Source organism: Lepisma saccharinum, chromosome 19, assembly GCF_977018435.1.
Source record: "Lepisma saccharinum chromosome 19, izLepSacc3.1, whole genome shotgun sequence".
NCBI classification, from domain to species: domain Eukaryota; kingdom Metazoa; phylum Arthropoda; class Insecta; order Zygentoma; family Lepismatidae; genus Lepisma; species Lepisma saccharinum.
The window spans coordinates 36967182-37111360 of NC_139247.1; the positions used below are offsets into that span (position 1 = coordinate 36967182).

The following is a 144179-nucleotide window of genomic DNA, read 5'->3' on the forward strand; positions in this document are numbered from 1 at the left end:
CTTAAGAATAACAAAGAATGCTAACAAGAAAAAGGAAAACAGAGAAGAGGAAGAGGATGGGATTATCTACGAAGTGAAATGTAAAGAATGTCAGAGTGTGTAAATAGGAGAAACGAAAAAGAGGCTGAAAGACAGGTTGAAACAACATAGGGATGATGTACGACTTAAGAGAGTGAGAAATGCGATATTTAAACACACGAGAGAAACAGAACATGACATAGAGTGGGATGGGACTAAGCAGATAGGAAGGGAGAAGAGAATGCTAGTGAGAAAATGGAAAGAGGCCAAGGAAATAGAGAAGAAATGTGAAGAAGACACAATGAACTGTAATGGGGGACTGATGATAAACAAAGAATGGAAGAAGGTGTTAGAAAGAGTTGAAAGGACAAGAGAGAAAGAGAAGAGAAAAAAGAAGAAGAATGAAGGAAATACAGCGTGAGATAAAGAGTCCAACCACAAGCACTTTCAGGTGAAAGTAAAGTTGACAAGGGAAAGCCACCTGCTAGAATGTTCCAGAACAACTTCCTAATAGTCTGGAGGGGAGTATTTTTGTGTATATATATCGTCCTGTTCTTGTATCTTGTTACATTTGTACTTGGTACATAGTCTGAAGAAGACCTTGTTAGAAGGTTGAAACGTTACGTTTAGTTTATGTTTTATAATAAAATAAATGTCTGCCTTGGTCAGCATATTGAGTTGTTTTTTTTAAATACGTACATTTTATAGCATAAACTTATATTTCTCCGGGCAAACGCCCCCAGTATCCACATTTGAACATATCGAAACGCAGGTACAAATGGGAAAGTGAGGGGTCGGGTGACGTAGAAAATATGGATCACAGAAACGTTAAGTAAAATAAAGAACTCGTGCAGAAATGTAGACGCGATTTTTAAGGAAACTTACTCAAAATATGTGGAATATGTGTGGCAGCAAGGACATTTTCAACATTGCCTCTGATAAAAATACGTGATTACTTGTAATTGTGAAATATTTAAAGTAAATCTATGCGCTTGAGGGGTTACGCACATTCGATTTCGCCGGCAAGCGGCGTGATTTCAGCCGCTACAGGGAGACGCATTCGAGCGGCAAAATAACCAAATTGATATTGCAGAAACAGTTCGGGAGTACTTCAGCGTGGAACCAGCATTGCGTGAACAACTTCAGTACTTGGATATCACTTTGTAGGACAAGCGAAAAGCTTATCTCATACTTGTAAAACATAAAAAAATTGTATTTGAACAAATCACAAAAAGCCTAATGCTTAGTAATATGACATAGCATAACTTTACAATGGCAAAGTTTCTTTTCGTTATATGCTACGAAGTATATATTCAAAAGGAGACGCGAACTACTTTGCATGTGTCCATCTATTGCGTGCAGGTTTCCTTATCGGTCAAAAGCATGCAAATATTTTCTCATTTTTAAGTCACGTCAGAAAACAAAACTTGGACCGCGCCGGCAATGACGTTACTTCACTTTTCACCACAAAGGGAAAATTTTCTCTCTTTTACGAATAGGAAGATCACTATTCCAAGGTCGAAGAATTCTCTGAAATTTCCAGATTTTCCAATAATAAATTCAGTTTACGGAAGCCTACTAGGCGCCTAGCCAATCCTGACTTTCCTATTGTTGGAGAGCTGAATCCATATAAAAACACATCCAGCATGTTACGATACAGCCTATGTAATAATTTATTACTTCCTCTTTCAATACATAAGTATTGGTATCGCCCCATTATGAAAAACATGACCGTAATTTTATTATGTAACCAGAGACGAGATAATTCTCACCTTTGACATTAACATGAATATTGCTAGTGGGAGCTGAGGGAGTGAGTAGGAGTTCAACATCGATCTCAACTTCCAAGGGCTCAGGCTGAGCCAAGTACGATTCTTGAGAATAAAAAACGGAAAAGTTCACTAAATGTTATTCCTACAGGGTGACAATTAATGAACTATATGAAATAAAACAGTCATAATTTCTGAACGGTTCGCGTGATGACGTCCAACCTGCGTGGCTGGCCACAGGGTATGATGGGAATTCATATGCGTATGCGCACGCAACGTGTTGATGTCGGCCATTTGCTAGTGAAAATGTCCTGGAGGAGTATTTTGGGGACCGCATTCTGGCTCTGGGGTACCCAGAGGCCACTGGAAGGGGGCTATGTTAAGGACAAGGTGTACAGAAATAATCCCAAAACCATTGCTGAGCTGAAACCTGCCATTCAGGAGGTCATCTACAGCATCGACACTTCAGCGGGTCATGCAGAATTTTGCTGTTCGTCTGCCCCAAATCATCGCCAGAGATGGCAGACATGAGATGGCATGTCTGTAGTGCCGTTTACATGTGCAATACAGTTTGTGTACTATGTGGTTTGTCACTAATTTCCGTTTTATTTCATATAGTTCATTAATTGTCACCCTGTATATATATTACACGAGGCTCATTATTGTTTGTGGGGTCATATCATGTTAGAGTGAGTACCACTCTGCTCCCGTAAAACTACACTCATAATATTTGATACACAGAACATCGACTAACTGCTAATTCCGCATACATGTAGATACATGTATTCGAACCAAGAATACCTGATATCTGGTATCGGTGGTATATTGAAAATATTCGGTGGAAGGGGATTAGGCTAAATTGGAATTCCCCTTTCGCTGAAAATTTTACTTAGGTGGGAAATCTGATATAATTCGCCTCAGGGCCATTCGGTGAAACGGGATTCGGCAATCGGAAAGATACGAACGATGGCATGTCTTGTTAAAATTATCTACACATAATACGGAACTAACCAATAATATAATGATTCTGTAACCGTGATAATTTGGAGGACATTGTGAGCATGTATTCAAGTCACGCACAAAATAGTTCTTACAACTGGTAAAATAACTACTCCACCATACAGACATTTCCAAAGCATTATTCTATTGCAAAGGCAACCTCTAGCCAGGTATAGAAAAAAAAAAGCGCCCCTCAAACATTGTCCTTTGTGCAAGGTGGGATAAATTTGCCCAATATATTCTTCCGTAACCAAGATCTTTTTTTGGAAAGGATTTCTGCCGGCTCGATGACAGCGCGTTCAGTGGTCGAATCTCGATTTTGTTGTGAGTATTCCTTCATCAATTTCATCTAATCATTATGTCGTCTAGAATAGCCAAAAGTAGCAGATATTCGGTGTAAAATAACGAAAGTATTTCTATACTGTATTTCTTGACTTTCCTCAACAAACTACATTCTGTTGATTTGGTTTATGTCATCTAACGCACTTTTGGCTAATCGCGACTATGAGGATGAGCGATGATATGATGAAATTGATGAAGGGACACTCACAAAGAACATCTATGGTCAGACCGGGACTCGAACCAGGGACCCCTGACATCGTAGCGTTCCGTGCACTCCGCCACGTTCTGTTAATGTAAAAACGAACAATAACATATATTTTACCGCTAAATAGACTATTCTTTAAAAGTATTAGCTACTGCTGTGGTTCCTAAAATGTGCGCCGGCGAAGCAAAGTGTTCCAATATTTTCACTGAAATGATATGATTGTTCCAAATATGTGCTTATTTAGCACTTTGTACATGTAAAATGTTTCTGAATTTGAAATATGTATTTATTTTTTAACTTAAGGCAAGCAACCTAACCACACTAACTGGGCGTTGCAAGTGTTATATTTTGACTTGGGCCCGCGGGAAAATCTTGAAATACTAGGGGTGCCTACCCAGAGCTAGTGAGTTAAAAATGGACCGTTCTGAAATACGAGTCACGGCTGTGAGTGCTATCATTGTTACCCAACTACCTTTGTTGACATTACAAGAGCCCCACCTCAATAAACTTCATATTATCTATTAACGGAATGAACTTTATCAAATTCCACTTATCAAGGCAATTCTTGGAATTGATAATAATTATTCGGACCGATACAAAAAGTGTATAATCCAACCTACCGCAACATTAATTGAATATTTGTTTCAATACAAGAGAAAATACGAAGATCGGCGATCCATTCTTGTATTTGTCACGAGTGTTTTTGGTTCTCCACTTTTAATAAGGACGAGGTTTCCTTGTTCCACTAGAAGATGCTATCGCCCACCGGGAAGAATCCGTGCCTCTCCTTGCCTATTCAGGTGTGATTTACCGCATGAAAGGGTTAATTTGCGGGTCGCACAAGGCCTTTGCAGGATGCTGGACGAAAGCCAAAGCTCCATACACAGTTCCGTTCTCCTACGACCATCAAAGAACACGGGATTCACAGAACCCCTGTATTGTCAGGAGTATCTGGTCTCAAGGTACAAAAGTGTTTTCACCACGTCTCGTCGGCCCATCGGATATGCAAACCTCGAACGGAGACAAGAAGTGCGGTAGGACAAGCAAGATAGAGTCTCAGAAGGCTGTGTTTTAAAGAAAACTATTACTAGGATTTTAACACGTTCCATGAAATATTATATACATAAACACTGGATGCGAAACTTGGTCCCTTACATTAAAAGAGGAACATAAATTAAGAATATTTGAAAATAACATCCTTATCACCTTTGGACCTAAAATGGATGAGGAGACAGGTGAGTGGAGAAGGTTAAATAATATAAAGGTAAAAAAAGGTAAAGTGCTCCCCTGTGCTTAGCACCACGCCATGAAGGCGTATAGGGGGCGTGGGAGTAATATAGAACTGCATAATTTGTATTCATGTCCAGATATTATTAGAATAATTAAATCAAGAAGACCTAGGTGGGCAGGTCATGTGGCACGAATGGGAGAGGAAAGAACAGTTTACAGGATTTTTGTTGGGAAACCTGATGGTAAGAGACCTGTAGGAAGGCCAAGACGAAGATGGAGGGATAACGTTGAGATGGACCTAAAGGAAACCGGAAAGGATGGACAAGATTGGATTGATCTTGCCCAGGATAGAGACAGATGGAAGGCTTGTGTTGCTGCAGTTATAAACCTTCGGGTTAAAGAAGGCTAGAGAGTTTGTTAGTAAGTTAGTTATAAAACAGGGGAACCGTGAACGAGCCCTCAGTCTCTTTCATGAATTCAGGGGCATGAGCTTATGTCCTGGTACACCCATCGGCCAAAGAAATAATAGACGAATTGTCCACCGGCATTTTCACTGAGACTGTTTACATCACAATGTATGTGATGACCATACATTGAAATAAAAACGTCAATAAGCACAGGATAACGTCAATTTTACATCAACAGAATTCCATATTCTAAAACACAGGAAGTAGAATAAAAAAGAATGAAAATAGTCATGGACAATTTGGCTACTATTTTCTTTGCGTTGGCTGTACCTTAATGTATAATCCAGGACGTTGGTTCTTCGAACTGCGATCTCCCCGTTATTATTTAATTATTTTGTAGATATAGGCTATGGATTATGTACATGATATTGTTGCATTTTCCTCAATATTGTCATGTTCGGTAATTCCAGAACATATCAATGTTATCATTACATTCACGTTGTCCTTTGTAGGATTTACAATTATTATTTATAGACTACAGTTGATTATATGATGTGCACAATTCATTGCGTTACAGATTGATTATACGTCTCACACGTTTAACTAAATGCGCAGCGTTTCATTAATGCGCCACGTTGTACTTGGTCCACAGGTTTAAATGGAAACGAGAACAAGACATGCGTCCAGTCTGAAAAATCGTGACAAGACCGAGATGCACGTGAGTGTAGTCCTCTTCTGTGGAATCATGCCCTGTTCAATGAAGAGCCATTTACGTCTGCGAACAGCTCTTTTCCAAAATCAATGGAGGGGTCTCCCTGATGGTCGCTGCCTCGTAATCAAGGGGTCCCGGAATATAGTGGTTGGGATCCAACTATAAATTGTAGGTCCAGTTCCGATTAGCCTTATGTACATAAAATAGGCTTGAAAACAAACTCAAACAAGCAGACGAGGAGCACGTGACCAATCATATTGACTCTTATTTACTACAAATATATTGCGTTATTAGTATTTAGCAAACTTCTGTGATCATAACCTATTCTTTCAAGATCTTACATTGTACTCGCGTCTCGACTTGTAGATTAATCGTGACGATGAGGATGGAAATGATGAAAACAAATGTAAATGAACACCTGTACAACGTCCAAGACTCGAGTCCGTGACTTCCTCCCTGCGGAATGCAAGCTAAGACTCATCCAAGCATTAATCTACCCTTTGTTCGACTATTGTGATAATGTCGACGGCCCTCAACTCTCACAAAATCTCAGTAAAAAAATACAAATGGTGGAAAATGCCTGCTTCCGATACATTTTTCAAGCAAAAAGATCCGATCATATTCTTCCATTCTTAAATAATAATCAGGTTCTTACCATGGCAAACAGAAGGAAGTTGCACTATCTCTGTTTTATACGCCGCATACTGACAGAAGGTAAACCGCAGTACCTGTTTGAGAAGATACATTCCCGTAGGGAAATCCACCAGTATGTTACCCGCAAGCGGAACAACTTCGATTTACCCCATCACTCTACCACGGCCTACAAATCATCTTTCTCCTTTTCGGCTCCCAAAGCATGGAATGCATTGCCTGCAAATATCGCTAGTGTAAACAACCCATTATATTTCAAAGGTAAAATAAAAGATCTGCTGTTAATGGAACAATGGCAGAGTCAGGGCACATACTGAAGGTATTAAGTCACTCACTAAAAGGAATTGTATTATTGTATTATTATTACTATTGTCTTTTGTATTTCTAGTTACACTTTTTTTTGTATGCAACTAATTCCTATGTATTTTTTTCTTTCTTCATTTTTTAATTTTTTTAAATTTTTTTTTGTATTATTATTATTATTATTTTTACGTTTAGCTTACTGCTCCATAAGTTTATAATAATCTCATATGTATTATCATATTGACAAGGGTTAGGTGGCAGAGCAGCCCTTGGCTGAACCTCGCCCGCTGAATAAAGAAAATTTATTATTATTATTAAAACAGCCGACCTCGGTGGCGGAGTGGTTAGCATAGAGCACTAAGAAACCAGGAGTCCCGGTTTCGAATCCCGGCGTGGGCATGGTTGTTCTTTCTGAGTGTCCCAAAATCCATTTCATCATAACATCACTAATCCTCATCGTCGCGATTAGTGGCAGCAGGAAAAAGGAGTAAAATAAACCAAATCAATCGAATCCAAAACTGCCGTAACCGAGCCACTTCGGGTCGCCTTTCGATCTTCCCATCGGAGAGAGGGAGGCGAGAGAGACGAAGAGGTTCAAATCCCTTCTTGGGCATGGGTGAGTGTCCCCTACATCAAATTCATGTAATCATCACCCATCCTCATGGTCGCGATTAGCCAAAAGTGGAAGAAAAGCGATGTTACTGCAGCTCGCATGATATCGATAGCTGATATGTATGGGCGTAGCCGGCACGAACATTTCTTTCGGGATTTCTTGAATTTATCCGACACGAAACCTAGAACGAGCGTTCTCGGAGGAAAGTTGAATCTGATGAAAAAGCAGAATTCAATTACAGCGGGATTTTACCTGCTCATAACTCGAACATTTCTGAACTCTGGCATATTATCTGTCAGCCTACACAGGAGCTAGCGATGACGTAAATGCGCCGCAAGTCCTAAGGCATTTAGAGGATGAAGCGAGGCTCTGGTATGGGAGAGAGGTCGTAGGAGGCCAAACAAGCACATCGGGAATTGTTTTCCTGGAAGACCTGCGCAAATAAGCGATCCGGTATACCAGCAGAAACTCCCACATCTCACAGAAGATCAGAAATGTGTTTTCTGTTGAGTAGGCCTTTGTGGATTTTTATTAGGCGTAGCTTTTCTGCCACTTTTGGCTAATCGCGATGATGAATGATTTGGTTAATTTTACTTCGTTTTCTGCCACTTTGGCTAATCGTGAAGGTGAGGATGATATGATGAAACTGATGAAGGGGCACTGAACACCCATGCCCAAGCACGTATTCGAACCCGGGACCCCTGGCAGTGTGGCACTATATCCTTGGGAAATCAGCCACAGAAAAATTAGGGAACTCAAGAATATATTTAAGGTCCTTCTACCTTCAAAACGATCTATAACATGTGGATATTTAAAAGTAAAAAGTAGTCTTTCTCTGGCTATGCATACTCATGTCATTTCTTGATAAAAAGGTCCTTTGCTTTCAATGTTTGCATAAGATTTTTCAAACGATGACGCTCATGTTTAAAAATGTTATTCTTATGTCGAAAATCAAAACTTCTTGCGTCTCTACTGTGCTCTAAAGATTTTAATTTTAAAATAAAATACTTCGTTGATCTGCCTCAACGCATGCAATGACATTGGTACCAAAATAAAATCCCTGTACGTAGATATTTAACTGTACAGTTTGTAATGCTTTACTTGCTCTTCTGGGGAGAGTAACCTGCCTTGGTTCGACCTGTTACTTGTTTCCGTTACTTCCCCAGGCAAATAATTAGCAAAATACTTAACAAAACTAACAATGCGGTTCAATCGAATTAAAAACATACTACCATATCTTTACCATGGATATTAGGGAAAAACTCGGTTCTTTTATCGGCTACAGCCGGATTGCGCACACTTTTCAGGTTTTATCAGTGGTATCTGATAAGCCGTTGGCAAGCTGTCACAGTGTACAGGATTGCGCACAAAAAATGAGGCGATGTTGTCAGATGTAAAATGTTCTCAAGCCGTTCTCACTTCTGTTGTGATTGTTTGTGCGTGTGTGTGGACTAACACGTGTTTTTGCAGTCATTAACCTAACCTAACTTTCGAGTTCGAGTAAATTGGTATGATTAATTTTCTTTATTTCTAATTTCTCTCTCTTCTTGTCTAAAGAAAAAAAAAACAGTTTTGCGCACAGACTTTAAAGCTATCAAAGTGGCAACGTTCGATCAAAATCTGTGCGCAAACCAGGTCAGAGAGATTTGTGCGCAATCCTGGATCTTAAGTGTGAGCAATTCGGTTGCGGCGGTTTAATCTTGAATGATAGCCCAGATGTTCAGTTTAAAAATTTATAAAAAGACTACTTATTTCGTTGATTTAATATAAACAAAGAATTACATAAGAAATAACTCCCACATAAAAAAAAATTGATACTCTTTAATTGAAACACTGAAATAATTCTCTGAAATATATATATATATATATATATAGAGAGAGAGAGAGAGAGAGAGAGAGAGAGAGAGAGAGAGAGAAGAGAGGTTCGTAAGCTGGCCTAGACCAGCAGTACTAGTTCAAAAATGTATCTAGCATGTCACTAGCATACATGACACGTTTCTCTAATTACCTCCCGGTCTTGTTTATAATGAAAATTGCCACGCAAAAAGAGATTAAACTTGTTGAAATTACAACAACTAAGTATGCGCTATTCTTGAAATTATATAAAACAAAACTGTGATGATTCTTTTTCCACCCTGTCACTGTCCCTTTAATTCCAGATGAAATAAAAACCGGACCCTTGACAGTGTCGAATCTGCAGAATAAAACTAATAATTTCGCGCAACAATGTACTTAGCTTTTTACCAACGGATAGACATATACTTTAAATTAAAACGCCGTTTCTGTAAAAATAATAACAATGTCCACCGAAAACTAAGCGTTTGCTTGTCACAAAACGAATCAAAAAAATGCGTGGACTTATATATTTCGATGAAAGCAAATGTTTGATCCGTGACCGTTAGCCATGTGACCAGTCCAGCCACTCTACCGGCACCGAGAGAACCTTCCAAAGGTCTCCCCTCTTGCCCAAAAAACGTAAGAATGCCAACCCCCGTTACTCAATCGCTTCTCTTATAAAGATTCGAAAAAAAAACAGTAAACGGAACTTTTCAACCCCCTTCTTCTTTGAAAGGACAAGATTTTAAAACTAACCGCCTTCTACAAGCTGGCTTGCACCGTCACGTCCAGCCCTACAGCAGGTTACATTGGCAACTGCATAAAAGAGAAGAATAGCTGTCACTAAAAAAGAATAACATTGAACATACACGAAACAATTTTTTTTAAAAAAAAGGATCTTGTAGTGATTCTATCATTACAAGTTAACAACACTGCGGTAGTTACAGCAGCAGCCCTTACTGATGGTACTGCGATTGCATTTCAGCCTCTGCTGATTGAGGGTAAAGGTATCGTGCATAGAAGCTGGTCTGTTATTGGATGGTTCAAGGTCACAGAGTCCAGTTTTCATTTCTTGCTTCCCTGAGTCCGGAGTATTGGGTGAAATACATATATGTTTTGTCAAATCGCCACAAGATGGTGCTAAGGGTTGTAATCTCGAAAACGAACTGACCGGAAGGACTACAAGTTCATTCCTTTGAGATGGTAGAAAATAATTATAGAGAAAAATTAACTAAAACTAAAGTATTTTGTAACTGAAATACTGTGGGCCAGCAGTGCTGCTCTTGCTATACTAAAATGCACGCGCGTGAGCACTGTGCTAACCACTACGTCACGGAGGACGGCTTCGCACGATAAGGATGAGGGCTGATCAGTTGATATTTTTTAAAAGATACTCGCAAAAAACATACATGCCAGCCCCTGACACGAACCCGAGAACTTCTGTGGTGAAATGGAAAGTCAGCCGAGATCGGCCACTGAGTCGCCTAAATCAGTGTTTATAAGGTTTTCGCTCCTGCCCAAGACTTTCCTCCCAGTGCAGTGGAGCCTCCAGTGACGCTCCAGTAGTGCAGTGGAGCCTCCAGTGACACTCCAGTAGATTTCTACAATGGCGGAGCAGTGTTCGCTAACTTTCACGCTGGTGGATCTCGCTCCAGTAAACTTGTGGAGTGGTGAAGGCAAGTACGCGCATCTAAAACTACATCTCTGGGGGAGCCCGAACCAAATGCTTAACGCATAGAGGCATTCATGTTTCATTTTTGACGAAAACATGAAACGTTAAACAACACACTGCAATGTTAATTTTTCATGTTTTTGAAAGGTTTAAGATGGTGCATTTTCCTACCATGCTAGTCACAAAATGATGAGAAATGAAATATAAAATGCGAAATAAACTCTTCAACACGAAATTTAAAGTTTATTTACCGACACGACACCTTCTGAAGTTTGAATTAACCTGTGAGTTACGCAAATCACGGAAAATTGGTTAATTCTGCTGTAAAAATTTGAACTCCTTTACACAGGAATAAACTTAAACCTCTGTACGCTTCATAAATATGCTATTACAAGGGAAATGTTTATTTTGTGTAATAAGTGCAGTTTTTAAATACAAACTTAGGGTTTTATTCACCATTTTAACACCGAAATGGAATTTTATATATACCGCTTTTGATCCCAAAGTGTCCAGTTTTTATACAGAAATATTGAGCTTTTATTCACCATAAATATGTGGGTCTACTAATGTATAATAATAAGGTAAATTAAAACTATTATTATTTTCATTATTCCATGAACGGATAAAAAAAAACATGTATTGATTGATTGATTTGGTGCTTTAAGTCAACTTTATGCAGCAAGGCTAATCGGGACTGGACCTACAGCTTAAAGTGGGATCCGAACCACTATGTGCCTCCACCGGGTATCGAACCAGGGACCCCTTGATTGCAGGATGACGACCCTACCACTGCGCCCAAAACATGTATTCATTATCTGGTTTATGTGCAGTTAAGATCACTAACATTTGCACACAAATTACATAAAAATATACGTATACTACCATGTGTTAACCGAATTCTTAATCAATCAATTTAATCTAAGAGTACCTACACGGCCAACACCGTAAAGCTCTTCCACATTTCCAATACAAGGCTCTCCCTTTTACAACGGGTTTCTTATCTACAGGCTTCCCAGTTTATGTAACAACCTGCCTCCAAATGTCGACATTCTCTTGCCACAACACAGTTTCCGACAATCACTGAGAATGTACGTAATTTTTCTATTTTTCTGTGCCATCCTCTATCATTTCTTAAAGTTTTTTTTTCTGTGTCATCATGTGTTGCTTTGTTTTGTTGTCGTCTTTGTTTTCCTGTTGCAACAGCTTCAGCATAAAATGGTCTTTCAGTACTGTATCTGAAACTTTAAGTACATAATGTCATGATAAGGTGGGGATTAATTCTATGGAAAGTACACATACAGTACACGACACAGTGTCAAAAGGAAAAAGTTTTCATAGAACGTTTAAAAACATATATTACCATTTTACCAAATTTCAACAAGCACGCATTTCACAAAAGAAACATGGCGCATATAGAATATTTAAAGTTATTTCATTAAATAATTAAGTTGTGGCTTCTAAACGACAAGGTATACTGTAGCAAGTATTAAAGTACGGAAACATGTAGCATTTCCACTATTATTTAGAGCGAAATGCTTCTCAAGCAAAAAGACGCCAAAAATACCTAATCAACGCTGTGAAGAGATTTACTCCAGAATTCTCATGAAGGTGCCGAGGAATAATAAACAAACTCCTGTTAGATGATACCTTTAGATCTGCTTCCAATTTACCAAGGAAGTGTAGAGCTTTATCAAGAGTTTTACGCCAGATGTGACTCACCACTGCATTGCTTCAACATTGTCCGTCTTGGATGTTTTGGAAAGTCACCAGAAATTTGTTGTGATATCAGAGACGTAACTCGGCCAGAACTTTTCGTTCTGCAAGCTGGCTATCGCCCAATCAACCTTCCTGATCTATTTGAATAATTTAAAGTGAAGATACCCCGTTTTTGCAACGTGGAGAACTCATGAAATATTAATATCGCCACGAAATTCCAGCAGCGGGACTCGAAAATGCAATCTGCTCTACATCCAGACTGGGCAGAACAGTGTGAACGAACAGCAAGGTCACAAATATTAGACATGTTCAGAATAAAGCTGTGAATAGACTGACATTTACTGATTAAAATAGTGCACAATCTTGTCGTTGTTTGCGAGGTAAAATTTTTTTTTTTAAATCCTTTGAGGAACAGATCTTAACCAATTCTATGAACAAGTGCAGACTGGTTGATTCAAAACTAGCACAAATACTCAATACTACAATTATACGTGGATGGATCAGAAAAAAAAAGGTTACAACAAGCATTCTGTGAATGCACGAAATAGGAGGTAAGTAATTGGTTTACCCGGAGGTGCAACAGATGGAGTCATATACGAGTGGCGAGTTTCGACAACTTTACGTTTACCGTCAGTGGCGTAGTAGCCGATGCAATAGAGACGTTTGCAGCAGTGGCGTAGCGTGATTGTATGAAAGGTGTAAGACTTCCTTAGATAAACCTGACCTGAATATTGGATAAAGAAAACCCAAAGATATTTGAACTAAATATAATCTATTTGAATCTAAGTCATGTATGGGCATACTCAATTTCAAACACAAAATGCACACACATTATGTTAACAATAATAGCATATGTATTACTTAATGAAAATTGTCATTTATTCTGTAACTCGATCCGACAAATTTCGCATTCAGCTTAGTTAAGGACACAAACCCTTCTTCTGGAAAGGTCATGTGATATTTTTATTCTTGTTATTTTTCTTTCACTAAAAAAAACATTTGTGCGAAATGCGTAGGATACAATTTGCAAATGCAAATGCATTCGAAAATATTACTCATTATCATGGTTACGATATTTGCGCACATTTTGAAAAAAAGTATCTGTAAATCATAACGCTAAATATTACGCGTATGCTTTTAACATTACGGGCAACTGGGATGCACGCGCCTAACTTTGCGGGCGCTGCCGGATCTAGGATTGCCAGACATTCCTCTTTTATCTTTAACTTCGCTGCTTCTAATGAAGGTAATATCCAACATTATACCATCTCTTTGTTAACTTCAATAGTTAGTTTACACATTTAAAATGACACATTTAAAATGACACCTACCGTCAAGCATTGTTGAAACAAAACGGGAGTCGATATTCTTGGTTCTCTTCGGACCGTGGCAAACATGAGTCAGACGCAGCGGGGACAGAAATTCTCGCCAGTTAGCATCCACTGTAATGCGCCTTATAGTTTGCTTACAGTGCCTGTCATTGTTGAGAAGATACTACGTAAGCAAACACACCCGCTATGGGCGAGTCCAAATCATTTCTTCCATTCACCCGCACGTAAGTCCTCTCAAGAAGCCTTACAGAGGAACAACTCGAATCAAAACAAGTCCTCAATTCTTTCGTTAAAAGTTCTACTTGCAGTCTGATATTGCTATAAATACGTTTTCTTCAATAATCTCAACTTGTAAGGTGGACTTACAAGCCTTACGTGGGCACTACGCCGCTGGTTTGCAGAATTGGTCTGCCGTGTAAGTGCGAAGTGTCATACGCTTCTTGTGGGCGAGGAATGTTCCGGCAGCGGATATTCATCGTCAACTCGTGGAAGTGTATGGTGAAAGTGTTACACACGGCCCACCAGACTCAATAGTTGTTGCAACGTTTCGCGTGGGAAGTGTGAAACCACCTCCCATACATGCCGGACTTGGCCCCTTTCCTTTTTTCCCAGATGAAAACGCACTTGCCTGGAACATGGTTCTCGTTCGACGATGACGTCCAGGCAGCTGGCACGAAGTGGTTCAATGAGCAGGGACATGATTTCTACCAAGACGGCATCAACAAGTTGGTCCAGCGGTCTGATAAATGTCTCAATCGCCTTGGCGATTACGTGGAAAAGTAATATGTGATTTAGAATCAATTCATACCAGGTCATACTGTGTTTTTTCATTTGTTGTTGTTACCTTGTTTCCTGATCCATCCACGAATGTAATATATTCAGAGGGTGGAATTACTATTGCATTAAAAGTTTTAAAACTATACTTGGCTGTGATAAACGATACATATTACTCAGAATATATCTATAGTGAAAAATGGACTATTTTCATTGTCAAAATAGAAAATACACAAACTCTACTTGCCGTTGTTCGACGTTACGTGACTGGTGCCTTCCATTCAAATCAACAGTTCAAGATAAACAGGGTCCAAATGTTATTCACGATCGGTGTGAGTACATCCCTAAAATTGGGTCAGTTGTTTACATACAAACTCGGAATGCGTGTTAAACTACAGGGTGTCCAAAAAAAAGTCACACAACCCAGATTTTGAACGTACGTAACTTTTGTACAAAAAGCGATAGGGACATGAACCTTGCACTGGGTATTGACTTCATCTGTGTTGACGTTTTTTAAACATAAAACAACAAAAATATTCTCTACATGAACATTCAGTATCGGGGAAAAGTTACTAAAGTGTAAAAAAGTTTTTGCACGAAGTAAAAACAAACATGGATAAAAGACAGCTATGGAGTAGATTGCAAAAATTTTCGATAATATCGATGATCTCCGTGGGTATTTATTGGATTGACGAAAGAACGATACATTTTTTAAGAATTCGATAAATACGGAGATAGTACAGTACATGAACGCATTATTAACCCCGTAAATCGTTCTGTAATGCAAACTAAGGGATTTTTCCACATGCTACTCGTAAATGTTTCACATCTCGTTAACTTTAAGGCACATTATTGAATTGTATTTTCCGTGTCTTGTCAGTTTCAGTGCGCAACGAGATTGATACCTTCAGAATATCTCCAACCGTTTTCTGACTTTATGTTAGACAGCTGGAAAATGATTCAAATCAATGTAATGTAACAGTACTTATAATGGAAAAGAAACAAGACTTTCAAGAAATTTGAAATTCTGCTCCACGCTAATACAGGGTGGCCATTCTAGGATCATGATAAAATTCAAGTATAATTCACGGTTTTCAAGGCGAACTTTCCAAAAAATTCAAGGGTAAAAGCAGATATCTGTTTCAACCTTATGTATTACCGCCTCTCACCACCCCCACACATATATATTTACAGTATAAAGGGTCTGTGTGATTTCAATGTATCCAAAAATTATAATTCAATTCTATTAAACGGTATATATACTATTTAAAATATTCAATTTAAGGGGCGGCGTTTACATTTGCCATTTCACATACTCAGACTACAAACACAAGTCACAAATGTTATGCGATACACTAATCTAGAAAAATTGTCGATTGTATAATAATTTCAAACTCAAATTTACCTAATCAATTTCTAGATGTCAACTTGCAATAATCTCCTGCCTGTCAGAAAGATTGTTCTGCAAAGAGCAAACGGATTGAGAGAATTCTGTTCTATTTTCCACGCAGCTATCTTTTCTTTTCCTTCCTCGATAAAAATAAAAGCAAAATTGTGAAAAACTTGCCTTGGGTCATTTGTAAACGTATGAGTTCATTTGCATTAATAAAAGTTGCAATTTTTCACGTCTACGGAGAAAAAATCACGTAGTATTCACGCATAATTCCCGCAGCCAATAATTCACGCGTAATCCCCGGAATTCAAGGAATTCCCGGTGAGTAGCCACCCTGTAATAGGACAGAGAACTTTCATAAACATATCGATTCTCCAATATCTTGCTAAGAGTTTAAGCCTGTACGGGCCTTTCTTGGATCTGGGGCGAGAATTCTTCGGACGAACTTCTCTTCCGTATTCCTCAAGTCCTGGCTGTGTTAAGACTCGTGGAATCGATTTCGCTCTCCAAGCTCGGAATGGAAAACACAGACAGAGAAAGAGAGAGAGAACATGTCAGAGGCTCTCTATAGATGGCGATAGTAATTTCTCCGCAACCGACAGAAAACTTTCTTCGTACCGCTGGACGTTCTTTTCACGTACTTCCCGAGCGTTGGATTCATTCGCTGTTAAAATAGATGAAAAAAAAATAGCTGAACATATATATTTGCATTTCCTCGGAAAACCTGACTTCAAAAATAGATGTACAGAAGAGAAAAGACAACATAACATGGCTTGCAGTTTATTTGTTTTGATTTTTTTCATAATAAAAAGTAGGTTTTGATAATGTGGCAATTAGTTTTTGGTATAGAAGGAAGGGGTTATATGATGTTTGAAAGCTTGACCACCAAGAGTTTCTGCGATGAAGAAATCAGGATAAGAATATATTGCAAATAGTTAACTTTCTCGCAGTACGAAACTTGACATTTCGATTTTTCACTCTGTTCCCGCGTTATCTCATTAATTCTGACTTGATTCGTAAGTGGATTCATTCGCACGGTATCATATCGTCGTCGCCTTGTAATCAAGTGGTTCCGGGTTCGATGTCCGGTGGAGGCACATAGTGGTTCGGGTCCCACTTTAAACTGTAGGTCCAGTCCTGATTAGCCTTACTGTGCATAAAGTGGACTTAAAACACTAAATCAATCAATCAATCACATAAAATTCAAGTATAATTCCCGGTTTTCAAGGCGAACATTACAAAAATTCAAGGTAACAAGCAGGTGTTTTCTATAATTTCAAACGAAGGTTTTACCGTCTCTCACCACCTACACACACACAAATACTTATATTAACAATATAAATGGTCTGTGCGATTCCAATGAATCCAAAAATTCTAATTCAATTCAATTGAACGGTACATATATATAATTTAAGGTCCGGAGTTTACATTTGTCATTTCACATAGCTACTCAGACTATAAATACATCTACAAACAGAAGTCACAAATGTTACGGGAAATAGTAATTACGAAAAATTGTTAATTCTACAAGAATTTCAAATTTACCTAATCAACTTCAAGATATTTTATCTTGAATAGTCTTTCGTCCATCAGATAGATTGTTCTGCATAAACATAAAGATGGACCACAATGGAATTGGGATTTTAAAAAGATGCAAATTTTCACGTCTACGGAGAAAAATTCAAGCAGAATTCAGGCACAATTGCTGGAGCCAATAATTCACGCATGATTCCCGGAATTCAAGGAATTCCCGGTGAGTAGCCACCCTGGCAGCGGACAGTTATGTTTATTGATTGATTGATTTGGTGTTTTATGTCCACTTAATGCACAGTAAGGTTAATCAGGACTGGGCCTACAGTTTAAAGTGGGATCCGAACCACCATGTACCTCCACCGGTCCCCTTATTAGCCTACAAGGCGACGACGGTACCGCTGCGCCATTTTCGTTTAATAGCAAACATTACAGACATTTTATGAATGTTGGATCATCATTGTTTAGAATCTTTACACATGCCCAAAATAAAATTACACATATTTTCTTTAATTGATTCAGTGTGAGTTAAATGAAAGCAACAATCGCAGTTTATGACTTGTGTATTTTCCCAAACACTCTACAGTTCTTTTCCATCGAGCATTTTTGGGGAATACAACTAGCCCTTCCCGAAAAATAATAAAAATAAATATCGCTATCGAGGTATCATTGCTACTAAAAACCATTTGGTACAGAGTAACTCCGAGATGAGGATGAAAAGTTGATCATCCACTTCTAATCCTTAGGTGAAACTTAATCTAATTTTATTTTCTTAAGGTTTGTTTGATAAATAGTAACACCATTAAATGAGTTCAAATTATATCTCTGCAGGTTCTAGTAAGCTATTTCTAACGCTATTTATATCCTGGAAGAAAACACAATCACAATTCATACTTCGCTCCTCTTCTGAAGTCCAAAGTTAAACAGTGGTCCCTGACCCGGAGACGGCCTGTACAATCGAGAGGAGGTTGAGATTTACATTCATGTCAAGATGCATGATACTTTCTCCACATCGACTTAGTCTTCGATTTATTCAGACATGCCCATGAGACGGCTCTGTGATTATTTATAAAGGGTGATTCAAAAGTCCCTTAACACGCCCAATAAAATGCAAAGAGTTAGACTGGGCACAATTGGTCATGATATAAACAGGTTAGGCCTAGAGGGAACCATATTGGTGTGCTCCAAGCGGACGTCCGCCATATTGAATTGAACTCAATTTTATTAAATGGGAAGAGGGTGATGTGATATATCAAATCAGGCTAGAATTTCATGAGAAATAAAATGGTGATGTTTTTTTCAACCTATATTTGATCACGAAAAAGTTGCAATTACGTTAGAAATATATATGAAGGCAATATTTTTAGTCACAAATTGATTGTTCACAGAAATGTAAATTAGATTTTTCAGTACAATTGTCTGCCAATTTTGAATAAATATCCTACTTGTTCATGGAATTGGATAAGAACTCGGTTACTCAAAAGATTTCAAACATTTCATTTTACTCAATAAATAACGACAAAATTGTTCACTATGTTAATAAATCAATACCAGTCTATCCACAGTTTTATTCTGAGCATGTCTAATATTTGTAGCCTTGCTGTTCTGCCGAGCCTGGATGTAAAACAGATTGAATTTTCGAGTCCCGCGGGTGGAGTTTTGTGGTGATATTAATATTTCATGAGTTTTCCACTTGCAAGAATGGGGCACTTTCATTTTAAATTATTCAAATAGATCAGGAGGGTTGATTGGGCGATAGCCAGCTTGCAGAACGGAAAGTTGTAGCCGAGTGACTTGTCTGATATAACAACAAATTTCTGGTGACTTTCCAAAACATTCAAGATAAGCAATGTTTCAGTACGGTAAAATACATTTCCGCGGCGATTGTATAAGATTTAGGTGGTTGTCAAAAGTTTCGACCTAATACGCAGTGATGGAGGTCAAACCAAAAAAAACACAGTCGCCTTTTTCGATCGATAATTCTGAAAACGATATTTTAGTGAAAGTTTATAGCGTCAATGAAAACTCATCAAAACAATTACTCCTGTTTCAAAATCTTTCAGTTTCCTTAGTATCGATCATTAGCCCGTCACTGGATATATACGAGAGAGAGTCAGATGAAAATCTTAGAAGTCCGATAAAAAGTATACGACAGACTGTATGCAGGTCCAATTTACATCAGGTGTCAATTGTTACTTGCAAAACGACCTCACGGGCGCAACACTCATTAGGTGGGCTTCCCAACACCATTTTCGTCATTTTTAAAGATGGCACCTCTTCACACACTTGCACAGTGAAGAGCAAAGGGTTTCTTGCCCTCTGGAAGCCTATAACTTGTAGAAATTATCTGGCAAATGAAAATTATATGCATGATTACCACGCCAGCAAGTTTACGAATGGAGGGAGAAGTACGACAATGGCTTCAGTTCGCAGGCAGATGGGTAGAAAGACCTTCGCAATGGGTGATATCGCGTGCATCCCAAATAGTCTTCTTCCTAAGATATACAGGCACTAATTCAAGACTTGAAAATATATGTGTATCAGATACTGAAACTCAGAAAAACTTGTGCACCTCTACATGCAGAAACCTACTAGATAAAAAACGAAAACAAATGAAGGTTTTCATTTGGCTGTCCGTCGTATATTGAACACACCATCCATGCGGATGAAGTGAAATATCAACAAGAAAATTACCGTCTTCCTTACATCCAACAATGTACTATATTGAAAGACAGCAAGATGAAAACCTTCGCTGCAAGGAAAAGGGCTGTTTCTGCTACATAAAATGAAAATGAAGACTAACGTACCTGGGTGGACTTCTATCTTCCCAACGAGGCCATGTAACACTCCCAGGCATTCTGGATCGTTTGCAGACACCAGGTCCCATCCTGAAAAATAAACATGCAAAGTTAATTGCTGCGTCATACATAGGGTGCCCATAATATTTTAGCCCGAAAACGAGACATGACAAGGAAGTCAGTTTGCCCCGCACATCCTCCGCTTGAAAAACTTGATTAGACCTAATTATTGTTATTATTAATGCATTATTTTTATTTATTATTAAAGTATCGACAACATACTTATTTGTTAATTTGAAATTTTGGGTGCGTCAGCACTATTTGGCACCCGTCACGTTTCACAGGGTCTAGCCCCTTACCATAACTAAGGTAACATAACTGTAATGTCGAGGGACTAAAATTTTCTGACTTCGGTTGAAAGCTGAGGCTGTAAAGGGGCACTCGGCACACACCAGGACAAAACACAGGACAACACACACACAGCTCTACGATTATGGCCGTAGTCTGCAAAATGCAGGCCAGGGTGTGCACAAAACAATGCAACCCGCGACGCGAGCTAACTGAAGTAGTAAATTGCTGTCTGCTCAAAGGTTCTCGATGATAATCAAAATCATTGATTGTTATGAAGTGCTTAAAATTAGTCCAGCTCAAATGTTTCCATGATGCTAGTAAAAAATTCCCTATCTTTTCATTAGACTTGCTTTTCAAGCTAACTTCTAGTTATAAAACTCTTATAAAACGGGACAGTGTTTTTAACAGTATGGACGGGACGACCAGGACACGCCTTTGAAACAGGACGCATGGTCACCCTAGTTATACATTTACTCAAGCATGTACATGCATGCACGTGTGTATTAAGGAAGCGAAAAGATACCCTCCCATGACACGATTCATAATACCACTCGGGTCGTTTTAAAAGTAAAGAACGTTTCGCCGTACAAAGATGTTTATTGATACTATTGCAGAAACAGAATATACATATTTTGCCGCATACCTTTACCTACTTCTCCACATAGTCGCTTTTGACACTGCAGCACTTATTGTACCTAGACACCAGTTCAACTATCCCCTCCTATTACCATGTTGCCGACTGGTAATTCAACCAGTCAAATTACAGCACCCTGTAGGTCATCACCACCTGAAAAGTGTTTATAGGTCTTTTCAGTTCTTACGGCGGGCGCTCTAGAAGCTCGCAAGGGAAGTGTGGAGCGGGGAACCAGGAGGAGCAGACCAACCAGACAACAGCGGTGGCGCCGAGAGATATGACGTGGACCTCGTTATACAGGCTGCTGCGTTTCTTATCGAGCTGGATTGGTCGCTTTCCCGCTTCCCTTGCCAGCTTCTAGAGCGCCCGCCGTAAGAACCGAAAATACCTAAAGCAGCGAGGTGCTCCTTCATATTTCGAAAAAGGGTAAAAATCCAAAGTTGCGTTTCAGTGCATCCATTATGCAAAAGGATCGCTCTGCTTCGCGTCATGAACATCTGTTCACCCATTCTTAAACATTATGCACCATTTCCGGATACTTGACGCGTTCATAACACTCTTCGCTATAGATTCCAGCAAGTCTCCGATGAACGTCGCTGGGTTTAACATTTTTCGCCTGCAAAAAGGAATCACGTGACGCACCTTGCCCAGGCCGGGATTCGAACCCGGGACCCCTGACATCGTAAACATTGGATGCACTTTTGGACTTCAAATATCAAGTCCAGGGGGTCCGCAAACTATATTTAAACGAAAGGCTAAGAACCACTGTCTCAAAGTATTAATGCAAATTTGCATCTGTACACATTAGATTGGCGCGTTTTCATTTAAACATACTACTACTGAACTTTGGAATATACTCCGCAGAAGAGATCTGATGCTACTAAAATAAAAAAAAAAATAAAAAAAACTGTATTTTAAAACATTTCCGCTTATGCATAGCCGTATACTCAGTTTTGGGAAGAGGTACAAACATTCAGCATTCAAGCTGGACTTGCACTGGACGGAAACGTGAAACTCCCAACGGTCAACTTATAATAATATCTGGAAATTAATTATTCCACACTGACACTCGCTGTCCGTTGGTTGCAGTCACGAACTGGAACTCAGCCAAGACAAGATTGCGAGTGCATGCCGCAACGTTCATTATTCGATAATTATGTTTTCGTACTTCCAGAGCAGAATGTTCTAACGCAACACGCAACTTTCTTCATCTTACTGTCTTCAGTAACAGATATGTTCGCAATCAGATTTCATACAGCTTTAACGAACCAAACGGTAAACGTGTACTCCCTACCGTTGTAAGAACGAAGTCAACGTAAACAATACACGTGGGCTTGTGAGAAATCCTGTGGCTGTGAAGGAATCTTGCAGCATCTTATAGAGCATGTGATGAAGCCACACTAGCTGCTACATTGAAGTTGTACAGCTACGACCAATATACAGGGTGATCCATATTTATGTCCCACTTTTCGTTTCACTGTGTTTGTCTAAGTCAATTGTTCTCAACCTTCGTGAACCCATGTCCCGGTAAAATAGGTTTTTAAAAGTCGATGCCCTCATCCCAACAAATTTAATCTAGATAGCTTTCTAATTTTTTAACTTTATGCGTTAATTAATATGTAGCTTGACGTAATATTAATACATAAATTATGGTATAATCATGGAGTATTAGTTTGATTACAGTGGCGTGCCCAGGATTTTCGAAAGGGAGGGGTTACGTGTACCTTTTTTAGCACTCAGCCCTCATTTTCTGCCATTTATTCCTGTCTTTGACGTTCTTATTTTAGGAATACTGGGCCAAAGGGATGTTATAAAGCCCTCCAACCCCCCTTGAGCACGCCGCTGTTCGATTATGTCTAGGCTTGTTCTCACATATAAAATGTGTGACAACGACTGGATCTAATGGAACCTTTAGCTTTCTTTAGCCAATATCATGAAATTAATTTGTTAAGTATTGATTTTCATTGGCATGTTCTATTTCGGACATCGAAAAATTCTAATTAATCAGAATATTTCCACTTCAATATATCGGTTAATGAAAATTGTTCCAAAAAGCAAATTGCCCTGGTGCCCGCCCGTCAACCTCCAAATTTCGAGGCGGGAAGCAACGCGCACAACCGATCATTTTATCGCTCACACAGAAAAACTGGTTTGTTTGGAATTACTAAAAAGTTTGGTTGAGCTGTTTGTTTATGCTTTTTGTTTCCGATAAGCAAATGTTGCTTGTAATTACTAAAGCATTTTATTTAAGAATACCAAAAAATTTGGTCAGACGAAATATGGTACTCGTAAACAAAATGACAGTGGAGCAGGAACGGGGGGGTACAGGGGTACATTGTACCCCCTCAAATTTTTGAAGGGGGGTACTGTACCCCCTAAATCCGTAAATCGAGTTGTACTCCCTGTACACTTCCCCCTTTTGGTAATTTGACAGCAGACGCAAGGTGCTACTGTTAAAGGAACCTATTTTAAATTCGTCCAATAAAAAAGTGAATATTTTTTATAACTTATAAGCATTATCTTCCTTACCACAGAAATTCAAACCATTGTAAACTGATTCTACTACATTGTACTTGCTACTAGTTATTTGATTGACCTATGTTCTTGAAAACATCTTTAAGGAGAGCAAAATTGTTTAAAATGTGTGTGGAACGATGGAATCAGAGAATCACGCTGCAGATGAATGCTCCTTTTCGTAAGGGGGGTACACTTTTCTAAAGAGGTGGTCGCGTCGATTCGAAGATAAGATACAAATCTTCATCTGAAGAGTGTATGACTGACCGCATTTTCTTTTGAATATTTAAAATGGAATTTTCCAAAACGAAATACTTACCCGAACGAGACGAGACACGACAAACCAACTTGGAGGGTAAAATGTACTACTACTGTACCTCACCCATATTTTTCATAACTTTGTAAGAGGGTGTTCGGAAAACTAACTATACTTAAATCTATATACTGTATTTAGAGATTTTTTATAAAATAGAGTCCCTAGGCTATCTGAGCATCAAATGGATCTAAAATGTGTTTTAATAACTTCAGAGTGGAAATCGAAACAAAAATAAACACAAACAAGAACGAGAAGAACCTCACCACACATGAGACTAGATGAGGCTGTGACAATTCTAGACTAATCGCTTCGGGATATCATAAATGAATGTTTTCCTATACATTTAAACAGGGTGCAATCTGCGATTTTAGGGGGGAGGCTTATTTTTACCTATTTATTAGGTACACTAATAATATAATTGAACATTAATTGCTTAAAATCTGATTTTGGTATTGAATGCAACACAAACACAACGCCATTTTAAGTTAAACCATAAAGTCAAACTGTAAGAAAATTTCATTAAACAGATGAATGCGCGAGATAAATGAGACACTGCAGGTTCTAATGGTAGATTTTGAATTGGATTCACAAGGTCATTGAGTGAGATGGGAATGTTTGATTGATTTAATTGGTTTATTTTACTTCGCATTTCTGCCACTTTTAGCTAATCGCGAAGATGAGGATGAGTGATGATATGATGGAATTGAGGGACACTCACAAATAACATCCATGCCCAGGCTGGGATTCGAACCCGGAACCTCTGGCGTCATAGCGCGCTATGGAGGCCGGCGAGAGGGAATATGTTTTGGATTTTCATTGTAGATTCCAAAATCTTTAACTGTGACGTGCATGCTTTTGTTTACATTAAAATTTACCTTTTCACATAAACTAGAAATTGACATGTCACCCTAAAACACACTCATGTATCTGCATTTAATACAACTCCATACGAAAAGAAGCCTTGGCCGGCTCTAAATATTGTCCACCAAAGATTGATTGAAAAAAAAAACAACTTTTGAGCGTATGGCTTTCCTTGCTTTCTCCGAGATCTGAAGGATTTAGGTTTTGTATATGTAATGATAGTACTTTCAGTGCTTGAAGAGCGTCACTAGGTACAGCTAAATATATAACACATAATGGTTCGGCAAATTTTTCACAAATATTTTAAAGTTAGACTTCTTACGAGTTGATCGGGAACCATCTCAACTCAGTTTCTCTTTCTTTTTTAATACAACGCCCTATAGATGTTTGAGAAAATACCAAATACATGGCTTCTGAATGGCATTGGATGTGGTACACATCTGCCATAAATTGTTTAAAGATATTTTTATGCGTAGTTATGGGACTTTAATATTACAATGAACTGAACTGAAGTGGAACTCTATAAGTATGATATATTCAGTAATGTGGTTTCTATATCCAGTGGGTGGCTAAAGATACTCCTCACACCCTTTAATCTCAACCTGCATTAAAATGAATATAGGTATGTACCTTTGTTCGCAATTTTCACATTTCAAACTCCTGATTTTCCGTTCCGTTAAATCCAAATAAGCCCAGAACGAGGTCCAGAGCTTTATATGTTTCAGAATTGTTATCAGGTTTTAAAATCTATTAAAAAAAACAAATTCTAAGAAAAAAAACAAAGAAATAATATATTTATGCAAATTTTGCATTAAATAACACGACATTCGAGTGTGTTGTTCTAAAATAGAATGTTTCCCATTATACCTAGGTATCAAGGATGTATTGGGGGGTCCGGACCCACACTTACCAAGTAGTAAAAGTAAACAATCAAAATATAATTGTTTAGCATTAGATATATAATCGATGATTATTTCCGCTGAACTTATTGGAAGGCAAGGAAATTGGCTCATACGGCTTTGAAGGGTTCCAAATATTCATGCACAGTACTAATGATAATATCCATAAAATATTGATCAGCAACTTTACTTTTCGTTAATTGGATCTAACTCCTTTTTTGTTATTCAATAAATATTCAATTATTTTTCTATTTGACATTAAATCCTTGCCAGGGCAGTTGTTTTTATGCAAATCTTGGCGATCTTAACTACACGAAAGCTAGATAATGAGTACGTGCTGTTCTGTATATTTATTCTTTTACTATCTTTTACCTATTCATGTAATAATAACAATGCAACATTAATTAATTTACATATTAGTTAATATTTTAATTTAATTAAATATAATTATTCTAATTATTATTATGTATTATTATTGCGACACTTTGTTGGACCCCCGAAATGTATTTCTACATACGTGCCTGCTAGGTGTAGTAGGTGTAGTAGAGGTGTGTGTGTGGGGGGGGGAGAGGCTGAACTTTGTACCCCCCAAATGAAAAACGTTCCTGCGCCACTGCAAAATGATGCATATGTAAGTAAAGAGAAACAAAACGTTTGGTTAAATGTACTATATGTGCGTGAGCGTGCGTTCGAATTTGAAAGTCCCTTCTCGGAAATTGAAACTCATGTACCCGTAGATAGATAATTACTCGAAGCGAGTCTTCATTTTGTTGTGTAACCTAATATGCTGGAAAAAAGCTCAGGAGATACATTGTGATATCTCCTATAACGGCCGCTAGGTGGTACTGCCAAAAATGTGTAGAAGAAACATAAGTTTTTGTACAACAAATAATGGTACGTTTGATTGTAATCATAGTGAAAAATTGTACTTTAACACACTTCGAAAGATATGTGAAAATTAAAGCTACAAGATAGAGAAGAAAATGTAGTGCAGTGAATAAACGTGAATCTCACATGACCAATCTTTTTTATTCCAGACTATATAACTAGGAGCTAAGTGTGGCGAAGAATAAACACGCTCCAAAAACGGTTAGTTCACGTAAACATTCTATTCTGATCATTCTCAACGTGTATTTTGAGATCGGTTAGTTTCTACACAAACTATCCAGCCTACCTAAAATTAGCCACATGAAGTAATTTTGAATAAATTATTTAACAAATCGTTTGGTAAGAATAAGAAGGCAAATTTGGTAATTTTGACTAAAGTATTTGCTTTTCCTAAACAAATGTGTACCAAAATAATATTTGGTATTGGTAACCAAAAAATGTTAACGACAAACAAATAGAACTTGACCAAATCTTTTGGTACTGGTGAACAATTGTTTGGTTGATGCCTATTTAAACAAATGGAATTGTTCACCGCAACAATTTCTTTTGTTAATCCAAACAAATATTTTTCTCTGTGCAGAAACGCTGCCGAAAAAGCATTTTCTGTTATTGCAGTGGAAATCCGAACGAAGGACCGTCCTTCCAGAAGGTTGACAGATCGGGCTTCACCTTCCGGTCCCAACTCGAGAACGACCCCACGGGTGAGTTCGATATCAGCGGCTTTGAATTCTCACCAGCATTGGCGAGAAATAATTTCCTTTGTCGTTGGTGAACGAAAGGCCGTCTTTCCAGGTGGTTGTCAGCTCGGGCTGCAAGTCGCAAACTTCAAGAGGATCTCTCGCGGCCACAGCCCTGCGGTTGAGAAGCACTGGCTTAGGTAGTTAGGTTGGAAGACTCGTTCAATTGCTGAAAGAGTGTGTTTTTCCCATTCCTCGTTGTAGGCTACTGGTGACTAATCGTGCCCGAATTGCAGCTCGGATGCAATGGGGCTTGTGGATAAATAAACATTTACGTTTTACTAAATAAGTATGTAATTAGCAGTGGCGTCTCGTGGCCTCAAATTTGGCCGGGGCTTATTTTTTAAAGAATTTAAAATATAATGACAATTCACATGAATTACAAAAAATAGGTATTTTTTTCTTCTAGACTACAAAACTGGACTTACTTTTTTGAAAGAATTTAAAATGTAATGACAAATTACATGAATTACAAAAAAACGGGTATTTATCTTCTTCTAAACTACAAAACTGGACTTATTTTTTTAAAGAATTTAAAATATAATGACAATTCACATGATTACAAAAGGAACAGGTATTGTTGTGAAACATACCTTTCTACGAACGTTGACTCCTGTTCTTCTGCTCAGCAAATTTTGTTATTACTTTTTCGTTGAAGCCCTCTATGTTTGAAATGTATTCTTTCTCTATTGTAAGCAAGTGCCAAGGCATTTGGTCTGTCTTGTCCTGTTGCATTTCTTAAGCAGGTTTTAATACGCTTCAATGTGCTGAAACATCGTTCAGATTCAGCTGTTGCCACTGGAGTTATTAAAACTATGTTTGTCATTTTTACTGTTTCTGAAAAGGTACCCTCTAAATAATTTTAAATAAAAAATGAATGCAATCTACTGATAGAGTTTATGTTTTTCAACTCTTCACTACAATAAAGAACACGAAGTTCCCTCTTTAGTTTTCCCTCTTCTATGAAGGGATAATAAATCTGGGAAGATGCCTCTGTTTAAAGATTGTTCTCTTTCATTATGTCCTCGTAGAGCAAGTTCATGTCGACCACAGAATTTTAAGCAATCGATAACTCTATTTAATATATGCCTATTTTTCCGGACACATTCATTGTGTCTTTTATTTGACAGCCTATGTCCTTCATCAATTTGTGTTCGAACATCAACCCTGCCAAACTCACTCAAACATAGCGAATGAAAGCCACCAAAACACTACAGAACATCACGCGAGATCGAACGCGACGGAACGGAATTAGCCCCGAATCAGCACTCAAATCCATTGCACTCTCCCCTCCTCTCTCTGTCTGCTAGCATGTGACCTTCACTGTAGCGTAGGTGGGTGTAGGCCACGCCTTCCTTTGCGACGTGCCCCGGAAAACGATAATTGACATCAATGCCGCTAGGAGCGCTGTCGTATCCATTGCAACAGACGATAAATTTACGTGGGTAAAAATCACCTTTTAAAAGACTGTGTGATAGTTATGCGTTATGGTGATTGATAATTACGTGAATACGTCCGTTTTTCTTTAGGGGCTAAGCCCCGGAAGCCCCAAGGGACGAGACGCCACTGGTAATTAGAATTATTGTATTTATTAGTTACATCATGCGAGTGGCATAGTAAGCCCATTACTATGTAAGGTAGGGGTATCCTTATGCAACTACTAACATGAATTTGGCTGTTTTTGACTAACGTTCCCCTGTTGTAACTTTGTTATCCATGGAATGTCAAACTCACTTCTTTTCTTTTTACACAGCTAACCTTTCTATCATCTTTATGCTGTAAATATCAAATTTTCATTACGTCCTCCACCATGGGGATCAAATTTTCAAAGAGCTATAACTAAAAGAGGAAACCAGTAACAGAGCTTAATTATTTTCTGCTAAAACTTTGGATTATAACTCTGATATTGCTAAAGAAAACCCTAAACTTTGTTTGATGAAATGCGAATGTCAGTTTTGGCCCTAAATTTCAGCCCTTTGTATTAAAGATGGTAAAAAAAACGTACAGGGCTTGAAATGTACTGAAAGTCATGTTTTTCTTTCCGCAACTTTCTATCATTTTTCTTAGTTACATCGCAATGGTCTGCAAAGGTCAAAAATGACATCAGACAAAAATCGCTGCCATTTTTCAATGAAGTCATAAAAAAATTATGCCTGTTTTGAACTACCCTTGCATACAAACAACAAAAAATGAAAATTTTAAAAAATAGTCAAGCAACTAGTGCTGGACCATTTGATATGGGTTGACCCTAATGGAAAAGACGTAGCATGTACTCTACTTTCACATGAGGAGAATAACAAGTGTTATCGTATATGCACAATTTCTCACTTGGAGATTCGCCGTGTCAGTTTCATAAATACAGTAAAACCTCGTTAATCCGGACTAATGGGGGGATAAGTTGACAGGTTTAACAAAAGTCCGGGTTAACTGAAATAACCTAAAAGAACAGTAGAAAGTGCATTAAAACTCGGTTTATAGCAACAAAACACGTTTGTTATGGTGTATTTAAAGAGCATAGGCCTAAATACACTATGGGATAGGGTGGTACATTTTCGATATAGGTACTATTTCTAAAAGGTCGAATATTTTGCTTCCTATTACTGGCAACGCTGATTTGAGGAGTGAGGGTTGTTGCGTGGGGTGCCAGGTGTGTTGTGCAAAAAACATCGAGAAATTCTACAGAAAGCATTGAGAACCGGACGTAAATTGGTGCTTTGTATATAAACGTCTGCCTTTCATTTTGCGTGCCCCGTTTTTATACTTAAACGTAGGACAGCGAAATTCAGGTCAAACGTGGACAAGCATGTGGTGGCTGTAGCATGTGACATGTGTAACCATGTGGTGAGAGATGAGGGAAACTACAGAAATATTTGTTTCATTGCACAAAGTGGTACATATTCGATCGGCGGAAATGGTACGATTTCGATCAGCGAGGTATACAGTTTGAGTTCCATTACCGTCACGCGTGCAAGACATTACTTCACAAAGTATGGAAGTAATGCTGGAAAGAGAATGGAAACATCTTCTACTCATTTATCAAGCAACAAAAACTTGTGCAAAACTGCAACCATTAGGCCGACTAAAAGAGATTGTTCCCACCGACAGAGAGACTTTGTCAGCACTGAGAAATAACGATGATATGTGTGCATTTTGTAATGTTGCCTCAGAATCTAAAGTAGACTGGATACGGTGTCAGAGCTGCAATCGTTGGCATCACGTGTTGTGTGTTGGCGCTAAAGGAAAGAAGCAATTCACCTGCGGCAAATGTCTGTAATGGCTGTAGACACAACGGACTTCGTTTCATAATACTAACAGCAAATCAAGGAACACACGTCAATAAATCCTTGCGACTTATTTCATGTTAAAAATAGACCTATCTATAAATATTACGTAAAGATCTTTCTCTGCTTAAAATCTTTCTGCTTTTGTATATTTTTAAACTATAGTATATTTAAAATAATATAGCTACATAAAATATTGTAATGTAGCAAAAAATTAAAAACTTATTTCCCTAATATAATATCCGAGTAGTACTTACAAGGTAGCCTAATATTAAGAAAACGGAAAAAATACTTTAGGCATAGCTATACATACTTTCCCTATATTTTGAATCATGTAACAATGAGTAGTCAAACAGAGTTATTAAACTAACAGAACATGCAGTTTTTTTTTATTTTGTTCCTGTAGGCCTACGCCATAGAAGAAGTTGCACTTGTAGTATATATTAAGGATACGGTTTCTTCACTCAATGTTGATCCAAATTGTACCGCACGGTGATCCGATTTGTACGTACCTAGGTACAATTCTGATCAAATTTTATCCGACCGAAATTTCGTTCTGCTGTCTACAGTAGCAGAACTAAAAAATGTCATGTTATGCCAGCGTCTTTAGTAAAACTGTAATTTTGCTGCCTATATTTTTCAAGTTATATTGAATTTAATTTTTTTGTGATCGAAAATGTACAGTCAACGGCAAAGATAATGGTAGGCAAATTGTTCACCACTATTTTCATTATTGGCGCCTCCCTGATGGCGCAGTGGTAGCGTCATCGCCTTGTAATCAAGGGGTCCCGGGTTCGATACCCGGTGGAGGCACAAGTGGTTCGGATCCCACTTTAAGCTGTAGGTGCAGTCCCGATTAGCCTTAATGTGCATAAAGTGGACTTAAAACATCAAATCAACAACTATTTTCATTACTTTCTTATTATATATCCTGTGTTGTTTTAAGGAATGAAATTATGTTTGTTCGAAGCAGGCATTGTTCTCTGCTTATTGAAGTCATTATTTCAATTCATTGTAATCACATTGTGTAATAAAGACCGAATGAAAATGGTGGTGGACAATTCGTCTACTGTTTCTTTCCCCGTAGGGTGTACAACCTTACCCTACAGTAAAGTGCAAAGTCTGCTGGAAACAGAATTTCATCAGTGGTTGACTGCCTTTTATTTGGGAAGTTCTCTTGTTGTCTTCTAGTCACATTTAAAACCTTGTACGAGGTTTATGCTTTTATTTTCCTTTTGCCTGTCTGGATTAAGCAAAGTCCGGCTTATCGGGGTCCGAATTAACGAGGTTTTACTCTTAACTTTACACTCTTACCACGAAATTAAAAACAGTAAGTGTGCTTACACTTAAACCACTCGAACATTTCTTGCACTAAACGATTTTTCCCAACAAGCACAATTACACTAATTTACAGTTGACAATGACGTTCTGATGAGACATCGCCGAAATTGTGAAAGCATTGTTAATGTCGCTTATACGATAGGCTACATACAGTTACATGCTGCGGCGTGACGCTGGCTAGCAGAAAGCAAGAGACGCCTGGCCGGAGCGGCAAGTGCGTTGCTTACAAGTTTCTTACCACGGCATACGCTAGCCATTCTGATTAAGGCTCGGACTTATTACTTCTCCATGAAATTCTTGGATCTTTCACCCCATGATTTTTAACCAGACTAGGGGAAAGATATCTCCGAGACTCTTAAGTAAACAAAAACGTTTTCCTAAACCGCTAGGACACGTTTCAGTCCTCCAAATAGTCCATTACTCTTCCAGAAACATTATTGTACATTGAGGAAACGGCTGCTACAAAAAGGTTGGCAAACCTTCCGAAGAGGATAGACAAGGAACAGAAGCAATAAGCTCTTCCGCTTACTGCATAACTTTGCAACGTATTATCTAGAACGAAAAACAACAACCCCCTTTCTGAAGAGAGTGGAAGAAATACAAGAATCCGGCAACGGTTCTCAGAAAATAAAGTTGAAAATCGATAGCTCCTTCAGCCGGCGGTTCCAAACGTAAATCGAGCGTCCCTCCCCGCTCCATTGTTTCGGATAAGTTTTCTCTGGGTCCTCCACGAATCAGCAGAGCATGTCATCTTCATCTCGCATGACCGAAATTATTGGCTTTGGTTTTCCCCCATTGATTTCGCAAAGTTCTTCCACAAAGCTGAGAGAAAACAAAAGAACAAAGGAACGAAACCATTAACCCTTCGCCCCTTTCAAAAGTTTCAGACAGGAGGCATTTTTAGGAGCGCCGGATTTTCCTATTTTCCCTTCAAGGCTGACAAAGTAGATGATAGTCGTATCCCGTCATCAAATTTTTCATCAATTTCGATATTTTTCAAAAAAATTTCCCTTTCACTAAAAATTGTACCTGGATTTCCCTTCATGCAACATTGCCTGTCAAGCGCGGCACCAGAAACAGAAAGGAACAAGCAGTTCTCTCCCACCAACGTTGTTTCCAGAGGTGGGACTGACTACGCAGGCCATGTGTTTTTAAATAGCCACCCGCTCACTTTTTCTTCGGGTAATGAGCGCTATCCCATATATTGAAGCTAAATGTATGAAAAAATATGACAAAAATTGATTTACCGGCGGTAACATGAAGAATATGCCACTAGATAATAGTTGGTTAGTACTTCAATTTCCCAAATTATAACTAGTACTTCAATTTCCCAAATTATAACTAGACGTATAAAAAAGTATTTATTTATACATAAAACTGACTCTTGGTCGCAACTGACTTGCAAAACATAAAGAGATGCGCGAAGAAAGATAAATTCGTCATTCTGAAAATCTACGAATGATATCTCTGCGCAGCACTACCTATTTGCTATTGTTGATAAAGTATAGTATAGGGAGATGCGAGAAAAAGCTGAAATTCTTCGTTTTTGCTAGGAATTATACAACCGTTATTTCTCTGAAAGGGATGCGGTAATGGAAGATCCAATTTCACCTGGGTACATAGGGGTAAGGGGCCCATGCATGAGGGTGCTTCCGGCACATGACTGCCATCTTGAAGTCCGCCATATTGGATCGTCATTTTTTTTCAAATGGCAAGGGGGCCGGCCACGTGGGGTATCAAAACACATTAGAATTTTTCAAGAAATGCAAGGCTGTAATTAGTCTTGTTATAGCTGCAACGGTACAAAAGTTACTAAAGGATGGCAACCGCGTGCTGTGCTCAATGTGGTTCCCATCGTGCCGAACACACTCTTTGAGGCATGAGATCCACTCTGCATGGACTCGCATGAGCATCTGTGGGGGTATTTGAACACAGGCCTGCATGATGCCGCAGCGAAGGTGATGTACGTCGCGGATTTTCTGTGAGATACTAATGTCCGTTAACGTTTGCAACATGACGGAGTACCAAGCGCTATCTCCCTTGCTGCTCATAATTCCTGGGTGCGAGGTTTCGTGTATTTCAATTACTCTCTGGCTCAAATGAAACATGTATTGTAAATTACTTACACTTTAATGACACGAGGAATGTTGAATACGCACCAAAAAATAAAAAGTTCCACACAAATGCGTGCAACCTCGTTGTTTATCCGTTCTCGATTCGGCTCACACACACACTGAGCATGCGCAGACTGGCATGGCAACAAGACAATAAAAATGACACTTTGTCCGAACACTGTCCAAGGAGTCTGTGGGGCAAGCGAACGACAACACGTCCTTGGCGCAAGTAGGAACTCGAGAAGGCTCCACCAATGAACGCGTGATATGGAAAGATGGACATGGAAGGGGCAACGCTACAGCTATCAGCCGTTTGCAACAGCGCACAATGCTTTCCTCCACCCGCTAGCTTTCTCCAGTTACGCAAGGAGTTGCTCAACTGACTCCTGGGACGTAATATTGCTATTACGGTTATCTGTGAGACTGTGGGTGTCAAAAAATGCAAAAAAAACAACAACTAATATTCATCTTTCTGGAAAACTATTACAAATAATATTGATGTGCAGCAAAAGCTATCAGAATTAACTGTGAATGCTGAAAAATGATTTTATATTATAGGTAGTCAGTTTACGAGTGTGTTGTTCTCAACAGAAGCAATATGTTGTACTTTATGTTAAATATACGAGGCGCATCCAGAAAGTAAGTTTCCCTATCTTTTTAAAAAAAAACCAACACAGTTTCAGGAAACCATTTATTGGCAACAGGTACATCAAAGGTTCAGCTATTTTTCAACATAACAACCACCAGAATTGAGACACTTGTCGTATCGTGGTATCAACTTTTGGATACCACTGTCGTAGAACTCTGCCGCCTGTGAATGGAACCAGCGTGTGACAGACGTCTTCAGCTCTTCGTCGTTGCCAAAACGCTCACCGGAGGACTGGAATTTACTGAGGTGCAAGAAAACGTGAAAATCGCTGGGAGCCAGATGAGGACTGTAAGGTGGATGATCAAACAACTCCCAGCCAAATTCCGTCAAAACAGCTGCTGTGCGCCGAACCGTATGTGGACGAGCATTGTCATGGAGAAGCACACAACACCTGCAGTAAGCATGCCACTGCTTATGTTGTTTTGAATGGCCTCTTGTTTTGAATGGCACGTCGCAATTTCCTTAGTGTTTCACAGTAATAGTCAGCGTTCACCGTTTCACCTCTGGGGAGGAAGTCAATGAGCAAAATGGCCTTCCTGTCCCAAAACACGGTGCACATCACTTTCTGTACCGACAGCGTCTGTTTGAATTTCTTCTTGACCGGAGATCCACTATGCCGCCAATGCATTGACTGCTGCTTGGTTTCCAGGGTGAAGTGCGAAATCCACGTCTCATCGCCCGTGACGATCCTGTCGAGGAAATCACCGCCGTCATCATGGTACCGTTGCAGGAATGTCAGTGCTGCTCCTGAACGTTTCATTTTGTGTTCGGGTGTCAGGTTTTTCGGCACCCACCTGGCACACAATTTTTTGAACAGCAGACGCTGCGTGACAATCTCATGCAACACGGATCGCGATATCTGCGGAAAAAGGCTACTCAACTCCGTAATCGTGAAGCGACGGTTCTCTACGATGCGCTGCCGCACCAGCTCAACCAGATCATCAGTGATGAGGGACGGACGCCCACTGCGCTCTTCATCATGGACACTTTGACGACCTTCCGAAAACTGCCGACACCAGCGACGCACCATCTGCTTACTCATAATGTTCGGCACATAGACCTCACAGAGCTGACGATGAATGTCAATTGGCGCAATGCTTTGTGCATTCAGGAACTTTATCACCGACCGAACCTCGCATGCGGCGGGAGAAGGAATACGAGCTTCCATTTCGGACCACTGCTGCCTCGCTACTGGCGCCGGGCGGGATCTGTCCGCCTGGCATATGATTGATACGTCTTAGCTCTGCTGCGCATGCGCAATTTACACGGCTCATTATGTTTACTTTCACGGGAAAAAATAGGGAAACTTACTTTCTGGATGCGCCTCGTACATGGTGGACCATTTTAGTTGATAATGTGAAATACCTCACAAACAAAGCGTATTATGTAGAATATTTTTTGTTGCTTGCTTCTTGACATTTGGCAGAAAGAGTGGGATGAGGTAAAGGGAAATACCAATATTATAAGAAAAAATTGGGTTTCCATTGAAAAATTTGAGTGATCTTCAAATGACCTTGAAAACGACCCCTTACTAAAAGAAACTACTATCCTTCGAATCGGACGCTGTGAAAAACATTGCTGCAAGGACTGGAGTCTCCGCTGTGCCATGTTCGTAATGTCGTTTTAACTGTTCGGCACATCTTCGCCCTTCACCTCATCCAGCTCTTCCTGCCATGTGTCATGAAGGGAGCAATGAAAAACATTCTGCATGTTCCCAGCTGGCAAAAGGTGTACGAGAAAAATGCTGTCTACATAAGGAGGCTTGGCGACAGCATCGGCTGCTTCATGACCAGGGACCCAGCAGAACCGGATTTGTGATGGACAGGCAATGACACAATCCGTCAAAGGTTGCGCTGCACTACAGGATGACTGGAAGTCAGCAATTCCAGACTCTGGAGTACACTGAACGAATCTGTGCACATGACTCTTTGGAAACCATGAACGTCAGCAAAGTCCAGGGTGTTTCAGACTGCATACAGTTCTGCCATGTATGTGTATCGAACACGCAGGATGTAACGCATAACTGTAACTTTCGGAGTCCACACAACAAATGAGCATCCAACTGATTTTAACCCATCCGTATAAAACACATTAATATTGGGGTACTAAGATTGAAGATCTAAAAACCTCTGCTGATATTCTACCATTGGTGTTTCCACTTTTGGGAGGGCAGTAAGAGACATGCCAATCAAACGTGCAGGAAATTCTCAGGCGGGGAGAGGCCAAATCAGTGGAGAGATCGCTATCAACACCAAATGCTATCAGGATCTCCTCTGCACAAACACCAAATTGTCTTCTGGAATGATTTGGTTGATTTGTTGTGTTAAGTTCACTTTATGCACAGATAGGCTAATTGGGATTGGATCTACAGTTTAAAGTGGGATTCGAACCATGTACAATGTGCCTCCAATGGGTATAGATCCAAATACCTTTTGATTACAAGACGACAATGTCACCACTACACCATCGGGGAGGCATATTGTGTAACGAGGATGTAGACTGTATATAGGCAGCCTTCTCTCATCTGAGACGTTGTGGTGAGAAAAATATGAAGGCATCAATCTAGTGAAGATGGAGGCAGTAGTTAAGTACAAGTCACTGTCTGATGCCTCCACATACAAAAAAGCGACTGACTGTTACGAAATGTGCCGGAACACAAACAAATACCATCATGATGGACAGTGCCGAGAATGCGTATCCGAGAATGGTGGGCGAACGAATAAGACGAAACAGCCATAATCGAGCATCGATCTGATAAGTGAATGGTACAGGCTAAACAGTGAAAGATGGTTACAATGAATAACAGGACTCAGAAAGGATCCCTTTAGTGACAAACAAAAGTTTGTTTGGTGTTAAACACTTACTACAATGCATTGTTTGTTTTGTCTGGATTTTGCCCACACACCCTCCATAAGTTTAAAGATCGAAATTGAGGTAAAATTCGACACATTCAATTTCAAAGTTGACTAAATTTCAGACATGGTATACTTCTCTACAAAAATTGAAGATTTTGAATATGGAGGCAGAAAATTTTGGCACTTCAAGGAAATCTCAGTATGAGCCAGGAACGTCGCTTGCTTCAGATGGCATGAGAGTGACTGCATGCAGACATCCTATGCTCTGTTGTGGGAACCTCTGGAGCAAGCAAGGGAAAAGAAGTCTCTGTGCAAGTAGTGATGTAAATGGGGTTCGTTCAACCAATGAACATGCGAGAAGAAGCGAGTGCATGAAGAGGAAAATGCCTAGCAGCACATACTGCTTCGTTCCGCTAACTCCTTCCCTATTATTATGCATGACCTTGTTCCACAGATTCCCAGAACGCAGTATAGTGCATCATGAAAGAAAATGGAAGGTGAAGGGGTTGAGACTATTTAATGTTTTGAAGATGATGTTATTGCTACAATGAAGTATAATAAAAACCAATCACATTATGTACATATTTCTTTGGGTGTGCATTGTGGCACAACTATCTGCTATTGTTATCCTGTACCATTGTGTCTCTCACTTGAACATGAAAAAAAATGTTAATGTTAATTCTTCAATATGGATAATGTTTATCTGCTGGTAGTATTTTGAACTTTTGAAGATTCCTTAAAAATTTTAAATAGAAACAAGAATTCGAGTCACCCATATTTTAGTTCTTTGAGGCTGCTTTTCTGACATGGCTAATCATGATGATAAGGGTGAGTGATGATTAGATGAAATTGATAAAGGGACTCTCGCAAATAATACCTGGCAGCCTCAGTAGCGAGATCTAAGGTCAACCACTTAACATGCTTGGCCACTGAGCCAGCTGAGTGACATCATTTCATGGATGGCTTCATTATAAATATCTTTAATAGCAAATATTTTCTGTTTGGAGAAACCTATTTCAACCTGGCACTGAAAACACAATTGAAGGGCTTGGTGCAATGACATGGCAAGCCACAATTTTGGCAAAAATTGTTTTTTTTGGCTCAGCTGGTGTATTACTGCCGTATCCAACTATTTCAAGTGATATTTTGATTCGACCATCAGGTGATAGTTCGTAGTCTTCAAGTCAAGTAATTAAACAATAAAATAATATGTGACTTCTCACATTCGTTTTGTCAGTAATTTCTATAACTTTCTGGGGGCAACATAATTAACGGCCTCAAATAGATTACTATGAAGTTCATTGGACATCTTTGTACAGTAACAACAATTATCAGGAGTAGGGGAGATTTTTAAAAAAAACGCTTCATGTTGTAATAGTTATTTAGAGAATGTAGTTATCATATTGTTGCCGCGAGACTTTCAGGTGGTTTATTTAATGAGGACAAGAACTTGGAAAATAATTCAATTTGAGTAAAGTAACACTTAAACCATACATTCGTTTGAGCCAGAGAAGAGATAAAATATATATTTGGAAAATCATCAAACCTGACAAACATTAAATGAATAGTAAAAATTCTGGAATTTTCAAAAGTTGAAAATTGATGTAGTGAAAAATTTACTGGATGAGGCTTGTCATGTTGTTGCACCAAGCTCTTCAATTTCTTCGTTCGCAGTATCATAATCTGCAACATGCTAAGAACATAATGTCAAAATACATGTTGTAAATGTATACCCTGTCCCAGATATCTGTGGAGCAGGCGAACAAGAACAAGTGTCTCTGCAAGTAGTGATGTGAAGCGGGTCCACCAATGAACAGTGAGAGGAATGGGATTGCGTAATGGATGGGGGTCGACTGGAGTTACCTGGCTTTGCCCACTCAATTTCCCTCCTTCTCTGCTACTATGTGCGACCCTGCTCTGCAGTTAGCTGAGACAGGGTATACAAATGGGCACTAGTCCTGATCACAAGATGGAAGTGATAAATTTCATAAGGTCTTTATTTCTAGATCCATAATAATAGTGTGTTACAGCATTATGTCAGGTTTTCAGCAACTATCAAATTAACATTATCCTATAGCCCCCCCCCCCCCAAAAAATCTTACAAAAGTTGTTAATAATTCAGTGAACTATCAACCAAGGTGTCAGCAATCACTTTTTTACATTTAAAAAATTGAGATACATTTTCCACAAGGATATCAAGGAAAGTATTACATTTCATAAATTATTTATTAGATGGAGGCATTGTCATATTTTATCACTGAAACCAATCTTTCACATTTTACATTGAAAACATATTTTGTATGTGGATGGAAGGTCACATTATTTTTGAGGAAGTGCATAGTGTCACTGTAAGCACCCAGATTTCACAGCAAGCTACACAATTTTGTATTAAGGTAAACGTCCCTAAGTTCGACAGGTTAAGGAAAATTTTTGCAGTTAATTGCTTGTAGTGGCTTTCGTATTTCATAAATGCGAGTATTTTTTTTTGCCTGAAAGTTTAAAGATACTACTTTAACCCAAAAAGTATTTTGCATTCCAACAGTTATGTTACATAATTATTAAAAAATCAAAAAGTGAATCCTACAATATGTTTCTAAGTTCGACACCCTGTCCTTAATTTCGACAGTTTGTGTACCGAAATTCGACACCCCCTTATATCTCAACATCAGACACTAAATATGCAGATGTTAATAATACCAATAACTGCACATGTCCTTCTATTGGCATTTCATTATATTCAACTAAATTTACAGATTTATCAGGGCATGAACTGAACAAAAAAAGATTTGTTGTTAACCCCCCTCTTTTATGCTCAACAAAATTTAAAATATTAACATGAATTACTTACCAAGCCAAAAGGCTAGGTACATCAAAGCAAATAAAACACTGAAAATGTTGTTTGTGTTTATATTACAACTTTGAAACATTGTTTTACAGGGTGATTCCCAATGGTGTATCAAAATCAAGGAAAAAATTTTGAGGACTAACTATAACATTTACTTAGCCAAGCCTAGATGCTAAGGAACAATTGCTGTTGGTATCTGTGATATTGATAACATTATATATAACACTAATAATTAATTAACATAAATTTTAAACAAATGCAAAACAACTTTCTGTCTGAAGTTAGGTGTGAGTCCTCAAAATCAAAGACCTAACTCTTAAGACATTTACTTTTTTTCTTGAAAACATATCTGACCCTTTCCCCCTTCATTACCAAATCTGGCAACTCAACAGGACCAATAATTTGAGGGTCTGATATGAATGAAACATTACTTTCATTGGTGACAAATTCCTTCTTGGCCACATCCACACTCTTAAGTCCAATCACTTTTATTACATTTTCCAGGATCTCCTGAACAACACAGAGGTAAGTAAATTTTGATGCATTTCTTTTCCCCCCTAAAAAATCCACAAAAATGAAATCACCTTTTACATCACTTTCATTGACAATCTCTAATGTCATTTCATCTGACTCCTCCTCTTGCCAGTGAGAATCACTTCTTTTTCAATGACAGTGCACTTTCGTCTGAAGATTCTGAGTCACTCACATCAACCCATTTCTTTCCATTTTTGCCTAAACTCTTTGTCTTCTAGTTCTGTGCAGCAAGTTTCTTCAGCTCTCTAGCTCTTTTGTCTCATCTGCTTGATGCTTTTTCTCCTCCTTTGTTAGCAGTGGTAGCGTTATCGCCTTGTAATCATGGGGTCCCGGGTTCGATCCCCGATGCAGGCACATAGTGGTTTGGATCCCACTTTAAGCTGTAGGTCCAGTCCCGATTAGCCTTACTGTGCATAAAGTGGACTTAAAACACGAAATCAATCCTCCTCCTTTGTATAGTATTTGATCATTTAAGGAGATGTAATCACAGCAGGCAGTCTTTCTCTTTGCTTTCTTGGAAGTTTTTGGACTTGGCCAAATGAAGCTAAAGTAAGGAACAAATTAGGTTGAGTTTAATGTAAATTAGTTATCAAGCGGCTCCGGTGTACAACCTTTGTTCCTCAATGTTTCTCCATTGTAAATGGCTAGAACTTATCGAAAATTGTTCGTTTTTGTACCAGAAATGCAAAAACAATCACTTAAAGTAAAAATCACGTGTAGAATTGAGATTTCCAGAGCTTTGGGAAATTTTGAACATTTCCCACTACGACCCAAAAAAATCTGTCCCACACACTCCTACATTTTTCACAAAATCGTAGAACAATAAAAATCGTGTACTGTATGAGGCCAAATTTAAGTTCTGTGTAATATTTATCATTAATCAGGCAAATTTTGCAACATTTTCACAGAATTGTTAAGAACATTAAAAAATCGTACACAAGACAAAATTTTCATCATTCGGCTATTTAATTTGCATGGAGTTTTAGTTCAGTTTATCACGTTAAGCCAATATAAACACTTAATTATAAGGTGACATTTTTTGGTATTATTATTGCAATTTTGTATAGTTCAGGTCCATCACATTTAGTGACGCAGGAAGAACGAGTGATTTCATGGAAATAGCAATGACATGAGAGAAAAAGTATGCAAAAAGCCCAGAAATTACGTTTCAGGGAATGTCCCAAAATTCGACATGCACGGCACCTAACTTCAACACCCCCCTGTCGGATTAATGTTGCAATTGCCGTAGGGCAATGAAACTGGTATTTTCATGAATGGTAAACAACATGCCTTTCAATGCACATCAAAACCCAACATTGTGTATTTTCGAATAAATTTCGACACTTGTCGAAATTTGGTGCACCATCCATTTTTGTGCTCATATGTTCGACACCCCCCTTATTTTGTTACGTGAACAACCTTTGTCTGCCGCAACAGACTAGGAAGCTCAGAAAACAGCTCTAAAACAATAATAAAGTATTGAAATTTGTTTTGAAACAACACAAAACTGGTAAAAACCTTACGTAGAAAATTTACCTTCTTATGAAATCCACTAAAAATCAGTCGATTTTTCGCAGTTAGCAAATAGTGCCATCATAATTTCTCCCGTGCTGCTGCTATGTTTCATCTGGTGCAACTGCCCTTTTCACGACGTGGGGTAAACCTGTACACTGTCGCATGATACATGCACGATTTTCTGCATTGCATAATTTCCTTACCTTTTACGATTTTTCAAATACCCTGTCGAACTTAGGCACATTGTCGAAATTAGGGCCGTTTACCTTATGTCACGGATAATGTGAAGCAACCAGTCTGGACTGGACCGAGGACTCTCATGACATAAAATCACAAAACAAGCACACGGTTTCGCAAGACTAACCAAAATGATTTGGTCCTAAAAGAAAATCAGCTGGAATAACTAAATTCAGAGCCACTACTAAGAAAAGTGTGGAACAAAATTTGGTGGATTTAACTTCAATTAAACCATGGATGACAAATATTATCAAAATCATAGACTGCGCATACTTTACATATTGTAGATCCTATTTGTTAATATTCATTCATCCATTGCATTTGTTATGAACAGTAATTTGAATATTTGGTACCCTTCACCTTCTGTACCCCCTCGAGAAAGTGAAACACTTTGCATGATTTATGAAAGTTTTCAGTTGTTTTTACCTTACGGAAATGTATTCTTGTGAAGTAAAGTACATCTGTTACCTTTGCGTGTTAACCTTAACATGAAGCAGATCTGTCCGGAATATGGCACCCAACATGATATTCCAAAACAGCAGTTATAACTTTACAACGTTAAGTTAGAAGTGTCACATTTGGAGCTGATAGCAGTTCCCGTATTCTTTCGCTATTTTAATGTGTATACAAACCGAAAACTATCTATTAAAAAAAATTAAACATAATTCTCGAGAGGGTTATGTGGGTTTGAGTTTTTATTTTAAGTACACTTTATGAGCACAGAAGCTAATCGCAACTAAACCTACAGTTTAAAGTGTGATCCGAACCACTATGTGCCTCTACCAGTTATTGAACCTGCGAACCCCTTGATTACAAGGTGACGACATCATAAATAGTAGTTCATCATTTTGTTTAGTTCTATAGATTTTCTGTTATTCAAGTTGTGAATTTGAGTGATCCACGATTCCAATAAACAATATGTTTTTTTCTCCTTGTTCCTATTCCAATGTTAAATTTATTCCCACTTCATTCTACAAAAATAACTAAGCCCAGACCAACTGTGTAAACATTTCGGGCAAGGTCTGGAAACAAGTATCAAATGTCCTGAGTTGGATTTCTGCTAGAGGCAGTGATTCGGATTGTATTTTAAACTGTAGGTTCAGTCCCGATTGTGTTGGACAAATAATATTGGGAAACCAAGTAAAAATATCCTTGCACTATTGAATAAATGTCAAAATTGCTTGATAACATAAATCATACAATTAGTTAAATAAAAAACCTAATGGATTAGCACTGATCAGATTTGTTGCCAATTGCTCCATAGGTACTCAACATCTAAGATCTACATTAAAATAATGTTAGTACATTACCTGACTTGACTTCAAATTGTCCAGTTCTTCTATTACACCAGAGACTGTGTTCTCCGTGTTGGAATATATAGTAGTAATCTGAAATAAACAGCTCCATATTTTATCTAATGTTTAATTGTCTATTTTCATTCTTCTTCATACACTATTAAGCACAATAACATTCTCACTGACAACCACTTTAAACACTCATAAATTCATCCACCACAGAATACTTCTTACTTGAACCAAACTAGCAGAAAACTCTCTTGTGTTCAAGAATGAAGCTGCTTCCTGAACAGGAAGAGAGCAGCTGTAGGAGTGCTGTTGTTAGTCCACTAATCAAATAATTTTATACCAAAAAATTATTTATCTCAGAAATGAAAGCAAGATCTTAAAGACATTAATTATTTCTCTATAATCATGTCTATTGCTGATTATAGACATAATAATATAATGTGGTGCGTGTGTTCATGTCGTGCTTGCAGCAGTAAATTTTGATTAGTGTTCAACAGTGTTTCTTCTTCCGTGATTACCCATTTATGCAATTCCCGAACGATAAATAATTAACGTATCTTCAAGACAATATGAAACAAGGAACTACATAGTAGACGCTTATACAGGCAAGAAGAATACCATACATGCTGAAATAGAACATTCCCTAAATGCCTAAATATCGGATAATCCCGAATATCTCCCTCCGGCAAAAGTCGCGTATATTGGAATTTCCTTTTCCTTCCGGATAAAAGTATTCCGATTCCACATAACACCAATGTATAGATCAAATTGAAGTCAAAACCATTGCATTATATCATATATCTAATCAAGTCGCTAAGAAAGCTGTTGAAAATTGGAACAAAGTCATGACGTCTATCAACTAACAATCCATTGTGCTCAGTCAGCAACTTCACAGACGAGCAAATGAGACACAAAATAAAGGAAAAAAGTATGTTTACATTTCAGCATTTCACAATCAGGTGTAAAACTTGTAAAATGTCTTGAAGTTTTGCCCAGAATATATTCTTGTAATTCTTGTGAGCTGGACTGAATCTGCAAGAAATTAGAAAATTAAATGTTAGTTATCCGAACGGGTCTGTATGCTAACTTTAGTTGTGCTATCAGTAGAAACAACATAAATCGTAATTATTATCCTTGTACTTTTAATTAACCCTTCGTCTGTACATATACAGTATGTAACATTGTTATTCGTACACATAGAATTTCCGAGGAAAAAATGTCAAATCTACTAGAAAATATAATCATTTTCATATGTGCCAGGAAATTAATGTTAATGAAGGTTTCACCAACAAATGTCAATAAAAATGAAGGTAACGGTTCCGATTCTTTTATGATTTCTCCTAGCACAAAGATTAATTATTGTAGAATTTTGGAAATCATTGTCACACGAAATTTGAACCTTCCTTAAAGTAATAAGCACTGTTTGGACTCGAAAAATAGTTATTTATGTTGAAAGAAGCAACTTAAAAATTACCTTACGCACTTCTCATGGACAAGATATTCTCCGTGGACAAGCGACAGTAAATATCGTAGAAACGTGGGAATGAATGTACAAGTGCATCGGAACCTTAGTAGAATGCATTTAAGGACTTTATTGTGATGCTAAGGTAACCAAACCTAACCTAACCACAAAAGCATATATTGAACAAAATCTTTAGGGTACTAATCTGATATTCCCCAGACAAATTTCTTCATTTTTACAGAAGAAACAACGGTAAATTTCTCGTATCGGACAAACGGGTTTCTTCAAATTTACAGGAGAAATTACTTACCGAATGCAGTTTCTTTATAGTTGTGGAAGTTCGGGGAAGTGTTTTCTCGCATCGTTCATTGAATTTTGCTGGTTAATCATCTTTTTTTCGATATAAATGTGTGACCGTTGCACGAGAGCTCTTGCATCTATTTACTTCCAGGTGGATGTAGCCTGTGCGTGATGACGTAATCTGGGCCAGTGTTTCCAAATATGCGTTTATGTAACTGGTCACACGTTTAAATACCTATGATCAGTTGAACGTGATCAAAGTTTTGAAAATGACGTGTGCAGGATGCTAAATTGAACGAAAGGAGTGCTAATGGAACCTAACCTAACAGGCCTAACCTAACCTAGTAGGCATACCTCGTCCCTGTGATGGTCAGTGGGGCATCCAAAAACCATTGACGTTAGCCTAAAAATTCACGAAAGCCCCACGGACCATCACGGGGACGAGGTATGCCTACTAGGTTAGGTTAGTCCTGTTAGGTTAGGTTCCATTAGCACTCCTTTCGTTCAATTTATCATTCCCGAACACGTTTCCGACATTCGGACAACATCGGCTTCTAGCAGCAGCAATAGCGTGTATTGTACTCTCGTGCAGAAAGCAAATAGCAGCAGCAGCAATAGCTCGTCGGAAATAGATTTTCGTAGAAAACCACATGCATTCGCATTAAAATGGATCAAAACTACATTCCCGAACACATTTCCAACATTCCTCCTCACCGGTAAATAATGAGCAATTGTGCTGATTTCGCTTATCTTGCACTTTCTACGCGTGGTGGGGTGGAAACATTGCATATGGACTACGGTGCTGAAACTGTGACGGCCATTTCCCGTGTTTCGGAAGGGAAGAAGCAACCAAGAAAACTTACTCGATATGTCGCAAATATAGCTATTTTCGGTGAAATTAGCGACGTCTCACCTTCAGGAATGTTTGTCAATGAAGAATACGTAAGTACGAATATTAAAATCAAAAGAAGTAGGAAATTTCAGCTGTTTGTCCGATACGAGAAATTTACCGAAACAACTTACGGTAATAAATTCCTGTAGCATTGTCTAACATTTGGAAGGTGTTTTGTGTGACATAACAGATTTCCTCAAATTTAAAAGTTTGGGGGCAGGTGACTCCGGCCAATTTCTAACATGCCTTTAACAGAGACTCTGTAGATAAAGCCGGAGGGGAGCGTAGTGGAGCAGAGGCTGGGCCGCGTTAGCGGTTGTGGGCGGTAGGTCAATTACCGCAGGGGCGGAGCCCGGAATCGGTGGGAAATTTGGACTCAAAAATTTCAAACAAAAAATTTTTTTTAGTAAACGAATTTACAATACCGGACCACTCTCCAATTTCTATGAAATTTCGTCTACTCACTAATTGTGAACTCCTAATCACGAATCTGCATGTAATAATTGGTGGTCAAGTATGGAAATCGAGAAAAAAAACTAAATAAACTATGTTTTCTTAACGTAACGTAACCCTACCATAAGAACAATATCTCCACGGAAGACGCCATTTTCCCAACATGAAGAAAAATCAACAGGCAAGACAAGGTATAGTTCTCTTAGCTAAAAATATTAATTTTTCTTTGTATTTATGCTAATGGAACCTAACCTAACCTAAACTCGTAGGCATTCCTCGTCTCACGTCAGCAAGATTGTTGTGCGTAAAGGAAGACCATTAACGAATTGCGAGAGAAAGATGGTTCCAAATTGCTGTGTATGGACCATCACAGTGGTAAATCGCAAGGTTATTTTACAAGTTCTACACGTAAATGTACAATTTTAACAAGTGAACTTCAGATACATCATCAGAACACCGAAATTAGTAAGTAGGCGAAATTTTATAGAAATTGGAGAGTGGTCCAGTATTGTAAACTAATGCCTTTTTTAGTTTAAATTTCCCACCGATTCCGGGACGAAAAACGTGAATACACCTTAAAGAATGTTCCGCGAAGCAGATAGGTAAGTATAAATGTCAAAAATTGACAAAACAAAGAAGTTATAGGTGTCTGGGGAATATCAGATTTTTACCATCTTAAGTAATCTTTAAAACTCCGCAGTATGTATTAACAGACGTACATCGAAATCTAACCATGTAAACATTGCGGTACTAGTTTACTATTGTTCGGACTGATTTCTTCATTTTTACAGAAAAAAGTACTTACCGTAATAAGTTCCTGTAGCATCGTGTAACATTAGGAAGGTGTTTTGGGTGATGTGGAAATGTATGATAGGCGAAATTCATATTCTTTGTTGTAAATTAATTCTCCAATGGACAAAGCCTTTGGCGCGTACACCTTCGTATATCATCAAGTCCCGTGTTTGTGTTTTGTTCATGTTCATTAGGTATCCAGTGTTTCGAACTGTCTTGTGTTTGCAACGAAAGTTAGAAACATGACATGTCATGGATGCATGGTGAAATTCGTACCGGGTGTGGTAGATCCAGTGGATTTTTAAATTTAATTGAACACTGGATCGTGTAGGAAGGAAAGGAATGTCGAAAATGTGGCAGTGAATGTAAGCTACTCGTTAGAAGGAATGGGCTGTGGGTATATGCCTAATATGACGTGTCGTGGATGCGTGGTGAAATTCAGGTACGTTTTCCGTATCCTGGAAACGGATTTCTTCAAATTTCAAAGTTTGGGGCTCATTTGGGGGCATGTGACTCCGGCCAATTTCTAACATGCTTTTAACAGGGACTCTATAGAGAAAGCCGGGTAGTCGGAGCATAGCGGAGGGGAGGCGGGGCCACGGTAGCGGTAGGGGTGGAGCCCGGAATCAGTGGGAAATTTGGACTCAAAAATTTGAAACTAAAATAATTTTTTAGTTTAAATTTCCCACCGATTCCGGGATGGATAGCCCCAAAAACCATTCACGGATAGCGCCATGAAACATTTCAATTTTCTTCGTAAAGCAATGCGAAAACGTTTAAATAAAAAAATTGGATCAGATCAACATTGTTCAAGGGTATTTCTTCGGTTCCGAATGTTGAAACACTGCATAACAAATGAAAATCGACAAAACACAAGCACGGCGCGCGATTATGTAGGAAGGTGTACGCGCCCTATTGTGCTTGTAATGTGAAAAATTGCAATTACTTTGATCAAAAAGACGTCAATACACCTTAAGGAATGTTTCCCGAAGCACATAGGTAAGTACAAATGTGAAAAATTGACTAAACGAAGATGTTATAGGTGTCCAGAGGATAGTAAATTTTTACCAAAATGTATGTTCAAATGTATAAACAGAGCATATAATTTGTGTGAAAAGAGAAAAACACGATGTTTCATGCAACATTTTTATTCGTACAGGCAAGAGTTTCAATGTTTTGAAACACTGACTGGGATTACGTCATCACCAGAGCTAGGAATTTTAGGTGCAAAAATTTGCCAATTTTTATACAAGAAAGGTGCTAAATTAGGTGCTAATTTTCAGATGTAAAATTTATTGTGAGCAGTGCATACATATATGATTCAACTTGTCTGGATAAACTCAGAGTATTCTCTGGTTTTGAATTGTTTAATAGCTATAACTAGGCAAAGAAAATTATCTGATCATCTAAAAACTGTTAAAATAGATTATATTCAAAATTTGAAAAAGAACATTCAACGTCAACAGACACAAGTGGTGCATATTTTGTTTTCAACCGGTAATCCACATCCTTGTTGGTTGCGACTTCTTGAACATCAGGGTTTTTGGCTAAACTTTGTTCTCTTTCCCGACCCCTTGCAGCTCTCGTTGCACATCCATCAAAACAGCCCACTGTGCTTCCTTTTCAGGACACTGCTCCTCCAGTTTTGTGATTGCAGTAGTAAGGAAAGAGAAGCCATGTACAATATAAAGTTAATCTTGCAATTCGAGTTTAAGTGCAAGTATTTTGGCTTTTTCTACAGCTGAGGAATCACCAGGCAAAGCATCTAAAAATTTCGATATTGTATGGAAACGATTGCAAATAAACGCTGCAACTTTTAACTATGTACCCCATCTAGTGAGGATGGGAGAGGGTGGTAGCGGAAGTTTCGTAATTTCTACGTACTTCTGTATTCTAGAAGGTGCCTTTTTCAGTATTTTCTTAATGCTACAAATTCGTTACATATGTATATTCATCTTTAATAGCTTCACAAACTCGATGCAAAGCATGAACAATACAGGTCACATGTTTTAAGTTAGGATACATATTCTTCAGATTAGAAAATGCATCTAACATGTAAGATGCTTGGTCTGTAAGAACTAACCACCACTATCATATTTTACGCCCTCCGGCCACAAAACAAAACATGCATCATTGAAACTTTGCATTACACTTGCATTATCTGTTTTGCTGAGAAAACATGGGTTTCACTTCATGTCCATTGAGCGGTGCTACTAAAATGTTCAAAACGTACCTGTTTTTGCCTATCTGTGGTTTCATCTAGTATGAAATAGACTGGATGGTCAGCTACTACTTGCCTGATCTGCAAGATTTTAGCTTCATAAAGAGGTTGAAGGTAAGATTTCCTTAAGGTGCTCTCATCTGGAACTGACTTCCCAGTATATTTTTGCAAATATGATTTCATGACAGGATTGTTAAGTTTCGAAAGAGGTATTCCAAACGCTATAAATGTCCTTGCTGTCTCACTGAAAAATTCATTTGTATTTCTGGAACTCAAAGATACAAGCACCTCACCAATGAATTGTTGTCGCTTCCCACCTTTACCATCTCGTAGTTCTTTATTCCTGACGTGCTTCCCACTTTGTAGATGCTGCACAACCCGAGTGCGTTGGTGTTTGTCATCAACAGCAATAGAAATATCACACCTCAGAACAGATCCATCACTCTGAATGCCGTCACCACTAAACTGTTTAACAATGTCCTGCAGTTTCCCAACATTTACGTTATGTTTTGGCATGGTGAACAAGCAAATCCGATCAGTCGATCACAGACTACAGTTACCTTGCTCACTGAGATGGGAGAAGGAAACGAAAACAAAACAGCTTCCTACAACAATTCATAAACAATACAGCATAGGACAAAAAGAGCACAACTTCTAGCAATTGTAACGCGTCATTGTTGGCACTGTTTAAAGTCCACGCGATTACTACATTCATGTCCAAGAACTGAAGAAAGGCAATTTATTGTTGTGCGGTAAACAAGAATCGCTTGCCAAGAAGCCGTGCCTCGAATGTGGGTGGGGTTAAATAGTGTGCGAATTGTATAAAAAAAATGATAAAGATGCAAAAAGGGTGAAAAGGTGCAAAAGTTTCTGAGATTGTGAAAAAGGTGGAAAAGGTTCTGAGATTGTGAAAAAGGTGCAACCGAAACACCATGAGAAGAGTTCAATACGTGCTTATTTTGGGGATGGGTCACTTTTTTACCCATTTTAACACAAAAAAATGTAAGGTGCAGCACCTAAAATTCCTAGCTCTGGTCATCACACACAGGCTACATCCACCTGGAAGTAAATGGATGCAAGAGCCTTCGTGCATCGGTCACACATTCATATCGAAAAATAGATGATTAACCGGCAAAATTCAATGAACAATGCGAGAAAACACTTTCCCGAACTTCCAGAAGTATAAAGAAACTGCATTCGGTAAGTAATTTCTCCCTTAAATTTGATGAAATCCGTCTGTCCCTTACAAGAAATTTACCCTTTCATTCGTGAAACAGCACATCCACAAGGAACAGGAATTTTGGGATAGTGTCATATGGTCAGATGAGTACAAGATTAATATATACGGGTCAGATGGGATAAATAGGGTCTGGTGAATATCAAATAAAGACAATGATCACATTACCACAGTTCCAAAAGTTAAACACAGTGGTGGGTCATTAATGATTTGGGGCTGTATGTCATCCAAAAATGTTGGTACCATCCAGTTTATTGATGGTAACATGGATGCATATGTCTATTTGGACATATTGAAGAACAATGTAAAGCAGAGTGTCCAAAAAATGGACATGCCGCCTATCTACAGATTCCAACAAGACAATGACAGTAAGCATAAGGTGCTAGTTAACATGAATTGGCTAATATTGAGTGTGCCCAAACTACTACAAACACCAGCTCAAAGTACAGACTTCCTATATCCCATTGAGCATTTATGGGCAATTTTGAAGAGGCGAGTCCATAAAGCAGGTGTCAAGTCCAAACAAGAGTTAAAAACTGTTGTGCAAGCCAAGTGGAATAAAATAAGCTCTGAAACATGTCGGAAACTGGTTAATTCTATGAAGAACAGGTGTCAAGCAGTAATTAAAGCCAAAGGATACGCATCAAAGTATTAGAATTGAACTGTCAGTCAATTTGCTCTGAATATACTTTTTTATTTTATATTATTCAGTGTACGAATAGAAAAGTTGTACAAAAAATGACATGTTTCTCTTTCAGTTTCATTTAATTTATTATTGCCATTGGTTATACAGAATTTGGGTAAGATTTTATGTTCCTAATGATATTAGTTATTGAATTGTAAAGAAACAATTTCAAAAGAGTGTATTTCCTTTCAGATATTAAAGCATTTTCTTTGAAAATCCGTGTGTACGAATAAGAATGTTACATACTGTATCAGCGTGTTCGAAATGGGCAAGGTGAAGGAAGTTAGTTCCGATCTGAAGGATGTTATTATAAATTTGGCCCTTAGAGGTTATTCGTTAAGAAAAATTGGACAAACAGTCAATAAATCACACTCCACAGTTCAATACATAGTAAACAAATTTAGAGATGAAGTTTTAACGCAGAATGAGCCGAGAAAACCAAAAGAGAGACGGTTGAATAAACATGATGAAAGAAGAGTGCGAGAAAACCCCCGACTAAGTGTTCCTCAGTTACGACCATTCGTAGAAAATGTTCCTGGCAAGATGATGTCCGATCAAACTGTCCGACGTGCCTTGTTGAAGCACAGATATCATGGCAGAATACCACAAAAGAGGCCGTATGTAAATAAGGTGAATCGCAGGAATAGACTTTCATTCACGAAAGAGCACATCCACAAGAACCAGGAATTTTGGGATAGTGTCATATGGTCAGACGAGTCCAAGATTAATATATACGGGTCAGATGGGACTGGAGAAAATCAAATAAAGACAATGATCACGTTAACACAGTTCCAACAGTTAAACACGGTGGTGGGTCATTAATGATTTGGGGCTGTATGTCGTCCAAAGGGGTTGGTACCATCCAGTTTATAGATGGTATCATGGATGCATATGTCTATTTGGACATATATGAAGAACAATGTAAAGCAGAGTGTCCTAAAAATGGACATGCCACCTATCTACAGATTTCAAGAAGACAATAACAGTAAGCATAAGGCGCGAGTTAACATGAATTGGCTAATATTGAATGTGCTCAAACTACTACAAACACCAGCTCAAAATCCAGACTTAAATCCCATTGAGCATTTATGGGCAATTTTGAAGAGGCGAGTCCATAAAGGGTCATTCCACGTCAAATCAACCAAAAAAAAAAAAATGTAATTTCTGACCCGACCATCTCACATTTTTATGAAACTCTACTCTTTGGTAGTCTTGATGAAGATACGAAATCCTGAGAAATTGTAGGTTCCTGTGTGGCATAGTTATGAAGTCTTGGGGGTCGAAAGTACAAAAAATTGTTAATTTTTAGTCTGCGTCCGAGACTTTCATGGATAATTGCTCTTACCCTAATTGACGTAGAGAGCTGGTTGTAGCCTAGTTTGAAAGGACATGAAATAAGCTTTGCAATGGTGTATCACATCACTATATTTAGAATAAAATCTTTTCAAGGTCATCCACTTTGACCTTTGGACCTTGAACTTTTGAAGATGCAGGTATCTGCGATTTCCTTGGAACTGAAATATATTGTTAACACAAGGTTACACTATAACATAACTGTGGTTAAACCAGTGGTATGCCAAGGGGAGTTGATGGAGGTCAAACCCCTTGCCCTTTTGGCTCAGTATTTCTACAAAAAAATCGAACGTCGAACAGATGGCAAAATCAGGGCTGCTACTAAGAAAGTATATGCACCTCAACCTTTCAAAAAATCATGTGTTTTAAACATATTCACAATTATTTTGTTCTCTACTGTTTTTGTTTTGCAGCATGGTATGACAACTTATAAATTACGATTGTGAAATATTTCCTTCCAATATCATCTAGCCTCTGTGCATAAAGTAGGCTTTAACAAATACTTATGCTTGTGCTGCTTCTGCTGTGAAATATCTATGCTTCCAATGAGACATCACACACTTTCTCAAAAAGCATGTGATGTTCCCTCTCCACTTTCCCACGGGATAATAAGGGGCTGGAACCCATATAATGTGATGGATGGAAATAGCCTAAGTGTTGAAGTACCCAGAATATTTTATTTCAATCAATAACTACCTGCTGGAAAATATATCTTAGAATGATTACTGCAGCTTCCACACTCCATACATTTTTAGCATGTATCATTTCTTTGATATTTTGGCAAAGGGCTGACTCCCATATCCACATAATTTATTACATTTACATATGATGATATTATATGCAGTCTTCACCACACTTGATTATTCACAATTTAAATGTTAATATGATGCAGCAGGTTTAAGTGTTGGTTAAGTTTGCATTTTTCACTATGCTTCTACAGGCTGCAGCACAAATATTGAGACAATTTACATTTCCAAATCTTTATTACACTTCAGAATAACAGTGAAAACACTTACTTGACTGGAAAGTACATACAAAAGCATTTAATGTGATGGCTATGTCTTGAAAATCATGTCATTCATGTGGGCATTGTTCTCCATCAAACAAATCTCTAAACATCAACGTACAGCAGTCATAGCCTTGCCTTGTGCAGCATCTCCGGTGAAATTTGCTGTATTGCAGAGTGAACAGACACCTTTAAGTCATCCAACGTGCCAGGTTGGGTCATGTATAGCTTTTACTTCAACATCCCCCACAAAGAGAAATTATTGACAGATAAGTCCGGCAAACATGAAGGCCATGTGACATTTTCCTGGCGTGACATAATCCTTACTGGAAACATCGTACGAAGAACCATCATCGATGTCCCTGCCTTGTGTGCTGTGGCACCATCTTGCTGCAACCATACACGGTACCTAGGAAGACCAAACCTACTCAGTTCTGGCTGTAGAAAGTCTCTCAGCATGGTCACATATCAGTGAGACATTACATTTACTGTAAGTACACTATTGTCTTAAGAAAAGTACAACACAAGAATTCTAAACCAACTAACGCCTCACCATACTGCAGTGCTCGAAAAATCTTCTTCAGAGCTAGGTGCCAGCTCTGAAAATCAGGCGCTAGGAAACAACCTACAAGCAATTGCACATACTATAAGAAGCTGAGCCAGCCCAAGTGGCAGAGTGGTTAGCACATTGCACTATGATGCCACGGATCCCGGGTTCGAATTCCGGCCTGGGCATGGATGTTTGTGAGTGTTCATTCTTCAATTCCATCATTCATCACCATCTTCGCAAATTAACCAAAAGTAGCAGAAAAAGCGATTTATCAATCAAGAATCAACCAATCAATCTATAAGAAGCTGAGCATCACCATATTCAAAACATTGCTAAATCATGTGAGATAGTGGAAAATTTGAACCTATCTTCAAAATTTCGTACATGCAAACTTAAAAATGGCAATATTACAGCAAAAGATCACAGTTGCCAGGCTGAAATTTTTAGTCACCATGGCGACCTGGCAACCGGAATTTTTCAAGCCATGCCATACTGTGACTTTCGGGCTGTGGAGTGGTGATTCATGCAGCAATTGTGGGTTTTTTGGCTGCCCAGTATCTGCATTTGTGTCTATTGACAGATTCGTTCAGGTGAAAATGTACCTCATTGGACATGATTATGATCTCGAGAAAGTCAGGTTGATCTAGAATCAATGTCCACAGAATTGTTTCCTGTCAGTGCAGTCTCGGGGACATATCCAATGTAGCATTTAATTTTGTATTGGTGAAAATGTAAGTCCAAGAGTAAAATCCATCAAACACTTCATGAAGATATGAATTCCTGAGAATTTGTAGGTTCCTGTGTGGGATAGTTATGGAGTTTTAAGGGTTGAAGATACAAAAAAATTGTCGACTTTTAGTCAGCGCTCTAGACTTTCATGGATAATTGCTCTTACCCTAATTACAACGAAGTGTGGAAAACGGCACGGTTCTGCGCTCTCTGGCTGGTTCCAATCGAAAATGATCCGCTAGAGGCACTGGTGTTGGACCCGGTGCTTGGTATTTGTCTGCTTATAATGGAAGTAAATGGAGTTTTCGCTGCAACGTCTGATTCTTTTACATGAAGCATTTCTATGAATATGATATTTCACGTCCTGTTATCATCATACTTTCGTTAATAATACGGGAGAAAAAATACGCGTGGAATGCTCTTGGCAACTAAATTTTTGTGTATGAATTAGGTTCATTATTATTATCATCATCATCATTTCTTTTAAAGATATACACACTGAAGCATTTGTATTTTTGATATTTACTCTCTTTTCTTCCGCTTTAAACTAATCGCGGCGATGATGATAATAATGATTCCATGAATCGACAAGGGGAACCCCACAAAACTTTCTTAGTGCCATCGACATGAGTGTAAGGAAACTTTCAAACCAATGGGACAAGCAACATGGGATGTTCACACTGTCACACTAATGGCACACACTTCCAGACTGTAAAATAGCATTCATTGCACATGAGAGTCCAAACAGCAAACGACACATTCATATTGCGTATTCACGTGCTACTTGTTGCTTCGGTCGGAAAGCTCCTTAAAGGAAGAGTGCTCAGACCAAAGCGACGTGCTACAGGGGGAGTTCCCAACTAAGTGACAAGCGACATGGTGCCTTCAGTCTATTGGCAAGTGTTCACTGCTAATTGGGCAAACAACAGATAGGCTACACGGCATACCACACATTACAACAACAGATCTAGGCGACACGATAAGCCACACGTATCATTTTGTCGCTTGTGCGTCACTCAAACTAGGCCATTTCCTCAATAGCTTGCAACATGTTGCCGTAATTTGTTGTTCGCGCATGTGCGATGCAATGAGTGTCTTGCTTTAGGGAGATTGCACACCAAAGCGACAAGGGGCACGCGACACTTATCGCTTGAGGATTTCACCAACCAAACGCTGGCCTGTGCTTCCCGTCATGCCGCTACAATGTGAAATGTTGCTCTTGATTGACTCGTTTCCAAGCAACATGTGTCACTTCGGTATGAAAGTTGCCTTGGACCGAAGGACCCATGTCGGTTTGGTGTGAAATCCTCGTATCGTTTGTTGCGTGTCACTTTGGTGTAAAATCTCCTTGAGGAAACTGTGCAGTCGGAGCTTGTGTCCCTACGGTTCGAAAGGCTGCATTGATTACGGACTGCTCGCTTCCAAGCGACACTTGTTGTTTGTCGCCTCGGTATGAAATATCTCTCAGGATACTATTTATATTCTAATAACATAGAAAAATAAAACTCTAGTACACAATCCAACACCTGAAGTCCGGAATCACTTTACGATATTTCTTCTTGTGTTACGCATGCTATTTATTTATTAATTTTTTTTTACTTTTCTTTCCAAATTAATGTCATTTCGTGACTGCAAATCACTCCACAAAATATAACTGTTTCCATCAATTCACTTACTGCCTTTCTAGACAAACAAATCTACACAAGCTTTCCAACGCTGTATCACATCACTATATTTAGAATAAAATCTTTTCAAGGTCATCCACTTTGACCTTTGGACCTTGAACTTTTGAAGATGCATATCTGCGATTTCCTTGGAACTGAAATATATTGTTAACACAAGGTTACACTATAACATAACTGAATTTGAAGTTGGGACGATTATGGGATAATGAAAGAAAAACAATTTAATTAGTATAAGTGTATTTTTTCAGCCGGTCATTTCTAGTGGTAGTTTGCAACACTGTTGTTATTTACATTTAAGAATAATATGATTATCAACAGTAGTGGAAAATGGACAAGAATGTTTGTTTTCTGAGAAATAACTCGCATACACCATAGTTCACAGGTACCACTGCGTCATAGGGGAGGCCACCATCTGACTCTTATATACTTATATACTCTTGTACTTATGTGGGTAGAGTAGGATGGTTGGGTTTGGTGCTTTTTTGCATCACAATTGTGTTCCTACATTCTTATGATGTTATTATCTATACATTGTAAGTAAGATGTATAGTTAGGTTTCATTTACTATGATACACATGACAGTGTGAAGTTTCCCATATGAATTCTTCAGACAGAAACAAGCATGAACACTTGAACGATCTACTTTTCACAACATAAATCGTCACAAACCAATACATTTTGCATGTATAAAACACATCAGTTATTTTCTTTGAACTATGAACTTACTTCCACAATCATTTCCAGTATTCTAAATTTATTCCTCATACTCGTGTGCAACTTATGAATATCACTACATACTCTGGTTAGTTTTAGTAAGTTAATATAATGCAGTGAACAACAATGTACATTGAATTACTGTATTTTTGTTTTGATTATAGGTTAGAGGCACAATGGATTCAGTTTTGGATAATGAACTTCGCAAAGAGCTTGCTGATCATGTGGAGAAACTTACACATAGTGGCGAGAAGCAACTGAATCCAGGAATATTCAAGAAATTGAAAGACATTTTTATGTAAGTCTTTGCTAGTACCTGAATATTATTCTTATAAATCAGTTATTCAGTAACTAAATTGCTAAGCAATATGTACAAAAATGTAATTCCTTTTTAAACAGATGGGGAAAGATAAAGTTCACGTTTAGATGCTGTGGAAGTAGATCCTCACAGATTCTCGATCTTGGCCATTTTTAAGGTGATGTGATCTGCTTCATGCTCCAGCTACTTTTACCCCCCTCAGATACGCATTGGTTTAAGGCTGGGTGAGCCCCAGAACTGCTTTATGTGGGGACAAGGCTGGAAAAATTCCAACCTTAGGTCACCCACCCTGGGTATCAAACCTGGGTCTAATGCGTAACAGTCAGATGCCCTACTGACTAGGCCACCGTGGCTCTAAACTGATGGAAAGCTTTATTAAAATATTATTTTACTTTGCAAAAATTGATAATGAAGGGAATAGAAAAAGGACTGCTGGCTTGGTAGCTGGGAATATTGAGTGATCAATTCATGAATTTGTCACCAAAGATTCTGGGTCTTGTCTGAGCATGAGTGTTTCTTGTAAATGTTTCTTCATCAATCACATAATCCTCGCTCACTGTTATCACAATTAGCCAAAAGTGGCACAAAAATAGATAAAAATATGACAAATACAATTAAGAAGTACTAGTGTATGACAGTGATCATGTTTACACACTGTAAAAATTTGCAGCGTGTTTCTTAATTTTGTACAGGATGTAAAGGGGTGATGATATTATTATTATTTAATGGCACTCGCTTTAATGCGCACTTTTTTCCAAACTTTTTTCCCCAAAAAGTGTGTTGTGTATTATGCATGGAATAATTCGGACAGCAGACATGAAACCATGCATGTTTTCACTATGTCACTGCATGCAACACATGCACGAGGTGTGGCTAGAAAAAAAAATGGATTGATGTTGCTGTCGACAAACGGCAAGCGTGTCAAAGTCAAGCGGTGCATGAGTGTATAGCGTGATATCCTGCCTTTCGACTGTGTGATTGCCCAGGGTGCACGGTGCTCAGTTCCACTGTAGCTTGTGGTCGAAGTGAACCGTACATCTGTGCTCCGTCGGAAAAATGTTAAGTGTGAAAGTGGAACAGCGTTTCAATGTGAAGTTTCTTATGAAACTCGGAAAATCCGCCACAGAAACCTATGTTATGTTGAAGGAAGTGTACGGAGATAAGTGTTCATCATGCTCTCAATTGTTTGAGTGGTTTCAAAGGTTTAAAGACGGACGAGAAGTGATCATGGACGACTCGCATCCTGGACGTCCTTGCACATCAAAAACGGATTCAAACATTTAAATGTCGGTGAATTAATTCGAATTGGGTACCCGAAGGTCAAACTGTCAACCAACATTATTTCATTACGGTGCTGACAAGCCTCCATGAGCGAGTAAGAAGATGACGACCTGAATTGTGGAGAAGCAAGTCATGGATTCTTCATCGGGACATCCAATTCTTCCACACGGCAATGTCAGTCAAGGCTTTTTTGGCCAAGTATGGAATCCCAATGTTAGAGCATCCATCCTATTGGCCAGATTTTGCTCTGTGTGACTTTTCTTATTTCCAGAGGTCAAATCAGCACTAAAAGGAACCAGATTTACGACTGTAGAATCTGAAAACAAAAGCGACAGAGGTCATGGACATGGTTTCAGAAAATGATTTCCAGCAATGGAAGATTTGTATGGAGCGGTGTATCAATAGTGCAGAGGAGTACTTTGAAGGGGGTAATGTTCGTATTGTACAAAATAACCAATAAAATATTTTTTAGCAACAGTCCGGTTTATTTCTAGCCACACCTCGTATATCAACAGGTTCAAATGCAACTACCAGGTTGGATTTCTATAGTAATAAATTTTTATTTCTTACGGTTTTTCACTAAGAGTGTTTTGAGACATCAAGAAAAGCAGTGCCGCTCTGGTGGAATTCATGCATTCACCTCCCGTCACATGGGATGAATATCGGCAGTGTTTGTCAAGCGAGAAGTACAGTAATTTGGACTAATGAGGGGGATAAATTAACCGGTTTAACGAAAGTCCAGATTAACTTAAATAACCTAAAAGAACAGTAGAAAGTGCATTAAAACTCCGTTTATAGCAACAAAACACGTTTATTATGGTGTATTTAACGGGCGTAGGTCTAAATACACTATACAGTACAGTACAAAGTCTGCGGGAAACAGAATTTCATTAGTGGTCGACTGTATTTTCTTTGGGAAGTTCTCTTGTTCACTTCTAGCCACATTTAAAACCTTGCATTCTGCTTTTTTTTTTGCCTGTCCGGATGAAGCGAAGTCTAGCTTATCGGGGTCCAGATTAATGAGGTTTTACTGTAATAGAAAATAACTTCCTGAGTGCTGATTTTGATCTTGCTTTCTTCTGCTATAAAATAAACAAGGTAGTTACAGAAGTGAAAGTTTTGGGATGCTAAGCACAGTGGAGGGAGTTGGCGGATGTGTCAAGAGTTGGTGACTCATTTAATAGATATGATGTTGTTCGCTCTTGATCAGCAAAGCTTTATGACCTACAACTAAGAAAGCCAATTCTTGAACCTGAATTGTACTGCACATTTTTTACGAGATATATAATTGTTTGTCGTTTTTTCCCATCAAAAACCAGGGTTCGCAGTATACACGCGTAAATACAAACTGTACACCTTGGTAACTGCGTTTGTGCAGACCAGCATGGCTCAGGAATATGAACCCATACTCAATACAATCCTCTGTGGAGTTGTGTGTTTGTCCCCTGTTTGCCCATCATACATATGCTGAGGTGAGTACCACCTTCCAGCCTCAACTTTTGTCAAAGGTGTAAAGGTATGGAAATTGTAGTTCTCAGATGTAGGTTTGCCAACTTTAAACAATAAAATTTCAGGAGATTTCCTTAAGGGTTCAAACCCTTTAAATTAAAATGCTCTGGAAGGCTAATGTTCTGAATATCGGCTGTTATTTATTTGTGGTCTTGCTGCTGTAAATACATTTGATCAAAACAACCTAGCAACCACAATTTGTAACTAAACGAAATAAAATCAACACATAAATACAAATACTCTTCTATAGCCCTAACACCGTAACAAATTTATTCCAAAGATCATAGTTGTGATGTGACAGATCCATTTAAATACTGTTTAAATGGCACTTAATTAAAATTGAAAATGAGCATGACACTCACCCATGACCGATTGCAGATTAAGAGATGTCATTTTCCCAACATGTTCTTTCCTCCATATCATTTACATTTACGATTTTCTTGTAACACCTGCACTTTTTGACATTTCCTCTAGTGCAAGTGTACCCCAGTGTCAGGCTGGTGCGCCGGACCCTGTGGCTGAGTGGTTAGCACATCGCTCTGCGATGCCAAGGGTCCTGGGTTCGAATCCTGCTCGGGCTTGGTTGTTTGTGAATGTCCATTCATCAATTTCATCACTCATCCCCATCTTTGCAAATTAGCCAAGAAGCACAAAACGCAAAGTAAAATAAATTAAATCAATCAATCAGTCAGGCTGGTGCAAGGAAAGACGTTCGACCAACTAGACGAATAGCGCTGCTCAAGTTCAGAAGATTCAACAAATGCCTGTCTACTGCTTTAAACATTCATTTGATTAGTTAGGGTGCACCACGAGACCATACACCACATGCTACACCACTCCAGAAGGTAGTGCAAATGGTGCAGGCACCAAATACACTGCTTGACACCAAATCGATGAAGTAGATGAGTCGGTGTTGCACCGTGTAACCAAATAGACGGTTCAGTGCAGAGAGAGTCAAAAAGTGCACCTAACTAGACGAGGCTAGTGATCATTAGAGTATAAGAACATTTATGAGGTGAATTGCAGTGTTAGGAACAATATACATGACTTTCAGTAATCTTTTTAAATATATATATTACATTTTCGATTTGGCTTATATATTTTTATATAAACTGCGGTATTTACACCATTTCTTGAGTTTTCCATTGAATATTGCAAATATATTTGTGAGACAAACATTCAAAATATGATGATTGCGAGCAGTTCATTATGAAATTTCTGAGAAAATCCACTCGAGCCTGAATAATAGGCCAGGAATGAAGGAGATTACCAAAGAGTACGAAAATATTATTACACACTTTAATATACAGGGTGGTCCAAACGTGTGTTGACACCTGAATAAAAGTTGAATGACATACTGTTCCGCAAAACTAACATTGTAGGTTTGTAATAGGGGTGGGGGAAAATGTTAGAGAGCATATGAAAATGATGGCCTTCATCTTTAAACCTGCCATATTGAATTCAACTTCATAATTTTAAATGGGAAGGGGGTGATATGATATATCAAATCAGGCTAGAATTCAATGGTGAAGGTTTTTTTCAAGTATCTTTAACCAGTAAAATGTTATGATCAAATTCTTGTACCAATTTGCTCCTTTTCAAGGTGTCAGAAAAAAGCATTAAAATGTCTTTAGCACGTCGGTTATGCATCGAGATCAAAGTGACATCTAAGGAGAGAAGTTTGCATGCCATTACACTTACACACGATTTTAATCAGATACATGCAGAACAGTATGTCATTCAACTTTTATTCGGGTGTCAACACAATTTTGGACCACAAACTTTCTACACATTTCAGTGATTTTCCTTACACATTTTACATGTTTTGTCTAAAACAACAAGAGCAAAAAATCAGGCAAATCTACTGGCTTGGTGGCTCAGTAGACCAATGGTGTGGTATGCCAGAGACCCAAGTTTGAGTCCTATTCGTACCTGCATTTTCCACTGAAATTTCTTCGTAGTACATCTCCTGTGTCTGAAGACTACAAAATAGGGATGGCCCGATATGATATTTTAGATGGTACCGATAAAGTACTGATATAAATTTTACTGATACTGATACGAGGGCCACTATTTATATTTTGAGCCTTGGCAACACTAATTGAAGTTAGGTGCGATTTGACGTTTGCACGGAATCATCTGGCATTATTGACCATAACGTACTTCAAATGTTTTGTCAATAGCGTGATTTGTGGTGTTTATGTTGCCTTGGAGATTGCACGACAACAATAAAATGGAATTAACTCATGAACATTTTCGTGTGATGATTTTTTACGATTTTCGATGTGGATTATCAAGACAAGAGTGCATCGATCAACTTACTTCCACATTTGGCGATGAAGCCCCATCCTTTGCCACTGTGAAACGCTGGTATAACGAATTTAATCGTGGCCGCCATTCGCTCACCGACGAGATTCGCGAAGGTCGTCCAAAATCAGTTGTTGTTCAAGAAAACATTGATGCTGTGCAAAACCTAATACTGCAAGATCGTCATGTGACATACTGTGAGATTGAGGCAACCATAGGCATTAGTTCCACCAGCATATATAAAATATTACATGATCATTTAGCTGTGAGAAAGGTATGTTCTCGTTGGATCCCACACAATTTGACAAGAACTCAGAAAGATGCTCGCGTCAATTGGTGCAAACAAATGCTCAATAAATACAATTGTGGTGCTGTGCCAGCTGTCACACATCTCGTCTAAGAACCGACTTTATGAACAGTCAAAAAATCGAATTGTTGGGTCATCCGCCGTACAGACCTGATTTGGCACCCAATGACTTCTTCTTGTTCCCGAATGTCAAGAATAAATTGCGTGGACAACGATTTTCGTCGGCGGAAGATGCCATTGATGCGTTCAAAAATCATATTATGGAGGTGTCTCAAGAAGATTGGAAAAACTGCTTTGACAAATGGTTCGAACGAATGCAAAAGTGTATTGACCATAAAGGAGAATACTTCGAAAAACAATAAAGCAGTTTTCAATGCCAAATTCCTGTTTTTTCATTGTTAGGCTCAAAGTATAAATAGTGACCCTCGTATTCTACCGATCCGATATAAAATTCCTTAAAGAACCTGCATGGATAATTGACCTCCTTATTAAATGTGTGCTTCGAGGTGACTGCCGTGTAAATGAAGGTGCATATTTAGACATTTACTTTTTAAAAAGTATGTCATGGAGATTATGCATAAAATTATAACAAAATAGCAGAATTTTGCACTAATTTGTAAGATATGTATAGATATCAGATCGGTAATTTTACTGGTAAACCCATACACTGATATACCTGTATCAGTCAATACCTACAGAGTACCGATTAATCGGTCCCATCCCTACTACAAAATATATTATTACACATTTTAATGTACTTACTTATTTTCTACATATTTAAAATGATTTCACTAAATATTTTACATGTTTTGGCTACGTAAAAATCCAGGTCCTAGTGATCATAAACTTTTTGCCCCCATACTAGCCTGTGGCAGTAATGACCAAAAGTTTGGAATTTTGAATCCAAGAGCTTTTATCTCCCTTCGCAAGTATAATATTACAGTAAAACCTCATTAATCCAGACTAATTGGGGGGGTGATAAGTTGACCTAATTTAAATTAAAAAGAGAGATGCATATTTTTACTTGATTATGAATTATATTAAATTAAATTATAATTAGAAACAGTTTAACGAAAGTCCAGATTAACTGAAATAACCTTAAAGAACAGTAGAAAGTGCCTTAAAACTCCGTTTATAGCAACAAAACACGTTTATTATGTGTATTTAAAGGGCATAAGCCTAAATATGCTATACAGTACAGTAAAATGTAAAGCAATACTATACGTACAATGCAGTACGTACACACACGATACCCATATTATGATGGTGTGCCCAACTGACCTGGCTCTGCATCACTCGAAACTTGCTGTGGATGTTGGTTTGAAGTACATGTCCATATTCTGTTGAGACAGTTGATAAGTCCGGTTTATCATGGTCTGGATTAATGAGGTTTTACTGTATTTCCATGCAGGATATAGTGAAAAATATTATGTCAGTTCAACTTGTGCTTTGTGAACATTAAAGGCAACATTTTTGAATGTAAAATAATCATAATGACCATAATTTAGCTATTGAGGCTGTAAAATTTTATCAGTTTTTATTTGTTTGTTTAGCAAATGTATCCTAATATAAGGCTCATTCCTTCTTTCAACCAGGAAGTCTGATGGTTATGTTGAATACACGCATCACCTTGTAATGCATCAGCTGAAGAAGCAGCATGCTGAAATACGATTTAGTGCATTCCAAATATGTGAAGATCTATTTAAGTAAGTACTAACATTTCATTAAGCTAGTACATTATTTAATTTTGATAAAAGATACATATTTTTGAAAAGTCATTTCAGATATTGAACATACAATATTCTTATATTATTTATTCTGCAATAAATTGTAACCGGATATAAGCCACAAACACATGTGATATTCAATCAAACCTTACCGGATATTTTTTTACCTCAGAACAGCGAAGTAGGAGGTAAATAGCGAAAAGTACAACTCACACGTGAACAGGCAAAATGCTAGTCAAGTCACAAGAAACAACAGTTAGTTTTATAGAACAATGATGTATTAATGTACTAAACACATAAAGACAACAGCCAACTTACACCGAAGATTCCACATTAGAAATAACTATTTATCATGAAAGTCTGCGACACTAAAAATTTCACGCAACCGTTTCTGATCCGTCCTCAATTGGCACTCTTGAGTGTTGCCAGATCCTAATACAAGTTCTTTTCTCTCTTTACAACTACGATATTACTAAGTATAACCTATCTGGTTACAAAATGTAATATTGTCTTGTATTGATAGTCCTAACAATAGACATTGGACATTCTACTTTTCCCAGGATTTTTTTTTTAATTGGAGCCCTTTGGTGTACATTAGCTTACGTAGGTCTATAGATAAATCACAGGTTGCTACTCACTGGGAATTTTTCTCCATAGACGTGAAAAATTGCAACTTTTATTAATCCAAATCCAATTGGATATATCCATATTTATTAATGCCCCGAGGCAAGTTTTTCCCAGTTTATCTTTTATTTTTATTGAGGAAGGAAAAGAAAAGAAAGCTGCGTGGAAAATAAATCAAAATTCTCTCAATCTGTTTGCTTTGCTAGTGTCCTTTGCAGAACAATCTATCTGACAGACGGAAGGTTATTGCAAGATATCTTGGAGGTTGATTAGGTAAAGTTGAGTTTGAAATCCTTATACAATTAACAATTTTTCGAAGATTAATATATTCCGTAACATTTGTGACTTGTGTTTTGATGTATTTCGAGTCTGAGTATGTAAAATGGGAAATTTAAATTCCGCACTTTAACCCTTCGTCATCTGCACGCATATGTCCCGTGCCCTCATAGTAGCGCAAATCTCCCATACATGGCACTCAGAGCCACCCGGCGCTCAGTGCCGCCCTATCAAAACCAACGTTATTTACATGAATTATTAATGCACTTACTGGAAATCAGGCGAAATATATATGAATGCAAACACATCTATTTTTGACATTTTTATTAGCTATTAAAGGAATACAACTAAAAAATGAGAGAAAATGTCTCATAGGATTACAAGCTTATACTCTTAAAGCAAATGCACCGAAATATTATTCTAAAAATAATTACAACTTTGCCTTATAATGAAGGAACTAAAAAATGAACTAATCATTCACAAAATTTATAAGGTATATTTATAAAATTTTCAACCCATTTCTCAAAAATTTTCCAATGTATTTTTCAAAATGAATTCAAACCGTACAACTTACATGGGCTTAGAAAGGAGCTATTTGTTCCAAATTTCTCAGTCAAGATCTTACTGACTCGCAGAAAAAGCAATAAAATGTATGAAACACAACACAAAGACACTTACAAAATATTTTTTAAATGTTCAAATCTCAATATGTTTCTCCTACTTTTGCGAGATATATGTAAAAAAAGACATACTGACTCAAATAAAAGGAAAGTAATGTTGTCGTTTTTCAATATCGTTATTTTGACAACTTTGGCATTTCGTATGGGTACTGCAATGGTTTCTGCATACAAATAATTTGCATTCCGAACAATGTACTGTAATTTTGTTCTTATTTCCACCAAATTCATGGCTGGTGTTCTATGATTTAAGGTAGGAAACTTTCCCGCGTGCGGTACTGAGTGCTGCCAAAGAGGGATCAGTCACTTCAGAGGCGTGTAACCAACTGAAAGAATGCCAGAAGAAATGTGCAAGCAGTACTCAGTGCTCCATGCGAGTTACGGAGGGTTAAATTAAATATTACACGTGCATACACACTCTTTATATTGTTAATATATTTGTGTGGGTAGTGAGAGGCAGTAATATGTAAGGTTGAAATAGAGTAAACATTTGCTTGTACCCTTGAAGTTTTGTAAAGTCCGCCTTGAAAACTGGGAATTTATTCTTAAATTTTTTCATGGTCCTAGAGTGGTCACCCTCAATCAAGTACAGGGCAGGCTGTCAATTTTTAATATTTTATAATCACTAGTTCCCTGTGATGGTAATTTGTGTTTCATTTCTTATGGGTACTGTCACCAGGTAGCAGAAGTTGTTCCTAGCAGACTGTGAATGGGTTTCAGTTAATTATTGCTGTTATGCTAAGAAAGTGTAGAGGAAGGCATAAACAAGTACGTATCTGTATGGTAGTCGCCAGAATTTTTTTGGGGGGGGGCCTATTCCTAGGGTTACCAGACGTCCGTTTTTTCCCGGACATGTCCTACCCTTTTGCCTTATTTTCGGCATCTGAGAGAAATTTAAAAAATATCATAAATGTCCTACATTTTGAGCGTCTCATAATATTGATTAGGAAAATACATGTTTTAGTTACACAAAGAGAAATCATGCAAGTTACAAGTCTATGTACTCCACTCCAAACTCAATAATGACATTTTTTTTGATAGAGTCATTATCCAAAAAGAAAATATAAGTTTCTGCTAGAACAAAATTTGAAGCAATTAATGAAGAAAGTTTTGGGGCTACATTCTGTTGATGTTACTGTTCAGTGCCTGAGTAGAATAGCTTGCTTTGGGGTTTATACTGATGGAACAAGGTTTTTTCAATTCTTAAAGCAGGGCATATAGAGAACAAAACTATTGAACTAAAAACTACCCTAGATGAAGCTTTTGGAACCATTTCAATTTATGGTAATTGCTGAATATTTGTTTGCCATTCCAGGTCATAATGAGAGTACTTTTATTACCAGCAGCATAACGAAGTCATGAGAGGAATATTTTTTTCAAAAAGTCTGTAAAATGTTTGGTACTGGGGTTCAGTATAATTTTAGATAGTTTGACTGACTCAAAAATATATTTTGACTAAACCTGAAATGCCACTTCGGTCTACTTTGAAGTCCAGATATGTACTCCAAGTGCCATCTTCTCCAAAAATGCTGCATGATTTGTTGACACCTTTGCCAATCAGTCAGGCGGTTAATATTGCTCTTGGTGAAGTCCTCTTCTGGAATGTTTAGTAGGTTGTCGCCAATCAGGACATGCCCTGGCGTAAGTGCTGTCAGGTCACTTAACATGCCTGTGATTGGACGAGAGTTCAAACAACCTTCTATTTCACCAATACTGTGTAAAGAACTTCACATGTTAACACAGCATTGCCGACAACACGTTTTAAATGATATCTAATGCATTTTATGTTACTTTCCCAAATTCTGCCAAACCAAGGTGAGGAAAGGGGATTAAAATGCCACTTGATTCTGTCATTGGTCAGAAAGTTATGCATAGTTTGTCAGCGCCTACATACTGAGTACCACAATCAGAATACAGGTTAGCAGGTTTTCCTCTATGAAATATGAAACGTTACAAACATGCATAAAAGTATTAGTAGTTGCTGAAGATACAATTTCAATGTGAACACACTTAGTAGAAAGACATATAAACAGAACAACGTAACCCTTGATTCTTTTATGTGATTTCAAAAATCCAGACTTAATTGAAACAGGACATGCAAAGCCAGTGCCTGTGTTAACAAAAGGTCTCATTTCGTTTCTTCTAAGAGGTGGTAAACTTCCCATCAATTGTTTACCCTTGACACGTTTACAAATAACACATTTGTTCACTATGCTATGAACCATATCTCAAAGTCCAACTATCCAATATGTTTCTGTCACAATAGCTTGTAACAGTTGTGGATTGACATGAAGATTCTTCACATGTTCATGTCTCAATAACAGTTCATTAAACGGATGATTTTTGGGCAACACTATAGGATGTTTCTTATCTGAAGACACATTAGCATTATGTAAATGCCCACCTACTCGTAACACAGAATTTTTGTCAATGAATGGACTCAACGAAAGAAGTTCACTTTGTGAGGGAAGCTTTTGTTCTGTTTGTAAACAGTTAATCTCGCTCTCATATGCTTCACGTTGGGTGACCTTGACCCAGAACTCAGTTGCAGCTGGTAACACTTCGGTTGTCAACGTCTGCTCGTTTCGCTGCATGGAAGGTGCTCTAGAGTTATTTAGGAATCTAAATATCCAAGCAGTAACACGTATTAATCTCAAGAAAGACGAGAATCTCTGGAGTAGCTCCTTATAGTCAGAGGTTGTAGCTATCAGCACATGAATACTTGCTTTTCTTCCCTCCTTTTTCACTTCTTCACTTTCCACTGCAGATGATTCATGCATAGGCAACTCAGGCGAGTAAAGAAATGATGGATCATTCCACCATAAATGAGCTTCACGCAACTGTGTAGGGAAAGCACCACGAGAATCAATGTCTGCTGGGTTACGTTTCAATTGCACATGAAACCACGGTTGAGGATTCGTCAGCTCATGAATGAGTAAAACTCTGTTTGAAACAAATGTACTCCATCTTGATGGATCGGGTTTAATCCAACATAAGGTTAATTCGTATTTTCAATAAATTAATCAAAAATACAAAACTTTTGTAAATATGTCATAGCCACGTCAAATAATCTCAAACGTCAGAAAAAAAGGAAATGGTACAGTTTAGGTGAAGGCAGAATTTGGAATTGAAAAATTTTACTAAAACCTTGACTACCCCCATGTTCCCTCATTTGTTTAAACCATAACTGTAAAAACTTCTCGATGTAAAAACCTATATACAATTAAAACGTTAAAAAGATGCCCGCTTGTTCACTTCCCCGTGCTGACTGTTGGTTTATTCCTCGCTGTATGCAGGAGGTTGTGCGTGTGCCGTTACTCTCCTCACTACCGTTCCCCTCCAATTTCCCCTCTCTATTAGTAAAGTCAAGTTCGAAGTCGCATGCTATTTGGGCCTCATGGATTATGCCTGGGGTGACTTGGAACCTATTTTCTTGTATTCTCGTTTTTCCCATTTCTTGAACATCCCTATCCATATTTCATCTACATTTCCATCTTCTCTATTTAGTTTATTCTTCCTGTCTTTGCAAATATAAGAGGCTTCATAAACGTTCCTCCTAACCAACATAAGGTGATCTGTGAATCAGACCAAAGGAAATTATCGTCTATATGCATTGACAATGATGACTGCACAACACTAATCAATTTGGCTAACAACACAGCAGCGCAAAACTCTAAACGTGGCAATGTTACAGCTTTGTTTTCGAAACTAATAATCTGACTGTAACAGTGTTGTCATCATATACTGTTCGTAGATACACAATAGCACATGTACCTTTCTCACTGGCATCACAGAAAGCAATCAATTGACACAAAGTTGGTTCTCTACATTTTAAGCATTGTGCCAACTGTATGTTTTGTAACACATGTAATTCAGCACAATGTCTTTCCCATATGTCTCTTATGTCACTAGGAATAGGTTCATCCCAATTTAACTGTTCCTTCTACAGTGATTGAATTAATATTTTAGCTAACATATTGACTGGGGCTAGTAATCCGAGTGGATCGAATATGTGAGCTACCTCAGACAACAATAACCTTTTGGTTAATACAGGGTGTTGACTAGGTGGGATAATGGTGAAACTCAAATGATCAGTATCCTGGTGCCACACAAGGCCAATTGTTCTTATGAATTCGCTGTTGTGGATCAAAGATATTGTAGGTTTCTCTCACAAATGCTCAGGAATACTGTTCAACACATCAGCATGATTCGAAGTCCACTTATGCAATTCAAATCCACCTTTTTTCATCAATTGTGTCAATTGTTGCTGCAGTTCTATTGCTTCTGGAAGACTGTCAGATCCACTGCATACATCGTACATGTAAAACTGTTGTTTTAAGACTTCTGTTGCAATCGGGTAATTTCCACCTTCATTGTCTGTTAACTGACATAACACACTCGTAGCAAGAAAGGTAGCTGGTGCCATGCCATACGTGAGCATATTTAAACAATAAACAATCACAAGTTGATTGGAGGACTCTCTCCACAAAATTAATTGGTAGTCTCTGTCCTGGGGTTCCACTTTTATCTGGTGATACATCATCCGCATGTTACTCATCAATGCAATAAGATGGCCACAAAATGGATAGTAATTCTGGCTACTGTTTACCTCCATTCATTAACACGTCATTCAAGGACACATGTGTGCTCATTTTGCTAGATGCATTAAAAACTACTCTCAGTTTCATACTTGTGCTTGTCTCTTTTGTTACAGAATGATGCGGAATGAAATAAAATTTATAGTTCTTTTTATTCTTACAGCGGGCGCTCTAGAAGCTGGCAGGGGAAGTGGGGAGCGGGGAGCATGCTGCTGACCAATCAGAGAACAGACCACCTAGTGGTGGAGCCGAGAGTTACGCATTCGCGGGAGGAAGCTGCAGCGTTAACCTCGTTCTGCACATTGCTATGTTGCCAATTCGTCGTGCTGCTGATGGTGTTTTGCCCCAGTGTTGATTCCTGTTTGTTATGAGCGGAATGTAGGAATAACATGCGTGGGAGTAATTGTTGTCGCGTCGTGTATTGCCTAACTGCATTGTGCATAAAGTGGACTTAAAGCAACAATTCAATTCAATTCAATTACAAAAAGAGCAACGACGGTAGACGGTTTCTGATGGAGAGAGCCGATATAGTTACAGCCAGAGTAAACCAATTGTTTTTCAGTCTCTTGTCAATGAACCTTTTTTTACACTTGATATCATACACTTATCGGTATTCTACTGACCACAAGATGGGAATAATACGCATACTCAGGCCATACGCAAACAATGGGATGTCTGTATTACATGGATCTTTCGATTTCAACTCACCTTTCCCACTACTCTGGCAATACTGCAGTCTCTCTCTAACCTGCTTGTCTCATTGCACTGGATAGGTCATTTCCCCGCTCCCCACTTCCCCTGACAGCTTCTAGAGTGCCTGCCATAGGAACTGAAAAGAGCTATAGCAGGGATGTTGGGTGGTTCACAGTCCGCCACTGGTGTCATACGATTCAAGGCAATATACTCCTGCATGAATGACTGGTATTGTTCTAGTCTCTGGCTATTAACACAAAGCCTACACTCTTGACTAAGCAAACATTTCATCACCTTATCCTTTGAATAGCCTAACTCGTCGCGGTTGACCTTAAATGATAAGCATACGATGTACCGACCATCATCCTCACGCTAATGTGTTTGTACGAAATGTTCCTCGCACAATTGCACTTTCTTGACTCGACACTCGTAAGTAAGGAATCTCCTCCGATTAAAAGAACTTATTCAGAGTTTCATTCAGATAATTTTCTTGTACAACAATGTGATAAGAAGACAGAGATTGTTGAGGAGTTTTGCCACAAACAAACCATCCCAAGCGGGTTTGAATAGCCACAGGTTCGTTCATTCTCCCCTCTCTTCGCCCACTCATTAGTAACAATGAAAACAGATCAGCCCCGATAAGCAACTGAATAGTGTCAGGTTTGTGATATGAAGGATCAGCAAGTTCAAGGTTACGTAAATGTTTGAAACTCACGGTGTTAGGTACAAATGCTTGTGGCACTGTGTTGGATATTTTCTTCACAACTAAGAGCAAACAATGATAGGATCTGTCCCCGTTCTGAGAGAGTATGTTCAAGTTGACAGTAGAGTGTGAATTACCGGCAATTACACCCGAAATTCCACTAACCGATACAAACACCTTTTTACGTTTCAGGCTTAACAATTGGGCTGCGTTCTCGCTCAAGAAGGACTCTTCACGAGCGCAATCGAGCAAGGCTCTAAGGAGTTGAAGCTGGTTTTGTTTATCCTTTACTCTCACAATAGGAGTCGGTAACAAGACACGCATTGCATCACACTGCAAATCAGATGTTATGTGCGAAACCACTTCCAGCGTTGCCACGTTTTCTCTTACCTTACCTCTTTGCGAAGTTTCAGGATGAATAGATGTATGGTGATGTTTACCACAAGCTTTAAACCAGCCTGATTTACACTGACTCACCTTGTGCGAATCTGCGGATAAACAATTAAAGCACAAACCATTCAATTTCACTAACACTTCCCTCTCTGGGACTGACAAGCTCACATATTCTTTACATTTACTCAAAAAATGCGATTCTTGACACACAGGGCAAGAGGACGACACGTGAAATGAATTAGCACTTCTTCTGACACTGGGTTCACTGGGGGGGGGGGGAGAGGTTTTTTCTTTGGGATCCTGGTTGCGGGTCCTTGGAAGATGCACATGCTGCAAGCACTCTCACTCTGTTGTCCAGAAAGCCGCTAAGCTGTTCGAAAGTAGGAAGTTGTTCCAACGAGACACTCAGCTCCCATTGTTGCCTCGAAGTACTGTCCAATTTTTCCACTGTATGAAACACTAGGATAGCGTCCCAATGCTGCACTGTAATGTCCAATACACGTAAAACTCGAACACATTCTGTCGTCGTGTCAACAAGCTGCATAAGCTGACAGCAGACTAAGTTTGTAATGAGGGTTGAGACACAAGCCGCTTAATTGCGTCGTTCACTAGCGCGTGTTTCTGTTCATATCTGTTAGTTAGAATGTCCCGTGCTTCTTTGTAATTCAAATTGGTTATTGTTATAGACTGTAAGAATAACGTGGGTTCACCACACACGCTCGATTTCAAATACTGCAGTTTTTGCGCAGGAGAAAGTGACGGGTTGTTTTGCACGGAACAAGTCTCTAAAATAAAAAAGAGCCACTGCTGTAGATTACCTGTAAATGTAGGCAAATCTAACATAGGTAAACGAATATCACTCACTGTCTTTGTCTCTGTCACTGTCACGGTAGTTTGCTCTTTTTTTGCGATGTATAACTTGGCCAATGCTTCGTTGGTACACTTTTCTGAGATTTCACGGATCAGTTTTTGAGTGTCTTCTGTCAATTGTAAAGCTTTGTGTATGTACACTAAAACACTCCCTTCGGTGAGATCATCTGCCGCCACTTTTTTTCCAAACTTGTTACGTCGCGTTTGAGAAGACGTTTGTTTGAAAGTATTTGCTCCATATTTAAGTCTCAAAACATGTAAAGTATATACACGAAGATCACAATCACACCCAGCAAGGAATACGGTGCACTGAATTGCTAGTAAACACGTGTCTTTCGATAAAAAGGTGCACTTTCTCAGCGGGAACACAATGGAATGGCCGGGCCGTACCGAATCGAATCAACCGGCAGGCGACAACAAGTATATAATCTCTGTTCACTGAATAAATGCAATAACACTTTAGACATTTACTCACACGACTATTCTGGCACGTAATGTTGCTTGTGGACACTGAACAACAGTCTCACCAAAGTAGGATAACGTATTTATCCGGCTACAGGAGGACCATGAGTAGGGTTGCAGCTTGTCGGAGTACTGCGCACGAACTCTCCTTGCTGCTCCAAGTTCCTGGGTGGATGGTTTCGTGTATTTCAGTTTCACTCGGGTACAAATGAAACATATATGGAGACTTACGTATACTTTAATACTACGAAGAATGTAAATTACACTAAATATACTGAAATATTCCACATAAATACACAGGTAAATGAGACAAGGTGTACAACTCCTGCACGCCGTCTCATGACTCAACTCGGACACACACTTCGCATGCTCAGACTGCATGGCATCAAGATTAATATGAATGACAATTCGTCCGAACACTTATGATTATTATTATAGAATAATAACAGGATTTTATTCATATTATTATTATTGTTGTTATATACTTTGGAAGACTTTCAAACTTGATATGCCAGATGAGTGAGTATCAAGCACAACTATTTTTATTATCTTCTAACTTTTACATTACCTACTGTTAGTGTGTTGAAATGCACAGTTATTCCATTTTGTTATTAATTTTTACATACTTCGTTCAAGAAAAAGCTGTAGAAGTTAGTGAAGAATTTTAGTCATAGGGTTATTGTTGGTGACTTTCATATAGATTCCTATTTCTTGTAATTTTGAAATCTGTGAAACCATTTAATCTTTGGTGCAAATGATAGCATGTGAAAATATAAACTGGTTCCTGTATTTTACATTCATTTATTTTGATTTAATGCATTTTGAATACCAACTAACTGAACTTTATTTCAGTTCTTAACAATAAAAATAAAAAACTTTCTGATTTTTTGTAACTTGAAATGAATAATGTAAATTTGCACGGCGGGTTGACAGACCAGTTTGACACCCCTGACATGCATAAGTATCTGCTATGAATAAGAGGGTTTCCGCAAATGAAGTATTCACTTTCAGGTTGCTTGCAAAATGAAACGACAATGTAGAACAAATAACTTTTATGCCTCAAACATATACCACAAGTGAAAGTTTTGTGCAAGTATGTCTCTACATGCACACTGTTCATTGCTTGTAGGATATCCAGACAATAGTCCATTTTCATGCATGTATGCTGCAGAATGTCTGGTGTTATATGACCAAAGGCTGCATTAATGTGTTCTTGGAGATCATGCTCCTTCATGTTGGAGGTACTCACTGATACAATGTTCTAAACTTTTGCTGCATTTGTGTTACTCCACAAGCCACAAGACGCACACAGCCTTTTCCTGCGGATTCACCATTTCTGTTTAATTGGACCCACTAGAGCCACCACTTGCTGGAGTCTCGAACTAGCACAACGTTGCCAAACTTTCTCAGTTGTCAGTTAGTTTTCTTGTCACAGAGAAGACATCGGTCTTTAGTTTTCATTCTACAGGGAAAGAAAGTTGTATACATCATTTATAGACACCCGGCATATTACAAGAATATTGAAAGTATGAATACATGTTTTAATTTTTCTTTCAGAGAGTCACAGCGCTTTCGAGATCTTCTTGTGGCAGACTTCCGCCAGTTCCTGGAATTGACAGTGGAAACAAATCCAGCAAATCCTATGCCCCGTCCAGTGTCTGTTGCAAAGACATTGAGAATGAATACTTTGAAAGCTGTGTATGATTGGTACAAAACATATGGCAACAGCGATAACAGACTGAAAGTGGCATATAGCTTTTTGATTCATAATAAAAGGGTAAGGATCACCTTCCGTTTTCAGGTAATCATGGTGTCTGAATCACTACAGTGTCAACCATGCAGATACACACACACACACCCAACTAAATCAAGAAACGAAACATGAAAATTAACATGTGAGTAGCCGGACACCTGATTGCATCTTTGTTTATAGTTATTACTTATCATTTCATGGTAGAACTGAACCATATCAGTGGTACCAGTATCAGAAAGTATTGGTTGGAAATTTAATTAATGATACCAGGCCAGTACTTTCCTCGAATTCAAGTATATTGCAGAATCTGCAAAAATATCACATTACACTGCATCAGAGTTCAAATATCCAGCACAGTGCATAATTTATTTATTTATTATTATATTATTTTATTTTTATTGGTGCAATATTGTGGTAAGACATGGACTTTGTGATTTAATGATTATTTCATGTAAAATAATGAATATTTTAAAGCAAAAATCTGCTATATTGCTCTGATGTAGTTTCAATGGAAAATTTATAAATATTCATAACTACTTTGAATTGTTACAATTTACAAGAATTGTAAGAGTTTGGTTCAGAGTGGTAGTGGCTCAGTCCAAAAATTGTGCAAGAAACTAATATCATATGCCAGAAATACAAATGAAGCACACAATACCGTATTTACTCATGTTTAATGTGCACTTTTTTCCAAAATTTTTGCCTCCAAAACTGTGGTGCGCATTATGCACAGAATAATCGGACAGTCAACATGGAACCATACAGGGTCATTCCATAATTTTGTGACACTAGCATTAATTTTCCATGTTTACGGAACTCCTATCATGTTAAATATCATTGTCTGCAGTTTCTGAATGTGGCAACAGTATTCCATTCAAGATGGTGACACTAATGTACAATGCGGTTGAAATAAGCTCATCACAAAATGAAGGAACGTTCTGATTTTTATAGTGCTTTGGATGAAAGAAGAGATAAGAAAACAATAATTAAAATGTATTACTGACCAAATAATATGATATGGAGTGTAAATGCCTTAATGGAAGAAATATTGTGCTGCTAACTGCTAGTTTGAGGATCCTGAATGTGCCTTGTATTGTTACATTAATCATGCAAAAAGTATATATTTTGAAGTTATTTTAGAAAAAATAAAGAAGGAATAAGCAAAACCACACAAAAAAGTTTGAAGGCCATTTCCCACGATTTTTCACTTTGTAATGTAATGTTCTGTGACACCAAGAAAAGCAGTGCCATTCTGGCGGAATTCATGCATGCACCTCCTGTCACATGAAATCCGTATCAGCAGTATTTGTTGGACTAGAGAGGAAAAAAAATACTTCCTGAGCACTTTCATTTTGTAATTTTGATCTCGGTATCTTTTACTACATAATAAACAAGGTGGTTGAAGTGAATGCTTTGGGATGCTAAACTCATTGGAGGGAGATGGGGAGGATATTCTCTTGGTCTACGTAGCAATAGGTGACTCATTGAATGATCATTCACTATAGATCAGCATAGCAACAGCTTTACAATCTACAACTAATTTTGGTGTTATAGCAGTGAAAAATTGGATCAAAAGTGGTACATAAAATGACATTTTGGTTTTAAAATTGTGAACATAATCAAAAATTTGATTTAAGAACTACACTTATTACAAAATATACATAACCCTTCTAATAGCACATTTATGTCATTACCAGAATATTAAGTTTATTCCTGTATAAAGGGGTCCATTCTTGCTTCTCAAATATTTACAGCAGAATTCATCATTTTTCCGTGAATTGCGTAACTCATAGGATAATTCACACTTCAGAAAGTGTCGCGTTGGTAAATATACTCGAAATTTCGTGTTTAAGAGTTTATTTCGCATTTTGCAGTTCATTTCGCATCATTTCGTGACAAAACAGGGTAGGAAAATGTGCCTCACACATTTCAGAAACATTAAAAATTAACATTAGAATATTTTATTTCACATTTCATGTTTTCGTCAAAAACAAAATATGCATGCCCCTACCAATAATGAAAATGATTGAGAACTATCACTTACAGTATGTATGTATTCTTAAGATCATTTTTAGTTGAGCTACACATAAGCTTTCTGAACTCTTTTCTTCTACAGGTGGACTTCAATAACTTGCTACAACAGACAGAGTTGGAAAGAAGAAGAGAAGAGGAAGAACAGAGGAGAAGGGAAAACATGATGCAGGAGAAACTCAGGATATCTATTCAAGAAATGAATGGTTAGTAATTTGAACACTGTTCACTATTACAAAACAATTTGTTAAGTGTACACACTATATAATATACCAAACTGCAAATGATGACTGTTATACAGGATGGTTCTATGTCTACAAGACCCTGGAAAATCCAAATATCTTGAAGGCTGTTTTTAAATTATTGTTATTATTTTAAATAATAATAATAATAACCTGTGGTACAACAGCCCTTGAGAGCCAAGGCCTACTCACAGACTGCCGGCCTCGGTCTCTCATGCCTCAGCAGAGTTATGGGGCTGACGTGTGGTCAGCACAATGAATCCCCAGTCATTGTTGTTTGTTTCCATGACCAGGTTACGCTACTCATTCCTACCTCCCCAATTTCCTCACGTTGCTGGTTGACCACTTGTCCCATACACACGCCAAAATCTAAAGAGAAAAGTTGTTATGCTTCCCCCAGGAGACTCAAATCTGCACGCTGGAGCCTTAGACCACATGGCAATGGTGCAGGATGTGTATGTTATTTAGACCTTGAATGATGATAGACATGTCCATATTAAAGAAGTGCTTGAGAATGTCCACCACCGCTGTACAGGCAGTCGAACATTGCTGCGTTTTGCAATGACACATGCTCCAGTACCATGTAACCCATTCCTGTGCATTAACCTCACACACTAAGCAAAAATTAAAAAAAAAAAAACTTTATTGGTAATACCTTTTAAGGTGTGGTAATATTATAATGGGATTGAGATACGAAACTATCAGATACGTATCCGGATCCTGAACTTTCAGACCCGGATCCAGATCTGGAACTTTTGGATCTGGATGTCCTCATTTTGACATTTGAGGGGGGTTTGCCCCCTAAAACAGTTTTTTAGCACAACAAAAAACACGTATTTCTTCCTTTGGGCCCCTTTATACACCTGCCAAGTTTCATGGAAATCGGAGGGGGGACACAGGGGTCAGATCCTTACTTCAATTTGTCCTCATCTTGACATTTGAGGGGGGGGTTTTGCCCCCTAAAACAGTTTTTTAGTCGAAACAAAAAAACCCGTATTTCTTCCTTTGGGCCCCTTTATACACCTGCCAAGTTTCATGGAAATCGGAGGGGGACACAGGGGTCAGATCCTCACTTCAATTTGTCCTGATCTTGACATTGAGGGGGTTTTGCCCCTTAAAGCAGTTTTTTTAGCTGAAACAAAAAAAAATGTATTTCTTCCTTTGGGCCCCTCTATACACCTGCCAAGTTTCATGGAAATCGGAGGGGGACACAGGGGTCAGATCCCCACTTCAATTTGTCCTCATCTTAACATTTGAGGGGGCTTGCCCCCTAGAACAGTTTTTTAGCCGAAACAAAAAAACATGTATTTCTTTCTTTGGCCCCCTCTATACACCTGCCAAGTTTCATGGAAATCGGAGGGGGACACTTAGATAACCTCCCTTGTTAGTCTTACACTTTGTTATTATATAACACTGCATATATTATAATGTTTTACTTTAATTTTTAAAACTGTAACTGTAGAACAATTGTATAATTTTTGTATAACATTTCTGTCTTGTTAAATGTGTTAAAGGTTTCATCCTGAAATGAAATGTCACACATTTATGTGTGTTTCCATTTCCAACACATTCGAATGAATACATATTCGTTTCAATGGAATTTACAAAATTACCTCTGACATTTTATGTTAAACAAGTAAGATTATTTTTGTGCACAAGTGTGTTAGCCGATGAGTAGCAAATTACCAGGTAACCAAGAAAGTTCATGCGGTTTTAGTACAAAGAAGAAAAGGTCCAAAACAAATGTCTTTACCTTATATTTATTCTGCAAAATATCCACCATCCACTTCTACAACCTTCTCCCATCTTTGTACAAGCCTGTAGATGCCATGTTTGAAAACGTATTTGTGTAGGGCCGCAAAAAACTGCACCACCGCGTTTTCAACCTCCTCGCGAGTTTGGAAATGTTGATTGCGCATATGGTTGTCCATAAACAAAAAAAGATGGTAGTCTGATGGAGCGATGTCGGGTGAATATGCTGGATGTGGCAGAAGTTCCCAGCCGAGAGAAGAAATCACCTCCAGGGCCATCTTTGCTGCTTGCGGTTTAGCGTTGTCTTGGTGGAAAAGAACACGCTTCCTATTCAGTAATGCAGGTTGTTTTTTTACATTTGCTTTTGGATCCAGATTTTCCGTATCCGGATCCTTTTGGCCATCCCTTGTTTGAACCAGTTTCCAAATTCAAGTACTTAGGAGTAATACTAACAAATGAAAATGATATTAAAGAGGAAATAAAAAGCAGGCTTAATTCAGGAAATGCATGTTACTTTTCTCTTCATAAACTTTTGTCTTCTCGTTTAATATCTAAGAAACTAAAAGTTAAAATATACAAAACAGTAATTTTGCCTGTAATATTATATGGGTGCGAAACTTGGTCCCTTACATTGAAAGAGGAACATAAATTGAGGGTATTTGAAAATAAGATCCTTAGGAAAATATTTGGACCTAAAAGGGTTGAGGAGACAGGTCAGTGAAGAAGGTTACATAATTTAGAACTACATAATTTGTATTCATGTCCAGATATTATTAGAATGATGAAATCAAGAAGACTTAGGTGGGCAGGCCATGTGGCACGAATGGGAGAGGAAAGAGGAGTTTGCAGGATTCTTGTTGGGAAACCTGATGGTAAGAGACCTGTAGGAAGGCCAAGACGAAGATGGAGGGATAATGTTGAGATGGACCTAAAGGAAATCGGTAGGGATGGAATAGAGTATATAGATCTTGCTCAGGGTAGGGACAGATGGAAGGCCTTAGTTGCTTCAGCCATGATTCTTCGGGTTCAAGAAGGCTAGAGAGTTAGTTACAAGAAATTTGGCCATTTCTCACAAAAGTAAGCCTTATTTTTTTTTTAGCAATTATAACTAAAATATGTCGTCTGAATTTTCCAGAACAAAATCAATGTGAAAATCTTAAACATAGAAAGAACAAAAAAATAACACCGAATTGCAGTAAAAAATAACATCAAAATTTAGGGAAAAATAAAATGAAAACTTTACATCCCTACATATATGTTTTCTTTCTTTGTTTAATTGCAGAACTACAACCAGAAATATCAAACACAATAACAGCCATGAGCAATGCTTTTTCTATTCTGCTTCCGCACCCAAAGGAATTTTTTGTTCTCGATAAAGATGATCCTGTAGGTTCTCCAGACCCATCAAATGTCAACATTAGCAACACATCTTGTACTGATGAAAAACCAAAGGTCGATGTGAACGTCAAATCATTACCTTCAAATAAAGATGCAAATGTTGGACATCCAGTAACTGACACAGATCAAGGAACATCAAATAAGGATGCATCAAATAGCAAAGACAAAGAAGAAACTGATAGCGAAGATGATGATCCTATAGATATGAGAGAGTTTGGCATTGTGAACAGACAGCAAAATATTACTATTGAGTTGAAACATGGTAAGATTTATTATTACAAATGTACATTATTAATTCATAAATTAGTGATAGACCAATATGAAAATTTTGTTGCGAAAATATTGATTTAAAATTTACTTCTACTGCTAACTGATATTCTGCTCATTCAATATAAACGTGCAATTTTATTGAAGAAAATTAATATTTGAGACTAGGTTTAGATGTCTTGGAAATTATGCAAAATGCATTTTAATTATTTTTTTCTTGAAACAAAAACACTGTGGAGAGAAATGGATTTTATGGTTAAATAATTATCTCATTTGAATTTGTAATATTTTTTAGCAAAACTCTTGTAGCTTGATATGATACAGTTCCAATAGAAATTTATGTTAACATTTAGAAATATCTGAACCACTGTAAACTGTTTCAATTTCAAAATATCAGCATCAGTAAGTGTGTTCATATTGGGTAAAAATAGTATCAATTCAACCCTAATTATTTTGTCTATATGTTAAAACGAAATCGAATGGTTGTGTTGAAATAGAACTCATCTCGACTACACTATGTTCTGCATGCATGTTTGGATCTTGACATGTGAAATATTTCTGCAAGGTTGAGTTGTCTTGGAGAATTTTTATAACCAATTCATCTATTGCAACATTTCGATCCATTTGGAACTTAGATGTTGCAGTAATGAGATCCAAATAGTCTACACCTGTTAGCTGTCAGTGTTAATTTAATGTAGAAAGTCCATTATGGCATGTATTTCTTTAATTCTGAAGTCCATTAGAGTATGAACTAAATGCTGGGCGTGGTGTTTTTTATTATTACAAGTCTTATTCAATATATAACCGGAAATATGTTGTAAATGGAAACCAAAAGAACTACAGTACATGTTTCAACATAGTCCCCCGCTCCCCTAGTTCAATGCACCGACACCAGCACTTGATACGGGCACTGATTCCACAGGGGAAAAAAATCTTTTGAACGAGTGTGTAACCACTCATGCACCGCTAACTGGACTTCGTAGTCATTCTGGAACATCGATCCACTTAGTGCATCTTTCAGTGGGCCAAAGGTGTGGAAATCGGAATGTGCGAGATCGGGGTAAGCACTTAAACTGTTAAGTCCTCGAAGGTAAACAATGTGACACTGGCAGTGTGTGATCTCGCATTGTCATGGAGCAAAAGCACACCAGTGGACACCAGACCACGCGTCTCTGCAGAATGGCTGGTTTCATTTTTTTGCTCAAAAGTTTGGAGTAGGTTGTACTGTTTATATTATGATCTCTGGTCATGTATTGTTCAAGAATTGGCTCCTTGTAGTCCCAAAACAAAGTTAACATGACCTTTCCGGCACTCGGTTGAGCATGCACCTTCTTCGGTCTGGGAGACAAAGAATGTCGCCATTCCATTGTTGTCTTCTGAGCCCACTCGTACACTTGTGATCGACTCATACAGTTGTCACTGTACTGAACTGTCATGCGATGATGAATTTCTACCGGTTTCACGCCTTCACTCAATAAAAATCTCACAACACTTTGCTGCTCCTGGAACACTCCTGTAAGGGTGCACGCATCTTGTGTAACTGTATCCCAGCATCCTGTGCACGAGGCAGTCGTGCCAGCCCCAGCTATGCATAGCTTACAGATGCCTTCACAAAATAACAAACATATAACAATCACAGTCGTATTTTAGATTTTTTATACTACTTTTCCGGTTAATTATTGAATGCACAAATATTATTGTTGTTGTACTTGATCTTGCTAGCCATGTGATGGGTGTGGTAGGTTTCCTTATCATGCGTCAGGTTTGCTGCATTCTTTTCATGTGTAATGTGCCGTGTACTCACACTCAGCATCATGCAGCCTTTGTTTTGCCCCAGGGTGGATAAAAATAATGATTTTTATTAAATCATTTTCGATGATTTTTTTATTTAACTCAATTATTTAAGAAAAACACTTAAATTGCTTGTAAGGTTTTTGCACCATACATATACAGTCAACTCTCGATGCAACGACCTTTCACAGTTCCCGGGAAAAGGGTCGTTATTTCGAAGGGGTCGTTATTGGAATTTGCACCAATTTTCAGGTTATAGGGAGCTCAAACGGACACAAAGATGCCTAGGAGATGGTAACACCATTTATCCTGGTAGTTATACAACCTGTTATGCACAGGATGCGTGTTGTGAGAAGGAAAATAGAACATGAAAAAGTTTTCACAAAAGAGAATTCAAAATAATGTTACTTTGTTTCAATTGTGCACAGTCGTTGCTTTTCCAGGAAATTCTTACAATTCTAGTTCATGAGAAACCCATTTGTACTGAGACCTATGGAAAGGAAAACAATCTCTCGCTTATTGCAAGCGAAACTCAAAGAATCTTGACACCAGTCAGACTGGTGCCAGCAAAAGTCGGGAGATAATCGGGCAGAATGAATGTTGGATTTTATACGGGTTTACTGGAGCATTGTCTGTTACAAGATTAACTGGTAAGATTAGATCTCTCGGGAGAAACAACACAACCTCTCTAGGTACCAAACAAAAAAAAAATAAAGGCAGGGCTTTAATTTTCGTTCTGGTTCAGCTGTGTAAAATACATCGTTAAAAAAGTCACTTTTCTTTGCTTCAACCAACTTCATTCACCCTCCTTCCTCATTCAAGGGAACAGTCCAAACTCCTTCCTTGACTTGCATTGTAATCCAGCGTGAAAAAGGAAATGCGCAACTTGCGATCTGTTTTCACCCAATGCATATTCTAGGACACGTCATTAAACAAGGTGGCAGTCGATAATCATTCGGGTTTGGAATTGAATTTCACTTCAAACTGTATATTTAGTCCCGATTAGCCCATCAGCATAAAATAAACTGAAAACAAACTTTATGAAACTGCGCATTTTCACATATCAAAATGGTAGATCGTTATTCACTCTCACGTTAATCGATTTAATGTTGGATTTAGGAGTATTCTGGATGTCAGACACCCACCCCTCCAAACCTTTTACCCCTTGAATAATGTCTTTTTAATCAGTCTCAGCGACCATTCCTACATTGAACACACTTTTTTTTTTCCTCCACGTGAATGGTTCTGAAGAAAAGCGGATGCAAATTAAATTTACAGATTTGCTTATCAGAAGGCGCAGAACATGAAGTTATTTTAACTCTTGTTTTCCTTTCTGGAGATCGAATTTCGTTATCGTCAAATCAAAACAGCTTTGCGAGATTCAAAACAATAACTTTTTCCTTCGCGCTGGATGAGTCATCGCTGTTATCGGCAAGCAAGAGTTTTGCAGACGCTAGACAAAACACTGGCGCCAGATGCATCGTAAAAACAAGGAGACCGCTGGAAGTTCGAGCAACAGGTGGTGGAAGAGAAAAGTCGCAGCATTTTAAAGATAACACAACTGTCGAAGACGGAACATTTAACAGCAGTGTAAAGAAGAAAGAAATGACCCTTGCTTTAGGTTTTACCACGCAACAGACAATAATACGGGCAATATTTCCTATGCAGACAACAGCATTAAAAAAAAAAAAAAAAAAAAAATTAAAAAACTGAATTCTGCAATTATCAACATTGCCGTACACATCAGTGGCAGAGAATGAGCTGGGGAAAGGGTAGAGGGTCACTTTTTTTTTTACTTGTTCTATGGTTTTTGTTCGTTTTCAAGAATATATCCAGAACTGGTTGCCCCATTTTAGACGTCAAAGGAAAGGAAGAGGGGTGGGTCCTTTTCCACCCTCGCCTGTATTCAGCCCGCATCAGCAAGAAAATCATGGCTGAAACAATCTGCACCCCCCCCCCCCACGTTTGATGTCAGGAAAAGGGGGAGAAGTCAGTCAGGCAACGGAACACTTTTTTGGCAGATATTACAACATTGACACAATTAGGAAATCGTACGAAGTGGGAAACGGGAGTTATGATGCATGTAAGATCGAAGTAAACTTTTGTGGAAACCTGGATGACAACGCATTAAGCGGGTTGACGATCTTTAGTTCACCTATGTGGTTTTGATTATCTCTAACAGTTTCGCTTTTTTATGAAGTGTTGCAGGGAACAAAGAACACGTTTTGAATGAAAGCGGTTACCAGAAGTTTTCGGCTACAAGGCCGAGAGTTGCTCACTCACGGGAACCTGCGAGGTGGACAGATGGGCCAGACTTCCAGGCGCCACGCATCTGTATTTTCAAACATTCCTGCGATCTTATCTCTCAAGGTGGTGTATTTATCGATGAAAGAGCTTGACCTGCCATACACATTGGCAAAGACTGCAAGTCCAGCAGTCATTTTGGGCTGCTCCCACCCTCCCCCGTGAGTTTTCAGCAACTCTTAGGACAAGGAAACAAGTCAAGTCGATTTAAAATAACATCCAAGCACATTCGATCTTCTCTTCTCGCGTATTCAAGAGCAAGCGTGGCAAAACAAGCCTGGCACGTTGGGTAGCGGCAGTCGGGTGCGGGGTAACATTGATGCACTTGAGGGAGGGGAGGGCAGAGGTCAAGTGCTATTGGATATCACTCAAGCATGGTGTGGTGGTGTCTATTTTTAGTTCAGACCTAATTGTGAGCGGTAGAGTGCTCGTAAAGGGAATGAGTGGAGGAAAAAACAACGCATTTTTCGGCCGATTTCCTTCAACTTTTCAACTTTTTTTTCCCAAGTTTTTCTAAATTTTTCACGGTTCCTGGGAAAAGGGTCGTTACTTCGAGAGGGTCATTATACCCGGGTTCGTAGAATCGAGAGTTGACTGTGTATATATATTTCTTATAGAAATGCTTTTTCTGGTTAACAGCCCTGTAAAATATAAAAATATTTGAATAGTTTGATTAATGCAAATAAATTTTATGTAAATATACATGGTTAGCACATCAGGCTACAATGCCAGGGGTCCCGGGTTCGAATCCCAGCCTGGGCATGGGTGTTTGTGAGTGTCCTTTCATCAATTTCATCATATCATCACTAGGGTTGAGCTGATACCACCATTTGCCAAGACCGATTGCGATACCTTAACCGATTCCAACCAATACCGATACTTGTATAATTTCAATATAAAATAACAAAGGGTAGTTACTGAGTCACAAAACTCATCACATCACATTTTATTGATGATATCAAATACTCCCAAATTATTCTCATATAGCATTATATCACTTAAAATGTCCTGTGACATTTTATGTGATCTTCTTTTTAACCCCAGATAATGCAAAAAAAGGAAGAAGTTTTCGAAATGTTGCAAGCATTGTTAAAATCAGTGAATTATTATAAGTGTCCCTGCTTCATTTCATGATCCCAAATTTCATTATACATGTCTTAAGGGGAGAGAAAGTTATATCATGTAAAATAGAATTTATGTAGTGCATATAGCATACAGCTTGCACAAGGAATGCAAAACAAATACAGGGAATGCAAAACAAATACAAGGAATACAAAACAAATGCAAGACAAATACAAGGAATGCAAAACAAATACAAATGTAAACAAAATTCTTATCATTTGATTAACCTGGAGAGGGAGGGAAATTACTGAAAAATATACACAAATACAGATTTCTATATTTAATGCTCATTTGGCAGATCTGTATATGACCGGCTGTCTATTGCTCTACGTCATTTGCAATAAAAATAAGTCACTGCAGTGTCGGCATTGGGCACCAGTTACTCAGAAGGGTAAGAGCACAAGAAGAAAATCCACAACCCACCCTCCCACAGCGACATTCATCTCTTTCCCAGGAGCTCCAGAATGAGCCTAGCATTATAATAATGCTGGTTTTGAAAACGTCACATTCTTAACCTACGAGTTTGCAAACAAGAATTGGCAATGAATGGTGTATTTTTATTTGCACATAGCATTGACCACCAGGCAGTTACATGCCTTCAATGCCACATTTGGATGCAGCCCTTCACTTTAGCCCTGCCTTTAAACTTGTCATCTGCTTCCCAGGAGGGTGCATCATTTTCGGAAATGTACCTGGATTTTTTGTGCGGAACACCAACTTGTCACAAGGAAGGGTGAACGAACCTTCGAAAAGGACAAATCTTTACAAATGAGTTGTTTCTCTTGGCTGCTCTAACCACTCAAAATCTTTGGTATCGGATGGTATTGGCGAAAAAAAATTGAACCAATACTTGCCGATACCCCTGGTATCGGCCAATACCGATACATCGGTATCGACTCAGCTCTAATCATCACTCATCCCCATCTTCGCAATTAGCCAAGAGTGGCACAAAAAGCAAAGTAAAATAAACTAAATCAATCAATCAATCAAATGTAAAATATACATATTTCTGTTTCTGATACTGTACTGATATGAACCTACTGTGGAAATGTTTGTTGAATGTGAACTATAATAATTTCAGGAACTTTTTTTCCAGTGAAAATAAAACATTCTGGATGTTCTATGTAATTGTAACTTAAAATATTTTTTATAGTATTTGTAGCTGAATTTTTGCAATTTTCTTAATGGTAGTTTGCAAAATGTCAGCTGTCATGTATATTTACAGTTTAATGATAATGACGCTATACACATTTAACATGATTAGTATTTTGTGTATTATTCTACACAGAATGTTTGCTATTTTTGCCTATAAAAATCATTGAATTTGAAATCAAGAGAAATCGTTTACACATTACATTTCCTTTTCTTTGAATTTAACCCCATCAGTACATATATTTTGATTCCTTTCTTTTCCTTTCTTAGAGCCTAATAAACCCCATTAAATGATTACGAGTTTAATGTACTTTCACCAAAAGTGATTCCGATATATCTACAAAATCCTTATGTACATTATTCTATAAATTATTTATTTAAATCTTGATTTAAATTCCAATTTAAATCATATTGTCATATTTATTTAAATTAATCCATCTTGTTTTGCCCTCCTCCTCTCGTTTAACAAATTGACAAATAATTGTGTAACATGTAAATTGAATAATGTTCTTCCAGATCTTTTTCAGAAAGAGTTTCTTCTCCATCTTTCTAGAGCCAGCAAAAATAGAAGAAACTGAAGAAAATGCAGCAGTCATTGAAAACTTGCGTGATATGCATGCGTTGATTACCAATCGTTACCTCCCATCTGTGAAAAGTTGGATTACTGTTATTACAAAGGCCTCGGGTATGCATTTTAATTTGATACGTAAACTGCATGTACATTGTTTTTTTATTATTTGATTTATTTTACTTCGCTTCTTGTGCCACTTTTGGCTAATTTGCAAAGATTGGGATGAGTAATGATATGATGAAATTGATGAATAGATATCACAGACGTCCATGTCCAAGCCAGGATTCGAACCCAGGACCCCTGAACTGCATGTACATGTTAATATAAATATATGTTCGTTTATTACTCAAATCTAAACTATAACTTAGGAAGTTTTTTAAATTTAGTTCATTGAAGTATGAATTATCAATAAGTTCTTGATTTAAAAGGCAGTGTTTCAGCTCGCAGCATTACTTTTCACCTGAAGAAAGCTACTTTTCATAGTGGCACTATTAAGATGAATTTAAATCATAAAACTTGTCAGTCTGTTCCCATCATAATGTGCTGAACTATTTATAACCAATTATTCCAACCTCTTCTACTTAACTCAGTGGTTCCCAAAGTGTGCACTGCAATACCCTGGAGTGCTATGACTGGCTTAGTCTACACATATAAAATGTTTCTGAATTTGAAATACATGTTTATTTTTTAACTTAAGCCGAACAACCTAACCACACTACCTGAGCATTGCAAGTAGTAGATAGGCCTACATTCGGACTTGGCCACCGTGGAAAAAATCTTGAGCACCATGAAATGAAATAGGGAACCACTTACCTAACTCCTTTCTTAAATCCTTCCAGTTAACAATTATAATATTCTATTCTTTAAGGGGAAGAGTGACAATTTCGCACCAGTTGTGCATTTATTTCAATATTGTCGGAATGGGCACTGCTACTAAAGAAACCCTTGACTATACAAGAGAGTATGAACTTCTCTCCATGTTGCAAGTGGAAACAGTTTTTTAAGATGATTATTAAGCTAGACATGATGTTTGAAAAATTTGATCAATAAGTATTTACATAATCCCATGTATTCCTTATGGGGAATCAACTTCAAGTTACAGTTAATCAAATGGGAGTTTCAACTTTTCCTATGACTAAGAAATTGTTCAACGTGTCCTTTTTCCGTCCATGTACTTTTCTATGTCATTGGATTTTTTATATTCCTGAGAGAACGAATAAAATAATGCTCCCATAAGTGTAATGCATTTCTCCTTGTCTCCTACGGGCATCCTGTCAGTGTTGCCAAACCTCTTGTGCATAAACAGCTAAATTTCACCTTAAACAGAGCTAAAGTTGACTTTCAAGGAGCTCGATTTAGGAAGGCTGGATAAAGTGCCTCCTAGGGTAATTTTAGTTGTCAACACTGCTATTACAGTTAACTTTAAAGTGATGACTATTTATTCTTAGTTTTCACTGTCTAGATCCGGCAACATCACCAATCTCAATAATATATTGATGATCGTATGAAATCGAAAATAAAGTATTCCCGAATAACAATATTGCCATCTTCACCTCAGCCACGGTGCTACATAAAAGTAGCTGGGGAAGTAAGAGGGGGTGGGTGACACAGCCAATATAGCAATATCACGTCACGTGTAAAATGTATACTCATAGCAAAAGTTGGTCTATGTGGGCCAGAGCCAGTGATGGCATCATAGTGGGGCAGGGAAGTGGAAGGGGTGTCACAGTTAACAGCCAAATAAGTGCACGAAAGAGCCAGATCTGGCTCCAAAAGAACTAAGTTGGCAACAGTGCTCCCCAGCTGCCTCAGAGAGAAGAACCTCTGAAAAATTGTCGCCTTTCCCCTTAAATTTAAGTAAAATGCAAGCATTACAGATACAACTGAAACTTTATTTTTGCAAAAACATGTCTGCTAAGATGAAGCTAAAAGTCTGTTTTCATTTTCTTCTGCATCCTTGAAAATCGTTTCGGAAATGCCTTGCCATCTTTGGAACCCTATGGCAGTTTCAGCGTATAGTTCACAATAATTATGGTGTACATACATACTACTTTGTATGTACCCTCACCCCCTGCTTAATTATGGTAAGTAATCAGGTGACTGCAATGGATTTTGCCTTGCAAAAAGAAACTTTATTTAGACATAACAAAACCAGGGTGCATAAATCATACCTTTATATTCATTAGAAGAATACAAAAAGGCATATTTTTTCACTAATACAAATTATTCATAAAATGTATTTTCAAGTAACGAACAAATCATTTTCTTTCAGGGAGCACCGATCAGTTGAAAAGAGCTATTGATATTAAGCTTTCGCTAGAAGGTGTTGTGTCACAGTTTGCAGAATTGCAGCTGCCTACAACAAAACCAAAGAGAAGGAGAGATTCAGGTATTTTTATTAATCTTAATTCTCTTTTTCTTTTCTTTTTAATATTATAGGCCACGCTTGTATGAAATTTATAAAGTGTTCTTCTTATCTCCATTCCTGTTAAATGTTAAGGCACATGGCTCAAAAGAAATATATATCTATTTTGGTCTAATTCTGTATGATACGAGTCATCCAGAGTATCTAGCACCTATAAAGATGCCCACAGCTCAAACCTTTTTTTTCTGCCCTTATAGTGGTGTGTTTTGTATTGATTCAACCTTTCAACCAATAAACATTGCTATTCTTGCGGAACAGTAGAAAATTCTTCAGATCACAAATTGTCAAATTGCAATATAAAAATTTCATGAGAAAATGAAAGTACACTATATTCCCAATAATCACCAGACATCCATAGCAATGTGCTTACATGGAGCTGGTCTGGTGTCCAGTATGAGGTAGGTCTGCCATTCATCGCTATTACAGCCTCTATCCTCCGAGCAGGACTTTCCATCAGGTTGTGGTAAATGTTGGCTGGTAGTTGCTTCCATTCCTCCTGCAAAATGGCTAACAACTGAGTGGTGGTGTTCGGGTGGTTTGACCTAGATCACACCTGTTCAGTGGGGTTGAGATCAGGTCTCTGAGGTGGCCAGTCGAGTTCATTCACTACCATTTCGTCAACCCACTCTATTATAGTCTTGCTTTATGGACGTGTGCATTGTCATGTTGGAAATGAAAAGGGCAATATCCAAACTGCATTTATGGTATATGGAACCTGTCCAAAATCTCATGGATGGAATGCCTGAATTGGTGGGTGCCAATAATCATACCCTGCTACATCGTCTGCTCATTTTGACTGCTGGCAGTGGTACACACGTCTACAGCACACTCACTGTCCTTCAGGATTCATTCTGATGATGTATGGGCGATCCTTACAGTTCAGGGAGATGTCTGGTCATTATTGGCAATATATTGCATGTAGACAATGATGAATATGATGAAAAACGTTAGAAGAATTGAACCCATGATCTCTGCATCATGGAGATCTGAACTTAAAAATTAACACATTTTCAATGCAACATTGGATTCATATAATTTGTTTCTACTCCAATATTTATTTTGGATCATGGAATAATCATGTGAATATGGAAATGCAATTTTTAAAGACGTGACCCATGCAGCCAGAAAGTCTGGTGCCACATCTTGTTGTAGTTAACAAGGTAAATATGATGATGAAACTTGGACACAACGTACCAGCATCATTTGCAATGAACGGTACCAAATAAAGTTGTCCCATGGTAGGCGGAAGTGCTTCATTGTTAGTTGGTGCTGTAAACTACACAGTTGGTGTGGTTACGTACTGTGACTTGCATCTATTCCACACCTGACCCTTTAAAACCATTCACTACATTTTTAATTATTATTACCAAATTGGTAATAACTCCTACATTATAAGCTTCATTATTTACACTCCAAAAATGTAGTTTGGACAGGTAAAGGTAAGGTAAAGATGCCTATGCATCTTGCACCATGCCATGAGGCATATGTAGGGGGATGTGGGGTAGGGCCTCTTCACATTCTATCGATCTCGGCCATATTGGAGGTGATGTGATCAGCACCATGCTCTGGTTGCCTTTACCCTCCCCCCTTACTCAGGTTGCACCCAGGTACCCATTTAATTGAGGCAGGGTGAGCCCCAGAGCTGCTTTATGCGGAAGACAAGGCTATCTTGAAATGTGTTTACTGATGTTGCTCAAATACATTACAATTGTCAAGGGAATGTTACAGCTGTAAACGTAGCTGAAAAGCTCTAAAATGACAAGCCGTTATCTTGGTGGCAAAATTGGAATTTACCTTTGAGTTCCAACAGCCCCTGACTATTCACTGTATTCAATGCTTTTACAACCAAATTCTAGTTCAAGTGTGCATTTTATTCCTTAAAGTCCAAAAATGTAGTTTAGATAGTGCTTTGAAAATGTCAGAAATAGACAAAACTGTAAATATGTGTATTGTTTCTTAAGAATATTTTCAATGGCATATAACGCACTTGGCTTTGGAAAATACAGTAAAAATCATGAGAATGTTAGGGAATCTTTTAAAGGAAGGTTTAGACTAGGGGCACCAACTTCTGAAAAACATTGGATGGGCTCAAGCACTTCAGTGATAATAAGTTCACCAGTTATAAGTTCACAAGAAGAATTGATAAACCTTCCCTTCCATGCATTATGATATTAATGCACTCCAACAATGCACCCTTACTTTATAATCATAATAATAACACTACAGATTATTGGGTGAACTAGAGCCAATATAATTTGGTGCCACCGGTTTAGACTTTCTCTTTTTTTAATATAAATATATGAACCCATGATGTTTAGGCTAATATGGGGTTTATTTGTATGATCTTTCTTTCTTTCTTTGGGGGAGTAAAATTATTAATCTCAACATTTTGTAGCCTAATTGAACATTTTCGTTAGATGACAGTGACTCAGATGACTTTGAAGAAGTTGAGGAAAAAGAAGGATATGAAAAGACTGTTGGTGAATCACCGGCAGTTCCAGCTCCAAAATCTAAGTCACCCACCAAGAAAGTGAATCAGGCAAAGAAATCAAATGTTGTTACTGAATGGTCCCTGTGGTCTGAGGAGAACGATGTGAAGGTAAGTATCTTTCAGCTGTGAAGACGAAATAATGAAATTTCTTGGACACTAAACTGTAATGTATACAAGGAGAGCTTAGTGAATAGGTTATGTATGAAGAGTGAATGTATGGAGTGTCCCGTAAGTCTGGACCGATAGGAATTTTCAACAGGATGGTGCTCCCTTCACATTTTGTGCTTACAGTGCAACATTATCTTAAGACAGTTTCCTGCATATTGGACTGTACGCCAAGAATAAATGAAATGGTCTCCACTAAATTCAGAGCATTCTTCTTCTTAAAGAATCCACTGTGCATGCCTGTCAGCAAATTTCTGTGACTGTGATCCGTAAAGTGTTGCAGGAGGTGAGATTTTGTCTTCAACAGTGTATGCAATGCAATGGCAGATACTTTGAACAAACTCTATAATTCTATGTGTTTTTGTCCTATAGGTCCAGACGTATGGGACACCCTTATAATATGGGAAAATGTAAAATCTGAGTTCCACTCGAATGATTCTGAGAAAATTTAAAAACAGTATCAGTGAGAATGCTAAGAGTACCGCCACACTAAGTCAGTTCCAAAGGACATAAGCCAATTACTATTTTACATCATATAAAACTTCACAATCATTTCTTCAACTCTTACATCTTTTTTGTATTGTCTTTGTTATTCATGTTTGGGGAATAAAGTACATGGTAGTACAGTGGAATCCATAAGTATTACCAAGCAAATTGTCCATCACCACGTTTCCTCCCTTTGTTTTATGCAATGAGAGCTTCAATAACTGACACAAAACACTGAACAATCTGCTTACAACCTCTGAACCATTATACGTCAAAAAAAAATTCCTTAAGTAAGATGAAGATAAAATCAAACGGAAATAGTCGTGGACAATTTGCCAAGCAATACTTATGGATCCCACTGTACAATAAATACAAATTAATAACTTTTTTCACGATGCTTACTTGTAATGGTTCTATTAATTCTAGTGTTCCCTGCCACCATCCACATGAGAACTTGTTGTTTCACTGCTGGGCAGGATTCTGGTTTCTGTCGTTTCCCTGCATGTCGCTAAGAGTGCTATTGTAGTCAGTTTGTCTACTGCATGTATTGCGTATGCTGCAGGCACACCATCATAAACGTTTCAGTCAGGCATACATCACACATGCTAATTGTCACAAAGATCAAACAGACGCATGCAATTATCCACTTTCCGCATGTGTGAAACATTGACTTCAGTCAGGCACATCACATTTGGCTACCGGTAAGGGCCAGAAGGTTCGACAAACCACGGCTCCTGCCAAAAACTTCTCTGTCATCTGCAGCGCATTGTTGCCACTGATTTTGGCGCAAGCGAGAATATGTGGCAACAGTCCATTCTACGAGTAATCATTTGGGATTGCAAGCACAGGCCTCTCCACTACCAGAAATTTCACATCTATGACAATGTGGCAACAAAGGACTCGGGTTCCTTTGAAAACATCGACCCCTGGTAGGCAGAGAACAAAGCACATGCTGTCTTCAAGGCTTCTGCGAATGGATGAAAACCCTTGTGTTGCCTGGGAAAGTCAGCTAGTAGAAGGAAATGTATGGTTTGGTGCCAAATGTGCCAGGTTAAACCTTCTATCCTTTAGTGCAGCAACTGAAACCCAGTGTGTGCAGCAAACGTAGCAGACAAACTGGCTACACCAGCACTCCTAGTGGCACACAAGGAAATGACAGGAACTGTGAAGCATCCAGTTCCCAAGTTAGTAATTCGCTTATGTGTATTTATTTGTTTGTTATATTATAGGATCCCACAACTGCTTTGTCAACAGTCATAAACAAAAATCGTAAATCATCAACCAAAGTAATGAAAACTACTGAAATTAAAGGTGATAGGACCCAGAAGAAGAGAAGGGATCAAACTTTTGTAGATGCTAAACCTTCAACTTCATGTTCGTCTGATAGGGATGAGAAACTGAGCTTGCAGTCATCCGAGCCACAACCTTGCACTTCTTCTGGCAGCACTGGAAAGAGTCGAAAGGAGAAGTTACTCGCTGTTGCTCCCAAGCTACCTTTTGACATCGATCTGTATCATTGGGAGGATGACAAATTGACCGCACCAACTATGCTCAGGTAGAGTGAAATTTGTACAATTTCTGATTGGTAGAGCCACATATTTATGGTGAATAAAATATCAAGATTTTGGTTAAAATGCTGAATATAATCCTAAATTGGCTTTATAATCTATGCTTATTACACAAAATAAACATTTCCTATCTAATAGCACATTTATGGAGTTATATTCTTGCTTAAAGGAGTCCATTTTTGGTTCACAAAAAATTACAATAGAATTAATCCATTTTGTCATGCACCGGCTGTGCAGTGTAAGGTGTCATTTTGAGCTCCGCTGGGGGAAGCATAACAACTTTTCTTGAGATTTCGACCAGCGTATCGGACCGGTGGTCACCCACCATCGTGAGGAAATTAGGGAGCTACGAATGAGTAGCATAAGCCAGACATGGAAACCTACAACGACTGGTGATTCGCAATGCTGACCACACATTACCCCGTAACTGGTTGAATAGCCAGCAGTCGGTAGGTAGGCACTGGCCCTCATGGCCTGTTTTGCCATGGGTTATTTATTTATTAATCCATTTCCCATGATTTGCATAACTTGCAGGATATTTCAGACCATAAAATGTTGCTTCGGTAAATAAACTAAATTTAATGTTTGAAAATTTATTTTATATTTTGCAGTTCATTTCGCATAATTTCATAGCAAACATTGGCAGGTAACACCTCACACCTTTCAAAAGCATGAAAACTGAACATTACAGCATGTTATTTCATGTTTCCGTCAGGAACAAAATATGCATGTCTACAGATTGGGCTTCATCCAAGAAGTTAAGCCCATTTTAGCTGTTCAAATTTCACTTTAAATTGAAGATCTGGTTTTGATTAGCCTATTTGTGTATAAAATGAATATTTTACTTTCCTTTTCTGCATCTTTAGGCTAATCATGATGATGATTGTAAAATTGATTAAAGGACATCCACAATGTCCAAGCAATGATTCAAAGCTTGAACCTTTGGTGACAAAATCATGTGTTGAGTACTCAGGCAATAAAGTGATTCCAAAATAGACTTTGCCTATAACTTAGTGGTTGCCTAATATGCTGGCTTGTAGATCCAGACATTGCAGATTCAATTTTTGATCTCGCGTAACACTATGTATATCTCGATACAAATATATATCTATACAAATTACAAATGATTACCATTGATATTGTACCTGCTTCCCAAGCAGGCAACACTAATGAAGTTGAGCATCCGCAGGAGCATGCCCTAGTATTCTGGGTTTGCAACAGAGATAGAATCGTCAGAGTGGGGTTGCATACGTGCGATTAACAGTAAGGTGAAATGGCTGCCGTAATACAAAATCCCGCCAAATGTGAAGTGAGATCTGTCATACGATGTCTGAACGCCAAAGGACAGTATGCAGCTGACATCCATCTGGAATTGTGTGTCATTTATGGACCGACAGTGATGAGTGAAGGGAAGGTCAGGCAATGGTGCAGAGGGTTTCGGGAAGGACGTTCAAATGTCCATGACGATGAGCGTAGCGGAAGGCCTAGTGTTCAGATGGACGATCTGGTGGAACGCATTAAAGAGAAAGTGCATTCCAATCGCTGGTTCACAATATCTGAACTCGCTGCAGAGTTTCCAAAAGTGTCTGCGAAAACTGTGCATCGAATTGTGTCTGACAACCTGGGGTATCACAAACTGTGTGCAAGATGGGTACCAAAAATGCTGACAGACGCTCACAAAGAGCAAAGAAGGACAGCTGCACGTGATTTTTTTGGCCTGCTGGGGGGAGGATGGGGATGACCTCTTTTCGCACATAGTGACTGGGGATTAAACGTGGATATCGTATGCCACTGGGTAGTCGAAGCAGCAGTCAATGCAATGGCAGCACTGGTTCTCCTAAAGCGAGGAAATTCAAACAAACACCATCAGTTCACAAAATCATGTTTTCACAACCGTTTTTGGGACCAAAAGGGTGTGATTTTTGTGGAATTCTTTGAACCAGGACGAACAATTGCAGCAGAGGTGTATTGCGAAACACTGAATAATCTGTGACGTGACATCCAAAATCAGCGGAGAGGAATGCTACGCTCTGGAATTTTTCTGATCCATGATGCCTGCCCCCACACAGCTGCTCGTACTGTTGAGACAATTCAAAGATTTTGATGGGAACTATTCAATCATCCCCCTTACAGCCCTGACCTTGCCCCCAGTTATTTCTTTCTTTTTCTTCACCTGAAAAAGTGGCTTGCATCGAAGTGTTTCAATGACAGTGACGTGCTCAAGACATCAGTTCTGGACTGGCTGCACTCTCAGGCAGCAGATTTTTACGCAGAGGGTATACGGAAGCTTGTGCCACGCTATCAGAAATGTCTGGAGCTTAGTGGTGACTACGTTGCAAAATAGCCAAGGTATGTACTTGTTTATCAATCACAATAAATTTATTCTATCATTTTCTTGTTTTGTAAAAAATATTGGCCCTTTTTTTACATGCACCTCGTATATTATTATTATTATTATTATTATTATTATTATTATTATTATTATTATTATTACACAGTGTAAAGCCAGAAAGCCATAGATTCTGGACATCAGCTACTGATTTGGAAGATGTTCCAGTTCCTGAAGGAGTTGCCAGTCTTCGTACCAGGGTGATTGAATTCTCTGGAAAGTTTGAACCAGTCAAGTGGGCATGTAGGGCTCCCCTTTCAAATGGAAAATTATGCCCAAGAAGAGACCGGCATAAGGTAAGGGTGCTTAATTATTTATATTTATTCTGCATATATGAAAATGATAAAAAATATTTATATGATGACTTCATTAAATATAATTTGTTAATTTTTTGTATGTGTATTGTTCATTATTTGCATAACAAAGTATTTGCTTGCAAATCCATTTTCAGCAAGATACATTTCACATAGTTGAATTAATATAATTTTTGTAATATATGGCTCGTAGTTGGCATGGTGGTAATGCTGTCACCATGTGATTTTTTTTTAAAAAAAATTAACTTTTTATGCCCAAATAAGGAAATCTGGACTGGACCTACAGTTTATACTGGCGAAGATGATAGTGTTTGTTATAATTTGCCATTAAATATTGAAATAATAAACTTCCTTTTGTTGTTCCAGTGCCCCTTTCATGGACCAATTGTTCCTCGGGATGCCATGGGAAGACCACAAAATAGCGAGCAAGAAGATAAGGATCATAACCCTGTAGCACAGAATCAGGAAGCTGCAGTCCCAGATTGGCAAGATCCAGAGTTGTTGAAAGATCTTGAGGTAGCAACTTCTTTCCTTCTTTCTTTCCCTACGTGCATATAACAATTAGGTCTTACTTAACCTTTAGCCACCCGAGCCTATTTCGCATGTAACCCCTTGCCACCTGAGCCGATTTTCAGCAAAATGCAGAGTTTTATAATGCAGTTTTCCTCAACCCCTCTTTTCCCCCTTGTGGTGACACAGGGAAAATTCCTTGTGACCTTGGGTACCAAGAAGCAAACTTTTCACCCGTCTAGTTTCCAGTGGTGGAAGAAAAGAATTGCTAACAAATTCGGCCTTTGTTTGTTGGAATTATTTTTCCATTGTGAGGAAGCCGCACAAAAAAAGCCACCATTTTTCCACCTTTTTTGTTCGACACCAAGACGTGCAAAAGTCATAATTGTTTAATATGTGTGTTAGCAATAATGTAAAAGAAGAAAATCGCAAATCCAGCCAAAAATAGTGACATTATAAAGTAAAAACTATGAGCATGCTAGAGGATCTCGATCGAGATGCTCGGGATGCAAGGGGTTACATGTAGGATCTCGATCGAGACGCTCGGGATGCAAAAGGTTAAGGCTCAACTGGACTTTTGGCTAACGCCAATGAAATTTTCTCTCCAAAAAAATTGCTATAATGTTCCAAAATCTGAAAAATTACATACGCTTAGAATTCACGTGAATCTTCGTGTGGTTTCCTTTCTCTGTTATCTAGATATTAGATAGTTTAATAGGCTTACGTGTTCACAGAATTATTGTAAATACCTAGACAACAGCAAAAGCAAACCGAGGCTACTCACTGGAAATTTCTTGAATACCGGGAATTCTACGTGAATTTTTCTCCGTAGATGTAAAAAATTGCAACTTTTCTTAATTAAAATTCCATTCAATTTATATACAGGGTGTCATTTTAATGGCGCCCACGGACCACAGATTCGTATGGAGGACATCAAAAGAAACAACTTTCCTCAGTAACATTTTTCTCGTTGGTGTGTCAATTCGGCACTCTAGCAGTTTAAAAAAGACCATTTTGCTGCCTGGATGCTGGCAACCCAACACAACATTTGATCGTATCTGTGACAGCATTTCCTGCGGTGAAACAGCTCACGGCAGGGTTGCAAGAAACACACAAATTTTCTGAAAAATGACAAACTACCAACCACATTATTAGCTGTAAAACAAAGCGAGAAACGCCTCCAGTAGACCGAACATCATAGCCTACCAGCCAGAAGATCAGCAGTCATTTCAGGGGAAGGGGAAGTGAACCAACGATATGAGAAATTGTAAAAAACATATTCAAAATGAAGTGTCAATATCGGATTTTGTTTCAGCCTATATGTCAAATATCAACAACAATAGATTTTATTGGACTTACAGCTTACATGTGGCTGTTTATACCCAGCTACATGTCAAATATTTGCAAATCTTGTTGCAAGGTTGATATCTACAGGTTTGTGTCCAGATGCCTTGTGGTACTTTTGTGCTGATAACGGAAATATCCGAGGTTCACATTGTTACATTACGGCTAAAACACTTACAACCACAGTAATAATCTAATGATGAATCAGTGTTGAATATACTGCCGTGTTCACAGTTGCAAACTATTACATGTGTATTTGTTGTGCAGATAAACAGTCGTCGGAGAGTTTGTTTTACTACTACTTATATCCCTGTATTTTCAACCTTTTTTGCCCCTTGCCTCATAATGCCACACACATTACATTATGTATTGCTTACCTTTGGAATTTTCTTTCATTTCTAGTTTGTCATCTGTTCAGTGTGTCACAGACAACCAGTATCAGAAGGACGAAGATAGACTAAATTGTAGATGCCAACTTGGCAACGAGATTTGCAAATATTTGACATGTAAGCTGAGACAAAATTCGATATAACCACTTCCACTTGAATTTCATTTTCTTTCTACCATTTTTTGCATTGTTTGTTTACTTCCTGTTAGGTTACAGAACGTGTTTTCTCATTTTGTTTTACGGTACATAATGTGGCTGATTGTAGCTAAGTCATTTTTTAGAGAATATGTGTGTTCCTGGCAACCCTTAAATGCATCGCTTCACGACGGGATATGATCTCACAAATGCAATCAAATGTTGTGTGTGGTGAGTTCAGGCTGCAAAACTGACTTTTTTGAACAACTGAAGTGCCGAAACGATGCACCAACGAGAAAAATGTTACTGAGAAAAGTTGTTGCTTTGATGTCCTCTATATGTTTCCGTGGTCCGTGAGCGCCATTAAAATGACACCCTGTATATGTATAATTTCCCTGAGGCAATTTTTCACAGTTTATATTTTATTTTAATAGAGGAAGGGAAAGAAAACTGCATGGAAAATAAAACAGAATTCACTCAGTATGTTTACTTTGTTAGTGCGCCTTGCATAATAATCTATCTGACAGATGAAAGATTATTGAATGGTAAGATATCTTGTAATTTATTAGTCAAATTTGAGTTTGAAATTCTTATGCAATCAACAATTTTTCATACATTAGTTTATCCCATAACATTTGTAACTTGTGTTTGTAGACATATCAGGTTGTCTAGCAAAAGCCCTGAGTAAAATTCCCTGACTTTCCAGGTTAATATATATATATTTTCTTATGATCAATAATAATCTTTACAGGTTCAGAACTAAATTTCATGTTATTTACATATGGCCCCCCACAATATCAGAATATTAAAACAGATATTATGTAATCACAAAATGTAGTTTTTCGTGCAAAATTTGTGCAAAATAAAGTTTGAATTTTGCCTAATTTCCAGGATAATTATACTCCTCGAAAGTGTCACACGTCATTTTTGTGCACCCTGCGAAATATGCTAGAAAGTGTTGGCTGGTATCGATACCACTGATATTGGCCAATACCGATACATCGGCATCAGTATCGGCTCAGCCCTAGTCTCAACCTTTACCTAAACGAGCTAAACAAGAAAATGTGTAGTCTGTGTCCATGCTCTAGGGACACAAAGTCCAAAATTGAATTCAAAAAGTGCAAGGGGATTATGTGTATGAAGCATCTCATGCCATGTTTTAGAAACTGTGCGGGTGAAAGTGAGTCTGATTAATGATTGCACTGTCTAATCAAAGTGACTATGAACATTTCTTAACTCAAAATTTAATGTTTCTATGACGTGTATTCTTCACTATTTGTGATAATTATTTTCATTATGTTTCATTATTACTTGTTACATGAAGAAAGACAAAATGGCCTTCGTCATTGAAACGTTTTGAGTATGTTATGGATCATTTTTTTTTTAAAACTCTGTAACATGCAGACAAGTTTCTTCTTCTTTTAAAACGTGCCAATTGTAATGTATTGTGTACCTAAATAAATGTATTATGTAGACAAGAAGTTGTATGGTGATAATATTGATATACATAATGGGGTGTGTCACACACCACCTGAGTCCTTACGTAACTTTCTGGAACCCAAGTCCTGAAGGGTTAATTGAATTTCATTAAAATTTGTGGATACAATACAATCACACAGACCCTTTATATTGTTAATTTATTTGTGTGTGGGTAGGTGGTGAGAGGTAGTAATGTGTAAGATTAATTAGATGAAAGATCTGTTTATACCCTTAATTTTTTTTGAACGTTCACCTTCAAAACCGGGAATTATACTTGAATTGTATCATGGTCCTAGAGTGGCCACCCTGAAACCATACGAAGATTGACATGAATGCTCTAGAAGGAATTCTAAACAGATGCTTTTTTTTAGATTTTGAAATATCATAGCAGTTTTTCCAAGCATAGAAAATTTGTAAAACTATTTCGCTGGCATCAATCAAGGACCAGCCTATCCTTAATGTTAACCAGTAGCAGCTTGTGTACGTATTATGTGGAGCTGCAACTATTTGTATTTATTTATGTAGTACATCTCTCTTCTCTGCATCTATAAGTTGACTGTGAATTTTACATTTTTCGTACACTACATCTAATTAAATTAATGTGATTATCTGTATTTTCGGTGCAGGTAACTAAGGTGCCAACTGTGCATCATCTGCATTTTTCAATTACTATTACCACTTTGAATTGATATTTGGACCATTAACGATACTGTTATCATTTCCCACCAGTACTGATGCTTAGTTGTGGTCAAAATATTTATAAATGTTAATATACAGAGTGTCCCACAAAGGGGTTTACACTATTTGAATGTTAATAACAGAGAAAGTATTACAGATTAATGCAGATTAACGAGGTTTTACTGTACTTGAACTTCAGAAAAATATCCTGTACATCAATACAACCCTAAATTGACTTCAACTTCAAATCTCATGTACATTCAGTGTAAAAGTTTTGTAGAGTTCTTTAACATTATTGGATAGACTAATATTAAATTTTTATCCCTATTGATAAAGTACTGATAGACAATTTATCAATACTGGTAATAAAATTCTACTGATTCAATGTAGAATTGCAAATTTTAGAACCTGAATGGTTCATTTGTCTCCTTACTTAATGTTGTCACCAAGTGACTGCAAGAGTTTTGCCTTATAGGAAAAACTTGATGTTTAGACATTGACTTTACCCAACTAGGGTGAACAAATTGTAACTAAACTCTGTGGTGCAACAGCACACTAAAAGTCAGGACCTGCTGGAATCGAGTCCCATTGCTGCTGTTTTCTGGTTTTTTTGCTGTTTTTTTGTTTTTTTGAGACCGGAGCCTGTTGCTTCTTTTCAAGTAGCTCCCCCAATGGTCCTCACAACATTGAGTCAGTGCTGATATTTTGGGGGCTACCACTGGGAATCGAACCCAGGACTACTCGTACTAAAGGTCAGAGTGCCAGCAATTTGGTGCAGGAGCCAGGTGAACAAATTATATCTTTATGTTTGTAAAAATAATAACAAAAAAGGTAAAGTGCTCCCCTGTGCTTAGCACTACGCAATGAATGCATATAGGGGGTGTTGGGGTAATGCCCCACACTTTCTTGATCCGGTCCTGAGTGGGGTCGATGTGATCAGCATCACGCCCCTGACCACCTTTACCCCCCAGGGTTTCCCCCAGGTTCCCATGTCATTCGACGCTGGGTGGGCACCAGGGCCGCTTCCAACGTTAGAAAAGTTCCCGGATTTGAACTGGCCAGAGATCGAACCCGGGACCTGTAGCATGGTAGTCAGACGCGTTACCGACAGAGCGACCGCAGCCACATAAAAAAAAATAATAACAAAATAGCATAATTTTGCAGTAAGTTACAGTCTGTCTATAGATGTATTGGCAAAATTACAGATAGTTTTACTGATAAACTGAAGGTCAAGGTCTTATCATCTCGGGTGTAGTCTATTAGTGAGTGTTAGTCCTTTTACTATAACTCTGACTCATAGTTTCTAACATGTTTATGTGGCATGTTGGGTTAAATTACTCGCATCTCTACATGTCCTTCCAACAACTGTTGCAGTAATAGACTATTTTGTTTATCATTTGTGGCTGGAGTCTCTGGCTTCACATTTGAGATCCAGACTATTCCGAAGTATTCATTTTTTTTATTTCTAAATATCTTGACGGCAATGGCATGTACGACTGCAACAGACTGATGTATTAGCATGCTTATATTGGCTAATACCAATATATTGTCCCATATATAGACCAATCAGGGATTGCTAAAAGTGAGATTCATACCACTGCATTATATCCTCACTGGAAATCAAACCTAGAAACTCATCACAATTTACACTAAGGTAAGGAATGTGTGTTATGCCTTTATATTCATAAAAATAATAACAAAATGGTAGAATTTCGCACTACGTTACAGGCTATTTGCAGTAATATCAGCTAAGTACAATTTACTGTTAATTTTTCCCCCTCTGTTGGCCAATAATGATAAGGTATATATAAATCTTCCATATCCTTAGTAAAAATGTTATAAAAGGTATGTTCAATTAATACAGTTACATCCATTTTTAATTTTTCAGCAAGCAACTGGTTTAAACCTAAAGTTACCAGAAAAGAGAAAGAAAGGTGGGAAAGTAAAGAAGAAGAAGAAAAAGGTAACTGATAAATTCCCAGGCCTAACAGATATAAATGCAAAACAAAATACAGTGTACAAACGTTTGTCAAAGAAGATATTTAAAAGGTAATGTACAATTAGGGTATATGTTTTCTTAGTATTTTGTGCTATTGTTGTTCTTACTTTGTTTCTGTGTGCTGCTTTTCTACCTATTGGGCTAATTGAAATGATGAGAATCAGTGATAAAGTGATGAAATGGTTATAAAGATACACAATGTTCATGTGTTACCCAGGGTTCAAACATGGGACATCTGTCATTGTAGCAAATTGTACGGATAGTGAAAATTGTACTTTGATTCTGTAATATTTTTGACAGAAACACAAAATGTGAAATAACAGCAATGTTCATTTTTTTTGTTTTTGAAAAATGTAAGGTGTATTTTCTTACCATGTTTTGTCGCAAAATGATTCAAAATGAACTGAAAATGCACAATAAACTAATAAAACACAAAATTTAGAGTTTATGCACCGTGACAACGAATTATCCTGCAAGCTATGCAAATCATGGGAAATTGATTAATTTTACTGTAAATATTCCTTTACACGGGAATAAACTTAATACTCCGTAACTACATAAATGTACTATTAGAATGGGTAGTTTCTTTGTTTATAAAATTTAGGGTTGTATTCATCATTTTAATGCCGATTTACCATTTTCATATCCTGCTTTGGATCTGAAATGTGCCCAGTTTTTGTACCGAAACCTTTATCTTTTATTCACTGTTAATATGTAGCTCTATTAATAAGGATATGAAAATCTATGGCTTCTGGAATACAGCCCCAGCATTTCAACAACTTAGCCAAATGTATGTGATCCAGTGCTTAGTCTGGAAATTATTAAGCCTCGAGACAGATATACAGACTTGCAGGGATGATGAAAGGGAATAAACACAACAAAATGATATAGGGAACCCTGGTCTGGAAATGCCCCAGTCAAAAGTTACAAGCCAAAACCTTAAAAGGACAGGCAACCACGCACAACATGGAGAGGAATCATAAAATATGTCTGGGGAAGTGGAAAACAAACACAGAAGAATCACTCTACTGGCTTTAATGAGTAGTAACTGCAGCCATCATTACAGCAATTGTTCAAAACAACGCCCCCTCCACCTCGATGCAGGCATGACAGCATCGCAATAAGCTCTGTCGTATCTGCTCTAATATCCCATGAGTCGTTCGGATCAGATCAAAGGCTGCAGTCGGGCAGATCAGGTGAACAGGCAGGCCAAGCAACAGGTCCGCCTCTCCCTATCCACCACTGAGGGAAGGCCTGCATCAGAATATCATGAGCACCAGCTACGAAGTGGGACATGTTACAATAACTCAGGGAGGATGTCTCTCAGGAACACAGTGTACACTGGTTCAGTTAATTGTGGCGGTAAAAGATACGGACGTATTAAATGTTTGCCCACATGTTTACAGCAAATCTGTCTTGATAGCGCTTCACGATTGTGGCACAGGGATTTTTATCGGCCCTTACATGACTATTGCCACTATTCAGCATCCCGTCTCTCATGAAACATGCTTCATCAGTGAAAAGCGCACAGGGATGGTACTGGGGGTAGACCACACAGCGCTGCAGTAACCATTCACTAAACACGACGCGGGGTGCAAAATCAGCTGGACCCAAGGCATGGACACACTGTGAATGGTAAGGGTGCAGCTGCTGCTCCCTCAGAACTTTCCAAACGGTACTATGGGCCACACCAATTTCACATGCCACAGTCCCCAGTTTCCCATAATCATTGGAAAAGTCTGGAAACATGGTGTGCACTGGATGTCTGCACCATGGATACGTGGTCTGATACAACCTATCTGCTTCCCTACGATTCCCTTTTGCTCGTCCATGCACAAACATCATATCAGCCAGCTCCTCTAGCGTATACTCTATTGCACCATTGCACTTTTAGTCTACACACATCGAGTTTGACGTTACGTCTTCTCCAGGGTATGCACGGTGGATTCTTTCCACTTTCTTTTATGGTTGTCCTCCATGTTGTGCATGGTTGCCTGCCCTTCAAAGGTTTTGGCTTGTAACTTTTGACTGGGGCATTTCCAGACCAGGGTTCCCTATCTCATTTTGTTGCATTTGTTCCCTTCCATCATCCCTGCAAGTCTGTAACACGCTCACAGAAACACCCTGTATATGATTAGGTATGGGAATTGATGTATGTAGTTCAAGTTGCCCCTTGAAGCTAAAACTTGTCATTATTTCTGTTATGGATGAAGATATTGTCCCCTTCTCCTCCTTCTTGATAATGTAATTTTTGCATTTGTAGCACAAAGATTTGTATTAGATTTTCAAAGTTTCAAATACAAACCTATTCAGAATACACACATAAGTGTTTTTGCTTTAAGTATACATGGCTTTATTTCAAGCAGAGGCTTTTCATGTTCAACCCCCTAGTGCAAGTTCAAAATCAAAATTGGCAACTCAACTCGGCAAAATGATGTTCCATGCATCCTCAAATTTTGATCACTGGTGTGACTTTGAGTGTTTTATTGTAAAAATATTTTTAATACTTGATATTAATTGTTGATTTTTTTCCATTGTAGGTCCACAATGAAAAGAGTGGCAGCAGATCTAGATACATTGGAGCATAAGAAGTTTCGTGACAAATATGGTGATCAGTGGAATTATGCATGTAATACTTGAAAATTTACTTGTGCATAATGACCATATACTTGTGTTCTCAACACAGATTAGACAACAAAATTCAATCCAGTACGTGCACTGTTCTTATTCATTGAACTATGAATATGGGGTTTAAAAAGGAAGTTGAGAAGTAAACAAAATTGTTCCAAGATCATTGTAATAATTAGTAGATCTTGAACGCACTGAAAAGTTCCGGCATTCTAACAAATTAGTACGTGGGACAATCTAGGAGTAAAATGCCCTAGAGAGAGTTAAGGGAACTCAAGCTGACAATAGAATTCCATTCTAATCTTTCTTCTGCCCTGAGAAATTTAATTGACAGTTTGATTTCATACTATGGGAACGAAAAATGCGGTAATAGATAATTCAGGTACTCATGTTTTCCACGAAGCTGTTTTAAGTAATTTTCTATTAATTTCGGTAGCCACTGCCACCACTCGGAATTCATTGCGTCGTTGCTCGATTTTGGTCGATACTGATAAATAGGGCTAGGATTTGGATGCAAATGTATCTTTTTTGGTAAGGCAGAAACGTTGCATAAGTAGATAGGAACATGTTTTATACGTAAGTGAATAAATTTGGATGCCTTTGTTAGTTGTTTTGCATTTTTTGACCCTTTTAGGAGTAAAGGTCATTTTGTAAACTTTTTAAACCGTCATTTTTTGGTCTTTTAAAAGTCATCTTATGAATTTTTCTACATTTTGGTGAAAGAATGTGTTTGAAGAAACAAAGACATTCTCTGCAGTGCTGTTGATTCAAGCTGTTGTGTAACAATTCAATTATCTTGTCCGACAACCGACAATCATTCACTTTTGAAAATTTGTATATGCTTTTTCGTTGTTTACTGCAACTCATTACTTAAAAATGTAAAAGATGACAAAAAGTGAAGTTTCTTACTTGTACTACCATACGCAATGAACATGTGATAGATACTGTAACATTAATTTGTAATTTGAATTTCTCTTGGTAGTTTATAAATTTGTTCTACAAATCTCAGAATTTTTAGGGCATTTTTCTAAGTTTATAGGGCATTTTCTTGCATGTATTAGGTCATAGATGCATTTTTAAAGGTCATTTTTTGGCAATTTTAAGGTCATCAAAATTCTAACCCTACTGATAAAGTACCAATACCGATAACCAATATTCTACCGATCTGATATACAATTTCAAATGGTCCTTGGATGAACTTGAATGGTTCATTTACCTCCTTAATAAATGTTTTTCCAGGTGACTGGAATGCAAAAGAAGTTGCCTAATTAGATATTTACTTTTTTAAAAAAAAAGTAGGGCATGGAAATTACTGATAAAAATTATAACAAAATGGCAGAATTTTGCACTAAATTATAAGATATTTATAGATGTATCAGATTGGTAAATTAATTGGTAATTTTATTGATAAACCAATACCAGCCAATACCAATAGAGTACAAATTAATATGTCCCATTCCATCTATACCAATACCAGTAATGGATATTAGCCTACAGTATACATGAATATTGTCATATTCCAGCAAAAGATGAAGGGTGCAGATAGTTTTCGGCGATCACCTCCAAACTGCATTACCCGAGTTACATCTTTTTCCGCTAATCCTTGTATCTGTGCTGAAATATGCCAAAAATTCTCTCTGGCTAAGAATTATATAGGTGTTTGTTATTATTATCCGATGTCAGATTAAGAAGTATTCCATGTATTTATTTCTACCACAGATCTCGTCAGTAATTCTGATTGACACATCCAAAAACAGAATTTGATTATAATGCAAATATACTTCAAGCATTGTAAATAATCAACAGTACTATGTAATACATTATATATATCAAATACCATTTCTACTATGTGCAATTATTTTTGTGATGGTATATTTTTGTATGGGTATCTATATTTATAGTTTGCAATAATGTTAAATTGATTTTTTAAAAATAAATAATTTTATTTAAAATGAAAAATGTATTAAACTTTAAAAGTGGAACTAAAATATGCAAAATAGAAAAAGTTGTAAGAAATTAGCAATACTATGCAAAGTATTGAATCATTAACTCTAGAAAGCTAAGGCTTCATCAAATTGACAATTTGTAAATACAAAAAAGTATCCCCCACCCTTTCTTTCCACATAATGAGCTTGGTACCCTCAGTACCTTCAAACTGTGGTGGGAATGATACTGTCTGGATTGAGTTGACAAATTATTTTATATGCGTAGTCGTTCTGACAAAGCATTAGCGTTAACGTAATCATATTTGCATCTATTTTTTGTTTCTTCCGAGTAACCTGTGATAACCATGAAAGAAAGAGAGGACGACAAAATGTATTGCAGTCATTGTTCCAAACCAATATGTGGAGAATATCAAACAAACTGCTGATTTAAATGTAACTATGAACTTAACTCTGATAAGTAAGTTTATCAGAGTTAATTACCTATTTCCGCGTAACCGTCAAACAGATATATTTAGATACAATGTAACTATGAATGTTAAATCATATCGATTTTTTTTTTGTTTGTTACTAATACTATCAGAAACAAATTATGTTAGTAGCCAATTTTAATTGCTAATAAAACTCTTCCTATAAAGTAAAAGAGTAAGGTCGTCAAAATGATTACACCTTAGCTTTAGCATTCCTCATTTTCCACCTTAGATCTCTAGGATGAACTCTTTCCCTGGTGGCAATTTAAACAAAATGAACCTAAAAGACATATTTATTCTTTTTGTTTGGCAACAGCAACAAAGATGAAATCTTTTGTTATATATTCTGTCAAAAAAGTACCGGGAATTGTTAAATAAAATGCACAATTTTCATTTATTCATCACTATTTATTTTGTCGCCTTTAAAGTAGGCCCCATTTGATGCAACACACATATGCCAGCGTTTTTTCCAGTCTTGGAAACCCTTTTTATAGGCACTTTCCGGTATGGCCTTCAGCTCCTTCCACAAATTTTGCTTTATGGGTTCAATCGAGTCAAAATGGGTACCCCGGCAATTTTAGTTTTGGAAACATAAAGAAGTCACATGGGGCCAGATCTGGTGAATACGGTGGTTGTTCGATGGTATTTATTGTGTTTTTGGCCTTAAATTCGGTCTCAACTGTCGCTCTATGCGATGGCACATTATCGTCATGTAAAATCCACGAATTGTTCTTCCACAAATCTGGCCGTTTCTTACGGATTTTCTCATGCAGACGCTTCAATATGGCCAAATAGTATTCTTTATTGACAGTCTGTCCCTCTCAAACGAATTCATGATGCACCAAACCACGAATATCGAAGAAAACAATGAGCATCACCTTGACTTTTGAGCGACTTTGACGTGGTTTCTTCAGTTTCAGCTCGTCTTTTGTCCTCCATTCTGATGACTGTTGACTTGTTTGCTTGTCAAACTCAAAGACCCATGTCTCGGCACCAGTTATGATGCGTTCCATGAATTTGGGATCAGAATTGGCGCGATCCACCATATCTAAAGAGGCCTGCTCACGGTACTGTTTTTGAAGAAAATTCAGCTCTTTTGGAACAAGCCGTGCGGCGAAGCGTCTCATGCCCAAAATATCCACCAAAATCAAACGAACAGACTCGTGAGAGATGTTAAGGTCAGTAGTTATCTCTCTTAAGCTGGAATGGCGATTATCGAGCACAATTTCCTTCACTTTTTCGATGTTTTCATCAGTTAAAGAGGTCGAAGGTCGTCCAGAACGAGGCTTGTCTTCGATGATCTCTCGGCCCTCCTTGAACACTTTGTACCACTCGTAAGCCCGTGTTTTTGATAAAACTAATTCACCATAAGTCTTTGCTAACATTTTTAGCAAGGCAGCACACGAAATTCCGTTCGCAACACAAAATTTAAGGCAAACTCTTTGTTCAATAATTTCGTTCATTGTAAAAATCGTGATGCACTACTGAAGTGGATTGATTCAACCTGCTGCTGTAAACAAACTGGTTGACAGATCGCGCTCATGTTTGGCATAGTAATTAAGTACAGAGCTAACTTACGGAAAAAAAATATTTTTGAAAAATCATTTGCGGGGCCTTTTAAATTACAAATTCCTGGTACTTTTTTGACAGAAGGTATATATCAGTAGAGGATCAATGAAAATCCTGCAACTTGATCGCCTGATTTCCCTTTTGAGATGCCATTCTTGTTTCCTTTGGTCTGCCGCAAACACACGGGAGCTCTGGAACACAATAACAACAATGGGATAAAAATAGACTTGCACCTCACAAAATAATGACTCCAACATTTCCAAGGTCAAGAGCGATCTTCCCTCACACTTGCGAAAGATTTTGCAATCACGTGTTCAGCTGCTAGGCGGCAGAATAGCTCAGACGAAGCACATGTATCTGGGCATGAAAACATGCCAATGCCAGAGAAAGGTTGGATTCTCTTCGGCGTGAAAACACGCCCACGCCAGGAAGTGTTTAGAACCATTGTTATTTTCATTAAATGTTATCAGTATTTTTATTTCAATTCATGAACATCACATTGTCGACATCTGACTGAATAAAAGTGATACTGACAATTTGCCTACTATTAACTTTTGCCTTTGGGTGCACTAATGACTGCACAAAAATATGCAATATGTGGTTATACATATTGATGAAGGAAATGAGTGATATAAACCTTAGTTTTCTATTCTCCAAAGACCACAGAGCATTACCCTGTCACTTCACAAGCTTGTCAATCTCATCACTGCCAGGTTAATTTCCTAGTAAACAGAAACTTCAAGTAAATCAGGGACTGCAGAGTCGGCAGAATAGCTTGCTCTCACAGTCAGGATAAAGATCAGAGTTTCAAGGAAGAATGTTAGAACAAGCAGGATGGGTAAAGTAACAAGAGTGCATTCAGAGTCCAAGTGTCAAGATCACAAACTACACCATTCTACAGGTAACTCCAACAAGAGAATCCTGATGCACTTTGGACAAGCAAAAGCAGAGTGCAAAACCTACAGCCTACCTTTTACAGAGATACCCCTCAGCAACAACACTGTAACCCCATTTCTTCTAGAACCTCATGTCAGGCAGCATTACACTTTTCCTTAACATTTCCTTTCTTCTCCCTCTTTTTCTTGCATTAAGCACTTCACATTTTTTAATAAGAAAGTCTAAGCAACACCAATGTTCATGTATCGGCATCAGAAAGTAACGGTCGAAAGTTTATTTACTGATACAGGCCAATACTGTACCAGGATTGTGGTCTTTTATGGGTTCCACGAAAATGTCTCGCGACACTTTCACAGAGTCTAATTGTCCTGGAAATTATGCAAAATTCAAAGTTGGTTTTTATTTGTGTGAAAAATTGCATTTTGTGATTACATAACATCAGGGTGGCCACTCTAGAACCATGATAAAATTCAAGTATAATTCCTGGTTTTCAAGGCGAGCTTTCAAAAAATTCAAGGGTACAAGCAAATATGTTTTCTCTAGTCCAACTTAAATATTACTGCCTCTCAGCACCCACACACATACACAATCAATTATATTAAAAAAAAAAAAAGGTCTGTGTGATTCCAACGAATCCAAAAATTTTAATTCAATTCAATTAAACGGTATGATATATATACTATTTAAATATTCAATTTAAGGTGTGGAGTTTACGTTTGTCATTTAATATACTAATCTACAGGGAGGTTATTGCAGCATGCCACCGCTTCAGCATCGGCCGCTTGCCGGCCCAGTCATGCAACAGGTGCCGGCAAATTGCGTAACAGATAGCCCGTAACAGAAACCGCTTGTTTTGTAATGTTTCCACTTTTCACAATTACAGTTACAATTACAATTGAAATAAGCACGTACCTTGTCGCACGGATGCAGGAAAAGGTGTCCTCCCAAATACAAATATTTCCGGCACCTTATTTCTGACATCTAATCTTAGATTAGACATCGCTACTTTATCCTCAGTTGACAGAAAGGGAAGACAGCATCCCGGCGCATAAAGCAAACCGAAAGCGTAAAATGATATTTAAAAGTAATAATAATGATGATCACTAACCTCCTGTGTTATAAGAGATGTTGAAAATGACTTCCTTCAACAGCAATACAACACGTTTCTTAGGTTCAAGAGATCCTGTCTATCGTAATCCCTGACCACTTTTCTGCAAGAATTCGTTTTCACGTAATTATCGTACATAAAAACTCTATGTTCAAGACTATATTTGTTTAACGACATAAGTAATGAATGAATAACAATTAACACACAATAAAGCACTAGCACACCAACTCAATAACACAGTATAAACAAAACGCGTACTGATAAACGCGAACAGAAGTGAACATGAATGAGCGTAGACTCACTGTCTGGTAGCCGACAGTGTTGCTAACCATTTTTCGGCAATGTCCCTACAGACGTAGTCAAAATGTCCCTACAACTGACCAAATGTCCCTACGCCAAGTAAAGTGACTAAAAAAAAAAACACCTCATGAGCATGCAAACAGAAGATAAAATATACACATTTACTTACCAAATCTTTCTGCTCGGTGCTTCCACAATTAATGAAGGAGCGAATTTACAATACAGGACCTCTCCCCGATTTTTTGTAATATTTCGCATACTCACTAATTGAGGCCTCCTAATCACGAATTTGAAGTTAAAATTTGGGGGGTCACGTGTAGAAATTGCAAAATAAGTGACATTGAGTGGTCCGCGATCGGCACGATTGCTTATTATTTACCGGAAGATTTTGTGTTTCCAATACTTAAAAAACGAAATATACATTCCTGATATTACTACGACCCCAAATTTTAACTATGTTTGCCTATCCTAACCTAACCTAACCGTACCTGAATGGTTCGTGGGGCTATCCGTCAATGGTTTGTTGGGCTACCCGTGCATGTTTTTTTCGAGCCCAAATTTTAACTATGTTTGCCTAACCTAACTTAACCTAAACTTACCGAGAATGGTCAGTGGGGCTATTCCTGAATGGTTTTGCGGTAATTGTGATTACGAACCGATAAAAAATATTATTTTCGTAGCACTTTAACGGCAAACGTTCATCATCGAAGGCCATTTTCGTATCCTGCAATTTTATGATTGATGTACTGTTGCCAAATTTACCTGTAATCAAATCAGTTCTTCTACATCGTGATTGTCGCTGTCACATGTAAGCACGTTCTTTGGGCAATATACTGAAATCCATAAGTTTATTAATTAGCCCACAGCCATCCTCCTGCACACTCCACCTAACAATCTGTACAACATTAACAACTTTTTTACTGTTCTCTTCCGCCATTCTTACACGATCCATGCTCTCCAAGTATGAAATCAACAGTGTGGCAACGCTGTAGACAGCGTAACTAATTTTAATTTGTTCATATCAACAAATATGGCTACCATACTTGTATACGGAGAATCATTGCGAGAATTGAAAAGCTTATTTTACAACTTCTACACGTTAATGAACATTTTTTCCCCCTCACCCCAACATGTTAACTTGAGATAAATAATCACGAATAATTATTTCGTGAGTATAAGACGTAGCATAGAAATTACAGAAGGGTCCGGTATTGTAAATTCTTGCCTTAATGAATAATAGGGGTGTGCTGGACAGAATTTTTTGGGTCGGGACGGGATCGGGACGGTAATTTTTTTAAATCCCGACATTCGGGAATGAAAAATTTGCAATTTCCCGACCAAGTCGGAAAATTTTCTGGACGGGAAATGTTCGAAATTTCCCGAAGCACTGGAAATCTCGAATTTTACAAGTCATTTTCACTTTAAGTGATTGTTTTTGCATTTCTAGAATAAAAACTTACAACTTTCGATAAGTTCCAGAAACTTACAAGGCAGAAAACGTCGAGAATTAACGACTTTTTAAAGTAAAGAATCCAGCACACCCCTAATGAATAACGTTGAGTCGTTTACTGTTGATTATGTTATTTGAAGTCATACATGCTGCTGCTGTGAAGAGATAGATGTTGGTTGGTGATGCTGTATTTCCTGCATTCTTTAACAATTTTGGTCCCATTTTATTTCCCTTTTTTGTTTTTGTATCACTTAACATTGAAAATATTCTTTCCGTTTCCGCGTTAGAATGCGGCAATGTTAGCACTATTTTCGCGAGAGTGGAAATGTTTTCAAAAAGGAACTTGCCTTGAAAGTTTTTGGTAACCGATAACATGTTCCAAAATTCTGATGGAGATCTGTTAGTTAGTTCTTTTTTCTCCTCCTCGCTAAAGTATCCAGATAAACTAATTCATAAAATGTAATTTACCAAGATTGAAAAAAGTACCTACGTTTTCCCTCATTTGGCAAAATCTGTCCCTACGTTCCTACGCGGGCGAAATTTAGTGAAAAGTCCCTATGCGTAGGGACATGTCCCTACGGTTGGCATCACTGCCGACACGTGCAGTATGAAGCGCCATCTCGCGGCTGACAACTCACCCAACCCCCGATAAGCTGCAGGCGCTGTCGCGACAACTGAGAATAAAGTAGCGATGACTAATCTAAGATTAGACGTCAGAAATAAGGTGCCAGAAATATTTGTATTTGGGAGGACACCTTTTCCTGCATCCGTGCGACAAGGTACGTGCTTATTTCAATTGTAATTGTAACTGTAATTGTGAAAAGTGGAAACATTACAAAACAAGCGGTTTCTGTTACGGGCTATCTGTTACGCAATTTGCCGGCACCTGTTGCATGACTGGACCGGCAAGCGGCCGATGCTGAAGCGGTGGCATGCTGCAATAACCTCCCTGTACATAAAACTGTTAATTGTACAATAATTTTAAACTCAAATCAACATCCATATCTTATCTTGCAATAATCTGCATGTAGATTGTTCTGCAGAGGACACTAACAAAGTAAACGGATTAAGCTAATTCTGTTTTATTTTCCATGCAGCTTTCTTTTCTTTTCCTTCTTCGATTAAAATAAAAGCTAAACTGTGAAAAACTTGCCTCGGGGCATTTGGAAATGCATGAATTCATTTGGATTAATAAAATTTGCGATTTTTCACGTCTACGGAGAAAAAATCACATAGAATTCATGCATAATTCCCGGAATTCCCAGTGAGTAGCCACCCTGAACATGTATTTTAATATTCTGATGAAATTCTTCAATGTTTTAAATGGCAAATTGATGCATATAATGCAGTGAACACTTACACACTAATGTTCGTCAATATTTTAAACAACTTTAATTGTTACAATTATCAAGTCTAGGTATCGGTGGGAATATCTAAGAGTATAACCATCAGTATGGGTATCGGCTCAGCCCTTTGAAAAAAACCTTCATATTTTTTTCTGTTCATTTTGTTCCTATGTTATAAAATTGATCTGTGTGGAGCCCTATTTTAAAAACCTTGTAAAGTGCAAACTTGAACTGCAATTCCTCAAGTGCAGCTCTACACCATACAATTATTTCTGCCAAATGACAAGTTCCTTTATTTATAGTTACAATGCTTGTTGTTAAGCATATGGAAATGATGTGCTAGCAATGCCTCCTAGTGTGCTTTCATTTGCCAGTATAATCAAAATAACCCTTCCTCATTCAAATAAGCCTGTGTGTAGTGGCACTGTACAAAGCTTGTGCTGTTAGTTTTAGGATAGCCAATGCCACTTTGAACCAATATCCATATAGATGCTTGAAAATTGTAATAGCTATGAGTGATTTGCTTTATTTTACTTCACTTCTTGTGCCACTTTTGGCTCATTTGCAAAGATGGGGATGAGTGATGATAGGATGGAATTGATGAATGGACACTCGCAAACATCCATGCCCAGGCCAGGATTTGAATCCCGGGACCCCTGGCATTATAGATTGATCAATATTAGTGTGTACCAATTGTACGGCTCAATTTACCGAGAGCTATGCTTTAAAATATTCAAGAATTATATCAGAGCATTAAATGTTATGTAATCACAAAGTTCAGCTTTTCAAGCAGTGGTGCAAAATAAAAAAAACTACAAGTTTTGCATAATTTCCAACTTAATTACACTCATTGTCGACATTGATTGATTTGGTTTATTTTACTTTTCTTTTTTTTTCCACTTTTGGCTAATCGCGAAGATGAGGATGGGTGATGACATAATGAAATTGATGAAGAAGCAGTCGCAAAGAACACCCATGCCCAGGCTGGGATTTGAACCCGGAACTCGTGACACCATAACATGCTGTGCTAATTACTCCACCAAGGAGGCCGACATGTTGTTGTTTTCCAGCCTTGTTCTCGCATAAAGTAGCTCTGGGGCTCACTCAGCCTCAAATCAATGGTTACATTGGGGTAAAGGCACTTGGAGCATAGTGCTGATTACATCACCTCCAAAATGGGTATGATCGAGAATGTGTGGGGCCTCACCCCACATCCCCTAAATGTGCCATCATGGCACAGTGCTATATGCACGGGGAACTTTACGCTGATAGAAAATAGGCACCATCGACATGACAGTTTCAATGGCAACGGATCCCGCTGCAGTAGCACTGTCAGAGACAATTCCACATAGGTAAAACAACAGCAAACAGCTAGGTAAATATAGGGCTGCCTTGATAGCTCAGTTGGCAGAGCAAACAGCACTGTATGTCAGAGATCTGTTTTTGAGTCCTGCTTAACCTGGCATTTTTCACTGAAATTTCTCCATGGTGCTAAACAGTAAGGTGTTCTACAAGAACAACCATCTTAGGAAAGCGCAACTCTTTGCACTGTCGGAAATAATCAGTTTCAGTACTTTTTTGAGTCATTTATCTGAACTTGAACTGAATTCCAATTATGAAACAATAAAAAACACAAACACATTTATAACATGAAACCTGCTGCCATAAGTTTACAAAATTTTCAAGATTGTTTACAACTGTGTGGAAGTGTTCATGCGAAGAAAAATCAAAAGACTCACTGGAATCGTAACATCAATGTGTAAATTGTACAAGGTAATTTCTAAGTGCTTCTTCACATTTCGTTCCACCTGTCACCTTCACGAGTATATTGTCATAGTGATCAAAAAGTTTGTTTAATCAGTTCACATCCATTGTTTCTACAAAGTTTGTTAAAGAATGTCTTATGTACACTCAACTATCACATCTCTTTTTAGTTCTATCACAGCTGATGACACGCAACATCTTAAACAAGAAAAAAGTATTTTATTTGATTCTTAAGAAAGTTTGATAGTACCCTAGAGCGCACAGTTTCTTTTTAAGCTAGCAAGTTATGCATTATAGTGATGTCGATTAACACTTGCACTATATGTTCCTAGCACTAGCTTCCTTCATTCTTCGTTTCTGCATTGCTTTTGGTAGGTTTCGGAGGACGGTACTTCTCCCAGTGTTTGTGGTTGAGCATGCCGAAATCCTCAAGCACCGAGATGTGTTTCAAGTACTTGCCAAGTCGCAGGAGTTCTTGATCCTTGTCACGGTTCAAGTGTGCTTGGCGGAATGGGCGTATCTTGAGTCCTGTTTGAGGATTCATGAGAAAATTCCTCCGGATATCATCAAACATGATGGTGTTTTTAGCAGAATACTGCTGAAATTTTCCCCATATTACTCCAAGAGGCTTCACCTGCAATAGGAATCAGAATATTACTTACAAAGATAAAAGTTCCATGTAACTTTGAAAAAAACATAGTCTTACCTGAAATTACACTGACAAGCAGGGTTATTAAAGGTCCAGGAATTGTAAATAAATTCAATTCCAATCTTGGAGAGAAAATCAGAAACCGTAAATGGGTTCTGGACTGTAAAGACCCTTCTTTTCATTAAAGTACTTCAATTCGGTCCCTAAATATTTTATTCTGGATTAAAATACAGTCATAGTTCGGTATTAAAATGCAAATATATGCAACTTGGAACGAGCTTAAAATTGTGCAAGGAAAGGTATTCCAGCCCTTTTACTAAACCCAAGAGAACCCATTAGAATTTATGGGTTCCTAGACATATAACAACCGCAGGGTTATTAAAGGTCCAGAAATTGTAAATAAATTCAATTCCAGTCTAGGAGAGAATCAGAAAGTGTAAATGGGTTCTGGACTGTAAAGAACCTTCTTATCTTTAAAGTACAGGGTGAACCTAAAAGAAGTAGACAGTTTAAATGCTTCATAAATTGAAATTTGTTTGTTACATCAGAAATCATTTAGTATTGTATAGAGAAAGTCTTCAAGTTTATGACCTCCGCTTTTAGTTTGTCTTCGTGACATCAGCATCATGTGAGCACCCTTGACGTAAGTCGAGCAGTACGGCTGCTAGACAGGTGGAGAAAGGTTTCTGCATGATTGAATTTGCAAAAACAAATTCTGTTACTATCCTGCAGTCATTTTAGAACAAGGTATGGTAAACAACCACCCACAAGGCAGTCAATCTATGATTGGAGCAGGAAATGTAAGGAAACTGGTTGTCTGTGCAAGAGGAAAAGTCCTGGGAGAGGACAACTGGACTATCGCATTGATATCCGTCATGTTACAAAATGGTCACACATAGAACACGTGTAACTTACCAATGTAAATTTCAGGATGTACTCTTCAAACAATAAATGTTTGAAGTGGCCGCGGTGGCTCAGTCGGTAACGCGTCTGACTACCATGCTCAAGGTCCCGGGTTCGATCCCCGGCCGGTTCAAATCCGGGAACTTTTCTAACAATGGAAGCGGCTCCGGCATCCACCCAGCGTCGAATAACATGGGTACCTGGGGGAAACCCTGGGGGGTAAAGGCGGTCAGGGGCGTGATGCTGATCACATCACCCCCACTCACGACCGGGATCAAGAAAGTGTGGGGCGTTACCCCCACACCCCCTATACGCCTTCATGGCGTGGTGCTATGCACAGGGGAGCACTTTACCTTTACCTTTTTACTCTTCAAACAATGTAAGTATTTAATCCCTATTATTAAAACTCTTCTTTCTGTAAAACTGAAAGTGTCTATTTACAAGGGTTGATCAAATGAAAAGGTACGAAACGTCGTAACAACAGAATTGTTTATATAATACCGATGCCGCGATGGGAGAACGTAGCGTGATATGTAGGGGTGCGATTGGAGTCGCCACACGGCATCGGAGCATGCAGGGGAACGCGCATGCGCAGGAGAGAGCAGAGGCTCCGATACAGAGCGCCGTCCAAGTGACGCGGCAGTGCGTGTTCGGACAGGATGGCGTTAACATTGGCTAATTCGACTGTTGAGGAGCAGCGAGGCGTTATCCGTTTTCTGACAACGGAAGGTGTTAAACCGGCCGATATTCATCGCCGGATGGTGAACGTTTACGGGGAAGACTGTGTGTCTGGCAAATCAGTGAGGAAATGTAGTGCCCGTTTTCGTTCTGCTCCATGATAACGCACGTCCATACGTCTCCAGGGTCACGCATGCGGAACTGGCCAGGTTCAAGTGGGAGCAGCTAGACCATCCACCCTACAGTCCGGACTTATCCCCCTGTGACTTCCATGTGTTTGGTGCCCTGAAAAAGCATCTCAAAGGAAAGTGCTTCACCTCGGACGATGAACTCAAGGACGCTGTGAAGGACTGGGTCGCGTCACGGCCAAAGGAATTCTGGGAAAAAGGAATCATTCGGCTCGTTCATCAATGGGATCAATGTGCTCAGGCCTATGGAGGATACTTTGAATAAAGTATTCATTTACACCGACAGTGTCGTTTTGTACCTTTTCATTTGATGAACCCTTGTATTTTAGGCTAACCCTGTATTTCAAATTGGTTCCGGAACCATTTTCTGGATCGATGTAAATATGGTCCAAGTTTGGTATTGAAATGAAACAATATGCAACTTGGACGAAACTTCACTTGTGCGAGAAAAAAGGTTCTGGCCCTGTTACACAACCCATGACAATTTATGGATTCCTGGACCTTAAACAACCCTGCGGACAAGTCATAGCATCGTGTGACTTTATAAATTTAATTCTATAGTAAGCTTTACATTCTATGGTTGACTTATAGTAGGTAGCATCCTGCATGGGACCACTTTTGATCACTCGTAACCGTTGAGTTCCCCATTGTAAAGCATGTACAACACTCATAGTGGAATGGTTGGCAATATTATCACCACACACAAGTTCATCCCATATTACAGAGCCTAATAACCAGCAATGACAACTGACTGAAAGTCAATAAGATTTTTAGACTAAGTACTTAAATGTTGTTTCTGGTCTTTAATCTTAAAACCGGACAAGATACAATATTTAAATTATTTCTTTTTTATTTGAATATTAGTTAGAGCTGAGCCTGACTGATAGCTTTCCCTCCTCTTTCTCTTTCTCTCTCCTTTCTCTTCTCTTCCTTCTTTCCTTTTTCTTTATCTCTCTCTCTATGGCCCTGGAGAGAGGATATATCTCTCTCTCTCTCTCTATCTCTCTATCTATCTATCTATCTATCTATCTCTCTCTCTCTCTCTCTCTCTCTCTCTCTCTCTCTCTCTCTCTCTCTCTCTCTCTTCCTTTGGAGAGGAGAGAGAGAGAAGAAAGAAAGCTTCCCTTTCCCCCCCTCTCTCCACTCCCTCAGAGAGAGAAGAAAGAGAAAAAGAAGAGGAAGAGAAGAGAGCTTTCACACTCTCACTCTCTCTCTTTTTCTCTCTGATTGAAGAAAAGAAGGGGCACAGAGAGAGAGAGAGAGAGAGAGAGAGAGAGAGAGAGAGAGAGAGAGAGAGAGAGAGACTGATACTTGTAACTTTTTTTTTATTTTAAATTTTGTAATTTGTATTTGTAAAATTTTAAAATGATAAAGGTTAGTTACCAAGTCATACTAACTCATTACATCACGTTCTTAATGGTATTAAATAATTCCCAAATTGTTCTCATGTAGCATTGTAATACTTTAAAATGTCTTGTGGAATTTAATCAAAGAAAGAGGTTTTTGAAATGTTGCAAGACATTTTAACATGTTAAAGAAAAAAAATGGTGGATTTCGTCTCTCCTTGTTTCATGCCAACACTATTCATTCTTGTCATTTTGGTTAACATGGAGAGGGAGAAAAGTGACGTAAAAATATATGCAAATACCGTTATTAAAATAACGCCTCTTTATAGTGTGCTGTCCTCTTGTCATTTGCAATAAAAACAAGTAGCTGCAGTATCAGCCGATACCAACAGTCACATAAGAGACTTACACGGAAGGGAAGAGTACGAGAAGAAATTGCTGAATCCACAACCCTCCCTCCCTGCTTGAATGTTGATAAAACAAAATGAATTCCACAGAAACCTTCACCCATCTTTCCCAAGAACTCCGCAGTCATCTGGCCCGGAAATAGCCCATCATGGTAGTAATGCTGGTTTTAAAAACATTCTAATTTCTTACCCCACGAGTGTGCGAGCAGGAATTAGAAATGAATAATTTATTTTATTTCCACATGCCTTCCAGAAGTTTGGGTGCCTTTGCACATGCCTTTGATCTTATCAATCATCTGCTTCCCAGGAGGGTGGGGTTTTGTTCAGTAATTCTCGGAAAACCTACATGAGGAACTTCTTTTAATCTGCCACAAGGAAGGGTGAACAAACTTTTGAAAAGGACAAATGCTGCTCTCGGCTTTGGTTGTCGCGACTCAAAAACAATGGTATCGGTGGGAAAATTCCACTGGTATCAGCTCAGCGCTAATATTAATTTATAGTTCCTTATTATTATTGTCTTCCCCTGCCACATGCTTTTGCTTGTATTGGGGTATAGCTCTACAGTTTGAAGTTGGATCTGAACCACTATGTGCCTCCACTGGGTATCAAACCTGGGACCCCTTGATTACAATGTTCTAGTTTGACTATGACATGGGTCAAATCTATGATTCAGATATAGGATCCAAGGTTCAGATACTAAATTCAGGATTCATACCCAGTTTGGGTTAATTTATCATAATCATTTATCCTTGTCATTGCAATTAGCCTATGAAGACAGCCTTGCTACCTGGTGGCAGTTACACAGAATCACTTCCAAGGACATGTACAGGGTGATTCACAATTCCCTCTGGGGTTTTGAACATTATGGTACAAGAACTATAATACGTACAGCAAAATGGTACATATCTGTACATAAAGAATCTCTCCAAATTTGCGGGCCTCCCCGATGGCGCAGTGGTAGCGACGTCGCCTTGTAATCAAGGGGTCCCGGGTTCAATACCCGGTGGAGGCACAAGTGGTTCGGATCCCACTTTAAACTGTAGGTCCAGTCCCGATTAGCCTTACTGTGCATAAAGTGGACTTAAAACAACATATCATCATCATCATCTCCAAATTTGCTATAGTAACAGGCCCTATCATGTAATTGTAGATTTAGCTGGTAGGTGGCAGTATTATACAGAGATTTCCAAGAGAAGCAATAGGAAGATGGTTTTACTGATAAAGTGAATTTGAAGAGATGAGGCCACGTTTCATATGTATGGAAAAGTGAAATGTCATAATGTATGTATTTGGGGGATGGAAAACCCTCCTGTAGTGGTGCAGCACATCTGTGATTTCGCTAAAGTGAATGTGTTTTGTGTAGTTTCCTTGTGTGTGGCAGGAACTTGATTTCAGGATTGATGTCTGCTGGGGTGCACATACCGAGCACCTGTAAGGTACATACCAAACTTGGAGAGATTCTTTATGTACTGATATGCACCTTTTTGCTGTATGTTAAACGTTCAAAACTCCAGAGGGAATTATGCATCACCCTGTATATTCTCAACACATATCAGGTGACTAAATGACAACCGATTTGCATGTTTCAATATGAGTTTAAAAATTTAAAGAACCAATCCTGTAACTCTTCTGACAAAAGGTTATATAAATATGCACACAACATGGTCAGTACAAGTATATTCTATTTGCAGGTTTAGCCTTACTTCCCAGTTACTGTAGTGTCTTGAAAGACAATAGGAAGACTAAGTACATACTAGGAGAAGAAAATACAATAAGAATGGAACTCACCTCAATTACACCATACTTTGGTGTGTGAATGGAGATCATGGCAAGACTATCCAAATAAAACATTATTTTGTAGTCTGTGTGTGTTGACACACCTAACAACTTCATCTTTTCCTCAATCCATTTCATACTTGTAGCTGACCATATGACTATGTCATAGTCCTGAAATAAATATGATTAATTAGTGTCAGAATTTTTACACGCTAAAAACTGGGAACATTTCCCGAATAAAACTGAGAATTAGATAAACTAGAGCATTGTCATTAATTACGAATGGGGCAGATTAATCGATACTCTATTGGTATTGGCCGATACCCAATAATTTTACTGATCCGATATATCTGCAAATATCTTTACAATTTAATGCAATATTGTCCCATTATATTATAATTTTTATGTGTATAAACATACAATTTCCATTCCCTAAGTTTTTAAAGTAAATGCCTAAATATTAGGGCTGAGACGATACCGATGCTGATACTATCACCGATACCCACCGATTCCATACCGATACTTTAAAATTGCAATAATTAAAAATTGTTCAGAATATTGATCAATATAGGTGTGTAAATTTTCTTCTGCAATTATATGCATCAATTTACCAAGAAATTTACCTTAGAATATTCAAGAATTACATCAGAATATTAAAATACGAGGCGTATTCGTAAAGTAAGTACTGTTTGCAAATATTGCCACTGCAGTCGCGACCATGTGAGTTCTCGCTGATGTCCTTCATCCGTTAGTAAGCCACAGGCAGTCGTGGGAGCAGGTCATGCTTTTTCTTCGTAGGTTTATGAAGGTTTGAAATGTTCAAGATTAGTGAATTCAATTTTACTTCGCCTTTTACTTCACAATCCATATTTGAGGCCCCCCTACCGTAGACAAATTATGGAAATACGTCTTCTAATAGGGTTCGAGTGTATTTAGCTCATTCAGTCGTTTTTCGCTCAAGCGGAAGAACTCTCAATTCTGTGTGCCATCTACCGTTACCCATGCAAACTATTTGAGCCCGTGTAAACTCGAGCGAAAAACGCTCATTGCATCACTTGTAATTGTTAATCTGCAAAATGCAGTCCAGGGTGTACGTGGAAAGGGGTGACATTCAGGGAGGGTCACCCCTTACATCCCAAAGTTTCCTTCTCTTCCTGCCATTTAACAATATTTAAGCATTTTTATAATTGTCACAAATATGCAATTAGAGATCCGTCCCTGCTAACAATAAGAAATGAGGAGACTACAGAAGTAACTATCTACCAAGTCAGTCCAAAGAGAGAGAATTTTATTTTCCATAAACAACCTTGACACCAACGTGGTTTGATGAAGGTCTAACATTTTATATCACGCTGACTGAATAAATGCTTGTTTATATTCTAAATAGTTCAGTGTCATAAACTTGGTTTCACAGTAATATATTTTATAAACAAAATTTCTTAAATATTAGTTTATTGTATTGAAGTATAATGGGGTTCCCATTCCAATTCCCAGACTTCTTCCAGATAATTTAACATGCTAATAAATAAGTGTAATGTTTTCAGCATTGCATGTTCATCGAATTAGTAACGTTTGCTCAACATACACAGTCTGTGCCAGTGAAAAGGTGACTAATTGTCTATGCAAGCTACCCACAGCACCATATCTGTATTGACAGTTTACCTCTAAGTAAAGTAAAGTGCTCCCCTGTGCTTTGCACCATGCCATGAAGGCATATAGGGGGTGTGGGGTTAGAGCCCAACACTTTCTTGATCTCGGCCGAGCTGGGGGTGACCAGCACCAAGCCCTGTGGCTGCCTTTACCCCCCAGAGTTTCCTCCAGGTACCTACTTTATATGATGCTGGGTGGGTGCCGGAGCCACTTGAACAGGTTGAAAATGTCACTTTTCTCCCCCACCACGGATTGAACCCAGGTCTCTCGCATGGTAGTCAGACACCCTAACGACTGAGCTAGCATGGTTTCTTGACGGTTGACCTCTCACCACAAAAATTTTACGGTGTAGATCATGAGTTATGACGTGAAATGTAACAGTGTGTTTTGTGTATGGAGAAATTTGTTTTAAACTGTGAATAAAGTGCAACTTAAACGATTCAAACTGTGTATGGTAGTGACGCCATGAGTCACAAGAATGCTTTTAAGTGGTATGCAAGATTTCATGATAGCAGGGAGAGCACTGAAGACTATCCACGGCCAGATGCTTCAACAGGGTGTCTACCAAAATAACAAATCCAAAATTCTTGACTTTTTCTCAACCTTTTTAAGTTTTTGTTAACCTTTATTTACATGACTCTTACTTAGGTAAGGTTGAAATTAGTAATTAAGAAGATAAATATTTATTTAACGAAAAACCCCTACCAAAAGGCCAGTTAAGATGAAAACTGAAGCTGTATTTAACAAGAGAATTAGACTTGTTTTATCTATTAATGCATGCTGGACGCATTTGGCAGACTAGCGAGTCTCTGGCATCTGGACTCACAGCCAGTATAATTTTATTTGGGGCTCGTGTTGTCCTCCCTATATGTTTGTGATTGTCTCTTCATCCATCTTATCTTACCACAATTCATCCTAATTTTCATGATTAGCCAGAGGCAGAAAAGTGAAGTAAAATAAACTAAATCAATTAATCGGTCATTGTGATAGCAAAAATGATTGACCACAAGTGTAATTTCTTGACTTTTTATTGACTTCTTGACCTATTTGTTGATTTCCTTACTTTTCCTTCACTTTCATGACTTTCTTGACTGGTAGATACCCGGATGTGCATTCTAACCCAGTACCCCTTGATTAAAAGGCAACTACTTTACCACTACACCATCGGGGAGGTAAGAAATTCCATGCAACTGATATCTCATGAACACCGAAAGCTCCAAAGATAAAATTAGATTCAGTAAAGAATGTTTGGTTTGATTTGATTTTGTTTATTTTCCTTCGCTTTTCTGCCACATTTGGCTAATCACGAAGGTGAGAATGAATGATGATATGATGAAGAGGAACTTACAAAGAACACCCATGCCCAAGCTGGGATTTGAATGCGGGAACCCTGGCATTGTAGCAGCTGTGCTACCAATTCCACTAATAAGGTCGGCAAAATAAAGGACGTAGATTATCGATTGGCCTGTCTGACAAATCAATAAACAATACTACATGTTACATCGATACATCAGATCCCTAGTCGATACGCACCACTCAGCCTTTCTTTGAGTCAAAAATTTCAACTTTGTAGATTTTGTATATTCAGCGTTTATCGAGTTAGAGACTTCAAATTGTGTACCTCTATACTGGGAATCTCTAGAGCAATCAAAACAAGTCCTCTGCGCAAGTAATGACTCGAGAGGGCTCGACCAATGAACCCGTGAGATGAGAAGTCAGTGCATGGAGGGGAAAATGTGGCTGCAGTCATCATCCGTTTGCAGCAGTGCATACTGCTTTGCTTCATCCACTTGCTTCCTCCCTTCTCTACTGTTATGCCTAGCCTTGCTCTGCAGATTCCTGAGACAGAGTGTGTGTATTAAGTTGAGTCGTCTTGTTGATTTTGTACTGCACAAGTCAAATGCAACCCTTGCACCAGTGAAGAGGAGTGGTTTCTTACCCTCTGTCAGCCTAAAACATGTATACACACACACACACATGGGGTGGGAGTGTGTGTGGGGGGCAAACGTGTACGGAATTCAGTTTGACATTATCGAATATTAACTTGTGAATACAAATTATCCAAATTTGTACATACAGTCGCTGACACTTTTGGGTTGTAACAACCCCATAAACTTTCAGTGGGATCATTACAACCCAGAAGTGGTTTTGACTGTACAGCGTGTACTAGCGAAAAAACAGTCATATCTCCAAAACTGCTAAATTCATTGGCTTGATGTTTACATCAGAAGAAAAATTGATTGATTGATTTGGTGTTTTAAGTCCACTTTATGCACAGTAAGGCTAATTGGGACTGGACCTACAGCTTAAAGTGGGATCCGAACCAATATGAGTCTCCACCGGATATCGAACCCTGGACCCCTTGATTACAAGGCGACGACGCTACCGTGCCATCATAAGAAAGAGAAACTCAAACTGTTTATGTTGAGTGCATTGGAAGAGAACCTGTAGCATCTGCATGCACGTTGCGATTGGGAGAAGGGTTTATATGAATATAGGCAATTCATACTTGCACTCCAAATGCTGTGAAGCCCACAGTCGAGTACACCTTTTGTCTAGCTGAAATGCAGTACACCAAGTGCAGCAATGACTAAAAATAAACTTTTCCCATGATGATAGACACCAGGGGTAGGCTGCCTTTACAAAAACTGGAACTAAAAACTTTTTGAATTTCTTTTATCAACTATGTAAATTTCTAGGCAATAAATCTACTAGTTTCAGAGATATGAAGCTTTATCTTAGGACATAGAATTAAGTGGGAGGACGACTGGGGATGGGTCAAAAATCAAACAATTGTGTTCTTCTGAAATAGGCTAAAACTATGTTGAAAATTCCATGGTTCCATGTCTACAGGTTACAGTAAGAAGAGAAGCAGCGAACGAGAGAAAGTAAAAGAAGTGCCTCGTTTTTTTTACAATTTTTGAAGTTGCAAAATAATACTTTACTTAAAAAAAAAACTATATTCCATAAGTATTTAATGGAGATAATTATTAATATGTTGAAGAAAAAATAATAAGGAAGTAAAAGAATTGAGAGTAAACTAAAAAACAAAATGGGCAGGAAAAGAGAAATGGAGAGAATAAGAAAAATAGATGAAATCTGAATTAAACCAATAGAAGAGACAGGAGAGAGAGAGAGAGAGAGAAGTAAAAGAAATTTAAGAGAAAAAAAATAAAAGAAACGGGAGTGAGAGAGAACCATGGAGGATAAGAAAATAAGATATAAAAATAATAGAAAATAGAGAGAAAGAAACTAGAAAAGTGATAGAGAAAAAAATAAATGAGAGCGAAATGAGAGAATCGAGAGTGCAAAAGGAAAGGAAGAGAGAATCGAAGAATATGTAAATAGAAGAGAAAAAACATATATAGAGATATATATATAAAAGACACAGAAGTGAGAATAATGGAAATGAAAAACTAGCTGGAGGTAAAAATATAAAGATTATAAGTAACCATGTGACTTACCCTGTCCTAAAAGTTATGTCTGAAACTGTATATGGGAGAGGGGAGAGGAGTTATCCTGACACTCTTCTGTGACGTTGACGTACAAATATAACCGCCTGTCCATATTAAATATCATTATCTCAGTAAGATAAATATTTGACAGACTGATATACATATCGAATAGCAGCTCAGGGCTATGTAAATTAACTTGTTCGACTTAACGATTAAGAGACCACAATCATTATAAAGGAATCCATCTCAGAAACAAGTAAATGTTAGGATTTGACATTGCCTACAGTCAAATATATTGCAAACGGAACTTTTATGTGGCATAAAAATTTTATTTTCCAATCCGTCTGTCTATTAAGAAGAAAAATTGCTTTACACTTTAAAGTTTTTATGAACTAAGAAATTAGTATTATAAAAATGAAGTCCATCCCAAGAGATCAACATGTACAATTTTCAAATGTGAGGCGCAGTTCCATGTTTGAGAGAGTTCGGCGACATCTGTTATAAATGCATAAAACTTAGTCTTCGCATAGTAGAAACATGGTGCTAGATGACCAATAAATGAATTACAATTTTTGGGTGTGCCAGCACAAAACGCCATTTTGTACTCCTTCAATTGTATGAGGAAAAAACTTCTATCTAAAATCCATATTCAAAAGATAAAAATGGTTTAACCTTTTGGTGCCCAAGGCCATTTTCACATGTAACCCCTTGATGCCCAAGCCGATTTTGAGCAAACTGCAGAGTTTCAATTAAATGAGTGTAGATCGGAGGCTAATTGCCCTAGAGAGATGAGTGATATACCGTTGTACGCGGAATGAACCAGAGATTCAGACTATATAAAATTTAAGCAAATTCGGCATATATGTGGTGGGGGAGGGGGCTAACTCTCAAAATTCCAAAATTTCGGAAAAAAATTTGGTTCCCCCACCCTCCCCTCAAGAAAAAAGTACATGACAGTGTTGACATGCACATGGAAATGATTGCTGACATGTAAGGAACACAAAAATATTTGCATTATTATCATATGACCAATGTAACTTGAGTTGTACCCCCAAAAGGAATGGTCGGCACGCCACTGATTCAAGCTTCAAAATGCAGCGGTACCTTGAAATGACTTTAGCTCAGAGACTATTTGCCCTGGAGATATGAATGATATACCGTTATACGCAGAATGAATCACAGATTCAGACGATATATAATTTATGCACATTGGGCGTATATATGGAGGGGGAAAGGGGGAAATCCCCTGAAAATACTTTTTTTTTAAAAAATGGGGTTTCTCCCCCCCCCCCGCCCCCCTGAAAAAAAGGATATGAAAAGTTCAAAATGCACATAGAAATTATCGCTGGCATGTAAGAAACAGAAAAATATTTGCATCATTGCCGTATGACCAATGTAATGTGAGTTGTACCCCACTGTCTCAAGCTTCGGAATTGAGCGAAATGCAGAGTTACATTGAATTGACTACAGCTCAGAAACTAAATGCCCTAGAGATACGAAAGATATACCATTTTATGCAGAATGAATCACAGATTGCATTTTGTGCAAATTTGGCGTATATATGGAGGGGGAAGGGAGAAAACCCCCAAAAATTATTTTAAAAAATTGTCACTTCACCCAAAAAATGTCCTCGCACTGGGGCATAAAACGACACCTACGCACAACATTCACAGACAAAAAGCTAGAACGCAGTGAAAAATGAGCGCCGATTCTTGCAGCTGCTTGAAATTCTATTTTTAGACAATGCAGGGTAACCGCTGTTGCAACTTGTGGACACTTGTTCTAAAAAAACAAAGGTTTCATTCAGTGCGCTTCGAAATTCCATATTCACAACGCAGGTTCAACAACCAGTCTTCCCCCTCCCCCCAACCCCTGCTTGCGCCCTCACGGAAAACTTTCATTTTGATATCGGATACTGATAAACAAGCTTCCTTCGAATGCAGTTAACAGGAGGGTGTGAAAAGCATTGCTTTAGAACAACAAAGCCGGTCTTCCTTTGTCGGCAAAAATTTGACCTTGAAAAGAGACGCAAAAGAGAAGGCCCTTTTCCCCTCCATTTTCATGAAGACAAAAAAAATGCAAAAAAAAAACATTTCTGTTAAATACATGTGTTAGGAATAATATATATATATATATATATATATATATATATATAAAATCAAAATTCTAGTCAAAAATAGAAAAGTTATAATGTAAAAACTATGACCTTGACACAGCATCTCGATCGAGATGCTTGGGTCCCAAAAGGTTAAAGAACCCCTTGAGAAAGGTTAAAAGAGCAAGTTTATAAAGGGGCCCTCAAATGTATATGGGTGGAGGCTGGGCATTCTTCGGTGGTTTCCCCTTTTTTAAAGTTCAGGGCATAATCCTTTGGACTCAACCTGCTACAACTGAAGATCTCTCAGATTCCTTTGGACATGTGATGTCAAGCTATGCAGGATGTGCCTTGTCTACTTCAGAAATGGTCGACAACCAATGAACGTCATCTTCAAATCATAAGCCTACCCTTCTCTTCAGAGGTATGTAATGGCATTCTCTATTTCCATGACTAATTCTCTTGCCATTATTTTTCTCTTCTCTATACATCAGTTTCAAAATGTCCAGGGGGATTTCCATCGTCACAGGTGAACATGTGGACTACATTTTTTATATTAATGTAACTATCCTACTGATAGTTGAGCAACATTCATCTTTCAGTTTCTGTGCAATGAAATATGAAACATAACACTGTTGATTAAATGCCACTACCCTTAAAATACTTTCCCAGATCGGAGGCTAATTGCCCTAGAGAGATTAGTGATATACCGTTGTACGCGGAATGAACCGGAGATTCAGACTATATAAAATGTATGCAAATTCGGCATATATGTGGCAGGTGTGGGAGGGGAGAACCCCCAAAATTTCGGGAAAAAATTGGGATTCCCCCCTCCCCAAGAAAAGAAGTACATGACAGTGTCGACATGCACATGGAAATTATCGCAGGCATGTAAGGAACACAAAAATATTTTCATTATTATCGTATGACCAATGTAACGCGAGTTGTACCCCCAAAAGGAGTGGTCAGCACGTTACTGATTCAAGCTTCAAAATGCAGCATTACCTTGAAATGACTGTAGCTCAGAGGTTAAATGCCCTAGAGAGATGAATGATATACCATTGTACACAGATTGAGACGATATAAAATTTATGCACATTCAGCATATATATGGCGGAGAGGGATGAATCCCCCAAAAAATCAATTTTTAAAAAAAATGGTTTTCCCCCCTGAAAAAAGGATGGAAAACATTCCTTTTAACCTCGGTACCGATAAACAAACTTCCTTCGAATGCAGTTTCCAGGGGTGAGGGAAATGCATTGCTTTAGAACAACAAAGCTGGCCTTCCTTTGTCAGCAAAATCAGAAAGTTCCCAAAATTCTTCAAACCAATTGCTGTGTGTCTGTCAGACACTGAGGAACTCACTGGCATTCCCAAAACCATTGTCCATTGCAATTTAACGAAAGATTTTTAAAAAGCGGAAGGTGTGTGCATACTTTGTCCCTTTGGTTGGGGCCGAACGTTTACTCTGCCATGTTCTGCTGTGTCAGACTGATAGGCATTTGGCAATGTGATGGTTGCATTGCATCCGGAAAATCATTAGTGTGCTACAAGAGTTTTGATGGGCAGAATGTATCAAAATGGCCGACAAAATGTTCACTTTCTTGAAAATATGATTAGAGGTGAATGGAGTGGGTTAATGAGAATTTTACTGACAAATAATTAGTTCTTCCCCTTGTAATGCCACTGTTTCCTGGTTTGCAATTGTGATAGTTCATGTGTATACTCATATGTTATACACAGTCAACAAACTTTTTATTATCAACTGTCGTCACCCAAACAATGCAACAAGGCCAGTATAATATACACTGTACTTCTGACGAGTATGTCTGAAAAAGTGATATGGTTCCATTTGGTGATCGGTAAAAAACAGCTGTGCATGCCATAGTAACTCCTCACCCTATGTCACCACCCAAACTTATTTTCATGGTGTTAACGTGAGTATTTTTCCATGTACGTCAGTGTAAAACTTCGGCCAAAACCAGAACTAATGTGACCACAGCCTAAGACATAAAGTCAAACCATAGTGCAAAATTATATGTCAATATTATATATTACTAGGAATTATTAGCAAATAATGTGAAAATGACAACTGACACATTTGCAGTTTAAATATCCTGGGAATTATGCAAAAGCATAAGTTTTAATTCTATGTCAATATTATATTACAAAAGTGAATTTCATGATTAAATGACATCTAATGAATGACTTATGATTAGATGCAATACATTAGCCTACAAAGAAAAAAGCTACATAAATTTGAAGAAAAATGCAAAACTTCCTTAATTAACATATGAAACATTTACTTTGAAATATATAAATGAAAACAATAACAAAATGACATAACCATGCACTCAATCACAGATTACATATCAATATCACATCAGCAAAAATTATCAGCAATTTCAGCAATATTGGCCAATGTACACACAGTACTAAATAGTCTGTCCCGTCTCTAATAGCCATGGTGAAACTGTTGGTAAGGGCTACATGAGAGAGACCCAAGTTAACTGTACCAAGTTCTACAGAATAGTAATAAGATAAAACTTACTTCATATGCAGATGTGAGAAATTCATGTAAATACGGCCTCATCAGCTCGTTCCCTGTTTCTGCAGAAGATCTATGGTCAAATAGTGTGTAATCTATATCTAACACCAAGAGTTTCTTCCCAGGCCTCGGTTCACTCAGCATCTTGATTTTGTAGTCACGGACTCTCTTCTCGATCTGAAAAAAAAGTACAGTAAAGAGTTATATTGTAACTTCAATATTACTTTCTTGGATTTTACATTATGTCCATACAATGCCAAGAGCTGCACTGGTCTAGTAGGTAGGGTGTCTGACTGCCACGCGAAAGACCTGGGTTCAATTCCTGGGGTGGGTGATCTAACATTGGAATTTTCCCAGCCTTGTCCTCGCATAAAGTTGCTCTGGGACTCACCCAGCCACAAATCAATGGGTACCTGAGGGGCAACCCTGGGAGATAAAGGCAGCCGAAGCATGCTGCTGATCACATCACCTCTAAAATGGCTGTGACCGAGAATGTGTGTGGTCCTCCCCCCATCCTCACACCTTCATGGCATGGTGCTATATGCACAGGGAACTTCACCTACCACATAATGCCCACTTAGGCCAAATGTGTACAGAATGATCAAGATTACGATATTTATTTATTTCCCTTCAACAGAGACAAGTCTCCAATTACAGAAGGTAATATCAAAATATTACATTTTAATTTACAACTTGTACATATGCACATACACACTCTTCCTCCTTTACACACACATATTCACAAACATAGACAAATAATACATTATATACACATACATACATCTTGGTGACAGAACAGGTTTACTGCTTAACTGTGACAACAGAAATTTTCAGATATTTACACATTTCATCTGAATTACACAAAACAAGTATCACAAACACTGGTACAACACATCATTACAACAAACTTCAATATGACAAATCCAATTCTCATAATAAATACATTATTAAGAGAGATTCTCCTTTAACCCTTAACCGGGCAACCAGTGTCTATCAGACACTGTTGCTTATATTTTTTGTCACACACTCCAAACCATACTTTCTGTGAACATATTTTTTTTTTTACTTTCTTTGTTTCTTTTTTTTCTCATTTCACAATATTGACTTTGTTTGATAAAGAAGGTCAGGCGTAAAGAAAAAATTCCCATTTCACTCACGTAAACGGGCAAGGAGTGTCTGTCGGACACAGTGTACAATTGATATGTAAAGAAGTCTACTTGAATATGTATTAACAAATGTTTAATAAAAAATAAAGTATTTAATAAGACCACATAAAAACATTATTAACGCTAAAATAGAAAAAATGAAAAATATATGAACATGTTACCTTCCAGCCTAACATGTTTCATATACTATTCTGTAAAAAATACAACAACATGCAATTATGATGAATACAAGAATTATGGACATAACAATGATGATTAGGTTAAATATCATGTCACTCGCTTGTTTCCACATCGATGAAACATAAAACTCTCTCACATTAGAAGTGCAAAATTCATTTAAAAAAATGAAGTGTCTGACAGACACTGCTTGCCCGGACAAGTTACAAAAACAGCTTCCCTGGATAAGGGTTAACATATTCATAAATTTGGTTTGTGTCATACCGAAATCCAAGTCTACCAAATGATTTGAGATCTTGTTATATTCAAGGGTTATTTTTTTGTAGTGTTAAACTTTTATACATTTCTGTACTTGGGATTTTGTATGAGAGTAAACGTCTTATTACGTAAATGACCCTGCCTCACATTAAACTATATTCTCTCTAGTATAGAACTATTATCGATATGTCCATTTATTATTTTACACAGAAACATTTGTTGAGAAATTTCACGTCTATTTGACAGGCTTACAAAATCAAATTCATTTAACAAATCATTGTATGGTATTTTAAGGATTATTGGCAATATTCGATACCTCTTATGATATAAAAATCTGAGAAATTTCTTCTATATACGTTCAATCATATTTTTCTGGGAGTCGCAGGTTAGCGCCCATATGGAACAAGCCTATATGGATCAATGTGCACTTAGCCATTGCAACTATCAGGTTGATTGGTTTGGTTTATTTTAGTTCGCTTTTCTGCTACTTTTGGCTAATAGCGAAGATAAGGAGGAGTGATTGATGATGATGATGATATGATGACCCTCACAAACACCTATGTCCAGGCTGGTGTGCTAACCACTCTGCCATGAAGGCTGGATGTGACCAGCAGATCGAGACAGCCAACAAGAATCTGTGACTCACTGGGCAGCCAGTCAGTCATATGATCAGTAAACTCTTAAATGGAAGATTATGTACTGACAGCCAAAAAATAGAGCAGCCAGTTCGGAATATGGGTTCAGGTGCATATCTTGCTCAGCGTTTTTGTTTGGAAGATGGAAAGAGTGAATGAACGATTTATGTGTGTGATTTATTCTAACCATCATTCATTCTCATTGTTGTGGTTACAGACAGAAAAGTGACATAAACTAGATACCCATATTATTATTTCTGTTACTCAGTACTTCATAGGATTAATAAATAAACAGATACAGGGGATGGACAAAAATATGGAAACGCCTGCGAAAAGATGGAATGATGTAGCTAATAGGGTGCAGGACCGAGCACCTTTAGCATCCAAAACGGCTTGTAGTCTCCGAGGAATAGACAAATACAAGTCCTGGATGGTTGATAACGGGATCTTGGACCATTCTTCATGTAAAACATGGTCACAATTCTGCTGTCTCTGTCACTCACAGTACATTTTCGTCCACGCAGGTGTTTATCTCATGATGTATTTCCAGACACACTATTATGCCATCATGATCTTGGATACAGTCACTCTCGATATGCCAAATAACATGGCTACTTTGGTAATAGAGGCACCTGCAAGGCAGGTACCAACAATTTGCCCCTTTTGGAACACTGTCAGCTTGGACATGATTCAGTATCAACTGCACTGCACTCTGTCTACATCACAACTGTCGACTCCTGCCGGTCCGACAGGATCCTATCTCATGGCGCAAAACAAACGAATGTTGCACCGTGCCCGATTTCAAGTGGAAAAAGTATGTCGATTTCACCTGTTCCAATGTCGTAGTGTTTCCATACTTTTGTCCATCTCCTGTATGCAGTACAGTGAAATACACTTCTTCAGTTTGCATTCATTTTTTTATTTAGGTCACCTTCGCACCTCTTTAGTTTACTTTGTTAGAAGATACAATGAGTAGATGGAATTGAAAAAAAAACTAGTACATTCATACCGTGGTTGGAATTCAAATCTAGAATCTACAAAATTGTAAATCAAACTTGCTCACTAACCAAGCCTTGCAATTTTTACACCATCACCAGTACAAAAAAATAAACTTACTTTATGATTTGGAAGGAAGAGCTTCACACATTCTTCATCTGGGCCATAGTGGAGGTGATGCAGTCAGCATAGTGCTCTAGCTGCCTTTTAAACTCAGGTGCCCATTTATGACAGGCTGGGTGAACAGGTACATGAACAGAGAAATTCCTATCTAAAATCAACTTTTATGGTAACCAAATCCAGAATCCCATGTGCGGCAGTCACAAAATTATGCCCCGTTTATATACAAAATAATAAATTCAGTTCAAAGTACAAGTGCATTAATGCAAACATTTCATGGCTGGTTGTTATCACTAGGGAGCAGATTTTTAGGTAAAAACATATTTTTTCCCTTGCTTGTAATGTGTGAAGTCTTACTTGACAAAAATATGCATAAAACACATATGGGTCATTCCACGTCAATTCATCCAGGTCATGTCACCCACCATCCCCGATTTTGATGCAATTCGGTATGTTTATAGAATTTTTAATGCTGATTACAAAAATAATATTTATTTTTAGATTGGTCACGGGGTTCAGAAGTTACGCACTTTTTAAAATCTCCGTGTATGCCACTTGCGGCTCCACTTTCAATGACACACATTAGGTTATAAATGATGGTATCTTCCCTCAGGTTTGATGTAGAACTTCAAGTTTCTTTTCTTTTGTTCAAAATAGTGTAAGCTTTCATTTAAATAAGGTTTCAGATGATTGTATTAATAACCATGTATTTTTATGTATAGTTTCATGTATTTTTTAGAAGAAAAAATTACTAACTTCAAGAGCGAATTTCGTGCAATACCCCCTATTCAATTTCCCCCCAATTTTATATGTAGGTAGCTCAAAGTGTGCACTAATGCCTGATGGAGAAATTGGGATGGGCGGTTCAGAGACAGGGTGATAGAAAAATCAGTTGCATCAAATGACATTAAAAGTTAATCTTATTAAAAATGCTTATGTATTTAGAACAAAGCCTGAAGTACAATATGTTTTAAGGTATAAAATTCAAAATTTCTGTTCACTATGTGTGAAGGTAAGCATAAGGTAATCATAAGCATAAGCATAAGAATTTGACCTCTCCAAAATTTATAAATTAATTAAAATTTACCAGTTAAATTTATATTGTGAACCTTCTGGCACTTGAGGAACAAACAAATAAAGAGTAATAATAGTGATTTTTTCAAATGTGTTTAGCAAATAATCTTGGGACACTATATTTATGGGATGGAAAACTTTGTGATTCTTTTAACCAAAAGATAGTTCCCTAGTACTAATAATACTTATTACACTATTGTACTCTATGCATTGCCAAAGTTTCATTTACTATCAATTGTGCCCTTCACATTTTAGAAAAATATTTTGACCATTTCGAACACACTAAAGTATTTGACTTATCACTAAGTACATATGAACTTCCATTTGTGTTGTTAATGTCCACTGAACACGGAATATTTTGTGGCCAGTAGTAGGAAGTTGATGTACCAAGTGGATGCAAGAATTTAATTGCTGCATTTCCTTTTTTCCCATAGACTTTTGAAGCAATCTTACAAACAAGTTTTAGTCACACATACAAGCTACTACATAACCATTTAGAGTTGGAATTCAGAAAGAAACTTACTCACAACAGTCAAACCACACAGTTATACAAAACTTATTTCATCATCTCTTATTTTTTGCATTGACTGTTAAACAACTAGTGTTTCGAAGTAACTGGTTGCAAGTAACAGTTACTTTTTATTTAGGAATTCTAACTGTAACTAGCGAATGGAATTGCTGGCATGACAAGGAAGCTATGCTTTGTTGCAAGCTAACTTTAGAACATCCACGCTTTACTTCAATTCATATTTAATTATCTGCGAAAACTTCAGTGTTTTTGGTGGTCTGCTGCGTTCATTTGGAATGTGGTTCTCAAGCTAAGAAAAAGTATTTGACAAAGGAGTGGATCTTGTTGATCTTGGAATGGAGGAGAAAGAAACAGGTGCAAGTGGAATCAATGACACCATATTCAAAATACTGTGGTCAACATACAAATGATTTCTTAATTAAAATCATTCAAGCAAAGCTGACTCTGTGTTCCATCATTTAATTGCAGTATTAATTTAAATATATCAAGGCATATTATGTGCTAGAAACATAAATAAAACACTGAAGTCTTCATGATCATTGACTTTATGTAATTTTTACACAAATCAATGATCATTAACTGTAAGTTTCTTTCACAGTAACTGTAAAGTAACTTAGTTACTTTCAAAGTACCAGTAACTGTAACTGAGTTAGTTTTTAAATGAGTAACTGTAACTCTGTTACTTGTAAAAAGTAACTTACCGAACCTGTAGCCTAAGGTCAAAATAGTGCATACTTAATTTTCCTGGTTTTGTTGTTTAGTACTTTGCAATCGCTGACACATCGTACATGATTAATAAGAAATTTATGCCTTCAATATTATGTCTAATTGGTATATCGTTGCCACACTTGTTTTAAGTGTTTCAACCAGCCTGTTACAAGAGTTTCTGTGGTATATCGCAAAATATCCATGGAAAAACTTCAATCAGCACAAATGTGTATTATTAATTCTAACATCATATTACGTATCCCCGTGAAGAGTAGCCAAAAAAAGAACTTGCATATTGAGATAAAATGCACAAAAAGAATGTTCTCAAAGATAATTTGCTAAACTTGGAAATGCTAATAATGATGATTATATTTCTTAAAAAATTGAAGACAGTTGAAACTGATTTAGATAAAGTGGAACGTCGATTTTATGTTATTCAGGCAACCAAGCTGAAAAAACTTAGAATGCGAGAAAATGTAAAACGGAGGAAAATTTCTTATCAATTTGCTATGTTGGGACCACCAAGATTAAATATAAAATACAGAACAATGTAAAATCAAGGAACTTGAAATTGGGGTTCCGCTGCAATTATTATTTGTAAATTTTAATTAATTTATGAATTTTGGAGGGGGTAAATGCTTCCAATTGCCCCCGCCAGGTTACGCCTATGCTTACCTTCACACATAGTGGACAGAAATTTTGGATGTTATACCTTAGAACATATTGTTCAGACTTTGTTCTAAATACATTTTTAATAAGATTAACTTTTAATGTCATTTGATGCAAATGATTTTTTTATCACCCTGTCTCTGAACTGGCCATTCCAATTTTTCCATCAGGCATTAGTGCACACTTTGAGCTAGCTACATATAAAATTGAGGGGAAATTGAAGGGGGGGCATTGCACGAAATTCGCTCTTGAAGTTAGTAATTTTTTCTTCTAAAAAATACATGAAACTATACATAAAAATACATGGTTATTAATACAATCATCTGAAACCTTATTTAAATGAAAGCTTACACTATTTTGAACAAAAGAAAAGAAACTTGATGTTTCTACATCAAACCTGAGGGAAGATAGCATCATTTATAACCTAATGCATGTCACTGAAAGTGGAGTCGCAAGTGGCGTACACGGAGATTTTAAAAAGCGTGTAACTTCTGAACCCCTTGACCAATCTAAAAAAAAATATATTATTTTTGTAATCAGCATTAAAAATTCTATAAGTATACCGAATTTCATCAAAATCGGGGTTGGTGGATGACATTTTCACAAAATTCTGGATGATTTGACATGGAATGACCCATATTTTTAGGGAAAGGACATAAAATGTACATATTTTAGATGAAATACAGTTTTCAAATTCTTTGTGTAAAGGTATACTTTGGAGTTAATGCATAAAATAGACTAAATATTTTGCAGTACTTCAAGATTTATTGAAAGATGGCTGTTTACAAAACGGTTGGGTGTTATCTATAAATCTAAGCCTTTTGTGTGGTGTGTTCCAGAAAAGGTGGAAATTTCCACACAACTACTGCTTTGCGAAACAATGAAGAGTGCATTTCAGAGCATTTTCAATGGACAATTTGGAAGTGTGCATTGTTGTTCATTGTAATCAACACAACACAACAAATAACTAACGTCCTGCTGTCACTGGCGAGTACAGTGGAACCTCAATTTTACGTTTTTCAGGGGAGCTAGCTGAAAATGTAATAATTTTTCTTGTATGTACGCATTGCTTGCATTGTAGAATTATTTCTCTTGTAGTCTACGGTTGTTACAAACATGAAACCACAGTTTTTCATTGTAAAATGTATAAACAAGGAAAATTTAGTAACATTTTATTATGTTGGGACCATCAAGATTTAATGTATAATGCAGTAAAATGTAAAATCCAGGTTCCACTGTATCTATTTGTGTGTTTGACAGAAATCTGAATGAAAATATTTTTCACTTTTAGCAACTTATTTTCACTGTTTTTAAAACATAAAATGCAAATATTTTCAGTTTTTTAGCACCTAAAAATTGGCTCCCCAGTTATGACAGTAAAAAATATAGGATTCATGGTCATTATTCCTACCCCCTCTAAAACCTGAAAAAAAAAATCTTCTCATAAGAACATTCTAATTTAATGCTTACTTTTGCCAAGTACTCTTCCCTATTCTCAATAGCCACTTCTTCCTCCTCTATATCAAAATCATTTATAACCTCTGGTACATCATCTGGTGGTGTACTGGCATCTGCTATGTCTTCTTCCAATGACCCCATCATCATTATTTTGAAACCTGACTTTAGTTTCAATGATGATAGTTGACATTTGTCATCTGCTACTTTTCCTAAAAGAAAAAGAAAAACATAACTGTAGCATGACCCCTTTTAGTATATAAGTTAAAGAGTTCTGATTTTAAGTTAATTGAAAACCTTGGATTTTTAAATGCATATTTAGTTATCACCCTGAACGTCTTGGATAAATTTACAGAAATCTTTTATGAAAAGCACATACTAGGCAAGTCAAATATTATCCACACGTTCACAATAACATTCTTTAGGTTGGCCACGCTGCCTTCAGCGCTCATGTGCTGAAAGGTGGTACGTACTCTAGTGGTTATGTTGATTGAGTGATTTGAGTGAAATTAAGTCCACCTTATGCACAGTATGGCTAATCGAGACAGGGCCTACAATTTAAAGTGGGATCCGAACCACTATGTGCCTTCACTGGGTATCGAACCCAGGATCCCTTGATTACAAAGCGACGATGCTACCTCCGCGAAATCGGGGAAGCGTTCTTGTGGTTATGTAGCCGAGGTTTCTCATAAATAGCTCCATTTTTCTATCTTTGTTACAGAGTAAACATAATTGATCCAATATTTCTGGTCTGAAGATGTCAGGTGATGAAATTCATTGCAAGCTTTCAGTATAATACGGGGACAATGCTCTACCACGTAGAAGTGTGTGTGAGTGGATCGATAGGTTTAAAAATGACCGGACAAGGGTGATGCACGAAGTGGGAGGAGGACCCCATCAATCTCCATCATTGACAGGAAAATTCAATAAGCTCAAGAGATGATTCTGATGAACCAGCGGCTCACAGCCAACGGGGCGGCATGTTCTCTGCAAATTAGTCATCAGTGGTGTCCCCAGGGGGTTATATAATTTCCCCCTTTGGCCCAGTATGTCTAAAAAAAAGTCAGACAGGATAAAATGGCAAAATGAGGACCAACTACTAAAACAGTAAACATAACCCCCTCCCCTTTTTAAAAATTCTGGGCACATTGCTGTTAGTCATGGTTCTGCACGCAAAATCTTCCACAACAAGCTTCAGATCACTGATCTCTTTTTTTTTTATTGGTGCAGACTGCCAGTGGAGCGGTCATGTTTACTCTGTAACAAAACAAAGAAAAATGGAACAATTAAGATAAAACCTAGGCCACATAGCCACAAGAGTACCACCTTTCAGCACAGACTGTTGAAGGCAATGTGGCCAACCTAAAGAAAGTTATGGTGAAAGTGTGGTTAATTCTTGACTTGTCCTAGTAGTTGTCAATCACATAAAACCAGTAGATGACCATGTTTTCGTACAGAGGTCGACCACT

At 37.9% G+C, this 144179-nt stretch overlaps 2 protein-coding genes across 2 annotated transcripts; one reads left to right on the forward strand and one right to left on the reverse strand.

Annotated features, from left to right (window-relative positions):
- The first annotated feature begins 51465 nt into the window (after window positions 1-51465).
- Window positions 51466-109102, forward strand: LOC146002826 (UV-stimulated scaffold protein A-like). Its single transcript, XM_083140791.1, has 14 exons — window positions 51466-51494; window positions 58418-58551; window positions 65572-65682; window positions 76557-76776; window positions 78869-78989; window positions 82060-82437; window positions 89365-89496; window positions 91655-91771; window positions 94225-94406; window positions 96179-96504; window positions 99016-99202; window positions 99587-99736; window positions 105643-105803; window positions 108294-109102. Exons 2-14 carry the CDS (start codon window positions 58430-58432, stop codon window positions 108391-108393), a joined length of 2307 nt encoding a protein of 768 aa, XP_082996917.1. The 5' UTR covers window positions 51466-51494; window positions 58418-58429; the 3' UTR covers window positions 108394-109102.
- A 9933-nt stretch (window positions 109103-119035) lies between these two features.
- Ublcp1 (Ubiquitin-like domain-containing C-terminal domain phosphatase 1) lies at window positions 119036-142918 on the reverse strand. The gene is made up of 4 exons (XM_083141281.1): window positions 142726-142918; window positions 134927-135100; window positions 125188-125346; window positions 119036-119862 (listed from the first exon to the last, which is right to left on the reverse strand). The coding sequence occupies exons 1-4, from the start codon at window positions 142858-142860 to the stop codon at window positions 119563-119565; spliced, it is 768 nt and encodes a 255-aa protein (XP_082997407.1). The 5' UTR covers window positions 142861-142918; the 3' UTR covers window positions 119036-119562.
- Window positions 142919-144179: the final 1261 nt, after the last annotated feature.

Bases quoted from the DNA above. Each gene is read 5' to 3' on its own strand.
- LOC146002826 (XM_083140791.1), top strand. From the start codon at position 58,430: ATGGATTCAGTTTTGGATAATGAACTTCGCAAAGAGCTTGCTGATCAT. The intron at 76,777-78,868 runs GTAAGGATCACC...TTTCTTCTACAG, and splicing joins TTTTGATTCATAATAAAAGG to GTGGACTTCAATAACTTGCT. The intron at 99,737-105,642 runs GTAGCAACTTCT...TTAATTTTTCAG, and splicing joins AGTTGTTGAAAGATCTTGAG to CAAGCAACTGGTTTAAACCT.
- Ublcp1 (XM_083141281.1), bottom strand. From the start codon at position 142,860: ATGATGATGGGGTCATTGGAAGAAGACATAGCAGATGCCAGTACACCA. The intron at 125,347-134,926 runs GTAAGTTTTATC...TATTTATTTCAG, and splicing joins TTCTCACATCTGCATATGAA to GACTATGACATAGTCATATG. The intron at 119,863-125,187 runs GTGAGTTCCATT...TTCCTATTGCAG, and splicing joins CAAAGTATGGTGTAATTGAG to GTGAAGCCTCTTGGAGTAAT.